The sequence below is a fragment of the Lissotriton helveticus genome, chromosome 10 (genome assembly GCF_964261635.1).
Source record: "Lissotriton helveticus chromosome 10, aLisHel1.1, whole genome shotgun sequence".
In the NCBI taxonomy this organism is placed as follows: domain Eukaryota; kingdom Metazoa; phylum Chordata; class Amphibia; order Caudata; family Salamandridae; genus Lissotriton; species Lissotriton helveticus.
Genome location: NC_136071.1, coordinates 834,734,867 through 834,879,045, shown reverse-complemented (window position 1 = coordinate 834,879,045; position 144,179 = coordinate 834,734,867). Strand labels below are relative to the sequence as shown.

General features: G+C 46.6%; 1 protein-coding gene across 1 annotated transcript; it reads right to left on the bottom strand.

The window, feature by feature from the left end:
- Nucleotides 1–43,930: 43,930 nt before the first annotated feature.
- LOC144785506 (sperm microtubule associated protein 1-like) lies at nt 43,931–128,417 on the bottom strand. Its single transcript, XM_078664377.1, has 3 exons — nt 128,155–128,417; nt 48,550–48,649; nt 43,931–44,418 (listed from the first exon to the last, which is right to left on the bottom strand). The coding sequence occupies exons 1-3, from the start codon at nt 128,401–128,403 to the stop codon at nt 44,267–44,269; spliced, it is 501 nt and encodes a 166-aa protein (XP_078520503.1). The 5' UTR covers nt 128,404–128,417; the 3' UTR covers nt 43,931–44,266.
- Between the last annotated feature and the right edge of the window lie 15,762 nt (nt 128,418–144,179).

Here is a 144,179-nt window from a genome sequence, read left to right as displayed (position 1 = left end):
GTTTCTGGCATTACAGCCGTCTTCAGCCCGGCTTGCTTGAATCCAGTGGCAAAGTGAACAAGGGACTCACGTCTGAGCATACCCTGCCACACTTATGGCGGCCAAAAGCGGTACAAAAGGGGGTGGTGATGGACGAAGCATCTGAACCAATCAAACACTCACACCCAGTCAAAAGATCTGGGTTTAATCCATCACCGTTCTTTAGCCCACACTGCCACCCCAGTTCAGACATGGCTATATGCAAACCAGTCTGACCATGTGCCTCATGGGAACAATCCAGCCCGAACTGCCAAGCCATGCCTTCCCTGGACCAGAAGCAAGCTTCCGAGGACCGGTTTCTGGCAATACAGCCGTCTTCAGCCCGGCTTGCTTGAAACCAGTGGCAAAGTGAGCAAGGGACTCACGTCTGAGCATACCCTGCCACACTTATGGCGGCCAAAAGCGGTACAAAAGGGTGTGGTGATGGACGGAGCATCTGAACCAGTCAAACACTCACACCCAGTCAAAAGATTTGGGTTTAATCCATCACCGTTCTTTTGCCCACTCTGCCACCCCAGTTCAGACATGGCTATATGCAAATCAGTCTGACCCTGTGCCTCATGGGAACAGTCCAGCCCGAACTGCCAAGCCATGCCTTCCCTGGACCGGAAACAAGCTTCCGAGGACCGGTTTCTGACATTACAGCCGTCTTCAGCCCGGCTTGCTTGAATCCAGTGGCAAAGTGAGCAAGGGACTCAAGTCTGAGCATACCCTGCCACACTTATGGCGGCCAAAAGCGGTACAAAAGGGGGTGGTGATGAACGGAGCATCTGAACCAATCAAACACTCACACCCAGTCAAAAGATCTGGGTTTAATCCATCACCGTTCTTTAGCCCACTCTGCCACCCCAGTTCAGACATGGCTATATGCAAATCAGTCTGACCCTGTGCGTCATGGGAACAGTCCAGCCCGAACTGCCAAGCCATGCCTTCCCTGGACCGGAAACAAGCTTCCGAGGACCGGTTTCTGGCATTACAGCCGTCTTCAGCCCGGCTTGCTTGAATCCAGTGGCAAAGTGAGCAAGGGACTCAAGTCTGAGCATACCTTGCCACACTTATGGCGGCCAAAAGCGGTACAAAAGGGGGTGGTGATGAACGGAGCATCTGAACCAATCAAACACTCACACCCAGTCAAAAGATATGGGTTTAATCCATCACCGTTCTTTAGCCCACTCTGCCACCCCAGTTCAGACATGGCTATATGCAAATCAGTCTGACCCTGTGCGTCATGGGAACAGTCCAGCCCGAACTGCCAAGCCATGCCTTCCCTGGACCGGAAACAAGCTTCCGAGGACCGGTTTCTGGCATTACAGCCGTCTTCAGCCCGGCTTGCTTGAATCCAGTGGCAAAGTGAGCAAGGGACTCACGTCTGAGCATACCCTGCCACACTTATGGCGGCCAAAAGCGGTACAAAAGGGGGTGGTGATGGACGGAGCATCTGAACCAATCAAACACTCACACCCAGTCAAAAGATCTGGGTTTAATCCATCATCGTTCTTTAGCCCACTCTGCCACCCCAGTTCAGACATGGCTATATGCAAATCAGTCTGACCCTGTGCCTCATGGGAACAGTCCAGCCCGAACTGCCAAGCCATGCCTTCCCTGGACCGGAAACAAGCTTCCGAGGACCGGTTTCTGGCATTACAGCCGTCTTCAGCCCGGCTTGCTTGAATCCAGTGGCAAAGTGAGCAAGGGACTCACGTCTGAGCATACCCTGCCACACTTATGGCGGCCAACAGCGGTACAAAAGGGGGTGGTGATGGACGGAGCATCTGAACCAATCAAACACTTAAACCCAGTCAAAAGATCTTGGTTTAATCCATCACCGTTCTTTAACCCACTCTGCCACCCGAGTTCAGACATGGCTATATGCAAATCAGTCTGACCCTGTGCCTCATGGGAACAGTCCAGCCCGAACTGCCAAGCCATGCCTTCCCTGGACCGGAAACAAGCTTCCGAGGACCGGGTTTCTGGCAATACAGCCGTCTTCAGCCCGGCTTGCTTGAATCCAGTGGCAAAGTGAGCAAGGGACTCACGTCTGAGTATACCCTGCCACACTTATGGTGGCCAAAAGCGGTACAAAAGGGGGTGGTGATGGACAAAGCATCTGAACCAATCAAACACTCACACCCAGTCAAAAGATCTGGGTTTAATCCATCACCGTTCTTTAGCCCACGCTGCCACCCCAGTTCAGACATGGCTATATGCAAACCAGTCTGACCCTGTGCCTCATGGGAACAGTCCAGCCCGAACTGCCAAGCCATGCCTTCCCTGGACCGGAAGCAAGCTTCCGAGGACCGGTTTCTGGCATTACAGCCGTCTTCAGCCCGGCTTGCTTGAATCCAGTGGCAAAGTGAGCAAGGGACTCACGTCTGAGCATACCCTGCCACACTTATGGCGGCCAACAGCGGTACAAAAGGGGTGGTGATGGACGGAGCATCTGAACCAATCAAACACTCACACCCAGTCAAAAGATCTTGGTTTAATCCATCACCGTTCTTTAGCCCACTCTGCCACCCCAGTTCAGACATGGCTATATACAAATCAGTCTGACCCTGTGCCTCATGGGAACAGTCCAGCCCGAACTGCCAAGCCATGCCTTCCCTGGACCGGAAACAAGCTTCTGAGGACCGGTTTCTGGCATTACAGCCGTCTTCAGCCCGGCTTACTTGAATCCTGTGGCAAAGTGAGTAAGGGACTCACGTCTGAGCATACCCTGCCACACTTATGGCGGCCAAAAGCGGTACAAAAGGGGGTGGTGATGGACGGAGCATCTGAACCAATCAAACACCCACACCCATTCAAAAGATCTGGGTTTAATCCATCACCGTTCTTTAGCCCACTCTGCCACCCCAGTTCAGACATGGCTATATGGAAATCAGTCTGACCCTGTGCCTCATGGGAACAGTCCAGCCCGAACTGCCAAGCCATGCCTTCCCTGGACCGGAAACAAGCTTCCGAGGACCGGTTTCTGGCATTACAGCCACCTTCAGCCCGGCTTGCTTGAATCCAGTGGCAAAGTGAGCAAGGGACTCACGTCTCAGCATACCCTGCCACACTTATGGCGGCCAAAAGCGGTACAAAAGGGGGTGGTGATGGACGGAGCATCTGAACCAATCAAACACTCACACCCAGTTAAAAGATCTGGGTTTAATCCATCACCATTCTTTAGCCCACTCTGCCACCCCAGTTCAGACATGGCTATATGCAAATCAGTCTGACCCTGTGCCTCATGGGAACAGTCCAGCCCGCACTGCCAAGCCATGCCTTCCCTGGACCGGAAACAAGCTTCCGAGGACCGGTTTCTGGCATTACAGCCGTCTTCAGCCCGGCTTGCTTGAATCCAGTGGCAAAGTGAGCAAGGGACTCACGTCGGAGCATACCCTGCCACACTTATGGCGGCCAAAAGCGGTACAAAAGGGGGTGGTGATGGACGAAGCATCTGAACCAATCAAACACTCACACCCAGTCAAAAGATCTGGGTTTAATCCATCACCGTTCTTTAGCCCACGCTGCCACCCCTGTTCAGACATGGCTATATGCAAACCAGTCTGACCCTGCGCCTCATGGGAACAGTCCAGCCCGAACTGCCAAGCCATGCCTTCCCTGGACCGGAAACAAGCTTCCGAGGACCGGTTTCTGGCATTACAGCCGTCTTCAGCCCGGCTTGCTTGAATCCAGTGGCAAAGTGAGCAAGGGACTCACGTCTGAGCATACCCTGCCACACTTATGGCAGCCAACAGCGGTACAAAAGGGGGTGGTGATGGACGGAGCATCTGAACCAATCAAACACTCACACCCAGTCAAAAGATCTTGGTTTAATCCATCACCGTTCTTTAGCCCACTCTGCCACCCCAGTTCAGACATGGCTATATGCAAATCAGTCTGACCCTGTGCCTCATGGGAACAGTCCAGCCCGAACTGCCAAGCCATGCCTTCCCTGGACCGGAAGCAAGCTTCCGAGGACCCGTTTCTGGCAATACAGCCGTCTTCAGCCCGGCTTGCTTGAATCCAGTGGCAAAGTGAGCAAGGGACTCACGTCTGAGCATACCCTGCCACACTTATGGCGGCCAAAAGCGGTACAAAAGGGTGTGGTGATGGACGGAGCATCTGAACCAATCAAACACTCACACCCAGTCAAAAGATCTGGGTTTAATCCATCACCGTTCTTTTGCCCACTCTGCCACCCCAGTTCAGACATGGCTATATGCAAACCAGTCTGACCCTGTGCCTCATGGGAACAGTCCAGCTCGAACTGCCAAGCCATGCCTTCCCTGGACCGGAAACAAGCTTCCGAGGACCGGTTTCTGGCATTACAGCCGTCTTCAGCCCGGCTTGCTTGAATCCAGTGGCAAAGTGAGCAAGGGACTCACAACTGAGCATACCCTGCCACACTTATGGCGGCCAAAAGCGGTACAAAAGGGGGTGGTGATGGACGGAGCATCTGAACCAATCAGACACTCACACCCAGTCAAAAGATCTGGGTTTAATCCATCACCGTTCTTTAGCCCACTCTGCCACCCCAGTTCAGACATGGCTATATGCAAATCAGTCTGACCCTGTGCGTCATGGGAACAGTCCAGCCCGAACTGCCAAGCCATGCCTTCCCTGGACCGGAAACAAGCTTCCGAGGACCGGTTTCTGGCAATACAGCCGTCTTCAGCCCGGCTTGCTTGAATCCAGTGGCAAAGTGAGCAAGGGACTCACATCTGAGCATACCCTGCCACACTTATGGCGGCCAAAAGCGGTACAAAAGGGGGTGGTGATGAACGGAGCATCTGAACCAATCAAACACTCACACCCAGTCAAAAGATCTGGGTTTAATCCATCACCGTTCTTTAGCCCACACTGCCACCCCAGTTCAGACATGGCTATATGCAAACCAGTCTGACCATGTGCCTCATGGGAACAGTCCAGCCCGAACTGCCAAGCCATGCCTTCCCTGGACCGGAAACAAGCTTCCGAGGACCGGTTTCTGGCATTACAGCCGTCTTCAACCCGGCTTGCTTGAATCCAGTGGCAAAGTGAGCAAGGGACTCACGTCTGAGCATACCCTGCCACACTTATGGCGGCCAACAGCGGTACAAAAGTGGGTGGTGATGGACGGAGCATCTGAACCAATCAAACACTCACACCCAGTCAAAAGATCTTGGTTTAATCCATCACCGTTCTTTCGCCCACATTGCCACCCCAGTTCAGACATGGCTATATGCAAATCAGTCTGACCCTGTGCCTCATGGGAACAGTCCAGCCCGAACTGCCAAGCCATGCCTTCCCTGGACCAGAAGCAAGCTTCCGAGGACCGGTTTCTGGCAATACAGCCGTCTTCAGCCCGGCTTGCTTGAATCCAGTGGCAAAGTGAGCAAGGGACTCATGTCTGAGCATACCCTGCCACACTTATGGCGGCCAAAAGCGGTACAAAAGGGTGTGGTGATGGACGGAGCATCTGAACCAATCAAACACTCACACCCAGTCAAAAGATTTGGGTTTAATCCATCACCGTTCTTTTGCCCACTCTGCCACCCCAGTTCAGACATGGCTATATGCAAATCAGTCTGACCCTGTGCCTCATGGGAACAGTCCAGCCCGAACTGCCAAGCCATGCCTTCCCTTGACCGGAAACAAGCTTCCGAGGACCGGTTTCTGGCATTACAGCCGTCTTCAGCCCGGCTTGCTTGAATCCAGTGGCAAAGTGAGCAAGGGACTCAAGTCTGAGCATACCCTGCCACACTTATGGCGGCCAAAAGCGGTACAAAAGGGGGTGGTGATGAACGGAGCATCTGAACCAATCAAACACTCACACCCAGTCAAAAGATATGGGTTTAATCCATCACCGTTCTTTAGCCCACTCTGCCACCCCAGTTCAGACATGGCTATATGCAAATCAGTCTGACCCTGTGCGTCATGGGAACAGTCCAGCCCGAACTGCCAAGCCATGCCTTCCCTGGACCGGAAACAAGATTCCGAGGACCGGTTTCTGGCATTACAGCCGTCTTCAGCCCGGCTTGCTTGAATCCAGTGGCAAAGTGAGCAAGGGACTCACGTCTGAGCATACCCTGCCACACTTATGGCGGCCAAAAGCGGTACAAAAGGGGGTGGTGATGGACGGAGCATCTGAACCAATCAAACACTCACATCCAGTCAAAAGATCTGGGTTTAATCCATCATCGTTCTTTAGCCCACTCTGCCACCCCAGTTCAGACATGGCTATATGCAAATCAGTCTGACCCTGTGCCTCATGGGAACAGTCCAGCCCGAACTGCCAAGCCATGCCTTCCCTGGACCGGAAACAAGCTTCCGAGGTCCGGTTTCTGGCATTACAGCCGTCTTCAGCCCGGCTTGCTTGAATCCAGTGGCAAAGTGAGCAAGGGACTCACGTCTGAGCATACCCTGCCGCACTTATGGCGGCCAACAGCAGTACAAAAGGGGGTGGTGATGGACGGAGCATCTGAACCAATCAAAAACTCAAACCCAGTCAAAAGATCTTGGTTTAATCCATCACCGTTCTTTAACCCACTCTGCCACCCGAGTTCAGACATGGCTATATGCAAATCAGTCTGACCCTGTGCCTCATGGGAACAGTCCAGCCCGAACTGCCAAGCCATGCCTTCCCTGGACCGGAAACAAGCTTCCGAGGACCGGGTTTCTGGCAATACAGCCGTCTTCAGCCCGGCTTGCTTGAATCCAGTGGCAAAGTGAGCAAGGGACTCACGTCTGAGCATACCCTGCCACACTTATGGCGGCCAAAAGCGGTACAAAAGGGGGTGGTGATGGACAAAGCATCTGAACCAATCAAACACTCACACCCAGTCAAAAGATCTGGGTTTAATCCATCACCGTTCTTTAGCCCACGCTGCCACCCCAGTTCAGACATGGCTATATTCAAACCAGTCTGACCCTGTGCCTCATGGGAACAGTCCAGCCCGAACTGCCAAGCCATGCCTTCCCTGGACCGGAAACAATCTTCCGAGGACCGGTTTCTGGCATTACAGCCGTCTTCAGCCCGGCTTGCTTGAATCCAGTGGCAAAGTGAGCAAGGGACTCACGTCTGAGCATACCCTGCCACACTTATGGCGGCCAACAGCGGTACAAAAGGGGGTGGTGATGGACGGAGCATCTGAACCAATCAAACACTCACACCCAGTCAAAAGATCTTGGTTTAATCCATCACCGTTCTTTAGCCCACTCTGCCACCCCAGTTCAGACATGGCTATATACAAATCAGTCTGACCCTGTGCCTCATGGGAACAGTCCAGCCCGAACTGCCAAGCCATGCCTTCCCTGGACCGGAAACAAGCTTCCGAGGACCGGTTTCTGGCATTACAGCCGTCTTCAGCCCGGCTTGCTTGAATCCTGTGGCAAAGTGAGTAAGGGACTCACGTCTGAGCATACCCTGCCACACTTATGGCGGCCAAAAGCGGTACAAAAGGGGGTGGTGATGGACGGAGCATCTGAACCAATCAAACACCCACACCCAGTCAAAAGATCTGGGTTTAATCCATCACCGTTCTTTAGCCCACTCTGCCACCCCAGTTCAGACATGGCTATATGCAAATCAGTCTGACCCTGTGCCTCATGGGAACAGTCCAGCCCGAACTGCCAAGCCATGCCTTCCCTGGACCGGAAACAAGCTTCCGAGGACCGGTTTCTGGCATTACAGCCACCTTCAGCCCGGCTTGCTTGAATCCAGTGGCAAAGTGAGCAAGGGACTCACGTCTGAGCATACCCTGCCACACTTATGGCGGCCAAAAGCGGTACAAAAGGGGGTGGTGATGGACGGAGCATCTGAACCAATCAAACACTCACACCCAGTCAAAAGATCTGGGTTTAATCCATCACCGTTCTTTAGCCCACTCTGCCACCCCAGTTCAGACATGGCTATATGCAAATCAGTCTGACCCTGTGCCTCATGGGAACAGTCCAGCCCGAACTGCCAAGCCATGCCTTCCCTGGACCGGAAACAAGCTTCCGAGGACCGGTTTCTGGCATTACAGCCGTCTTCAGCCCGGCTTGCTTGAATCCAGTGGCAAAGTGAACAAGGGACTCACGTCTGAGCATACCCTGCCACACTTATGGCGGCCAAAAGCGGTACAAAAGGGGGTGGTGATGGACGAAGCATCTGAACCAATCAAACACTCACACCCAGTCAAAAGATCTGGGTTTAATCCATCACCGTTCTTTAGCCCACACTGCCACCCCAGTTCAGACATGGCTATATGCAAACCAGTCTGACCATGTGCCTCATGGGAACAATCCAGCCCGAACTGCCAAGCCATGCCTTCCCTGGACCAGAAGCAAGCTTCCGAGGACCGGTTTCTGGCAATACAGCCGTCTTCAGCCCGGCTTGCTTGAAACCAGTGGCAAAGTGAGCAAGGGACTCACGTCTGAGCATACCCTGCCACACTTATGGCGGCCAAAAGCGGTACAAAAGGGTGTGGTGATGGACGGAGCATCTGAACCAATCAAACACTCACACCCAGTCAAAAGATTTGGGTTTAATCCATCACCGTTCTTTTGCCCACTCTGCCACCCCAGTTCAGACATGGCTATATGCAAATCAGTCTGACCCTGTGCCTCATGGGAACAGTCCAGCCCGAACTGCCAAGCCATGCCTTCCCTGGACCGGAAACAAGCTTCCGAGGACCGGTTTCTGACATTACAGCCGTCTTCAGCCCGGCTTGCTTGAATCCAGTGGCAAAGTGAGCAAGGGACTCAAGTCTGAGCATACCCTGCCACACTTATGGCGGCCAAAAGCGGTACAAAAGGGGGTGGTGATGAACGGAGCATCTGAACCAATCAAACACTCACACCCAGTCAAAAGATCTGGGTTTAATCCATCACCGTTCTTTAGCCCACTCTGCCACCCCAGTTCAGACATGGCTATATGCAAATCAGTATGACCCATTGCGTCATGGGAACAGTCCAGCCCGAACTGCCAAGCCATGCCTTCCCTGGACCGGAAACAAGCTTCCGAGGACCGGTTTCTGGCATTACAGCCGTCTTCAGCCCGGCTTGCTTGAATCCAGTGGCAAAGTGAGCAAGGGACTCAAGTCTGAGCATACCCTGCCACACTTATGGCGGCCAAAAGCGGTACAAAAGGGGGTGGTGATGAACGGAGCATCTGAACCAATCAAACACTCACACCCAGTCAAAAGATATGGGTTTAATCCATCACCGTTCTTTAGCCCACTCTGCCACCCCAGTTCAGACATGGCTATATGCAAATCAGTCTGACCCTGTGCGTCATGGGAACAGTCCAGCCCGAACTGCCAAGCCATGCCTTCCCTGGACCGGAAACAAGCTTCCGAGGACCGGTTTCTGGCATTACAGCCGTCTTCAGCCCGGCTTGCTTGAATCCAGTGGCAAAGTGAGCAAGGGACTCACGTCTGAGCATACCCTGCCACACTTATGGCGGCCAAAAGCGGTACAAAAGGGGGTGGTGATGGACGGAGCATCTGACCCAATCAAACACTCACACCCAGTCAAAAGATCTGGGTTTAATCCATCATCGTTCTTTAGCCCACTCTGCCACCCCAGTTCAGACATGGCTATATGCAAATCAGTCTGACCCTGTGCCTCATGGGAACAGTCCAGCCCGAACTGCCAAGCCATGCCTTCCCTGGACCGGAAACAAGCTTCCGAGGACCGGTTTCTGGCATTACAGCCGTCTTCAGCCCGGCTTGCTTGAATCCAGTGGCAAAGTGAGCAAGGGACTCACGTCTGAGCATACCCTGCCACACTTATGGCGGCCAACAGCGGTACAAAAGGGGGTGGTGATGGACGGAGCATCTGAACCAATCAAACACTCAAACCCAGTCAAAAGATCTTGGTTTAATCCATCACCGTTCTTTAACCCACTCTGCCACCCGAGTTCAGACATGGCTATATGCAAATCAGTCTGACCCTGTGCCTCATGGGAACAGTCCAGCCCGAACTGCCAAGCCATGCCTTCCCTGGACCGGAAACAAGCTTCCGACGACCGGGTTTCTGGCAATACAGCCGTCTTCAGCCCGGCTTGCTTGAATCCAGTGGCAAAGTGAGCAAGGGACTCACGTCTGAGCATACCCTGCCACACTTATGGCGGCCAAAAGCGGTACAAAAGGGGGTGGTGATGGACAAAGCATCTGAACCAATCAAACACTCACACCCAGTCAAAAGATCTGGGTTTAATCCATCACCGTTCTTTAGCCCACGCTGCCACCCCAGTTCAGACATGGCTATATGCAAACCAGTCTGACCCTGTGCCTCATGGGAACAGTCCAGCCCGAACTGCCAAGCCATGCCTTCCCTGGACCGGAAACAAGCTTCCGAGGACCGGTTTCTGGCATTACAGCCGTCTTCAGCCCGGCTTGCTTGAATCCAGTGGCAAAGTGAGCAAGGGACTCACGTCTGAGCATACCCTGCCACACTTATGGCGGCCAACAGCGGTACAAAAGGGGGTGGTGATGGACGGAGCATCTGAACCAATCAAACACTCACACCCAGTCAAAAGATCTTGCTTTAATCCATCACCGTTCTTTAGCCCACTCTGCCACCCCAGTTCAGACATGGCTATATACAAATCAGTCTGACCCTGTGCCTCATCGGAACAGTCCAGCCCGAACTGCCAAGCCATGCCTTCCCTGGACCGGAAACAAGCTTCCGAGGACCGGGTTTCTGGCAATACAGCCGTCTTCAGCCCGGCTTGCTTGAATCCAGTGGCAAAGTGAGCAAGGGACTCACGTCTGAGCATACCCTGCCACACTTATGGCGGCCAAAAGCGGTACAAAAGGGGGTGGTGATGGACAAAGCATCTGAACCAATCAAACACTCACACCCAGTCAAAAGATCTGGGTTTAATCCATCACCGTTCTTTAGCCCACGCTGCCACCCCAGTTCAGACATGGCTATATGCAAACCAGTCTGACCCTGTGCCTCATGGGAACAGTCCAGCCCGAACTGCCAAGCCATGCCTTCCCTGGACCGGAAACAAGCTTCCGAGGACCGGTTTCTGGCATTACAGCCGTCTTCAGCCCGGCTTCCTTGAATCCAGTGGCAAAGTGAGCAAGGGACTCACGTCTGAGCATACCCTGCCACACTTATGGCGGCCAACAGCGGTACAAAAGGGGGTGGTGATGGACGGAGCATCTGAACCAATCAAACACTCACACCCAGTCAAAAGATCTTAGTTTAATCCATCACCGTTCTTTAGCCCACTCTGCCACCCCAGTTCAGACATGGCTATATACAAATCAGTCTGACCCTGTGCCTCATGGGAACAGTCCAGCCCGAACTGCAAAGCCATGCCTTCCCTGGACCGGAAACAAGCTTCCGAGGACCGGTTTCTGGCATTACAGCCGTCTTCAGCCCGGCTTGCTTGAATCCTGTGGCAAAGTGAGTAAGGGACTCACGTCTGAGCATACCCTGCCACACTTATGGCGGCCAAAAGCGGTACAAAAGGGGGTGGTGATGGACGGAGCATCTGAACCAATCAAACACCCACACCCAGTCAAAAGATCTGGGTTTAATCCATCACCGTTCTTTAGCCCACTCTGCCACCCCAGTTCAGACATGGCTATATGCAAATCAGTCTGACCCTGTGCCTCATGGGAACAGTCCAGCCCGAACTGCCAAGCCATGCCTTCCCTGGACCGGAAACAAGCTTCCGAGGACCGGTTTCTGGCATTACAGCCGTCTTCAGCCCGGCTTGCTTGAATCCAGTGGCAAAGTGAACAAGGGACTCACGTCTGAGCATACCCTGCCACACTTATGGCGGCCAAAAGCGGTACAAAAGGGGGTGGTGATGGACGAAGCATCTGAACCAATCAAACACTCACACCCAGTCAAAAGATCTGGGTTTAATCCATCACCGTTCTTTAGCCCACACTGCCACCCCAGTTCAGACATGGCTATATGCAAACCAGTCTGACCATGTGCCTCATGGGAACAATCCAGCCCGAACTGCCAAGCCATGCCTTCCCTGGACCAGAAGCAAGCTTCCGAGGACCGGTTTCTGGCAATACAGCCGTCTTCAGCCCGGCTTGCTTGAAACCAGTGGCAAAGTGAGCAAGGGACTCACGTCTGAGCATACCCTGCCACACTTATGGCGGCCAAAAGCGGTACAAAAGGGTGTGGTGATGGACGGAGCATCTGAACCAGTCAAACACTCACACCCAGTCAAAAGATTTGGGTTTAATCCATCACCGTTCTTTTGCCCACTCTGCCACCCCAGTTCAGACATGGCTATATGCAAATCAGTCTGACCCTGTGCCTCATGGGAACAGTCCAGCCCGAACTGCCAAGCCATGCCTTCCCTGGACCGGAAACAAGCTTCCGAGGACCGGTTTCTGACATTACAGCCGTCTTCAGCCCGGCTTGCTTGAATCCAGTGGCAAAGTGAGCAAGGGACTCAAGTCTGAGCATACCCTGCCACACTTATGGCGGCCAAAAGCGGTACAAAAGGGGGTGGTGATGAACGGAGCATCTGAACCAATCAAACACTCACACCCAGTCAAAAGATCTGGGTTTAATCCATCACCGTTCTTTAGCCCACTCTGCCACCCCAGTTCAGACATGGCTATATGCAAATCAGTCTGACCCTGTGCGTCATGGGAACAGTCCAGCCCGAACTGCCAAGCCATGCCTTCCCTGGACCGGAAACAAGCTTCCGAGGACCGGTTTCTGGCATTACAGCCGTCTTCAGCCCGGCTTGCTTGAATCCAGTGGCAAAGTGAGCAAGGGACTCAAGTCTGAGCATACCTTGCCACACTTATGGCGGCCAAAAGCGGTACAAAAGGGGGTGGTGATGAACGGAGCATCTGAACCAATCAAACACTCACACCCAGTCAAAAGATATGGGTTTAATCCATCACCGTTCTTTAGCCCACTCTGCCACCCCAGTTCAGACATGGCTATATGCAAATCAGTCTGACCCTGTGCGTCATGGGAACAGTCCAGCCCGAACTGCCAAGCCATGCCTTCCCTGGACCGGAAACAAGCTTCCGAGGACCGGTTTCTGGCATTACAGCCGTCTTCAGCCCGGCTTGCTTGAATCCAGTGGCAAAGTGAGCAAGGGACTCACGTCTGAGCATACCCTGCCACACTTATGGCGGCCAAAAGCGGTACAAAAGGGGGTGGTGATGGACGGAGCATCTGAACCAATCAAACACTCACACCCAGTCAAAAGATCTGGGTTTAATCCATCATCGTTCTTTAGCCCACTCTGCCACCCCAGTTCAGACATGGCTATATGCAAATCAGTCTGACCCTGTGCCTCATGGGAACAGTCCAGCCCGAACTGCCAAGCCATGCCTTCCCTGGACCGGAAACAAGCTTCCGAGGACCGGTTTCTGGCATTACAGCCGTCTTCAGCCCGGCTTGCTTGAATCCAGTGGCAAAGTGAGCAAGGGACTCACGTCTGAGCATACCCTGCCACACTTATGGCGGCCAACAGCGGTACTAAAGGGGGTGGTGATGGACGGAGCATCTGAACCAATCAAACACTCAAACCCGGTCAAAAGATCTTGGTTTAATCCATCACCGTTCTTTAACCCACTCTGCCACCCAAGTTCAGACATGGCTATATGCAAATCAGTCTGACCCTGTGCCTCATGGGAACAGTCCAGCCCGAACTGCCAAGCCATGCCTTCCCTGGACCGGAAACAAGCTTCCGACGACCGGGTTTCTGGCAATACAGCCGTCTTCAGCCCGGCTTGCTTGAATCCAGTGGCAAAGTGAGCAAGGGACTCACGTCTGAGCATACCCTGCCACACTTATGGCGGCCAAAAGCGGTACAAAAGGGGGTGGTGATGGACAAAGCATCTGAACCAATCAAACACTCACACCCAGTCAAAAGATCTGGGTTTAATCCATCACCGTTCTTTAGCCCACGCTGCCACCCCAGTTCAGACATGGCTATATGCAAACCAGTCTGACCCTGTGCCTCATGGGAACAGTCCAGCCCGAACTGCCAAGCCATGCCTTCCCTGGACCGGAAACAAGCTTCCGAGGACCGGTTTCTGGCATTACAGCCGTCTTCAGCCCGGCTTGCTTGAATCCAGTGGCAAAATGAGCAAGGGACTCACGTCTGAGCATACCCTGCCACACTTATGGCGGCCAACAGCGGTACAAAAGGGGGTGGTGATGGGCGGAGCATCTGAACCAATCAAACACTCACACCCAGTCAAAAGATCTTGGTTTAATCCATCACTGTTCTTTAGCCCACTCTGCCACCCCAGTTCAGACATGGCTATATACAAATCAGTCTGACCCTGTGCCTCATGGGAACAGTCCAGCCCGAACTGCCAAGCCATGCCTTCCCTGGACCGGAAACAAGCTTCCGAGGGCTGGGTTTCTGGCAATACAGCCGTCTTCAGCCCGGCTTGCTTGAATCCAGTGGCAAAGTGAGCAAGGGACTCACGTCTGAGCATACCCTGCCACACTTATGGCGGCCAAAAGCGGTACAAAAGGGGGTGGTGATGGACAAAGCATCTGAACCAATCAAACACTCACACCCAGTCAAAAGATCTGGGTTTAATCCATCACCGTTCTTTAGCCCACGCTGCCACCCCAGTTCAGACATGGCTATATGCAAACCAGTCTGACCCTGTGCCTCATGGGAACAGTCCAGCCCGAACTGCCAAGCCATGCCTTCCCTGGACCGGAAACAAGCTTCCGAGGACCGGTTTCTGGCATTACAGCCGTCTTCAGCCCGGCTTCCTTGAATCCAGTGGCAAAGTGAGCAAGGGACTCACGTCTGAGCATACCCTGCCACACTTATGGCGGCCAACAGCGGTACAAAAGTGGGTGGTGATGGACGGAGCATCTGAACCAATCAAACACTCACACCCAGTCAAAAGATCTTGGTTTAATCCATCACCGTTCTTTAGCCCACTCTGCCACCCCAGTTCAGACATGGCTATATACAAATCAGTCTGACCCTGTGCCTCATGGGAACAGTCCAGCCCGAACTGCCAAGCCATGCCTTCCCTGGACCGGAAACAAGCTTCCGAGGACCGGTTTCTGGCATTACAGCCGTCTTCAGCCCGGCTTGCTTGAATCCTGTGGCAAAGTGAGTAAGGGACTCACGTCTGAGCATACCCTGCCACACTTATGGCGGCCAAAAGCGGTACAAAAGGGGGTGGTGATGGACGGAGCATCTGAACCAATCAAACACCCACACCCAGTCAAAAGATCTGGGTTTAATCCATCACCGTTCTTTAGCCCACTCTGCCACCCCAGTTCAGACATGGCTATATGCAAATCAGTCTGACCCTGTGCCTCATGGTAACAGTCCAGCCCGAACTGCCAAGCCATGCCTTCCCTGGACCGGAAACAAGCTTCCGAGGACCGGTTTCTGGCATTACAGCCACCTTCAGCCCGGCTTGCTTGAATCCAGTGGCAAAGTGAGCAAGGGACTCACGTCGGAGCATACCCTGCCACACTTATGGCGGCCAAAAGCGGTACAAAAGGGGGTGGTGATGGACGAAGCATCTGAACCAATCAAACACTCACACCCAGTCAAAAGATCTGGGTTTAATCCATCACCGTTCTTTAGCCCACGCTGCCACCCCTGTTCAGACATGGCTATATGCAAACCAGTCTGACCCTGTGCCTCATGGGAACAGTCCAGCCCGAACTGCCAAGCCATGCCTTCCCTGGACCGGAAACAAGCTTCCGAGGACCGGTTTCTGGCATTACAGCCGTCTTCAGCCCGGCTTGCTTGAATCCAGTGGCAAAGTGAGCAAGGGACTCACGTCTGAGCATACCCTGCCACACTTATGGCGGCCAACAGCGGTACAAAAGGGGGTGGTGATGGACGGAGCATCTGAACCAATCAAACACTCACACCCAGTCAAAAGATCTTGGTTTAATCCATCACCGTTCTTTAGCCCACTTTGCCACCCCAGTTCAGACATGGCTATATGCAAATCAGTCTGACCCTGTGCCTCATGGGAACAGTCCAGCCCGAACTGCCAAGCCATGCCTTCCCTGGACCGGAAGCAAGCTTCCGAGGACCTGTTTCTGGCAATACAGCCGTCTTCAGCCCGGCTTGCTTGAATCCAGTGGCAAAGTGAGCAAGGGACTCACGTCTGAGCGTACCCTGCCACACTTATGGCGGCCAAAAGCGGTACAAAAGGGTGTGGTGATGGACGAAGCATCTGAACCAATCAAACACTCACACCCAGTCAAAAGATCTGGGTTTAATCCATCACCGTTGTTTTGCCCACTCTGCCACCCCAGTTCAGACATGGCTATATGCAAACCAGTCTGACCCTGTGCCTCATGGGAACAGTCCAGCTCGAACTGCCAAGCCATGCCTTCCCTGGACCGGAAACAAGCTTCCGAGGACCGGTTTCTGGCATTACAGCCGTCTTCAGCCCGGCTTGCTTGAATCCAGTGGCAAAGTGAGCAAGGGACTCACAACTGAGCATACCCTGCCACACTTATGGCGGCCAAAAGCGGTAAAAATGGGGGTGGTGATGGACGGAGCATCTGAACCAATCAGACACTCACACCCAGTCAAAAGATCTGGGTTTAATCCATCACCGTTCTTTAGCCCACTCTGCCACCCCAGTTCAGACATGGCTATATGCAAATCAGTCTGACCCTGTGCGTCATGGGAACAGTCCAGCACGAACTGCCAAGCCATGCCTTCCCTGGACCGGAAACAAGCTTCCGAGGACCGGTTTCTGGCAATACAGCCGTCTTCAGCCCGGCTTGCTTGAATCCAGTGGCAAAGTGAGCAAGGGACTCACATCTGAGCATACCCTGCCACACTTATGGCGGCCAAAAGCGGTACAAAAGGGGGTGGTGATGAACGGAGCATCTGAACCAATCAAACACTCACACCCAGTCTAAAGATATGAGTTTAATCCATCACCGTTCTTTTGCCCACTCTGCCACCCCAGTTCAGACATGGATATATGCAAATCAGTCTGACCCTGTGCCTCATGAGAACAGTCCAGCCCGAACTGCCAAGCCATGCCTTCCCTGGACCGGAAACAAGCTTCAGTGGACCGGTTTCTGGCATTACAGCCGTCTTCAGCCCGGCTTGCTTGAATCCAGTGGCAATGTGAGCAAGGGACTCACGTCTGAGCATACCCTGCCACACTTATGGCGGCCAAAAGCGGTACAAAAGGGGGTGGGGATGGACTGAGCATCTGAACCAATCAAACACTCACACCCAGTCAAAAGATCTGGGTTTAATCCATCACCGTTCTTTAGCCCACTCTGCCTCCCCAGTTCAGACATGGCTATATGCAAATCAGTCTGACCTTGTGCCTCATGGGAACAGTCCAGCCCGAACTGCCAAGCCATGCCTTCCCTGGACCGGAAACAAGCTTCCGAGGACCGGTTTCTGGCATTACAGCCGTCTTCAGCCCGGCTTGCTTGAATCCAGTGGCAAAGTGAGCAAGGGACTCATGTCTGAGCATACCCTGCCACACTTATGGCGGCCGAAAGCGGTACAAAAGGGGGTGGTGATGGAATTAGCATCTGAACCAATCAAACACTCACACCCAGTCAAAATATCTGGGTGTAATCCATCACCGTTCTTTAGCCCACTCTGCCACCCCAGTTCGGACATGGCTATATGCAAATCAGTCTGACCCTGTGCCTTATGGGAACTGTCCAGCCCGAACTGCCAAGCCATGCCTTCCCTGGACCGGAAACAAGCTTTCAAGGACCGGTTTCTGGCATAACAGCCGTCTTCAGCCCGGCTTGCTTGAATCCAGTGGCAAAGTGAGCAAGGGACTCACGTCTGAGCATACCCTGCCACACTTATGGCGGCCAAAAGCGGTACAAAAGGGGGTGGTGATGGACGGAGCATCTGAACCAATCAAACACTCACACCCAGTCTAAAGATCTGGGTTTAATCAATCCATCACCGTTCTTTAGCCCACGCTGGCACCCCAGTTCATATGCAAATCAGTCTGACCCTGTGCCTCATGGGAACAGTCCAGCCGAACTGCCAAGCCATGCCTTCCCTGGACCGGAAACAAGCTTCCGAGGACCGGTTTCTGGCATTACAGCCGTCTTCAGCCCGGCTTGCTTGAATCCAGTGTCAAAGTGAGCAAGGGACTCACGTCTGAGCATACCCTGCCACACTTATGGCGGCCAAAAGCGGTACAAAAGGGGGTGGTGATGGACGGAGCATCTGAACCAATCAAACACTCACACCCAGTCAAAAGATCTGGGTTTAATCCATTACCGTTCTTTAGCCCACTCTACCACCCCAGTTCAGACATGGCTATATGCAAATCAGTCTGACCCTGTGCCTCATGGGAACAGTCCAGCCCGAACTGCCAAGCCATGCCTTCCCTGGACCGGAAACAAGCTTCCGAGGACCGGTTTCTGGCATTAAACTCGTCTTCAGCCCGGCTTGCTTGAATCCAGTGGCAAAGTGAGCAAGGCACTCACGTCTGAGCATACCCTGCCACCTGCCACACCTATGGCGGCCAAAAGCGGTACAAAAGGGGGTGGTGATGGACGGAGCATCTGAACCAATCAAACACTCACACCCAGTCAAAAGATCTGGGTTTAATCCATCACCGTTCTTTAGCCCACTGCGCCACCCCTGTTCAGACATGGCTATATGCAAATCAGTCTGACCCTGTGCCTCATGGGAACAGTCCAGCCCGAACTGCCAAGCCATGCCTTCCCTGGACCGGAAACAAGCTTCCGAGGACCGGTTTCTGGCATTACAGCCGTCTTCAGCCCGGCTTGCTTGAATCCAGTGGCAAAGTGAACAAGGGACTCACGTCTGAGCATACCCTGCCACACTTATGGCGGCCAAAAGCGGTACAAAAGGGGGTGGTGATGGACGAAGCATCTGAACCAATCAAACACTCACACCCAGTCAAAAGATCTGGGTTTAATCCATCACCGTTCTTTAGCCCACACTGCCACCCCAGTTCAGACATGGCTATATGCAAACCAGTCTGACCATGTGCCTCATGGGAACAATCCAGCCCGAACTGCCAAGCCATGCCTTCCCTGGACCAGAAGCAAGCTTCCGAGGACCGGTTTCTGGCAATACAGCCGTCTTCAGCCCGGCTTGCTTGAAACCAGTGGCAAAGTGAGCAAGGGACTCACGTCTGAGCATACCCTGCCACACTTATGGCGGCCAAAAGCGGTACAAAAGGGTGTGGTGATGGACGGAGCATCTGAACCAATCAAACACTCACACCCAGTCAAAAGATTTGGGTTTAATCCATCACCGTTCTTTTGCCCACTCTGCCACCCCAGTTCAGACATGGCTATATGCAAATCAGTCTGACCCTGTGCCTCATGGGAACAGTCCAGCCCGAACTGCCAAGCCATGCCTTCCCTGGACCGGAAACAAGCTTCCGAGGACCGGTTTCTGACATTACAGCCGTCTTCAGCCCGGCTTGCTTGAATCCAGTGGCAAAGTGAGCAAGGGACTCAAGTCTGAGCATACCCTGCCACACTTATGGCGGCCAAAAGCGGTACAAAAGGGGGTGGTGATGAACGGAGCATCTGAACCAATCAAACACTCACACCCAGTCAAAAGATCTGGGTTTAATCCATCACCGTTCTTTAGCCCACTCTGCCACCCCAGTTCAGACATGGCTATATGCAAATCAGTCTGACCCTGTGCGTCATGGGAACAGTCCAGCCCGAACTGCCAAGCCATGCCTTCCCTGGACCGGAAACAAGCTTCCGAGGACCGGTTTCTGGCATTACAGCCGTCTTCAGCCCGGCTTGCTTGAATCCAGTGGCAAAGTGAGCAAGGGACTCAAGTCTGAGCATACCTTGCCACACTTATGGCGGCCAAAAGCGGTACAAAAGGGGGTGGTGATGAACGGAGCATCTGAACCAATCAAACACTCACACCCAGTCAAAAGATATGGGTTTAATCCATCACCGTTCTTTAGCCCACTCTGCCACCCCAGTTCAGACATGGCTATATGCAAATCAGTCTGACCCTGTGCGTCATGGGAACAGTCCAGCCCGAACTGCCAAGCCATGCCTTCCCTGGACCGGAAACAAGCTTCCGAGGACCGGTTTCTGGCATTACAGCCGTCTTCAGCCCGGCTTGCTTGAATCCAGTGGCAAAGTGAGCAAGGGACTCACGTCTGAGCATACCCTGCCACACTTATGGCGGCCAAAAGCGGTACAAAAGGGGGTGGTGATGGACGGAGCATCTGAACCAATCAAACACTCACACCCAGTCAAAAGATCTGGGTTTAATCCATCATCGTTCTTTAGCCCACTCTGCCACCCCAGTTCAGACATGGCTATATGCAAATCAGTCTGACCCTGTGCCTCATGGGAACAGTCCAGCCCGAACTGCCAAGCCATGCCTTCCCTAGACCGGAAACAAGCTTCCGAGGACCGGTTTCTGGCATTACAGCCGTCTTCAGCCCGGCTTGCTTGAATCCAGTGGCAAAGTGAGCAAGGGACTCACGTCTGAGCATACCCTGCCACACTTATGGCGGCCAACAGCGGTACTAAAGGGGGTGGTGATGGACGGAGCATCTGAACCAATCAAACACTCAAACCCAGTCAAAAGATCTTGGTTTAATCCATCACCGTTCTTTAACCCACTCTGCCACCCGAGTTCAGACATGGCTATATGCAAATCAGTCTGACCCTGTGCCTCATGGGAACAGTCCAGCCCGAACTGCCAAGCCATGCCTTCCCTGGACCGGAAACAAGCTTCCGACGACCGGGTTTCTGGCAATACAGCCGTCTTCAGCCCGGCTTGCTTGAATCCAGTGGCAAAGTGAGCAAGGGACTCACGTCTGAGCATACCCTGCCACACTTATGGCGGCCAAAAGCGGTACAAAAGGGGGTGGTGATGGACAAAGCATCTGAACCAATCAAACACTCACACCCAGTCAAAAGATCTGGGTTTAATCCATCACCGTTCTTTAGCCCACGCTGCCACCCCAGTTCAGACATGGCTATATGCAAACCAGTCTGACCCTGTGCCTCATGGGAACAGTCCAGCCCGAACTGCCAAGCCATGCCTTCCCTGGACCGGAAACAAGCTTCCGAGGACCGGTTTCTGGCATTACAGCCGTCTTCAGCCCGGCTTGCTTGAATCCAGTGGCAAAGTGAGCAAGGGACTCACGTCTGAGCATACCCTGCCACACTTATGGCGGCCAACAGCGGTACAAAAGGGGGTGGTGATGGACGGAGCATCTGAACCAATCAAACACTCACACCCAGTCAAAAGATCTTGCTTTAATCCATCACCGTTCTTTAGCCCACTCTGCCACCCCAGTTCAGACATGGCTATATACAAATCAGTCTGACCCTGTGCCTCATCGGAACAGTCCAGCCCGAACTGCCAAGCCATGCCTTCCCTGGACCGGAAACAAGCTTCCGAGGACCGGGTTTCTGGCAATACAGCCGTCTTCAGCCCGGCTTGCTTGAATCCAGTGGCAAAGTGAGCAAGGGACTCACGTCTGAGCATACCCTGCCACACTTATGGCGGCCAAAAGCGGTACAAAAGGGGGTGGTGATGGACAAAGCATCTGAACCAATCAAACACTCACACCCAGTCAAAAGATCTGGGTTTAATCCATCACCGTTCTTTAGCCCACGCTGCCACCCCAGTTCAGACATGGCTATATGCAAACCAGTCTGACCCTGTGCCTCATGGGAACAGTCCAGCCCGAACTGCCAAGCCATGCCTTCCCTGGACCGGAAACAAGCTTCCGAGGACCGGTTTCTGGCATTACAGCCGTCTTCAGCCCGGCTTCCTTGAATCCAGTGGCAAAGTGAGCAAGGGACTCACGTCTGAGCATACCCTGCCACACTTATGGCGGCCAACAGCGGTACAAAAGGGGGTGGTGATGGACGGAGCATCTGAACCAATCAAACACTCACACCCAGTCAAAAGATCTTAGTTTAATCCATCACCGTTCTTTAGCCCACTCTGCCACCCCAGTTCAGACATGGCTATATACAAATCAGTCTGACCCTGTGCCTCATGGGAACAGTCCAGCCCGAACTGCCAAGCCATGCCTTCCCTGGACCGGAAACAAGCTTCCGAGGACCGGTTTCTGGCATTACAGCCGTCTTCAGCCCGGCTTGCTTGAATCCTGTGGCAAAGTGAGTAAGGGACTCACGTCTGAGCATACCCTGCCACACTTATGGCGGCCAAAAGCGGTACAAAAGGGGGTGGTGATGGACGGAGCATCTGAACCAATCAAACACCCACACCCAGTCAAAAGATCTGGGTTTAATCCATCACCGTTCTTTAGCCCACTCTGCCACCCCAGTTCAGACATGGCTATATGCAAATCAGTCTGACCCTGTGCCTCATGGGAACAGTCCAGCCCGAACTGCCAAGCCATGCCTTCCCTGGACCGGAAACAAGCTTCCGAGGACCGGTTTCTGGCATTACAGCCGTCTTCAGCCCGGCTTGCTTGAATCCAGTGGCAAAGTGAACAAGGGACTCACGTCTGAGCATACCCTGCCACACTTATGGCGGCCAAAAGCGGTACAAAAGGGGGTGGTGATGGACGAAGCATCTGAACCAATCAAACACTCACACCCAGTCAAAAGATCTGGGTTTAATCCATCACCGTTCTTTAGCCCACACTGCCACCCCAGTTCAGACATGGCTATATGCAAACCAGTCTGACCATGTGCCTCATGGGAACAATCCAGCCCGAACTGCCAAGCCATGCCTTCCCTGGACCAGAAGCAAGCTTCCGAGGACCGGTTTCTGGCAATACAGCCGTCTTCAGCCCGGCTTGCTTGAAACCAGTGGCAAAGTGAGCAAGGGACTCACGTCTGAGCATACCCTGCCACACTTATGGCGGCCAAAAGCGGTACAAAAGGGTGTGGTGATGGACGGAGCATCTGAACCAGTCAAACACTCACACCCAGTCAAAAGATTTGGGTTTAATCCATCACCGTTCTTTTGCCCACTCTGCCACCCCAGTTCAGACATGGCTATATGCAAATCAGTCTGACCCTGTGCCTCATGGGAACAGTCCAGCCCGAACTGCCAAGCCATGCCTTCCCTGGACCGGAAACAAGCTTCCGAGGACCGGTTTCTGACATTACAGCCGTCTTCAGCCCGGCTTGCTTGAATCCAGTGGCAAAGTGAGCAAGGGACTCAAGTCTGAGCATACCCTGCCACACTTATGGCGGCCAAAAGCGGTACAAAAGGGGGTGGTGATGAACGGAGCATCTGAACCAATCAAACACTCACACCCAGTCAAAAGATCTGGGTTTAATCCATCACCGTTCTTTAGCCCACTCTGCCACCCCAGTTCAGACATGGCTATATGCAAATCAGTCTGACCCTGTGCGTCATGGGAACAGTCCAGCCCGAACTGCCAAGCCATGCCTTCCCTGGACCGGAAACAAGCTTCCGAGGACCGGTTTCTGGCATTACAGCCGTCTTCAGCCCGGCTTGCTTGAATCCAGTGGCAAAGTGAGCAAGGGACTCAAGTCTGAGCATACCTTGCCACACTTATGGCGGCCAAAAGCGGTACAAAAGGGGGTGGTGATGAACGGAGCATCTGAACCAATCAAACACTCACACCCAGTCAAAAGATATGGGTTTAATCCATCACCGTTCTTTAGCCCACTCTGCCACCCCAGTTCAGACATGGCTATATGCAAATCAGTCTGACCCTGTGCGTCATGGGAACAGTCCAGCCCGAACTGCCAAGCCATGCCTTCCCTGGACCGGAAACAAGCTTCCGAGGACCGGTTTCTGGCATTACAGCCGTCTTCAGCCCGGCTTGCTTGAATCCAGTGGCAAAGTGAGCAAGGGACTCACGTCTGAGCATACCCTGCCACACTTATGGCGGCCAAAAGCGGTACAAAAGGGGGTGGTGATGGACGGAGCATCTGAACCAATCAAACACTCACACCCAGTCAAAAGATCTGGGTTTAATCCATCATCGTTCTTTAGCCCACTCTGCCACCCCAGTTCAGACATGGCTATATGCAAATCAGTCTGACCCTGTGCCTCATGGGAACAGTCCAGCCCGAACTGCCAAGCCATGCCTTCCCTGGACCGGAAACAAGCTTCCGAGGACCGGTTTCTGGCATTACAGCCGTCTTCAGCCCGGCTTGCTTGAATCCAGTGGCAAAGTGAGCAAGGGACTCACGTCTGAGCATACCCTGCCACACTTATGGCGGCCAACAGCGGTACTAAAGGGGGTGGTGATGGACGGAGCATCTGAACCAATCAAACACTCAAACCCAGTCAAAAGATCTTGGTTTAATCCATCACCGTTCTTTAACCCACTCTGCCACCCAAGTTCAGACATGGCTATATGCAAATCAGTCTGACCCTGTGCCTCATGGGAACAGTCCAGCCCGAACTGCCAAGCCATGCCTTCCCTGGACCGGAAACAAGCTTCCGACGACCGGGTTTCTGGCAATACAGCCGTCTTCAGCCCGGCTTGCTTGAATCCAGTGGCAAAGTGAGCAAGGGACTCACGTCTGAGCATACCCTGCCACACTTATGGCGGCCAAAAGCGGTACAAAAGGGGGTGGTGATGGACAAAGCATCTGAACCAATCAAACACTCACACCCAGTCAAAAGATCTGGGTTTAATCCATCACCGTTCTTTAGCCCACGCTGCCACCCCAGTTCAGACATGGCTATATGCAAACCAGTCTGACCCTGTGCCTCATGGGAACAGTCCAGCCCGAACTGCCAAGCCATGCCTTCCCTGGACCGGAAACAAGCTTCCGAGGACCGGTTTCTGGCATTACAGCCGTCTTCAGCCCGGCTTGCTTGAATCCAGTGGCAAAATGAGCAAGGGACTCACGTCTGAGCATACCCTGCCACACTTATGGCGGCCAACAGCGGTACAAAAGGGGGTGGTGATGGGTGGAGCATCTGAACCAATCAAACACTCACACCCAGTCAAAAGATCTTGGTTTAATCCATCACTGTTCTTTAGCCCACTCTGCCACCCCAGTTCAGACATGGCTATATACAAATCAGTCTGACCCTGTGCCTCATGGGAACAGTCCAGCCCGAACTGCCAAGCCATGCCTTCCCTGGACCGGAAACAAGCTTCCGAGGACTGGGTTTCTGGCAATACAGCCGTCTTCAGCCCGGCTTGCTTGAATCCAGTGGCAAAGTGAGCAAGGGACTCACGTCTGAGCATACCCTGCCACACTTATGGCGGCCAAAAGCGGTACAAAAGGGGGTGGTGATGGACAAAGCATCTGAACCAATCAAACACTCACACCCAGTCAAAAGATCTGGGTTTAATCCATCACCGTTCTTTAGCCCACGCTGCCACCCCAGTTCAGACATGGCTATATGCAAACCAGTCTGACCCTGTGCCTCATGGGAACAGTCCAGCCCGAACTGCCAAGCCATGCCTTCCCTGGACCGGAAACAAGCTTCCGAGGACCGGTTTCTGGCATTACAGCCGTCTTCAGCCCGGCTTCCTTGAATCCAGTGGCAAAGTGAGCAAGGGACTCACGTCTGAGCATACCCTGCCACACTTATGGCGGCCAACAGCGGTACAAAAGTGGGTGGTGATGGACGGAGCATCTGAACCAATCAAACACTCACACCCAGTCAAAAGATCTTGGTTTAATCCATCACCGTTCTTTAGCCCACTCTGCCACCCCAGTTCAGACATGGCTATATACAAATCAGTCTGACCCTGTGCCTCATGGGAACAGTCCAGCCCGAACTGCCAAGCCATGCCTTCCCTGGACCGGAAACAAGCTTCCGAGGACCGGTTTCTGGCATTACAGCCGTCTTCAGCCCGGCTTGCTTGAATCCTGTGGCAAAGTGAGTAAGGGACTCACGTCTGAGCATACCCTGCCACACTTATGGCGGCCAAAAGCGGTACAAAAGGGGGTGGTGATGGACGGAGCATCTGAACCAATCAAACACCCACACCCAGTCAAAAGATCTGGGTTTAATCCATCACCGTTCTTTAGCCCACTCTGCCACCCCAGTTCAGACATGGCTATATGCAAATCAGTCTGACCCTGTGCCTCATGGTAACAGTCCAGCCCGAACTGCCAAGCCATGCCTTCCCTGGACCGGAAACAAGCTTCCGAGGACCGGTTTCTGGCATTACAGCCACCTTCAGCCCGGCTTGCTTGAATCCAGTGGCAAAGTGAGCAAGGGACTCACGTCGGAGCATACCCTGCCACACTTATGGCGGCCAAAAGCGGTACAAAAGGGGGTGGTGATGGACGAAGCATCTGAACCAATCAAACACTCACACCCAGTCAAAAGATCTGGGTTTAATCCATCACCGTTCTTTAGCCCACGCTGCCACCCCTGTTCAGACATGGCTATATGCAAACCAGTCTGACCCTGTGCCTCATGGGAACAGTCCAGCCCGAACTGCCAAGCCATGCCTTCCCTGGACCGGAAACAAGCTTCCGAGGACCGGTTTCTGGCATTACAGCCGTCTTCAGCCCGGCTTGCTTGAATCCAGTGGCAAAGTGAGCAAGGGACTCACGTCTGAGCATACCCTGCCACACTTATGGCGGCCAACAGCGGTACAAAAGGGGGTGGTGATGGACGGAGCATCTGAACCAATCAAACACTCACACCCAGTCAAAAGATCTTGGTTTAATCCATCACCGTTCTTTAGCCCACTTTGCCACCCCAGTTCAGACATGGCTATATGCAAATCAGTCTGACCCTGTGCCTCATGGGAACAGTCCAGCCCGAACTGCCAAGCCATGCCTTCCCTGGACCGGAAGCAAGCTTCCGAGGACCTGTTTCTGGCAATACAGCCGTCTTCAGCCCGGCTTGCTTGAATCCAGTGGCAAAGTGAGCAAGGGACTCACGTCTGAGCGTACCCTGCCACACTTATGGCGGCCAAAAGCGGTACAAAAGGGTGTGGTGATGGACGGAGCATCTGAACCAATCAAACACTCACACCCAGTCAAAAGATCTGGGTTTAATCCATCACCGTTGTTTTGCCCACTCTGCCACCCCAGTTCAGACATGGCTATATGCAAACCAGTCTGACCCTGTGCCTCATGGGAACAGTCCAGCTCGAACTGCCAAGCCATGCCTTCCCTGGACCGGAAACAAGCTTCCGAGGACCGGTTTCTGGCATTACAGCCGTCTTCAGCCCGGCTTGCTTGAATCCAGTGGCAAAGTGAGCAAGGGACTCACAACTGAGCATACCCTGCCACACTTATGGCGGCCAAAAGCGGTAAAAATGGGGGTGGTGATGGACGGAGCATCTGAACCAATCAGACACTCACACCCAGTCAAAAGATCTGGGTTTAATCCATCACCGTTCTTTAGCCCACTCTGCCACCCCAGTTCAGACATGGCTATATGCAAATCAGTCTGACCCTGTGCGTCATGGGAACAGTCCAGCACGAACTGCCAAGCCATGCCTTCCCTGGACCGGAAACAAGCTTCCGAGGACCGGTTTCTGGCAATACAGCCGTCTTCAGCCCGGCTTGCTTGAATCCAGTGGCAAAGTGAGCAAGGGACTCACATCTGAGCATACCCTGCCACACTTATGGCGGCCAAAAGCGGTACAAAAGGGGGTGGTGATGAACGGAGCATCTGAACCAATCAAACACTCACACCCAGTCTAAAGATATGAGTTTAATCCATCACCGTTCTTTTGCCCACTCTGCCACCCCAGTTCAGACATGGATATATGCAAATCAGTCTGACCCTGTGCCTCATGAGAACAGTCCAGCCCGAACTGCCAAGCCATGCCTTCCCTGGACCGGAAACAAGCTTCAGTGGACCGGTTTCTGGCATTACAGCCGTCTTCAGCCCGGCTTGCTTGAATCCAGTGGCAATGTGAGCAAGGGACTCACGTCTGAGCATACCCTGCCACACTTATGGCGGCCAAAAGCGGTACAAAAGGGGGTGGGGATGGACTGAGCATCTGAACCAATCAAACACTCACACCCAGTCAAAAGATCTGGGTTTAATCCATCACCGTTCTTTAGCCCACTCTGCCTCCCCAGTTCAGACATGGCTATATGCAAATCAGTCTGACCTTGTGCCTCATGGGAACAGTCCAGCCCGAACTGCCAAGCCATGCCTTCCCTGGACCGGAAACAAGCTTCCGAGGACCGGTTTCTGGCATTACAGCCGTCTTCAGCCCGGCTTGCTTGAATCCAGTGGCAAAGTGAGCAAGGGACTCATGTCTGAGCATACCCTGCCACACTTATGGCGGCCGAAAGCGGTACAAAAGGGGGTGGTGATGGAATTAGCATCTGAACCAATCAAACACTCACACCCAGTCAAAATATCTGGGTGTAATCCATCACCGTTCTTTAGCCCACTCTGCCACCCCAGTTCGGACATGGCTATATGCAAATCAGTCTGACCCTGTGCCTCATGGGAACAGTCCAGCCCGAACTGCCAAGCCATGCCTTCCCTGGACCGGAAACAAGCTTTCGAGGACCGGTTTCTGGCATAACAGCCGTCTTCAGCCCGGCTTGCTTGAATCCAGTGGCAAAGTGAGCAAGGGACTCGCGTCTGAGCATACCCTGCCACACTTATGGCGGCCAAAAGCGGTACAAAAGGGGGTGGTGATGGACGGAGCATCTGAACCAATCAAACACTCACACCCAGTCTAAAGATCTGGGTTTAATCAATCCATCACCGTTCTTTAGCCCACGCTGGCACCCCAGTTCATATGCAAATCAGTCTGACCCTGTGCCTCATGGGAACAGTCCAGCCGAACTGCCAAGCCATGCCTTCCCTGGACCGGAAACAAGCTTCCGAGGACCGGTTTCTGGCATTACAGCCGTCTTCAGCCCGGCTTGCTTGAATCCAGTGTCAAAGTGAGCAAGGGACTCACGTCTGAGCATACCCTGCCACACTTATGGCGGCCAAAAGCGGTACAAAAGGGGGTGGTGATGGACGGAGCATCTGAACCAATCAAACACTCACACCCAGTCAAAAGATCTGGGTTTAATCCATTACCGTTCTTTAGCCCACTCTACCACCCCAGTTCAGACATGGCTATATGCAAATCAGTCTGACCCTGTGCCTCATGGGAACAGTCCAGCCCGAACTGCCAAGCCATGCCTTCCCTGGACCGGAAACAAGCTTCCGAGGACCGGTTTCTGGCATTAAACTCGTCTTCAGCCCGGCTTGCTTGAATCCAGTGGCAAAGTGAGCAAGGCACTCACGTCTGAGCATACCCTGCCACCTGCCACACCTATGGCGGCCAAAAGCGGTACAAAAGGGGGTGGTGATGGACGGAGCATCTGAACCAATCAAACACTCACACCCAGTCAAAAGATCTGGGTTTAATCCATCACCGTTCTTTAGCCCACTGCGCCACCCCAGTTCAGACATGGCTATATGCAAATCAGTCTGACCCTGTGCCTCATGGGAACAGTCCAGCCCGAACTGCCAAGCCATGCCTTCCCTGGACCGGAAACAAGCTTCCGAGGACCGGTTTCTGGCATTACAGCCGTCTTCAGCCCGGCTTGCTTGAATCCAGTGGCAAAGTGAACAAGGGACTCACGTCTGAGCATACCCTGCCACACTTATGGCGGCCAAAAGCGGTACAAAAGGGGGTGGTGATGGACGAAGCATCTGAACCAATCAAACACTCACACCCAGTCAAAAGATCTGGGTTTAATCCATCACCGTTCTTTAGCCCACACTGCCACCCCAGTTCAGACATGGCTATATGCAAACCAGTCTGACCATGTGCCTCATGGGAACAATCCAGCCCGAACTGCCAAGCCATGCCTTCCCTGGACCAGAAGCAAGCTTCCGAGGACCGGTTTCTGGCAATACAGCCGTCTTCAGCCCGGCTTGCTTGAAACCAGTGGCAAAGTGAGCAAGGGACTCACGTCTGAGCATACCCTGCCACACTTATGGCGGCCAAAAGCGGTACAAAAGGGTGTGGTGATGGACGGAGCATCTGAACCAATCAAACACTCACACCCAGTCAAAAGATTTGGGTTTAATCCATCACCGTTCTTTTGCCCACTCTGCCACCCCAGTTCAGACATGGCTATATGCAAATCAGTCTGACCCTGTGCCTCATGGGAACAGTCCAGCCCGAACTGCCAAGCCATGCCTTCCCTGGACCGGAAACAAGCTTCCGAGGACCGGTTTCTGACATTACAGCCGTCTTCAGCCCGGCTTGCTTGAATCCAGTGGCAAAGTGAGCAAGGGACTCAAGTCTGAGCATACCCTGCCACACTTATGGCGGCCAAAAGCGGTACAAAAGGGGGTGGTGATGAACGGAGCATCTGAACCAATCAAACACTCACACCCAGTCAAAAGATCTGGGTTTAATCCATCACCGTTCTTTAGCCCACTCTGCCACCCCAGTTCAGACATGGCTATATGCAAATCAGTCTGACCCTGTGCGTCATGGGAACAGTCCAGCCCGAACTGCCAAGCCATGCCTTCCCTGGACCGGAAACAAGCTTCCGAGGACCGGTTTCTGGCATTACAGCCGTCTTCAGCCCGGCTTGCTTGAATCCAGTGGCAAAGTGAGCAAGGGACTCAAGTCTGAGCATACCTTGCCACACTTATGGCGGCCAAAAGCGGTACAAAAGGGGGTGGTGATGAACGGAGCATCTGAACCAATCAAACACTCACACCCAGTCAAAAGATATGGGTTTAATCCATCACCGTTCTTTAGCCCACTCTGCCACCCCAGTTCAGACATGGCTATATGCAAATCAGTCTGACCCTGTGCGTCATGGGAACAGTCCAGCCCGAACTGCCAAGCCATGCCTACCCTGGACCGGAAACAAGCTTCCGAGGACCGGTTTCTGGCATTACAGCCGTCTTCAGCCCGGCTTGCTTGAATCCAGTGGCAAAGTGAGCAAGGGACTCACGTCTGAGCATACCCTGCCACACTTATGGCGGCCAAAAGCGGTACAAAAGGGGGTGGTGATGGACGGAGCATCTGAACCAATCAAACACTCACACCCAGTCAAAAGATCTGGGTTTAATCCATCATCGTTCTTTAGCCCACTCTGCCACCCCAGTTCAGACATGGCTATATGCAAATCAGTCTGACCCTGTGCCTCATGGGAACAGTCCAGCCCGAACTGCCAAGCCATGCCTTCCCTGGACCGGAAACAAGCTTCCGAGGACCGGTTTCTGGCATTACAGCCGTCTTCAGCCCGGCTTGCTTGAATCCAGTGGCAAAGTGAGCAAGGGACTCACGTCTGAGCATACCCTGCCACACTTATGGCGGCCAACAGCTGTACTAAAGGGGGTGGTGATGGACGGAGCATCTGAACCAATCAAACACTCAAACCCAGTCAAAAGATCTTGGTTTAATCCATCACCGTTCTTTAACCCACTCTGCCACCCAAGTTCAGACATGGCTATATGCAAATCAGTCTGACCCTGTGCCTCATGGGAACAGTCCAGCCCGAACTGCCAAGCCATGCCTTCCCTGGACCGGAAACAAGCTTCCGACGACCGGGTTTCTGGCAATACAGCCGTCTTCAGCCCGGCTTGCTTGAATCCAGTGGCAAAGTGAGCAAGGGACTCACGTCTGAGCATACCCTGCCACACTTATGGCGGCCAAAAGCGGTACAAAAGGGGGTGGTGATGGACAAAGCATCTGAACCAATCAAACACTCACACCCAGTCAAAAGATCTGGGTTTAATCCATCACCGTTCTTTAGCCCACGCTGCCACCCCAGTTCAGACATGGCTATATGCAAACCAGTCTGACCCTGTGCCTCATGGGAACAGTCCAGCCCGAACTGCCAAGCCATGCCTTCCCTGGACCGGAAACAAGCTTCCGAGGACCGGTTTCTGGCATTACAGCCGTCTTCAGCCCGGCTTGCTTGAATCCAGTGGCAAAATGAGCAAGGGACTCACGTCTGAGCATACCCTGCCACACTTATGGCGGCCAACAGCGGTACAAAAGGGGGTGGTGATGGGCGGAGCATCTGAACCAATCAAACACTCACACCCAGTCAAAAGATCTTGGTTTAATCCATCACCGTTCTTTAGCCCACTCTGCCACCCCAGTTCAGACATGGCTATATACAAATCAGTCTGACCCTGTGCCTCATGGGAACAGTCCAGCCCGAACTGCCAAGCCATGCCTTCCCTGGACCGGAAACAAGCTTCCGAGGACTGGGTTTCTGGCAATACAGCCGTCTTCAGCCCGGCTTGCTTGAATCAAGTGGCAAAGTGAGCAAGGGACTCACGTCTGAGCATACCCTGCCACACTTATGGCGGCCAAAAGCGGTACAAAAGGGGGTGGTGATGGACAAAGCATCTGAACCAATCAAACACTCACACCCAGTCAAAAGATCTGGGTTTAATCCATCACCGTTCTTTAGCCCACGCTGCCACCCCAGTTCAGACATGGCTATATGCAAACCAGTCTGACCCTGTGCCTCATGGGAACAGTCCAGCCCGAACTGCCAAGCCATGCCTTCCCTGGACCGGAAACAAGCTTCCGAGGACCGGTTTCTGGCATTACAGCCGTCTTCAGCCCGGCTTCCTTGAATCCAGTGGCAAAGTGAGCAAGGGACTCACGTCTGAGCATACCCTGCCACACTTATGGCGGCCAACAGCGGTACAAAAGGGGGTGGTGATAGACGGAGCATCTGAACCAATCAAACACTCACACCCAGTCAAAAGATCTTGGTTTAATCCATCACCGTTCTTTAGCCCACTCTGCCACCCCAGTTCAGACATGGCTATATACAAATCAGTCTGACCCTGTGCCTCATGGGAACAGTCCAGCCCGAACTGCCAAGCCATGCCTTCCCTGGACCGGAAACAAGCTTCCGAGGACCGGTTTCTGGCATTACAGCCGTCTTCAGCCCGGCTTGCTTGAATCCTGTGGCAAAGTGAGTAAGGGACTCACGTCTGAGCATACCCTGCCACACTTATGGCGGCCAAAAGCGGTACAAAAGGGGGTGGTGATGGACGGAGCATCTGAACCAATCAAACACCCACACCCAGTCAAAAGATCTGGGTTTAATCCATCACCGTTCTTTAGCCCACTCTGCCACCCCAGTTCAGACATGGCTATATGCAAATCAGTCTGACCCTGTGCCTCATGGTAACAGTCCAGCCCGAACTGCCAAGCCATGCCTTCCCTGGACCGGAAACAAGCTTCCGAGGACCGGTTTCTGGCATTACAGCCACCTTCAGCCCGGCTTGCTTGAATCCAGTGGCAAAGTGAGCAAGGGACTCACGTCGGAGCATACCCTGCCACACTTATGGCGGCCAAAAGCGGTACAAAAGGGGGTGGTGATGGACGAAGCATCTGAACCAATCAAACACTCACACCCAGTCAAAAGATCTGGGTTTAATCCATCACCGTTCTTTAGCCCACGCTGCCACCCCTGTTCAGACATGGCTATATGCAAACCAGTCTGACCCTGTGCCTCATGGGAACAGTCCAGCCCGAACTGCCAAGCCATGCCTTCCCTGGACCGGAAACAAGCTTCCGAGGACCGGTTTCTGGCATTACAGCCGTCTTCAGCCCGGCTTGCTTGAATCCAGTGGCAAAGTGAGCAAGGGACTCACGTCTGAGCATACCCTGCCACACTTATGGCGGCCAACAGCGGTACAAAAGGGGGTGGTGATGGACGGAGCATCTGAACCAATCAAACACTCACACCCAGTCAAAAGATCTGGGTTTAATCCATCATCGTTCTTTAGCCCACTCTGCCACCCCAGTTCAGACATGGCTATATGCAAATCAGTCTGACCCTGTGCCTCATGGGAACAGTCCAGCCCGAACTGCCAAGCCATGCCTTCCCTGGACCGGAAACAAGCTTCCGAGGACCGGTTTCTGGCATTACAGCCGTCTTCAGCCCGGCTTGCTTGAATCCAGTGGCAAAGTGAGCAAGGGACTCACGTCTGAGCATACCCTGCCACACTTATGGCGGCCAACAGCTGTACTAAAGGGGGTGGTGATGGACGGAGCATCTGAACCAATCAAACACTCAAACCCAGTCAAAAGATCTTGGTTTAATCCATCACCGTTCTTTAACCCACTCTGCCACCCAAGTTCAGACATGGCTATATGCAAATCAGTCTGACCCTGTGCCTCATGGGAACAGTCCAGCCCGAACTGCCAAGCCATGCCTTCCCTGGACCGGAAACAAGCTTCCGACGACCGGGTTTCTGGCAATACAGCCGTCTTCAGCCCGGCTTGCTTGAATCCAGTGGCAAAGTGAGCAAGGGACTCACGTCTGAGCATACCCTGCCACACTTATGGCGGCCAAAAGCGGTACAAAAGGGGGTGGTGATGGACAAAGCATCTGAACCAATCAAACACTCACACCCAGTCAAAAGATCTGGGTTTAATCCATCACCGTTCTTTAGCCCACGCTGCCACCCCAGTTCAGACATGGCTATATGCAAACCAGTCTGACCCTGTGCCTCATGGGAACAGTCCAGCCCGAACTGCCAAGCCATGCCTTCCCTGGACCGGAAACAAGCTTCCGAGGACCGGTTTCTGGCATTACAGCCGTCTTCAGCCCGGCTTGCTTGAATCCAGTGGCAAAATGAGCAAGGGACTCACGTCTGAGCATACCCTGCCACACTTATGGCGGCCAACAGCGGTACAAAAGGGGGTGGTGATGGGCGGAGCATCTGAACCAATCAAACACTCACACCCAGTCAAAAGATCTTGGTTTAATCCATCACCGTTCTTTAGCCCACTCTGCCACCCCAGTTCAGACATGGCTATATACAAATCAGTCTGACCCTGTGCCTCATGGGAACAGTCCAGCCCGAACTGCCAAGCCATGCCTTCCCTGGACCGGAAACAAGCTTCCGAGGACTGGGTTTCTGGCAATACAGCCGTCTTCAGCCCGGCTTGCTTGAATCAAGTGGCAAAGTGAGCAAGGGACTCACGTCTGAGCATACCCTGCCACACTTATGGCGGCCAAAAGCGGTACAAAAGGGGGTGGTGATGGACAAAGCATCTGAACCAATCAAACACTCACACCCAGTCAAAAGATCTGGGTTTAATCCATCACCGTTCTTTAGCCCACGCTGCCACCCCAGTTCAGACATGGCTATATGCAAACCAGTCTGACCCTGTGCCTCATGGGAACAGTCCAGCCCGAACTGCCAAGCCATGCCTTCCCTGGACCGGAAACAAGCTTCCGAGGACCGGTTTCTGGCATTACAGCCGTCTTCAGCCCGGCTTCCTTGAATCCAGTGGCAAAGTGAGCAAGGGACTCACGTCTGAGCATACCCTGCCACACTTATGGCGGCCAACAGCGGTACAAAAGGGGGTGGTGATAGACGGAGCATCTGAACCAATCAAACACTCACACCCAGTCAAAAGATCTTGGTTTAATCCATCACCGTTCTTTAGCCCACTCTGCCACCCCAGTTCAGACATGGCTATATACAAATCAGTCTGACCCTGTGCCTCATGGGAACAGTCCAGCCCGAACTGCCAAGCCATGCCTTCCCTGGACCGGAAACAAGCTTCCGAGGACCGGTTTCTGGCATTACAGCCGTCTTCAGCCCGGCTTGCTTGAATCCTGTGGCAAAGTGAGTAAGGGACTCACGTCTGAGCATACCCTGCCACACTTATGGCGGCCAAAAGCGGTACAAAAGGGGGTGGTGATGGACGGAGCATCTGAACCAATCAAACACCCACACCCAGTCAAAAGATCTGGGTTTAATCCATCACCGTTCTTTAGCCCACTCTGCCACCCCAGTTCAGACATGGCTATATGCAAATCAGTCTGACCCTGTGCCTCATGGTAACAGTCCAGCCCGAACTGCCAAGCCATGCCTTCCCTGGACCGGAAACAAGCTTCCGAGGACCGGTTTCTGGCATTACAGCCACCTTCAGCCCGGCTTGCTTGAATCCAGTGGCAAAGTGAGCAAGGGACTCACATCGGAGCATACCCTGCCACACTTATGGCGGCCAAAAGCGGTACAAAAGGGGGTGGTGATGGACGAAGCATCTGAACCAATCAAACACTCACACCCAGTCAAAAGATCTGGGTTTAATCCATCACCGTTCTTTAGCCCACGCTGCCACCCCTGTTCAGACATGGCTATATGCAAACCAGTCTGACCCTGTGCCTCATGGGAACAGTCCAGCCCGAACTGCCAAGCCATGCCTTCCCTGGACCGGAAACAAGCTTCCGAGGACCGGTTTCTGGCATTACAGCCGTCTTCAGCCCGGCTTGCTTGAATCCAGTGGCAAAGTGAGCAAGGGACTCACGTCTGAGCATACCCTGCCACACTTATGGCGGCCAACAGCGGTACAAAAGGGGGTGGTGATGGACGGAGCATCTGAACCAATCAAACACTCACACCCAGTCAAAAGATCTTGGTTTAATCCATCACCGTTCTTTAGCCCACTTTGCCACCCCAGTTCAGACATGGCTATATGCAAATCAGTCTGACCCTGTGCCTCATGGGAACAGTCCAGCCCGAACTGCCAAGCCATGCCTTCCCTGGACCGGAAGCAAGCTTCCGAGGACCTGTTTCTGGCAATACAGCCGTCTTCAGCCCGGCTTGCTTGAATCCAGTGGCAAAGTGAGCAAGGGACTCACGTCTGAGCGTACCCTGCCACACTTATGGCGGCCAAAAGCGGTACAAAAGGGTGTGGTGATGGACGGAGCATCTGAACCAATCAAACACTCACACCCAGTCAAAAGATCTGGGTTTAATCCATCACCGTTGTTTTGCCCACTCTGCCACCCCAGTTCAGACATGGCTATATGCAAACCAGTCTGACCCTGTGCCTCATGGGAACAGTCCAGCTCGAACTGCCAAGCCATGCCTTCCCTGGACCGGAAACAAGCTTCCGAGGACCGGTTTCTGGCATTACAGCCGTCTTCAGCCCGGCTTGCTTGAATCCAGTGGCAAAGTGAGCAAGGGACTCACAACTGAGCATACCCTGCCACACTTATGGCGGCCAAAAGCGGTACAAAAGGGGGTGGTGATGGACGGAGCATCTGAACCAATCAGACACTCACACCCAGTCAAAAGATCTGGGTTTAATCCATCACCGTTCTTTAGCCCACTCTGCCACCCCAGTTCAGACATGGCTATATGCAAATCAGTCTGACCCTGTGCGTCATGGGAACAGTCCAGCACGAACTGCCAAGCCATGCCTTCCCTGGACCGGAAACAAGCTTCCGAGGACCGGTTTCTGGCAATACAGCCGTCTTCAGCCCGGCTTGCTTGAATCCAGTGGCAAAGTGAGCAAGGGACTCACATCTGAGCATACCCTGCCACACTTATGGCGGCCAAAAGCAGTACAAAAGGGGGTGGTGATGAACGGAGCATCTGAACCAATCAAACACTCACACCCAGTCTAAAGATATGAGTTTAATCCATCACCGTTCTTTTGCCCACTCTGCCACCCCAGTTCAGACATGGATATATGCAAATCAGTCTGACCCTGTGCCTCATGAGAACAGTCCAGCCCGAACTGCCAAGCCATGCCTTCCCTGGACCGGAAACAAGCTTCAGTGGACCGGTTTCTGGCATTACAGCCGTCTTCAGCCCGGCTTGCTTGAATCCAGTGGCAATGTGAGCAAGGGACTCACGTCTGAGCATACCCTGCCACACTTATGGCGGCCAAAAGCGGTACAAAAGGGGGTGGGGATGGACTGAGCATCTGAACCAATCAAACACTCACACCCAGTCAAAAGATCTGGGTTTAATCCATCACCGTTCTTTAGCCCACTCTGCCTCCCCAGTTCAGACATGGCTATATGCAAATCAGTCTGACCTTGTGCCTCATGGGAACAGTCCAGCCCGAACTGCCAAGCCATGCCTTCCCTGGACCGGAAACAAGCTTCCGAGGACCGGTTTCTGGCATTACAGCCGTCTTCAGCCCGGCTTGCTTGAATCCAGTGGCAAAGTGAGCAAGGGACTCATGTCTGAGCATACCCTGCCACACTTATGGCGGCCGAAAGCGGTACAAAAGGGGGTGGTGATGGAATTAGCATCTGAACCAATCAAACACTCACACCCAGTCAAAATATCTGGGTGTAATCCATCACCGTTCTTTAGCCCACTCTGCCACCCCAGCTCGGACATGGCTATATGCAAATCAGTCTGACCCTGTGCCTTATGGGAACTGTCCAGCCCGAACTGCCAAGCCATGCCTTCCCTGGACCGGAAACAAGCTTTCGAGGACCGGTTTCTGGCATAACAGCCGTCTTCAGCCCGGCTTGCTTGAATCCAGTGGCAAAGTGAGCAAGGGACTCACGTCTGAGCATACCCTGCCACACTTATGGCGGCCAAAAGCGGTACAAAAGGGGGTGGTGATGGACGGAGCATCTGAACCAATCAATCACTCACACCCAGTCTAAAGATCTGGGTTTAATCAATCCATCACCGTTCTTTAGCCCACGCTGGCACCCCAGTTCATATGCAAATCAGTCTGACCCTGTGCCTCATGGGAACAGTCCAGCCGAACTGCCAAGCCATGCCTTCCCTGGACCGGAAACAAGCTTCCGAGGACCGGTTTCTGGCATTACAGCCGTCTTCAGCCCGGCTTGCTTGAATCCAGTGTCAAAGTGAGCAAGGGACTCACGTCTGAGCATACCCTGCCACACTTATGGCGGCCAAAAGCGGTACAAAAGGGGGTGGTGATGGACGGAGCATCTGAACCAATCAAACACTCACACCCAGTCAAAAGATCTGGGTTTAATCCATTACCGTTCTTTAGCCCACTCTACCACCCCAGTTCAGACATGGCTATATGCAAATCAGTCTGACCCTGTGCCTCATGGGAACAGTCCAGCCCGAACTGCCAAGCCATGCCTTCCCTGGACCGGAAACAAGCTTCCGAGGACCGGTTTCTGGCATTAAACTCGTCTTCAGCCCGGCTTGCTTGAATCCAGTGGCAAAGTGAGCAAGGCACTCACGTCTGAGCATACCCTGCCACCTGCCACACCTATGGCGGCCAAAAGCGGTACAAAAGGGGGTGGTGATGGACGGAGCATCTGAACCAATCAAACACTCACACCCAGTCAAAAGATCTGGGTTTAATCCATCACCGTTCTTTAGCCCACTCTGCCACCCCAGTTCAGACATGGCTATATGCAAATCAGTCTGACCCTGTGCCTCATGGGAACAGTCCAGCCCGAACTGCCAAGCCATGCCTTCCCTGGACCGGAAACATGCTTCCGAGGACCGGTTTCTGGCATTACAGCCGTCTTCAGCCCGGCTTGCTTGAATCCAGTGGCAAAGTGAGCAAGGGACTCACGTCTGAACCTTGGCGCTTCCTGTTTGAGTATCGGGGTTTGGTGGCTCAGTGGACTAATGCATCCACTGCAGGGGCGTGTGTTCAACCTCATGGTCACAGGTTCAAATCCCGGCGGGTCCACTCAGCCTTTCATCCATTTGAGGTCAATAAAATGAGTACCATTGAGTTGGGTAACAATAAAGATCTGTTATATCAGTGCCAAGATGCCCCGTTGCTGGGGCGAACGTGCGCTTTACAAATACACCTGTTATGTTATGCACAAGATGGAGGTCCTTTTTAGTCTGTAATGGGCTATCACCTCCTCTGGCTGGAGGTGTATGAGGGGGATCCTTTGGTGGTAGACTCACTCTCTTCTGTGGCGCTGCCTCTGTGGTGGTGGTGCTGGTCTTCTTGGAGCTCCAAGTTGCAAGAAAATTACCTCCATGGTGTCGCTGAGATTGACAATGTGGATCTGGGATTGTCTTCCTTATATACAAGTGTATTTGCACCATTTTTAAGACCAGCTATTTTTTTGTCCTAAAAAACTGTTGCTAACTGAACTTAGGGGCCCATTATGATGTCGGGCGGATTGCCCCCGCCAGGCTGGCGGTAGCCACCGCCAGCCTGGCGGGGGCAATTTGCCCGACATCCACACTCAGCAGACGGAAAGACCATCCGCCGGTTTTCGGCCCCGGTCGGGCACATCCTAATTGTCAAGCCGGGACAGCCGCACCTATGGCAGGCGGTCCCGTTTTGCACTGGGATGGAGGGCGGACTAAGTCTGCCCGCCATCCTAATGGACCCCTTGGCATCAGTTTTGGGGGGTTATCGACGTACAGTAATTTCATTGTAAATATGGCAAACAGTGGTTAGCAGCAGTTTTTTCATGGGAACACTTACCTTCCATCTCATTTTTGTTAAGTCCCGCTAACAGTAGTGGCAATCCTAAAAATTTACGTTTACGCTGGAAAAGTACAGCTAAATGCAGTTAGTGGCACTTTGTAAATAAGATGATAAAAAAGCCGCTGTAACATCAAAAAATTTATGCTACGGTGACGTTAAGTTCTTGTAAATATGCCCCAATGTTTTAGTAATTTGCGACAGTGTGCTCCAAAATATACCACTACCTACAAACCACTCCCCTACCACTCTCCTGCTAAAAAGACATGGCTCATTTGTTATATTTGTTCTTCGAGTGACTCCTGCATTTTTCACAATTCTAATGACCTCAGTGATGTAACTTTGATGGCAGCCCCCTTAATCAGAACTTTGTTGCAGCACCACTACTTCCTGTATATTATTTTTGCCTTTTCTATGCTATTAGTATAGATTTTGTGGTTATGTCTGGCTTGAAGACTATATATTCATAATTTTGGATCTCATGGCTTACTCTATGGGACCCAAACTCTCCTTTACCATGCTACACACTCCGTGTGACTCTCCGGGTCGTGCTCCGTTGGCATTATGTATGCCCAGCAATGGTATCTCATTTTACGGGTGAAGGTCCGGCAAATTCATGCACACAGTTAATGGGGCCTCAAGATTCTGGGCCTTTTTGCCCGGTCCATCCTTATCCAATGAAAGTATGTGAAGCAAGTATTAAATGAAATTGGTTGAGGAATTTATTAGAGGTAGAATCATTTTATATTGTGAGCAATGAAAGACTGGCTGGATAGACCTTTCAGTCACCCTGACAGGAGGGGGCATATTAGAATCCTTATGGGAGTGTTGTGGTCCATTCTAAAGGTATCTAGCTCATCAATCGGCCCACTGCTAAGGATTCTGCTCATCAATTTAATAGTCTTCTGAGCCTTCTTCCCTTGCACTGGAGGAGCTTGATGAGAGACTGGCTCATCCTTTTGACAGTAGTACACCTTCCAAAGCAAGCCCTCTCCATTTAAAGATGCCACGTAACTGGTGTCCCACTTGGTGCGAGTCTCTGAGATTGCCTGTGGTGCGCGGGATGCGCAGCCCGTGCATTGCGAGTCAGCCCCAATGAAAACTGAAGGGCAGCCTCTCCTTTCAGTAAGGCTTACTTGCAATTGGATAGTCCGTTGACTTGATGTTCCACACCACCATCTACTCCCTTTGTGAGGACCCTGAAATTTTTTTTCCTAGGGAATTCTGGGTCCTATACATCCCTTCACAAGTATATGTTCCCAGTCCAAGATGGCCACTGAACCTGTAAAGTCTATCGCAGGGCTCCCAATCCAATATGGTTTTCCTTGTTTCCTGATGCCATTTCCTGTTTACAAAGTATATAAAGGAGTCAATCCTTTCTTCGTTGCATTGCGATGCTTCCTAGTGGTTCAGGTGTATTCTTCGCTCCTGTTTCTTCCAGGAGGTATTGCCCATTGACTAGTCCCTGATCATTCACCAGCACCCCCCTGTCTTCTCATCCTGGTGAAGAGTCTCACTGTTTTCAGGAGGTTTATTGCCCCCAGGTTTTTTCCTCCTCATGGGGCTCTTTCCTGCAGGCACTAACTGCTTAGGCACTACTTGTGCCAGCGGCTACATGAGGGGTCGACTGTTTGTCTGACAGACAAGGACAGCCAAGACCGGGGCCTTCCAATCTATTCGTCATCAGAACTCTCGAGATTGATAGCAGTACTGCGACAAAAGAGGCCACTGACCAGTCTAGCACTCACACCCCTTTCATAGGTGGAGTGGCCATTTGTATTTGCTGTGCTGAAGCGTTTCAGGTTCTCAGAATATTGTCAGGTATTGTTTCGTTATTGATAGAGCTCCAAGTGCTGACTAATGGTTTGGTCTCTGCTTCCTTTGCAGTTCAGATAAGAAAGCTCAGATTTATTTTTCCTCTATATTTGCATATTATATTGTCTTTATGAATGCAGGAATAGAAGTCCTGATTCTTAGAGGAATCATTTTTTGAAAAATAGAAAGTTTGTATCAAAATAGTCCAGTGAAAATTATTTTTAAAAATCTACATTTAAAAGGCTAATATTCAAAGGTAAGTAATTCCCAAGTAAACTAGACATAATTTAATCACCATTATTGGAGCTATAAGCTTAATTGTTAAGGTTAGGTAAATGTAAATGGATAAATAATTTGCTGGTGGACTTGTTTTGTGGAATCAATGTTGCATTGTGAACATGTTTTGTATTTCTTTCGATGAGATATGTTACTCATGATTGTTAAATACAATAAAACCAAGTGGACACATATTTTTTACATATCACATTTACTAATAAATTCATTGGCCTTTCGGTCGGTTGTTAAAAACTGTGCATGTTATTCTGCTACTGCTGATTTTTCTTTTTTAAATCATGAGAAAACGTCATTGCTCTGGTTAAAAAACATACAAATGTAATGTATTAAGAATTGTGTCAGTTAAAGTATTTTTCCACACCTCAATTTTAAATTGATGCTTACCCTGGTCAGTTAGTGAAAAAAATATATTAATTCTAATTTACCAGGGCAAAACAATATTTTCAATGGTCGTTCAACTTAAAATGTCACTATTGTGGTGTACAATTTCCCACAACTGATGCAAAATCGTTGACATTGGTCCAGTTTCTGCAATCTGGTACCATACAAATGCTAGCGCAGTACAGGGTCTCGAATTTTATTTCAAATGGTCATTTAAGTCAAAGTTGAGCCCACCTTCCTGTGCTATGTCTTTCTTCACAAGCGTTGGATCTTTGAATTGTGCATTAGGAGTCAAGGAGAAAGTTAAACATCTTAAATAACCAGTTATGATCAGTCAATGATGAGAGTTGTGTTGTCATTTTACCATTTTATTTTCTCACTAAAGGCCTCATTTACAAGAAAGTGCCGCAGCATGGCACTGCAAGCACTTTGGCTGTGCCACGCTGCAGCACTTTCAAAGCACAGGGATGCACCATATCTACAAGGATATGACGAATCCCTGTGTTCTCCCCTGCGCTGGTGCACAATTTGCTGCTATGCACTGATGCAGGCACCCTTGCACCATGGTGCAAGGATGCCTGCGTCACAGGGATGATTGTTTATGTGCATGAAGGTGTCCCTTCCTGCACATAAACAAACTGAAAAGGCGTTTTTCAACTCCTATGTGTGCTGCATTAGCACACATAAAACTTGCAAAACATCAATTTTTTTAAGATTGTTTATGTGCAGGAAGGGACACTTTCCTGCACATAAAGAATCACCAAAGGTGATTTCCTCGTTCTATGTGTGCTGCTGAATGCAGCACGCATAGAAAGAGGAAAAAACAAGGAGAATTGAATACATTTCTCCTCATTGCGCCTCCCCTGGGGAGGTGAAGCATTTAGACACATTTCCGGGTTTACAATTTCTTGTAAACCTGGAAATGTGTTAGGTACCATGGGTGTCGTGTGGGAACACCCACAGCAACACCCATGGAATGCCCCTTTCACGAAAAGTGCTGCGTGTAAAGTGGTTGTATTTACAATTACAGGAAAAGCCACGCATGGTGGGTTTTCCAGTCCTTGTAAATATGGGGCAGCAAAATGAGCCGCAGGTGCGTCACAGAAAGTGACTCACCGGCGGCACAAGGAGCTTGTAAATAAGCCCCTAAGAGATTTATCTATTTTTGGTTTTAATTCAGTTGGTCCATCAATCAAATAAGGTTACAGAAATCTCCTGAAAAAGAATATTGGTTAGAGCAAGTCATCATCATAAACAAATATAGTTACACGTGTCCCATAAAGGAAATAAGTTCCCTATTCTACAGAATCAGCATCAGAGTTTTAGTTTATAAAGAACTCATGATGAGTTCGAAATCAAATGTAAAATGAGTGAAATCAAGGAGCATTAAGCTTCAAAAGTCAAATAGCAGAATTACCCAAAAAGAGTATTTATTAAGACTCAGCCCTGTCTTAGATCAGCATACAGTTCCAGCAGCAATCTGTCGAATTCAAGGAAAGTCAGGAAAACAAGGTAATTAATTTTTCCATTCTAATTTTAGACTCCATTACATAGCGCACACCGCACATTTCATATAATTAGGTTAAGGAAAACTTTGTTCCATGCTGAGTATACAAGTAGCACATTCAATGTTGCATTTACATTATGCATTGCTTTATGACATCACATATAGACACATTACATGATTAATAGGAAGTTTATTTTCTTGCAGGTGTGACAGCAAAACCTTCAATGCGTCAATGAATCGCCGACTTGGTTACGAGTCCGAAACATGAGGGCATTTTGCGCAGAGTTGGCACGTTCCTTCTGTATCCATAGCTACCATTGTACCCGAACATAGGTTTCATTGATACAAAACTGTGTCCCTTTAAATTTTCCGAGGAGTGACCTGACAAAAAAAACAGATGATATAATAAGCTGTGTCCATAATTTCTATTGCTGTAGTAATTACAGCCTAGGAGTGTTGTGCAAATAAACAAGACCTCAGAGTGCATTTTGTTTATTGACTGTGTTTTAAACAATTCTTTAATTCGAGGCATAACATTTCATCAGCATTGCTTGTTTGTTCTGTTTCCATGCCACTAAATGACCACGAGTGCATTGTTATCGTTCTAAAGCAGCCTGTCATTCGTGCATCTCACACTTGGAATAAAACGACTCTGGCTGACTCTAAAGGGCCCAGTGTTTCCTGACCCAAAATTACAAGGTTTGTAAAAAGAAACTGATAATTTCAGATCCGGAAACACCGGTCAATGTTTTACTGGATGCAGACTCAAACTCAAAACATCAGCTGGTGGCAACAGGAGAGCAAGGCCTGTGGGGAGAGGAATAGCCCAACCCACGCTTGACCCCTGCAACACCTTTCGGGAGGTGACAATGCTTCCCCACACTGGTCCTACCATGCCCTCCCTGCTTCGGCTTTGCAGCCTTTTACAGCCGCTCTACCTCTTCCGTCCCACCAGCAGACACGCTGAGTGCAAGTCCACACCTACCTGATAGAGTAAAGCCAGTGGCAGAGGCCTATGGCGACAGCACAGCACCCCCACCACTAACCATCAGGTATAACAAGGGGGGTAAGTAATGATCTCCCTAATATCACCCAAAGACCTGCCCAGTGCCTCGGTAGCACCACAGCCCTGCCTCCAACATTGCCTTTTCTCCCATTTACCATTTGCTTGAAGCAGCTGGTAAATGGCAGCAATAACACCCACAAAATTGGAAATTGTATGCATGATAATACCCAGAAATACAAGATCTGCTTGGTTTGCCCCATTCCAGCGTGACAATGGCCGGTGTTTCCACAAGGAGCCGGTGTTTACGGATGCAGAGTGTGCGCCCTGCCAGAACCGTCCAACTCTTAATCGAGCCCAAAGTATTTAGGAATAATTTTCTATAATCAAGTTCTCTGATCATGAACTTATGTTTAAGTGACCAATACATTCATTAAAAAAGTTTCTGTTAGTGCAACCGGTATAAAGATTGTAGGTTGGTCAGGTGTTGATGTGAATAATATTAGCTGTAAAGCATAAAATCATACTACCTCTATTATGTTGATTTGAGAGATCCTAAAAGGCTTGCTTTAAAAATGAACCCCTGGGACCTCATGACAGAAACTTTGACACCTCCTGAGGCAGGCAATAAATGTAGCCACAGGTTGTAACTGACATAAAGTAGTACATTTTACTACAAACCTGATCATTTTCTTCTAGTGATGCCCTAGACAGTCATGAGGATTTACTCCACCGAAGATGGATAGCGCAATATCTCCTGCTAAAAGGGGTGCTGCTGTCCTCTACAGTAAGGGTAGGGAGTGCCCCATGAAACGACCCAGCATGTACATGGAGACCGGTAAGTGCACCCTAGCCACCATTAACTCTGCACGAATGAGACAAGTCAAAGGGTTGGTCCTAAGTGGCGCTGTTTGCCATTCCCCTCATTGCTTTGTAAAGTAGGATTGGAATTTTAATATGGTGAAATGAAAGGATGGGACCTGATTTCCATGGGACATGTGCCTGTGCTCATCCTGGCCACTTGCTGTTAGCGACACGTGTAGGATTCTTCTATCGGTATTTTCCAACAATGAGTTATCACATCGTAGCCAAGCTATGTATAAGCACAAGCTATTTCCTTATTGTGTAATGATAACCTAAGGCTCTTAATTCAGACTAGAAAGGTACCTGGAAAGATAGCTGGGATTGTGCTGGAAAGTCCAAAGTTATTCCTTGCATTTTTTGCAGCCTAAAATGATCATTATGACCAATTCTGTGAAATATTAATGTATTGATAAACTGACGTGCATCAACGTTTAGATCTGGTAAATGACACAGCGTTATCTATTGTTTTTGCTTTTCAAAATAATATATATACATAGATATACGAGCTTTTGGTCGGTAGACTTTTCATTAGTCTATTAAAGTATGATTCATACTTTGCTTCCATCCATCAAATTATACAGCATGGGGCAATGGGTCAGCACTCTTTAGTTATTAACTTCCCTCTAAGTGACAGCAATTTTTCCTTTGAGGAATACACACGTCCACCACAGAACTAGTACACTGCGGCACCTGGGTTGATGGAACAACATGCGCTTTATTTCTGAATACAATTTTTCTTTACCTTCAAAAATGTTTTTTTCCTTTTCCAGGGGCCGTGCAACTCAACATACACTGCTATTGTTCCCTCACTGCCAGTTGTAGTGTGCTCATGCTTTGCAGGCACTGTAAATTGCCACCATCTTGAAATGGACGTCATTATTTATTAATCAAAAAGTATTTGACAGACTATTCAAAGATGTCTGCCCTTGCATGAGCAGACTAAAACCATTCAAAGGTGACAGCTCGTGAATGAGCATGCATGTATACAAACGCAAAGGTAGCCATGGCATTGCAAAATGGCAACCCGTTTGTCCACATGAATGTGCATGCATAGGCACCCATATTCGAATGGGTTTTATCATAAAGTATAACAAAAACAATTCCAAGGTTGCCGCCTATGCATCCGCATGCAGCCACCTGAAATCTTGGAAGATATTTGGCACCTTTGATCAATCTTTGCCATCCAACATAGCCATCGCATTGTTTCTAAAGGAATCAGCCATCTTAGAATGTCAAAGAATTATATAATTTAGAAATTAAATAATTAAGCTTGCCAAACTCAAGCATTAGCAAAGCTTATAACTCTGTGGCTGGATATTAAAGTAACCAAATATATTGGATTTGCCAATGGTTTCCCACCTTAGTGTGGTTGGTATGCAATTGTTCATACTCATGGTCTGACTTAGACACCTAAATTAAGTTGTGGGCTGTCAGTGTAAGATTTTTCAGCTCAAAGTGATGCTGGGACTGTCATAAACATTAAATAGAATAGCGGACAAGTGACACCCTTGATGCACTTTGCAACTTGCAACACTTGGAGAGGTCTTCTATGCTCATCTGACGACTTCTCTTTTGAAAGAAGGACCTGAAGAAGTGTATAGCATGACCCGACACACCGTTCTTGGTAGTAAGGATGTCGAGTTGTATGATGAGCTTCCTCCTATAAAAATGGATGGGTACCAAGAGCGATTTTGCACCTAAATTTGATTTTGTGATAACACAATCCGACTTAATTTGCAAATATGGTGATTTTGCACCTATAATTGATATTGCACCTAAATATATTTTGTGTTCCTGAACAAGTTTCCTACTCTTGTTGATGTTGACTAAAATGTATTTTGCACTTCTGTATGCTGCCAACCAAGCGTGAAGCTATACTGATGCTCTATTATGCCTAATGTAACATCATACGTTTACGTCTTGACTCTGTGAATAGAATGATTAAGCACCTTGATTTGATACCACACTTCTTCTTACTTTAAATAAAAAGCGATTTCGACCTACATGTGTTCTTGCACATAAATGGGATTGTTGCTCCTAAATGTGATCTCCAACTAAAAGTGTATTCACGCTCAAGGGAGAAATTGGGTCTACCCACCAATATGCATCTATAGACCCATCCCCAAGTGTACATAATTGATCCTTACCCAATTACATATCTGTGCCCCTACACTTGCACATTCAAACATTAACCCATAACCATTCATTTGTCCACCCACACTTACATCCATTAACCTATTCAACCACACCCATCCATCCACCACAATATAAACCCACACTCATCCAATCATGTACTCATCTACTCATCGTTCTATACAGTCACACAGTCATCAAAACCCTCATCCATACAGCTAACCAACATCAATCCACCTTTGGGTGCCCATTAGTACATTGGTTGGCTCCATCTGTGAGTGTATGGGTATTGTCTGTGTGTATGTGTATTTGCATATAGGTGTGGTCTGTGTTGACTATGGATCCCTCTATTCTGTTTGCACATCCAAATGTATAATACAACAAGATGCAGCCATTTCAACCAAGAACATATGCCTCTTAAACAAGCCAGAACTATTGGCGTTGCCAGTACTTGTTAACTGCAGTTGTTCAAGTAAAACATAAATAAATAAAAGTTATTTTCTTTCATTTACCTGCCCCTATTTTGTTCCTGGTTTGTAAGTACAGCGCAGCTGCGCCTTTTAGCTGAAAGTAATCTGCAAGTTTCCCATAGATTGATGTTCCTCCCATTGCCTGCCAAAAGAAAAAATATATGTTGCTTTTGTTTTTACACTATTAATATAATGATGTGTATAGGTTTCAGGAAACATAGCAGTTTAGAAAATCAATTTAATAAAAAAGGTAGTAATACTGATAAAAGAGGGGGCCCCAGCCTACTTTGTAAAGAGATCAATGGGTCAGTTCACAAGATCGGGATGTAAACCTACACATGGTCATAATTTATGAGTGGGAATTCACAAACAATTTTGACTTACACATACATGACTGGGAGTTACACCTATATGGAGTTGGTTGTCACATATTTTAATATATATGTAGATATGTGTATTTTTATATATATATATATATATATATATATATATGTAGATATGTGTATTTTTATATATATATATATATATATATATATATATATATATATATATGCACACACATATCTATGTCTATCTATCTATCTATCTCTATAGATATACATACAATTATCCACAAAGAATGCTGCTGATGGTTGCTCCCTTCAACGGGTCAAGACAGATTTGCATATGGCTGGGTCTAAACTGGGGTGGCATGGTGGGCAAAAAAACTATGGATTTAACCCAGATCTCTTTCCTGGGGGTGAATGTTTGATTTGCTCTGCATTCTGTCCATCATCGGTGTGTCTTTTGCTTTCGGGCCCTAAGTATGCAGGGTATGCCCAGGAGTGGGTCCCGGGCTAAATCCAAAAGACGCTTTGAATGAATCAAAACGCGAACACTCGCACTCAGGTATTTGCAATAAATGTGTCATTTGTTCTGGACAAAAAACACCAGCTCATGCAACATGTTTTGGCACAGGGACCTTGATAATGTATGTGTGTATGTATATATATATATATATATATTGCAACACATTCAACTATAAAGTCGAAGAAATGGCAAGCACACTGGAATCCGATTTAAGTAATTTTAATGCAAACCCCCCTTCACCCCTGACAGACGCGTTTCGCTATTCCAGCTTCGTCAGTGTATATATATATTCCTTCGAATCCTCTCGCCTCCTAGTACCCTCTTGACGGAAGTCACGGCACAACAGCAGGTAGGAAACTTTTATCAAAGTTTTATTTTAAACACACCATGTGCAAAATTACGTGCAATATTCGGACGGCCTACGTGTTTCGGCTACTTCTAGCCTTCCACTGGACCATAGAGTCCCTGTTGTCTAGACCATTTTTAAAGTGCATTGTGCAGATACCATTTTCTATTTCTACTACTCCTCTAGACTGTCAAACCTTATTCACAAATTATGGCCAAAAGGTGGTCGCCATTTTCTTGAGTGAAATAACTTAATCGTCACAGTAAAGTACACGTGAAAGTCAAATAAATTGAATTAAAGTCATTTCATTTCATTGCGCGCAGCATGCAATTGTCTCTGATAAAGTCTGTTTCAATCACAGTGAAGTACTCGTGATTTATAAAGTCAAATTAATTATCGAGTCTTGTTTCTCCATTTTTCTTTCAAAATTAAATTGTCCACTTATGTTTCTCATTTTCTAACGACTATATACATTATATACAGTTTTGTGTTGCAACAGATGTCCTTTATACATTAAATGATTCGTTTTCATTCTCATTGTGCCATTTCTTCATATGTGTGAAGTACTTGGTCCCTGTTTCAAAAAGTATAATTCAATGAACTTCTGTTTAAGGGCAACTCATTTTTTCATTCAAATTATATAAATTCATAGTCGTTGTTTCCCATAACATGATAATAATTCCAATTCTCCTTATCAGATAATTTTACTGCTGCCCATATTGTATTTTCACTCAAGTCTGGAGGGCCAGCCATGCCACTATTTTTCATGATATTTACACCTATATACATAAAGCCAATCGATATTGGAGTTTCAGAGGCTCGCCTGGAATCATCACTTTCATAGTCTATTTACAGATGTACAAATAGTTCAGCGTCTTGATTATGTCTGTACGGATACTCCGTCCCCATCCCCAGGATCATTCTGGACTCTAGTTTCCGTAGTTGCAATGTGAGATCTCCCCCTCTCTGCGAAGGTTTGCTGATCTTTATCCCTGAGTATTTCAGTATGCTGCAATTGCTTTGATGGAATTCATCGAAATGTTTGGCCATGGGGTAATTGGGGTCCTTGTTCTTAATTGCACCTAAGTGTTGGAGTATCCTCAACTTTAATTTGTTAATGATGCTCCCTATGTAGGACTTCCCACCGGGGCACAGTAGTGGATAGACTACATATTTTGACTCACACGTGATGTCGTCCACAATTCTTTCGGATCTCCCATTCTGCAATTTGTTCTGGACAATAACACCAGCTCATGCAACATGTTTTGGCACAGGGGCCTTGATAATATATGTGTGTATGTATATATATATATATATATATATTCACTGAAAAAACACCATAGGTTTCAGGCCTTATATAGTTAGGAATTACCTATTATGTTATTTAAATGAAAATTTGAAAAACACTATTAAAAGCAAAGCTAAAAAGCCACCTCATTACAAACAGAATGGCTTTAACTTAAACGAGGGCGAGATCTATTGCATTTTCAATGCTTGTTTACTTTGGTTCCATCAAGAAGGCATTCAGATGTGTCACACATTTGCCATAAATTCTGAATGTTAGCACTCTAGTTGCTCATTATATCACTGTAGTAAAGCTACTGCTCACCAGGGAAGTCTGCTGCTGGTATTCAAAGTGCATGTTTCAGTCTGCATGTCAGAATTTTTTTAATGAAATAGAAGAGGATTTGAGAAGTCACTCAAAATGTGCCCTAATTTTTCTTTCTGAAACACTAATCATACTTTCTATGGCAAAATGAACCCCCTCATTTTGTTCCTTTTTAAATTAAATGTTTTCAGACTTCCCATTTCATTCCAATCAAGATGGCTTCTGGTGTGCCATACTTTTGTCATAAGTAAGACTGTTAGCGCTCTAGTTGTTCTTTAGAACACTCTGGGACATTCTGTTGTTGGGCTATACTTGGGCTACATCTGGGTGATATTTGGACTACATTTGGGCTCTTTTGTCCCTGGTGGCCATCTTGGGAGACTGCATGTCAGAATTTTTTAATGAAATAGAAGAGGATTTGAGAAGTCACTCAAAATGTGCCCTAATTTTTCTTTCTGCAGCACTAATCATACTTTCTATGGCAAAATATACCCCCTCATTTTGTTCCTTTTTAAATTAAATGTTTTAAGAGTTACCACTTTATTCCAATCAAGATGGCTTCAGGTGTGCCATACCTTTGTAATAAGTAGGACTGTTAGCGCTCTAGTTGTTCTTTAGAACACTCTGGGAAGCTGCAGTAGAACACAAAGGAATCAACTGACAGTCTCTGTCCTTGTTGGATGTACATGTTTTACTGAGAATGTCAGACTTCATTCTCACATGACTGAGAAAGATAATGTGAATTTACAGATAATATGCTTTCAGTTTAGCTTATAGATCCCCTTCCAAACCACTGTGGGAAAAGCATGAGATAATAGTTTTCTTTCAAACATGATTCATGATATCCCAGCAGAAGGCTTTTTCACATGGTAAAATCACCTTAGAACACACCACAATTCCTAAAATGAGTATGGTACCATCAACAAATGATTTATAATGTAACTAAAGTCCTAAAACCTTCTATTAACTGCAATGCTTTTAATGAGGTGCTATCATGTATATTGGTCCCAAGATGGCTGCCAACACTTCTTGGAAGAAAAATTTGAATTTTGAAAATGTCATTTTTTTTTTTTGTCTTGGGGGTCCTTGCGGGACCCCCTGAGCAGGCCTAGGGAGTCAGGGTGCTTCTACCCTACCCCCTTTTTGAGTTCTAAACGTTTGTTTTTCAGATTTCCTGTGCCTCAGTCTACCGAGGTACAAGATGGCTGCCAACAATTTCTGTTTTGGAGTGTTGACAGACATTGGCAGCCAATCAGAATGCAGCTCGTACTCGGGAAGGTACAGAGTACAGTAATCTTACAGTAAGCTTACAGTAAGCTTCTATAGATATATATGTGTTTTTGAAGTTAATTTTCATAAAAACCACTGGAGCAATTTTCACCAAATATAGAAAAGGCACTTCTGCTTACCAGTCCCTACAATTTTGCAAAGTTTGGTGTAATTCCATTCAGCGGTTCGGGCTGTAGCCTTGTCTATTCGTCCGATGGAAATTAACATGGGGAAAACATGTTTGGGACCCCCCTTTTTTCTCGGCCCCCGCTTGATGAATCCCCCCGAAACTTCCAGGGAGGAAGCGGAGGGGAGCTGGCCTAAATTTTGGAAAATTACACGCAAATTCCTCAACCGGCGCCAAAGTTATTCCCAATAGAATGTTGCGGATTTCCTATGGTAGGTAGGTCCTAACTATATATACCTACTGGCTATCGCCAGTAGATAATATATATATATATATATATATATACATATATATATATATATATATATTACCTACTGGCGGTCGCCAGTAGGTATATATAGTTAGGATTTTTTCTCTATGGGTTTTTTGAAAATTCTATGTCTAATAACTTTGGCGTTTGTGGACGGAATTGGCTGAAATTTTCAGGAAAATGGCACATTTTGTTTCTGAGCAGCCCTTGAAAATTTGGGGGGGGTTCATCAAGGGGGCGCCGAGAAAAAAGGGGGGTCCCAAAACGTGTTTTTAACATTGAGTTTTCCATAGGGCGGTTGGCCTCACTTTTAGCCCGAACGGCTGAATGGATTTGCACGAAACTTGCCAAAATTGTAGGGACTGGTAGCCCGATGTGCCTTTTGTAGGTCTCAATATATGTGCTACAGTGGATTTTGAGAAATTAACGTTTAAAAAAAGATATATATCTGTAACAGCGGACCGGGCAGCGCTCCAGGACGCGTACTTTTCGCGCAACGGAGCTTTGTGAAGCGAAGCTGATTGGTTCTCCGGGGTCTGTCAACATTCCAAACAGTCCGTAGCGGCCGCCATCTTGTCTCTCGGTAGGATCGAGAGACAAGAGGAGGCCAAAGCGAAGGGGGAAATGACCATAAGGGGGAATAGTAGATCCTCGCTGACCCCCTACGTTTGATGTGGAGGTTTTAAAAGGGCCCCGCGGGGCAAAAAAAAAATAAATAATAATAATCGAACGGCTGAATGGATTTGCACGAAACTTGGCAAAATATTAGGGACTGGTAGCCCGATGTGCCTTTGCTAGGTCTCAATATATGTGCTCCAGTGGATTTTGAGAAATTAACGTTCAAAAAAAGATATATATCTGTAACAGCGCTCCGCTTCGCGTACTTTTTGCGTTACGGAGCTTTGCGAAGCTGATTGGTTCTCCGGCGTCTGTCAACATTCCAAACAGTCCGTAGCGGCCGCCATCTTGTCTCTCGGTAGGATTGAGAGACAAGAGGAGGCCAAAGCGAAGGGGGAAATGACCATAAGGGGGCATAGTAGATCCTTCCTGACCTCTTAGGTTTGATGTACCAAATTTGACAAGTTTGGTGTAATTCCGTTCAGCCATTCAGGCTGTAGACGTATGTAAATGTCCTATGGAAAATTGCATGGGGAAAACACATTTGAAAGTGTTGAAATTTAGAACCAATTAAAATGTTACTTTGGTTTTGTATTTGTGTGTGATGAAAGTTAATTGGTTATGTATATATTTCAAATGAGAGGAAACCACAGCCATTTTGTGATACTACTGTCTGAGGTACATTTGTGAGGAATTTTTGGTGGTGAATTTCTGGTGTTTGATTTACACAGTACTAACACTTCTCCTACTTTTAAAAAGGTGAGTTGTTAATTTGTAAGGGGAACTATGTTGTACACATGAAGATAATTTGAAAAATGTTTTCTGTTATTTATTTGCAGTCCTTCTGTTATACTAAATACTTGATAAAGTTAGTTTTATATTATGTATTACTAAAAACGATAAATGAAAGTGATTATTTTTTTCTGCAATTTACAGCAAGCAATTTCAAAATAAAATGGCTCACAATGAAGAGACCGTGGCAATTTCTTTTGAATTGTCCACTACATTGATTGAAATTGAGAGCACCAATAATGAAATATTGTCACAAGGAGGACATGACTTGTATGATTCCATTAGATTGATTGAAATGGACAGCACCAAGAATGAAATATTGTCACAAGGAGATGACTTGAATGATTCCACTACATTGATTGAAATTGAGAGCACCAATAATGAAATATTGTCACAAGGAGGAGATGACTTGTATGATTCCATTAGATTGATTGAAATGGACAGCACCAATAATGAAATATTGTCACAAGGAGGAGATGACTTGAATGATTCCACTACATTGATTGAAATTGAGAGCACCAATAATGAAATATTGTCACGAGGAGATGACTTGAATGATTCCACTACATTGATTGAAATTGACAGCACCAATAATGAAATATTGTCACAAGGAGGAGATGACTTGAATGATTTTTTTGATCAATCTCTTGATGGCGAATTTATCGAGTGTTTGGAGACCATAGAGTTACAAGAATCATCATTGGAGACTTTTCATGAGGACATTGCTGATGAGGACATGTTACTAGTTCTTTCAAATTTAGAAAATTCTGAAGAATAAATTTATATTTAGAAATCAAAAATTGTTTGAGACATTATTCATTTTTATTTTTAATTTATGAGGTTGTAGCGAAGTGATTGTAGTATAAAATGAGACTTATAGTATAGAGTGCAACATTTTTATGTTACATGGTAAGTTTACTCATATTTACTTCCCTTCTGCCACTATATTATCTCCAATGTGTATTTGACATCTCTTCTTCATCTCCGGCCTCCTTTCTCTCACTGTGTGTCTCCGATGCATCTTATCGCTGCTATTTTGTGTAATTACAGAAGAGAGTAAAATAAAATAGTTCGGAACGTGAAAAGGGGGCAAAGTAGAGTACTCCTCACCCCCTAGGCCTTTTTAGGCGGTCCCAAAAGGATCAGTTTCTGCTTTCCTGAGAGATTATGGTATGAGTTCCATATACCACAATAACTTGCATTACAACATGCAAGATATCTATCTCCTATTACCAACTTTTGGAGATATTCGCGCTAAGCGCGAATATCTCCAAAAAGTAACACCTGCCCTGAGCAGTTCTTAGCCATGTTATCCAATGGGAGGTGGATAACATGGCTAAGAGCATTAGCTCGGTAATGCATGAATATCGCTGAGTTTTTAGCGATATTCATGCATTGCGGCCGTTTATTATCGCATTTGCGATAAACCTTGATAATAGCAAGGTTTATCTTCGATAATTTCTGACGATGCTTAGTGGTAAAAAATTCGTTGGTAAGCATCGTTAGCGATAAATATCGCTTAACTTTGGTAATATGCCCCAACGTCTGTTAACGTTCGATTCGAAGGAAATGAGGAAGTGTTGAAAAACATTGTCTGCGCCATCTTGCCTTTTTTGAAATGCCACACTTTTGTCGTGCACGGCAGCCATTTTAGATGTCTTGACCAGACCCACTCTCTGCACGCTGTCGATTCGTAGCATGGCTCCTCACCCACGCAAGCATCTTCCCCAGGCACTGGTCACCACCGCTCTCTGTCTTATGCATGGGCAATAAACCTCCCCCCATCTGCGCTGCTCTTCCCTGAGAATCACACTCTGTGCCCGCCCGACACCTCCCTTTCGCCCTATTCACTACCGCACCCTCTGACACTCCTCTTCCTCTGTGTCCGATTGTCCAGGCTATCAGCTAGCCCTGCAGATGTAGTTTATGGCCCCAGCTGTAAAGAATCACCCCTCTTCAAAGGAGTTATAGTAGATCAAGGCCCACACCCGATGAGATCCGTCACACCACACGTGTTCCTACTATCTGAAAACCATCCTGTATTGTGATTGGGGAGGGGACCGAGCCTGAAGCGGAAGATTCCAGGAATGACTCTTTGTACATCAAAGTTTTTACAATTATGTGTCACATTAAAAATATATAGCACTCCAACAAAGTAGTAGGAATATAAAACTTTAATAACATATAAATATATACAACAAAACAAAAACAGTAAAAACATTTAAACAACGAAGAGACCGTGGCAATTTCTTTTGAATTATCCAATAGATTTATTGAAATTGACAGCACCAATAATGAAATATTCTTGTCAGTAGCGGTCTGTTGTGCGAATAGTTCCAAGGCAGCAGAACGCGCTGAAATCTAGATGGCACGAAGGTGATGTCTAGTAAGTTGCCGCCCAGCAAATAACGGCGTGGGGCGCCGCGGGGGTGAGTGAGTCCAGTAGGCACCACAGCTATTCTTACCGGCATTGCAGAATTACTGCTGGGGACAATGCCTGTGCTGTAGCAGGGTCACAGCAGAAACAAAAAGGATTCTGTTGAAGATGTTGTTGGTTTTCAATTTGAAAACAGTTCTGGTGTCAACTGCTATGCTAATGTAGTGGTTAATGTTTTGTTTTCTCTAGAAAATGTAAAAGAGGGGGAGGCAGTCCAAAGTTCCGTTAAAAGGGCAAAGGAAAGGATCGGTGGTTTGAACTATCAGTCAAAAAGGGGAGGGGGTGCAATAATTTTTCCTACCGGGTCACACTGTGCTTTCACCGGAAGTGAGGTCTGCAGGATTCTAGTAATTCAAAGTGAGGCTGGCGCCAGCATGGGAGCGCCGACGTCCCGCGGATACAGTTTCGTCACTCCACGGGCGATCATGGCAGTCATTCCCCATAGGGGGTCGGAGACTCCTGCGGCTCCTCTAGAATCTTCAAGGTCGTGGAGGACTACGGTGGTGGAGTCAACCAGTGACCGGGCCATTTCTTTATGCTGGGCCCGCTCTTGCCAGGTCGACCGCCATTTTGAGAGTTCGGCAGCTACCGGCGATCGCGGGGTCACATGAGCGGACGGGCTCCACCCTGCCGGGCGAGACGTTGCAGCATGGCCACAGTGGAAGAACCCTTTTCCGGGCGCCTGGAGCGCTGAGGGTGCAGCTGGGAAGCCTCCACCTGGGGAGGCGGGAGAGGCCTGTTCGCACCGTCTCTCCCTCCCAGTGCACCCCACGGCGTCTCGCTTGAGATTTGTTATGGCCGGACCAGGCGATGAGGACGAGGGGGGGGGGGGTCGGAGGCATGTGCAAGACATCCCCCCCCAGTGTTGTCGCAGCCATTATTCAAGAAAGAAGAAGTGTCCCGTCCGTCTTCGGGCCGGGCTTCCAGTAGATGTCGGCCGGACGCCCCTGGCTCTGGCCCCATGAACGGGTTTCTTGGTTTATCGGCTGCAGCCGGATCCCGTCGGCCTTGGCCCCCCGACCGTTGGTGGCCGGACCGGAAGAGCATGTGGCGGGACTACCTGCAACTCTCAAGGGCCACCCCGGCCGGACTGGGAGAGAGAGGGGAGGGTCGAGGAGACATTCCCCCCCCCCTGAAAATGTTCAGCGTTGTAAAGGCAATCCCCTGGCCGGGTCCCGCTGGCCTCGGCCTCTCCTCCGGCTACACCCTACGTTAGGATCTCCTGGCCGAGGCGTGGCAGCAGGACCTGCCTTATATGGGCTGCTCCCGGCTGGGCGTAGCCGGAACCCTGCCCCACCTTGGAAGTTTCCAGAGTGGGGGCGGATGTTCTACTGACTTGCATTTTCCCTAGTCTATCGATTTTTTTGGCGTGGCAGGCGGTGGGACAGCGAGGGGTGATTTGGTTTCTCTTACTATTTTTCTGGTCTCTCACCACTGGCATATTTTAACGTTTTCTTGTTTCTAGGACATTAATAGGTTTTATCATTACGTTATGTTATCGTTTCTTTGTTCGTTGTTTAATAAAAGTTCATGTTCATCAGTGGCCTACTGATTTTCGTTTTCCTATTCTTTTCTTTCCAGGTTGTTTCATGCTAAAGTTTCTGTTAACAGGATACAGTGATCACTTCGTTATTATTGCATATGTCCTTTTCACTAGGGGTGCTCTCTGGTCGGGCCAGATGACGTATCTCTAGTAAATGGTCCGGGTGAAACAGGTGCATCAATCAGTGGGGAGTAGATAGGCATGACAGATTACAACGGGGGAGAAAGGTCCGCATTACGTACCCTTTCACTACTTGCAAAGATTTTCCTACGTTTATTTGCAAACAGGGAATACCTCCAAAAAGAACTAATTTCCAAACAGTCAATGTTCGGACAATCAATCAATCAATGAGGAATGAAATAGGTACGACGTGTTAAAGGCTTGCGTTACCTACCCTTCACTATCTGCAAAGGGAGAGAGAATATTCCTATTCTTCCTCGTTTGCAGGCAGAGAAGATCCTTAAGAGAATTAACTTCGAACATTTCAATGCTCGATTCAAACAATCAACAAGGGGTACTGTGAACACAAATGAACGCCGCTTATGTTCATACGCATTGCTATTTTCAACAGGTTGTTCCTAATGTTTCTATTTTAGCGAGGTCAAAAAGAGATCCCATTAGTGGCCTACTGATTTTGCTCGATTCCTTTTGTTTTTTTACACGATTTTTCGCTATCTGCAAAGACTAAACAGAGTATTGCGACTCTGTGCTTGTTTGTAAATAGAGAATGAACCAAAGAGAACAATCAATCAAATGGAGAGAGAAGCAGGCACGACGGATTACAAAGGGGGCAAAGGGCTGCGTTAACTACCCTTCACTATCTGCAAAGAGAGAGTACTCCTAATAGAAATGAGGGGTGGGGGGCAGCATTCAAAGCAGATCAGTGTGCATAAACACGAAAATGTTTTTACTTACCACGTACTTGACATTCGACAGCTTATGATATTTGCTATTAAAAAACCATTGAAATTCACTGAAAAAACCATAGGTTATAGACCATATATAGTTAGGAATTAGCATTTACAAAACCTTGAAAATTCACTGAAAAAACCATAGGTTATAGACCATATATAGTTAGGAATTAGCATTTAAAAAACCTTATTTTACTCACACAAAACCATTGAAATTCCATATATAGTTAGTTGCACTAACTATATATCGCGCACCCGCAATCCACTGCTGATCATGTCACATATTACATCATTCATGACATAGTCAGTGACATCACTGATGACATCACTGATGACATCTCAAATGACATCACTGATGAGATCACTGATGACATCATCCAGTGACTGTGTGTTTCTGTAAAGTTTAAATATGTTTTACATATTGAAGAATGAGTAGATGTATAAGTGTCTGGACGAAGGATTTAGTAGGTGCATGACTGAATGTATGAGTGAGTGATTAAATGTGTCTCACTGAGTGCATGGGTTAGTGACTAAACTGTCTTAATTTGTGCATCATTATGTCTGTTGTTCTGTAAACTGCTGCATGTGTTGATCAGTAGCTATATGATTAACTATATGGGTTATTGATTGATTGTCCAAGTATTTGTATAGGAGACTGAGTGTGTGTGTGGCTGGCTGGGAGGTGTGTGACTCTGTGCAGATCAATGTGTACTTGTATCAATGATTGTATAAGAAAGTAAGTATGTGTTAGTATATGTTTGAAAATGTAAGGTGCTCTATGTTTAACTGTATAGACAAGAAAATGGAAGTGTGATTGATTCTTTACAGGACTGACTAGGTGTGTGAGTAACTCCATGGATGAGTGGCAGAGTGTAAGTGTCTGTATAGGTGTATGAGTGCATATGATAGTGTTGTAAAGATGAGTGATTGTATGTATGAATGATTGTATGGGTGAATGAGTGAATGTGTGTGTAGACGTAGGAATCAGTGAGTACGTATGTAGTAACTAGTATTGGTGTGTCAATGGTTTCAAAAATTATACTCTGTATTTAACACTGGGTGAAACAGAGGTTATATTAAAACGTGAGGAGATGCATTGTATTGTCACATGAATGATATCATCAGTGATGTGGTCATTGATGTCAAATGAGATGTCATCAGTGATCTCATCAGTGATGTCATTTGAGATGTCATCAGTGATGTCATCAGTGATGTCACTGACCATGTCATGAATGATGTAATATGTGACATGATCAGCAGTGGATTGCGGGTGCGCGATATATAGTTAGTGCAACTAACTATATATGGAATTTCAATGGTTTTGTGTGAGTAAAATAAGGTTTTTTAAATGCTAATTCCTAACTATATATGGTCTATAACCTATGGTTTTTTCAGTGAATATATATATATATATATACATATATATATATAAATTGGAACACAATCTGACTTTGTGTCGTCAGAAAAACGGCAAGCACGCAGGAACTCCGATGTTAGAATATTTTTATTGCAAACCCCCTCACCCCAGACAGACGCGTTTCGCTATAAAGGCTTCGTCAAAAAAAAAAAAAATATATATATATATATATATATATATATATTCACTGAAAAAACCATAGGTTATAGACCATATATAGTTAGGGCTTAGCATTTAAAAAACCTTATTTTACTCACACAAAACCATTGAAATTCCATATATAGTTAGTTGCACTAACTATATATCGCGCACCCGCAATCCACTGCTGATGATGTCACATATTACATCATTCATGACATGGTCAGTGACATCACTGATGACATCACTGATGACATCTCAAATGACATCACTGATGACATCACTGATGACAACATCCAGTGTCTGTATGTTTCTGTAAACTTTAAATATGTCTTACATATTGAAGAATGAGTGGATGAATAAGTGTCTGGATGAAGGATTTAGTAGGTGCATGACTGACTGTATGAGTGAGTGATTAAATGTGTCTCACTGAGTGCATGGGTTAGTGACTAAACTGTCTTAATTTGTGCATCATTATTTGTATTGTTCTGTAAACTGCTGCATGTGTTGATCAGTAGCTATATGAGTAACTATATGGGTTATTGATTGGTTGCCCAATTATTTGTATGGGAGACTGAGTGTGTGTGTGGCTGGCTGGGAGGTGTGTGACTCTGTGCAGATCAATGTGTACTTGTATCAATGATTGTATAAGAGAGTAAGTATGTGTTAGTATATGTTTGAAAATGTTATGTGCTCTATGTTTAACTGTATAGATTAGAAAATGGAAGTGTGATTGATTCTTTACAGGACTGACTAGGTGTGTAAGTAACTCCATGGGTGAGTGGCAGAGTGTAATTGTCTGTATAGGTGTATGAGTGCATATGATAGTGTTGTAAAGATGAGTCATTGTATGTATGAATGATTGTATGGGTGAATGAGTGAATGTGTGTGTAGAAGTAGGAATCAGTGAGTGCGTATGTAGTAACTAGTATTGGTGTGTCAATGGTTTCAAAAATTATACTCTGTATTTAACACTGGGTGTAACAGAGGTTATATTAAAGTGTGAGGAGATGCATTTTATTGTCACATGAATGATATCATAAGTGATGTGATCATTGATGTCAAATGAGATGTCATCAGTGATGTCATCAGTGATGTCATTTGAGATGTCATCAGTGATGTCATCAGTGATGTCACTGACCATGTCATGAATGATGTAATATGTGACATCATCAGCAGTGGATTGCGGGTGCGCGATATATAGTTAGTGCAACTAACTATATATGGAATTTCAATGGTTTTGTGTGAGTAAAATAAGGTTTTTTAAATGGTAAGCCCTAACTATATATGGTCTATAACCTATGTTTTTTTCAGTGAATTTTCAAGGTTTTTTAAATGCTAATTCCTAACTATATATGGTCTCTAACCTATGGTTTTTTCAGTGAATTTCAATGGTTTTTTAATAGCAAATATCATAAGCTGTCGAATGTCAAGTACGTGGTAAGTAAAAACATTTTCGTGTTTATGCACACTGATCTGCTTTGAATGCTGCCCCCCCCTCCCCCTCATTTCTATTAGGAGTACTCTCTCTTTGCAGATAGTGAAGGGTAGTTAACGCAGGCCTTTGCCCCCGTTGTAATCCGTCGTGCCTGCTTCTCTCTCCATTTGATTGATTGTTATCCAAGCATTTACTGTTTTAGAATTGGTTCTCTTTGGTTCATTCTCTATTTACAAACAAGCACAGAGTCGCAATACTCTGTTTAGTCTTTGCAGATAGCGAAAAATCGTGTAAAAAAACAAAAGGAATCGAGCAAAATCAGTAGGCCACTAATGGGATCTCTTTTTGACCTTACTAAAATAGAAACATTAGGAACAACCCCTCATGACAAACACGAAACTATTGAGATGAACTGAACTCCACACCATGATGGCTGCAATACAGCTCGGCTCCGCCACCCACCCCGCCCAAAATAACGATAAACTCTATGCAAATATTACAAATATATACAACACACCAGCAAAGTAACAGGGTAAAACATTTTATTAAACAACTATTTACATAACTATTTTATACTTTTTGTTGCCCGATCCGGCTAGCTCAATCGATCGAGCATGAAACTCATGCACTCTGATGGTTCAAAGTTTTGAGGAGTGCTTGTAACACTGTCTGAAGCCTATTTGCACTTGCTTCAGCTTCACTATTGTCAAAGTAAAGTGGGGACTGTTTGAGGACGTGACTGCATTTGTGAACAATGTAATGCGGTGCCACCCTGAACCGCTTGACGGAGGCCCCCGAGGGACGGTGTGATGGCGCGGACTCGGAGGGGGCGCTTGGCTCCGGCTCCCTCCCCAAGTCGTGTTCTCCTGGTGTAGCCTGAGATCGCCCCCGACATAGGTAGCCGGCTCCCGGGATCAAGCAGAACTTTTTGCCTTTTGGTAACTCTTCCATTCTTGACCTTGTCTCACAATCCGTTTCACCTAAAGACACGCTGTAGTGGGGCGCCCCTTTACCATTTCAGTTGCCATTCCGCCCGCTTTTGCTACACTGTGCCTCTTCCGCTATTCAGCTGTTTACCGCCCGCTCTTTCGACTACAGCGTCTCGCTCACCATGTAGTTGAGTTGCTCCCGCTCTTGCGGTGCAGCGATAGCCGGCTGCCACAGTACTCTCAAAATGGCGGCCGGCTCTTCAGATTTGGGCGTGGTCCACTAAAATTGCCCTGCGACACCTTGGAACTCGGACGCTTGTCTGCTAGAGATTGGGCTCCATTCTCGAAAGCGTCCCCTCAGCCTTGAAGATTCTACAAAAGTCTTGGGGCCCCCGACTCCCGCAGGCTTCTGGTGGAGAGCGGCTAGCATTATTGCTCGTCGAATGGCCACGACGGAGCTACGAAAGGGTGGTGCTCTCATGCTAACGCCAGCTTCAGTCTGAAACATCCAGAAACACTGTAGACTACCAATTCGATCAGTTCCGGTAGCGCCCCAACGTGACCCGGTAGAGAAGAACTAGCCCTCCCCTCTTTCACTGATGGTTCTTGTTGCCTGTCCCTTCTGTTGTCATTTAACAGAACTATTTAGCCTGCTGAAAGGGGTTGTGTTCCGACCGCTGGTTGGTGGAGACATTTTGACTATATTCTAGACCTGCGTTGTCGCGTAATGCGTCATATGACGCGCCGCGTTAGCGCATCCGGAAGTGATCCGGGGCGCGACGCGCAGCGCGTAACGTAAGCATAACAGGTCATATGACTTGTTAATAAAACTTTTCATTGGTTCATTTTACTTTTCTTATTCTAATGATGCTTTCGAACATTATTTTTTCTTAAATATATGTTATAATGTTCCAGGCTAATGTACTTTCCCGGAAAATTTACAACTGTCCTGCAAGTAAAATATATTCCTTTTTCGAGAAAAAGGGCGTTTCTTCGTCCCATGACGGAGCCGTTGAGCAAAAGAGGGTCGGCCTGCTGTCTTAGTCGCCGATACGCCTGAATATCAGATTCTTATCGATCACTTTATGTTGCAGGAGTAGAAAACACAACAGCCCTTGACCATTTATCTTTACTGCGTTCCTGCGTATTATACCTTTTACCCTTCATGTAATTGGACTGCTTTATTTCACTTGCCTTTTACTGATTCGAAAACAGTGACTATTATTAAAAACTTTACCAATGTATATACTACTACCATGTTTTCTTTTAAAAACCTTTATTGTGAAAATGTCATTATACAAATACGGGCCTATAACCACGTGGGCCGGCCACGGAGCAAACTGTAATCGTATATGATGAGTAGACATTTACACTGTAGAGGAACGTAACGGGCGGGCCATTAGGTTGCAAGAACTAAAGTGTCTAACAGTTGCGGAATCGGTGGACGTACATTTTATAATTAAAATACGACAGGGCCACTTACAATAAAATTATCTAGATATACATTTGCGGGCAAGTACCATGGGTGACGTTAATTCGAACTTTCAATAGTACAGTAATCAATAACACATCAGAACTTAATATCAATAGGGATATCGAAATATTCAATCTATTCTCGTCCCCGCCCGCCATGTGCTTCAAAACTGCATACGTATCTCGTGATATCAAGGTTGTGCAACCAGTACACAACAAGGAGTTACGAGTCCCATTTATTCCGGCGCCATTTTGGGCGAGGACGGGCAGGTCCAGGATATAGTCAAAATGTCTCTACCAACCATCGACTATGATGATGTTCATATGCTGTATTTATTAGAGTAACACTCATCTGTCCACATGAAATTAATTTGCCACAATCTAAACATGTCATTTTAATCTTTCCAAAGTTCTTCTAAATATTTGGGACCGTTTCCCTTGCCTCTGATGCTGTCAGTGCCACTTCTTTGATGAATGTACTGGCAGGTCGGGGGTTCTCCTCCAAATCTCTCTTTTATGCAGCACTATAATTAATCGGTGCCACCTCTCCATATGACGATGCATGGTATAGTTACCATAACTATATTTTTTTTTCGGTTCCTCTGGAGAGTACATCGTGGCAGATGAAGCGTGTAACGTACCGGGCATTTACCTTTTTTTGCATGTAGAGGAAAGGAAAAAAAATTCGAGCGTCCGAGTTCTAAGGTGTCCCAGGGCCATTTTAGTGGACCAGGCCCAAATCCAAAGAACAGGCCGCCATTTTGAGAGTCCTCTTGCAGCCGCCTGTCGCTGTAGCATCAAGAGCGGCCGAAACTCAGCTGAATGGCAACTGAAACGGTAAAGGGGCGCCCCACTACAGCAGACGAGCCTCCACCTAGGAAGGCCCGTTCACGCCGCCTTCCCCCCCCCCTTCGGGCACCCCACGCCGTTATTCGGAGCAGGATTGTAGGATGGCCACACCAGTACGGCAACTTGCTAGACACCACCTCGGTGCCTACCGAATCTCAGCGCCTTGTGGTGTCTTCTATTCAGAAAACATTGTTGTGCTGCCTTCGACCTATTCGCCGCAAGTGCGCACGCAACTCAGCTGCATAGCTTGCTAGACACCACCTCGGTGCTAACCGAATCTCAGCGCCTTGTGGTGTCTTCTATTCCGAAAATATTGTTGCGCTGCCTTTGGCCCCATTCGCACATCGGTCCGCTACTGACGCCATCTCACAGGCCAACGGGGCGCCCCACGCCGACTTTCAGCATTGTAGGATGGCCACACCAGTGCGACAACTTACTAGACACCACCTCGGTGCCATCCGGATCTTGGCATCTCAGCGCCTTGTGGTGTCTTCTATTCAGAAAATATTGTTGCGCTGCCTTTGGCCCCATTCGCACATCGGTCCGCTACTGACGCCATCTCACAGGCCAACGGGGCGCCCCACGCCGACTTTCAGCATTGTAGGATGGCCACACCAGTGCAACTTACTAGACACCACCTCGGTGCCATCCGGATCTTGGCATCTCAGCGCCTTGTGGTGTCTTCTATTCAGAAAATATTGTTGCGCTGCCTTTGGCCCCATTCGCACATCGGTCCGCTACTGCCGCCATCTCACAGGCCAACGGGGCGCCCCACGCCGACTTTCAGCATTGTAGGATGGCCACACCAGTGCGACAACTTGCTGGACACCACCTCGGTGCCATCCGGATCTTGGCATCTCAGCGCCTTGTGGTGTCTTCTATTCAGAAAATATTGTTGCGCTGCCTTTGGCCCCATTCGCACATCGGTCCGCTACTGCCGCCATCTCACAGGCCAACGGGGCGCCCCACGCCGACTTTCAGCATTGTTGGATGGCCACACCAGTGCGACAACTTGCTGGACACCACCTCGGTGCCATCCGGATCTTGCCGCGTTGTGCTGCCTTCGGCCTATTCGCACATCGGTCCGCTACTGCCGCCATCTCACAGGCCAACGGGGCGCCCCACGCCGACTTTCAGCATTGTAGGATGGCCACACCAGTGCGACAACTTGCTGGACACCACCTCGGTGCCATCCGGGTCTTGGCGCGTTGTGCTGCCTTCGGCCTATTCGCACATCGGTCCGCTACTGACGCCATCTCACAGGCCAACGGGGTGCCCCACGCCGACTTTCAGCATTGTAGGATGGCCACACCAGTGCAACTTACTAGACACCACCTCGGTGCCATCCGGATCTTGGCATCTCAGCGCTTTGTGGTGTCTTCTATTCAGAAAATATTGTTGCGCTGCCTTTGGCCCCATTCGCACATCGGTCTGCTACTGCCGCCATCTCACAGGCCAACGGGGCGCCCCACGCCGACTTTCAGCATTGTAGGATGGCCACACCAGTGCGACAACTTGCTGGACACCACCGCGGTGCCATCCGGATTCTGGCATCTCAGCGCCTTGTGGTGTCTTCTATTCAGAAAATATTGTTGCGCTGCCTTTGGCCCCATTCGCACATCGGTCCGCTACTGCCGCCATCTCACAGGCCAACGGGGCGCCCCACGCCGACTTTCAGCATTGTAGGATGGCCACACCAGTGCGACAACTTGCTGGACACCACCTCGGTGCCATCCGGATCTTGGCGCGTTGTGCTGCCTTCGGCCTATTCGCACATCGGTCCGCTACTGACGCCGCCTCACGTGCCAACGGATTTTCTACGCTTTTTATACCCTATGCCGCATAACAGGTCATGTGACTTGTTTATAAAACTTTTCATTGGTTCATTTTACTTTTGGTTTCCTAATGATGGAAGGCTTGATCATATGACCTAAAAATAACACTTTTCATTGGATGAAAACTATATTTTTTTCCCAAACGATGAAAGCCCCACCTTGTTTCTGGATGTTTCAGACTGAAGCTGGCGTCAGCATGAAAGCACCACCATCTCGTGGCTCCGTCGTGGTCATTCCGCGAGCAATCATGGCAGCCGCTCCCCACCGGAAGCCTACAGGAGTCGGGGGCCCCCAAGACTTTTGTAGAATCCTCAAGGCGGAGGGGACGCTTTCGAGAATGGGGTCCAAGACCTAGCAGACAAGCGTCCGATTTCCAAGGTGTCCCAGGGCCATTTCAGTGGACCAGGCCCAAAAAGGAAAGAGCCTGCCGCCATTTTGAGAGTCCTGTGACAGCTGCCTATCGCTGCACCGCAAGAGTGGGCGCAACTCAGCTGAATTGCGGATTTTGACACAGTGGACCAAAAGCGGACGGAATGGCAACTGAAACGGTAAAGGGGCGCCCCACTACAGCAGACGAGGCTCCATCTGGGGAGGCCCGTTCAGGCCGCCTCCCCCCCCCCCCCGGGGCGCCCCACGCCGTTATTCGGAGGGCGGCAACTCAGCTGAATTGCGGATTTTGACACAGTGGACCAAAAGCGGACGGAATGGCAACTGAAACGGTAAAGGGGCGCCCCACTACAGCAGACGAGGCTCCACCTGGGGAGGCCCGTTCACGCCGCCTCCCCCCCCCCCCGGGGCGCCCCACGCCGTTATTCGGAGGGCGGCAACTTACTGGACATCACCTTGGTGCCATCGTTCTGCTGCCTTGGAACTATTCGCACAACAGACCGCTACTGATGACCCACCCCCCGCGACGCCCCACGCCGGATACCGAAATCAGTGCGGCACCCAGGCAACATCACCTGGGTGCCGTCCAGAAATCTGGACGTTGTGCTGCCTTGGGACTATTCGCACAACCGACCGCTACTTCCTTCTTTTTCCCTAAAAATGTTTAAATGTTTTTACTGTTTTTGTTTTGTTGTATATATTTATAAGTTATTAAAGTTTTATAATCCTACTACTTTGTTGGAGTGCTATATATTTTTAATGTGACACATAATTGTCAAAACTTTGATGTACAAAGAGTCATCCCTGGAATCTTCCGCTTCAGGCTCGGTCCCCTCCCCAATCACAATACAGGATGGTTTTCAGATAGTATGAACACGTGTGGTGTGACGGATCTCATCAGGTGTGGGCCTTGATCTACTATAACTCCTTTGAAGAGGGGTAATTCTTTACAGCTGGGGCCATAAACTACATCTGCAGGGCTAGCTGATAGCCTGGGACCGGCCTGGACAATCGGACACAGAGGAAGAGGAGTGTCAGAGGGTGCGGTAGTGAATAGGGCGAAAGGGAGGTGTCGGGCGGGCACAGGGTGTGATTCTCAGGGAAGAGCAGCGCAGATGGGGGGAGGTTTATTGCCCATGCATAAGACAGAGAGCGGGGGTGACCAGTGCCTGGGGGAGATGCTTGTGAGGGTGGGGAGCCATGCTAAGGATCGACAGCGGGCAGAGAGTGGGTCTGGTCAAGTCATCTAAAATGGCTGCCGTGCACGACAAAAGCGTGGCATTTGAAAAAAGGCAAGATGGCGCAGACAATGTTTTTCAACACTTCCTGATTTCCTTCGAATCGAACGTTAACAGACGTTGGGGCATATTACCAAAGTTAAGCGATATTTATCCCTAACGATGCTTAGCAACGAATTTTTTACCGTCAGAAATTATCGCAGATAAACCTTGCTATTATCAAGGTTTATCGCAAATGCGATAAAAAACGGCCGCAATGCATTAATATCGCTGAAAAGTCAGCGATATTCATGCATTACCGAGCTAATGCTCTTAGCCATGTTATCCACCTCCCATTGGATAACATGGCTAAGAACTGCTCAGGGCAGGTGTTACTTTTTGGAGATATTCGCGCTTAGCGCGAATATCTCCAAAAGTTGGTAATAGGAGATAGCGATGTTAGCGACTGTTTCCAGTCGCTAACATCTTGGCATGCCCACTTTGCATGTCATTAGTGATAAATATCACTGACATGCAAAGTGGGGCCCAAGATGGTCGCTATCTCCTACTAGCGGTCGCTAACTGGTGTTAGCGACAGCTAGGTAATACGGAGATAATTTTATCTCCGCTTTCTTGGCTTTTAAAGCCAAAAAAGCGGAGATAAACCCCCTTGATAATATGCCCCGTTATCTCTCCCACACTACCGGTCCCCCTGGGCTTAAACGCCGAGATGGTAGGGACTGCATCCCGTGAAGATAGGCCGAGACGTCACTCAGCAGAAAAAAAAGTAAAAAAAAAGTCTATAAACATACAATAAGTTAAAAGTCAATCATTCTTCATTCCTTGTAGTACGCTCCCCAGTCCGCTTCCCGTTACGCTAACCGGGCGCGCCCCGCGGAGCCCTTTTAAAGCCTCCACATCAAACCTATGGGGTCAGGGAGGATCTACTATGCCCCCTTATGGTCATTTGCCCCTTCGCTTTGGCCTCCTCTTGTCTCTCGATCCTACCGAGAGACAAGATGGCGGCCGCTACGGACTGTTTGGAATGTTTACAGACGCCGGAGAACCAATCAGCTTTGCTTCACAAAGCTCCGTAACGCGAAAAGTACGCGAACTGGAGCGCTGCCCGTTCCGCTGTTACAGATATATATCTTTTTTTGAACGTTAATTTCTCAAAATCCACTGGAGCACATATATTGAGACCTAGCAAAGGCACATCGGGCTACCAGTCCCTACAATTTTGCCAAGTTTCGTGCAAATCCATTCAGCCGTTCGATTATTATTATTTTTTTTTTTTTTTGCCCCGCGGGGCCCTTTTAAAACCTCCCCATCAAACCTAGGGGGTCAGGGAGGATCTACTATGCCCCCTTATGGTCATTTTCCCCTTTGCTTTGGCCTCCTCTTGTCTCTCGATCCTACCGAGAGACAAGATGGCGGCCGCTACGGACTGTTTGGAATGTTTACAGACGCCGGAGAACCAATCAGCTCCGCTTCACAAAGCTCCGTAATGCGAAAAGTACGCGAACTGGAGCGCTGCCCGGTCCGCTGTTACAGATATATATCTTTTTTTGAACGTTAATTTCTCAAAATCCACTGGAGCACATATATTGAGACCTAGCAAAGGCACATCGGGCTACCAGTCCCTACAATTTTGCCAAGTTTCGTGCAAATCGATTCAGCCGTTCGGGCTAAAAGTGAGGCCAACCGCCCTATGGAAAACTCAATGTTAAAAACACGTTTTGGGACCCCCCTTTTTTCTCGGCCCCCCCTTGACGAAACCCCCCCAAATTTTCAGGGGCTACTCAGAAACAAAATGTTCCATTTTCCTGAAAATTTCAGCCAATTCCGTCCACAAACGCCAAAGTTATTAGACATAGAATTTTCAAAAATCCCATAGAGAAAAAATCCTAACTATATATACCTACTGGCGTCCGCCAGTAGGTAATATATATATTTATATATAAATATATATATGATTTTCCATAGGAAAAGCATTTTTTACTTTGGCGTCATCTGACGAATCTTCGCGAAATTCTCCAAAAAACAGGTCTATCCAGGTCAGCTCCTATCCTGAAAGTTTGGGGGGGATTCATGAAGCGGGGGCTGAGAAAAAAGGTGGGTCCCAAAAAGTGTTTTCACCATGTTAATTTCCATAGGAAACTTTAGCCAAGGCTACAGCCTGAACTGCTAAACGGAATTACACCAAATTTGGCAAAAAGGAAATGTTTGGTTCAGAAAGCGACCTTTTTTTTAAATGGTGTAAATCAGTTCAGTAGTTGCTGAGAAATTAAAAAAATAAAAGTCAAAAAACCAATTTCCCATAGGAAAATTTAGCCAAAGCTGCAGCCCGAACTGCTGAACAGAATTACACCAAATTTGCCATAAAGGTAGTTCTTGGTTCAGAAAGCGACCTTTTTTTAAAATGGTGTAAGTTCGTTCAGTAGTTGCTGAGAAAATAAAAAATAAAAAAAACGATATCTAGGGGCGCTGTGGGTTTGCGAATTAATGAAAGTGAAAGGTTTTTTTTTCAAAAGAGTTTGGAGTCGCGACCCTAGTGCGGTCCCCTAGTGTGAACAAGAAGGGTGCACGACTCTCAGCGCGGCACACTAGTGTGAATACTAAGGGTGCGCAGCTCTCAGCGCGGCCCCCTAGTGTGAAAGCGCTGGGTGCGCAGCTCTCAGCGCGGCACTCGAGTACTTCTTAGGTCTTTAAAACACAAAGGGGCATGTTCTCAAGGACACTTCGCCGAGTTAACTGCACTTTATCGCAGCCAAAATGGTGATAAATTTAACACACCATTCACAAGCTGGTGCAAACAGCCCATAACACCATTTTACCAGCGATAGCAGCCTCAAAAAAACATCAGCACGAATGACCCCAGCAAATATCGCTAACGAAATGCAGAGTAGGCATACCCGTGCAAAAAGCAGCGAACACACCACTTCGCAACATTCTCAACGACCAGGAAAATCGACGAAGAGAACACAAAATAGGCGATAAGGTGCGTTAGCACCAGGAAGTTTACACTTGCTGTGACCTGTTGTAAAGTCGTACTACAACCTGCAACATGAAAGGGAGCCCAGCCCACAGCCACACCTGAATCACAACAGATGCCATGGAGCCAACAATCATGCAGCTCCGACACCCAAGAGTGCCCCGACACCCCCCGCCACCACTCCCTTGTCTGCCTGACCCCCCGACAAACAAATGTGACAATAATCTTCAGAAATCTGGAACGTAACAAATTGGCTGATGTCGCACAATTATAATAATCAAGACGCATGTGAGGTTGGACAAATGAGAATCACAGTCATCTATGGATTTACATATAAAACTTTTTATTTAAACAAAACAACAAAATAAAAGTAGGTACAACCATGGCATGTCATCCCTCCACAATCTGTGAATCACAGCCTGCAAGACAAAAAGCAAGATCCATCAAAGGAGACAGAGAGAGAGAGAAAGAAAGAAAGATGCGAGAGAAAGGAAGAGTGTGAGAGAGAGAAAGAAAGAAATGGAGAGGGAGAGTGAGTACTGGCATTTGCGGACAAACCCTCCCAGCTCACCTTTCTCCCACTGGTGTGTCTCCAACAATGTGCCGGGACATACTGCAGCCCTCAAGCTCACTCATCTGAAACATAGTATAGAATCAGTAATGGCAGAGTACATACAACTGCACACGCCTTCATCACTGTCCCGCCCCAGCACACCCAGGCTGCTGCACACCATCCACTCCCACCGCCCAGAGATGTCTGCCTGCACTTGCGCACCCAAGCTGCTGCACACCATCCACTCCCATTGCCCAGAGGTGACTGCCCACCCCTGCACACCCAGGCTGCTGCATACCAACCACTCCCACTGCCCAGAGGTGACTGCCCGCTGCTGCGCATGAAGTGAGCTCCAAGGCCGGAGCCCGCGTCCTTGGCAGCCAGAAGGTCGCACATTTGATTCTGGGTCTTGATATCGCAATGGCCAAGAGCATATCAATGCACCACGCCACAGAGTCATCTTTGTGTGGGGTACACGTGGTCCGGCCGAGCTCACAATTCAAATCGGGTCTTGATTGCCAGCATGGTGTATCGAGGCCTATGCATCATTGCAGGCTGCACATCCACTCAGCTCTGGTGGCACTAACTCAGTGGAACTCAAGTCATCGCCACGTGGCGGGAGGCCAGTGTCGGGCAAAGTCCAGCAGGGTCACATGTCCTGTGACGCCTATGCTGCATGGGTGTGGTGTGGGTATAAACCAGCTGTGAGGGAGTGGCTGTGGCATGCTGACAACTAGACCTGTGATCAGCAGATCACTACAGGGAAGACCTAGGACATGTAGATTGTTGTTCCTTCCCTGTAAGCGTAAGCAGAGTGACCTGGCTGAAACGCTTATCCTGCACGACTTCACCAATATGGCGGTTTGAATCCGCTCACCCACAGAGATAGGTACACAATGGGTGCACAACTCTCCCAAAAAATATATATATTTTAGTATTTAATAAAAAAGAAGACATTATATACTTTTGATAACAAACGCAAAAAATTACAAAAACGATTTTTAGGATATTAAAGTTACAAAATATCATAGATGATGATGGATTCTCCCGCCAACTGGAGTGTTGTGGTCTTGCAGAATCAGGCTAGGAGTGCTTGAAGTCTGTGGCTGCTAAGGGCAGGGTGGCCGACAACTTCTGATTTCCATTCCTTGGTTGGAATGAACCACGTCCCCGCACAGCTTAGGAAGCTTGCGTAGGACGGTGGCTGGGATAGGGCTGACGCAGCTGAAAACCCCTTACGTTGCCACAAAAGGGGCAAAAGGTAGACTGACCACAAGGAGTAAAAGAGAGGCCCAAGGATCTGGCCACAGCTTGATCGTCCTCGAACCTCATTGGGGCCTTTTCCCCAAAAAGACGGGTTTCATCAAAGGGCATGTCCATCAAATTGACCTGGACATCACTCAAGAAGCCTGTTGTCCTAAGCCAGGCATGGCGCCTCAAAGCCACTGTCATGTAAATTGATCTGCCCAGCGAACCCGTTGTATCCAAGAGACACTGTATGGTGGATTTTGTTGCATCTCTCCCATCCTTAACTGCTTGATAGAGCACAGCCTGGGACTCCTCCAGGACTTGTGGCAACACTTGCGCAACTGTCTCCCAAAGGGAGTGGGAGAAACGGCCCAATATGCATGCAGTATTCACCAACCGCAATGCCAGGCCTGAGGAAGGAAACATCTTCTTTCCAAATGAATCCAGCCTCTTGGATTCCCTATCTGGAGGGGCTGAAGGGAACACACCCTGGGATGTAGAGCCCTGCACTACCAAACCTTCAGGGGTGGGGTGTTGGCTGAAGTACTTTGGGTCGCCTGGTGCTGGGCAATGGCGACTTGTAATTGTTCTATTCACAGGATCCCCTGTGCTAGGCTTGACAACGTGCCTAGAAGGACATCAGTCAATGCTTTGTTAAAGGGCAAAAGGGGTTCGGAGGTGGAAGCCCCAGGCTGAAGCACTTCAGTCAGTAGAATAGTCCTGACCTACATGGAGGGAAATTCTAGTCTGAGGACCTCACCTGCCCTTTTAACCACCAAGGCATACAATGCCCCTTCCTCCGCAGCCACAGTTGGCAGAGATAGCATGTCAGTGTCTGGAGAAGTGTCTAGTCCACTGGCTACCCCAAGTTCCCATACCAGTCCAACTGCCCTGCAGAGTCATCCTGGTGCTTCAAAGGGTCCATAGACCCCTTCAATTTGTCTCCCGAACCTAACACATCCTCAAAGTGCTCAGACAACAACATGGACCCCCTGGGTTCAATCAATGCCAAAATCCGCATTGAGTGACATTGTTCCGACTCCGTGTCATTGGGGATAAGGATGGGTCTGCTGCTGCCGGTGGGTACTGGTGGACCCGAAGGCACTCACATCGGGTCCGACGCTGGGTGTCTACCAGGATCCGGGATTGGATCCACGAGGCACTACCGACGCCATGGCCGGGGCCGATGGCGTCAAACCCAATAGGGCCCCTTCTGCCTCTGTGGGGCCAGAGGGCTCACCAGAGGGGTCAGCACGCTCAAATACATGGCGCATGGCCTCATAAAATTCTTTACATTGAGTGGGTGTCGCTCCAGCTCCCGGAAAGGGAGGGAGGCACGAAGTTGATCCTGGTTCCAGCTCTGCAGAATCGTGACTATGGCATCTGTGCTCCTCCTTACCTCTTTCATCGACAGGCAACAACCGAGATAAAGATGAAGTCCCCTTGGACTTCTTCTTATTCTTGTGCCTCTTATCCAAGTGTCTCGAAGACCTTAAGTGGGACGAAGAGGTCTTTGGGCTCTGGCAGAGGTCCCGTGACCTCCTCTCCTTCGATCGGGACACGGATCTCAGTGGAGACTCCATGGTAGGTGTCGAATGCCGAGCCGCAAGGAGCTTCATAGTCTGCTCCCGCAAGGCCTTCAGAGCTATAGCCCGGCAGTCCGAGCATGAATTCGAATCATGTTTGCTCTCGACATACTAGAGGCAGACGAGGTGGGGGTCAGTAACCAATATCATGTGGTGACAGGCCTTGCATGGCTTCAACCCTGTCTTCCTCAAAGACATCCTCGCACATAAAGGAATTCATTTTTTAATTCGACAAAAAGTCAAGAAAAAGCCTGTCAAAAAGCAACAGAGGGGTAGCTCCTCCCAGATCGGCGCTTAAGTGGTGCGGAAAGAAAATAACTGACGTTCGTGCGCATGGGCGGCACCTATATAGATAGCGCAATGTCATAACCAACGCTATGGATGCTGACAATGTCACCCGAAGCCGAACAGAGCCACCCGATGTGCGCGCAAGGGGTATTGCTCAGCAAAAATGTCCAGATCCAGTCTGATGCCTGGGATATTCAAAGGTAAGGAATTTGCATGTAGATGGAGCTATCAGATATATGCTTATAATACTGGAAGATATTCCGCAAAGTGTATCTAGACTTAATTTTCAGTAGCCCCTTTACGTCTATTGGTTGTAAGCTTTGCAGAATGCTTAACCTTCCAATGGGTTGTGGGTGTGGATGAAGACAGAGCGCAGCAGATACTTGTTGAGACTCTTATCTTGTTGATAGTCCACAAGAGGTCAGCTTCTGTAAAATTTTGCTACACCGCAATGGTTATACATAGTAGGTAATTTCTCTCTAAGGGACCTTGGGTTCTCTGTGGAGGGGTTCTGGACAGGAAGAACACTGTTCACAGTAGGTACTTTCTTAAACATTTCTGGTTCATTATCCATGCAACGTCAGCAATCCACGAAGGGTTTGGTAAAGGGCAAAGACTGTGCACAGTAGGGGCTTGGCCACCTATTGGAGCTTGGGTGTGTGGAGGGAGTGGATTCTCCATGAACAGTTATTCACATGGTGCAGATCATGTGCAGAAGGGTCTTGCCCACCGGTGTCTGTCTGATTGGCCACTTGAGGTCTGATACCCATAAAGTGTTCGGTAAAAGGCGCAGGCTGTTCGTAGGAGTAGATTGGTTCATCTAAGGGGGTTTGAGTGTCTGAAAAGTAAATTAAGCTTAACATGATTCTGCTCCATTTAATGCTTACTTTTATAACTGGAATGCTGTACTGGTATACAGACTAATGTATTTAGTACAAGAAGGGAATAGGAGGATTACACACTGTACTACCTCCAGTGAGAACTCAATAACACAAAGGTATGGTGAGTACTTGATGTAGAAGGGGTATTATTTCCCTATCCTATCTCATATACCTATGGGCAAAGAAAATGCAAAGTCATTATATATTTGAATGAGGTACCTCACGCATGTATGATGGCATGATTCATCTTTGGCCCCCTCATTCCACCCTAGATAGAAAGTTGTACTAGAGCGGACTCAACCTCAAAATATGAAAGAGTTCTTGAAATGTACTAATTACCCGGATAAGGCTGGGATCCTGTTAAAATGAAAAAGCTAAAAAAACTTAATATGGGGATGCTTGAGGGTGCAATCACCCTAACTTCCTTCGAATGTCCCAACATGTGTCTGCCCTCACAAGTGCCATATAAATGGCCAGGGTCATTCTTCAGGGCTATCAAAGGATCGCTATTTTTAAGTATAAGTGAATAAATGACACCAGATGAGACATGACATTCCTATCTTCCCTGAAGTTTATAGCTAACTTATGATACAAATACAGCAATATAGTTGTTATTCCTCATCATGCTCAAATGGTAGCAATATGTCAAACAAAAGTTTTGCATCAGCACTCATGATGAGCAAGTGGCACTACAGACAACACAAAAAAAACGACATATGTATCAAATGACAAAATGTGTGAAATTCCATGCATTTCTATGAATTTCATTTATGACTTACCCTGCTAAGCGAAGTCCTTCACTTCATGGTCCGGTGGGTGGGGGTGGGGGGGGGGGTTGTGGCAGCTCCTGTAGTCACACACTTTATTATATAGAGTATAATGGCATCAGTCTTTGATTAGTGACTGATCATAACATCATTTAATGTGTATACCCAAATATGGGTTACCAGTTATTTTGTTTTAAATATATAGCTCGCAAGCCCTATCTCTATATCTAGCAGGAATTGTCCCACTAGTCTCAAGAATGTCCCATAAATAAGAAGACTATGGAATTGAGAAATTGGTAATGTTTTGCAATGAAGTAATCAGCATGGTAATATGCCATGACCACTCCAATTTGATAAATGTCAGATGCCCAGGATGGTCAGTGATATCCTGCATCTGGTATCCTTGTTACTCACATCATCAGGGAGGTGCGCCAGGTCTTGTACCTAAGTTCCCCATTCAGCCAGCCGAAATCGCCTTGCTGTTGCCGATTCTCCCCTATTTTAGGAGAGGGGGCCATCATGCATGGACGTGATCATCATCACGTCATCTGTCTCGTGACTGGCGTCATGATGTCATGCAGTGCTCTACTTCTCAGGTGAGAAAACCTCCATAGTGTGGTATGCAGAGTGACCCACAACATGTGGTCACATGATATTCCTCATATTGGGAGTGAGCCCCTGGGAAATATAGTTCCCACTGCGTTCTTTTGTGTGTAAGAACCCATTGCCTACTTAAACCCTATCAAAAGACAGGGATCAAGGCCATTACTTAATATATATTGTGTCATAGGGTCAGTGTTCTCTGCACCAATACCATCACACTGGGACTATATTATTGTAACGGTTTATACACATCATTTACTATCACATCCATCCTTAGCTGGATACCTCCCTTTAGCTGAAAGTGGATCTTATTATTCCTAAGTGACTTTTTAAATGAATCAATTAAATGGACCGGCGGGACATCCATCCATTTAGGGGAATCTCCCCATTGCTAAGGATAGACATTATTATTTGAAAGTATTAAGCCATAGATAACCTCCTTAAATTATTGACCAGGAGGACATACTTGTTGTTCTCTTTTTAATTTTATTCCGGCCTTACCTATACAGCAAGTCTCTTTTTAAATTATTTTCTGAGTGCAGGCAAAAGCATTCCCTCTCAATTTCTTATGTATGCCTAGTCAACTGCCCCTACATTATCTCAACATTGAGACCCAGTGTAATTGGCCTTCACACCTCCGGGCAATTGTTTGCGCTGAATAAATCCTTTTAACATAACATAACATATTTGTTTTGAGCCTGTACACCCGCAGTTGTTTGAATGTGAAAAGAGTTGTTGGCTTATCAGCCTAGTGTGGTTTTAGTTTCTCTATGACAAACCAATCAATGTTGTCTTCATTATGCCCCCCTTGGAGGTAATGTCTTGTTAGTCCTATGTTGTCTTTTTAATGCTCTCAACTTGCTCCTGTGCTCGCTTTTTTTTAACAAGTCAGCCCTATGTACAATAATGAACACAGGAATTTTAAAATGTATATCACTGAGACTTTAGCCCCTCCTGAACGATAACATGGGCCTCTCCACAAAAAGTCGTCCTGAAGTCAGGATACTTCAATATTTGTTGATTGATTTCTTTAATTTGTTCAAGCTGGGACAGTATGTGGTACCACAGATTGGTCTTTTAACTGTCTGTCTTATTTGGGCTGTTGATGTTGCCCTCTCTCTTCTTAATTTTTCTCTCAGGGTAGAATTTGATAGGGAATCAATTACCTTCCTGCATCAAGTACTCACCATACTTTGTGTTGTTGATATCGAGAAATTTGAACAGCAGTAGGTTGGATGATGTCTTCAGTGATGTTATCAAAGATGTAGGTTGAAATGTTATCTGTATTGTCATCAATTAAATCATTGAAAATGTCATGAGTGTTTTAATATCTGAGGTTATAAGCACTGCATGGCAGGGTTGCAAGTTATAGTTAGCTTTGTAAACGATAACTGATTAATTTTGTTTTAAAATTAGAGTTTGTGTATTAAACACAACAAGACGATGGACGGAGTGCTGAAACCTTTCAACCGCTAACCCCCAGTCAAAAGATCTGGGTTTAATCCATCATTCTTTTGCTCACTATGCCACCCAATTTTGGACCTAGCCATATGCAAATCTGCCTTGACCCTGTTCCTCATGGAAACAGTACAGCCCGAGCAGCCAGGCCAGGTCCTCCCTGGACAGGAAATAAGCATCCTGGACCGGTTTCGAGGTATCACCCAATATCAGCCAGGTTAGCTTGAATCAAGTGTCACAGCATGCAATAGACCCATGTCTGGACATACACTTGGCCACTTAGGGTAAACACTGCAAACACAACAAGATGATGGATGGAGTATTGAAACATTTCAACCACTCACCCCTAGTCAAGAGATCTGGCTTTGATCCATCATTCTTTTGTTTACTGTGCCACCCCAGTTTGGACCCAGTCATATGCAAATCAGTTGACCCTGCTCCTCATGGAAACAGTCCAGCCCGAACTGCCTGGCCAGGTCCTCCCTGGACCGCAAAACAAGCTTTCAGGGACCGGTTTCGGGTTCTCACCCCTCATCAGTCAGGCTAGCTTGAGTTCAGTGGGACAGCAAGCAAGGGACACATGTCTGGGCATACCCTTGGTCACTAGGGCATGGACGGAGTGCTGAAACTTTTCAAGCTGGGACAGTTTGTGGTCCCACAGATTGGTCTTGTAACTGGCTGCCTAATGTGGGTGGTTAGTAGTTGGTCCCTGTTGATGCTGCCCTCTCTTATCTTAATTTCTTTTCTCTAGGTATGATTGGATAGGGAAGTACTCACCATCCCTTTGTGGTGTTAATATTAAGTAGTTTGAACAGCAGTAGGTTGGATGATGTCTTCAGTGATGTTATCAAAGATGCGAGTTAATTATATAGTAAGCCAATATGTCATCAGTATTGTCATCAATGTCATGGGTGTTTTAATATGTGAGGTCATAACCAGTCATAACCACTGCAAGGCAGGGTCACAAGTTATAGTTAGCTCAGTAAACTATAACTGGTGAATTTTGATTTAATACAAGGCTTAACTATAACTTCACATTAACCTTTGTTTCTTTTCAGTACATTTCTAGGGTTTTCTTGTAAGCGCCCGATTCCGATTCGGTCGGAAGGGCTCCGAACCATGTTCGGAACCCTTCCGACCGAATCGGTACGTTTCGGATGGATTCCTTTCCGACCAAGCCATTCCAATGGGCTGGGTCGGAAAGGAATCCGACTCGGATTTCCGGATGGCCTACGATGGGCTCGCAGAGCCCGTCTGCCATCCAGAAATCCTCCAGTTCTCACCCGGTCGCTGACTTTACGACCGAGGGAGTACAATGTCAGTTTTTCACTGCCTTTTCGTGCCGGTCTGTCCGGCACGAAAAGGCAGTCGGAAACTGTCTTTGGGGGCCCCCTACAGGGCCCCAGTGGGTGCAAGGCTGCCGAATGGCAGCCTGGCCCTCTGTGGATCCCTGCACCCGGTGGCAGGCATCTTGGGGTGCCGGCCACAGGGTGCAGGGATGAACTGCACCCCTGCTTTTCTCAATGCAGGCAAGCATTTCGGTCGGAATGCATGCTTGCATTGTGAAACATACGAATGTGACCAAACAGGGTTCAGTCGCATCGTACTAGCAGGGCCGTAACCGACCACAGCAGGTCGGTCAGTTACGGCTCCTGACCGATGTCGGACGGACCTGAGTCAGTCCGACATTGGAATTGGCCCCAAAACGTAAGCTAATATCTTAGCGCCTTACCTAACTATAACGCCACTTTACCTATTGTTTTTTCAACCCCTGTAGTTGCTTCAAATAGGAGTTTCAGTTTTTTATCCAGACAAAGAAACTAATAGTAGAAACTCCAGCACTTTACAATTAAAAGACTGGTTCATCACCATAGTTAATTTTTGTTCCATGTTTGTTTTGGTTTATGCATTAAGGTGCAGAACAGGAATATCGACGGAGAAATATCGTGTGACATAAATAGCGCCGCAAAAATATCGTGGGGAAGAAATATCGACAACAAAATTATAGTTGACAAGAATATCGACTGATAGGTAAGTAATATTGATTACAAAAATATCGTTGTAATAAATATTGTTTACAAAAATATAGTTTACAAAAATATCCATTTATTAATAATGTTATGTATTTTTGTGATTTTTTTTTCACAACAAAGGTTATTAGTAGATTGCACACATGGCGCAGCTCCCCACAATCCGGAGAGAACTGCAATCAAGTACACAGCATCAGACGATTGGCAATCTATATAGCATTTGAAGGAATTAAAATCAACAACAGCCCAAACTACATTCCCCCTCCCCTTATCCCACCCTGCCCCCAACTCCCCCCTCCCGGAACCCACCCTCCCTTGCTGCACGGTATCGTCTCACACTTTAAGAATATTCTGCAATGTGACACTGTACATTTATCGTAGCCCACTCACACCGTCCCCGCACAATCTTCTTGTTCCACTGGTGTATCCATCCACAGGCCCCTATAATCCGCCCATCTCTTCCATGTCTTATAGTGTTTTATTGGGCAGCCCCGGGCCTCAAAGATTGGACGCTCCAGTCCCATACAAAAGTCCAGCCCCTTTTTCCACACCTGCACTGAGGGAGCCCGTGGGTCCTTCCACCCCTTAGCCATATCTCTCTTGGCAACAGTAAGGCCTAGTAACAACAAATGCATATTATATATATTACCCCCCACCCCTTCCAGAACATGTAGAAGGCCTAGTTGTGGGGTATGGGGGAGTTCCCACCCCAGGACCTCGGATAGGCAGCTCCATACTCCACCCCAGAACCTGACCAAGGCACTACAGCTCCATACCGTGTGGAGTAACGTCCCTACCTCCTGGCCACATCGAAGACATTCTGGGGAAGCTATCAGGCCCGCCCGCCACAGTCTTTCCCTTGTGAAGTAGACTCTTTGAAGGTATTTGAATTGGATGAGTCTCAATCGCATCGCAATGGCAGCACCTCTAGGGGCCTCAAGCGCTTCTCTCCAATCTTCTTCCTCTAATGTCCCTACATCTGTTTCCCAGGATTCCTGCAGCTTGTGCAGTGAGGAGGAGCAGTGTGTTACTAGAGTCTGATAGATGCGGGATATCTTCTTATCCCCCAAGTCCCCCATAAACAACTTCGCCTTCTGTGGGCTAAATTCAGGCAGTGAGTCAAGGCCTTCCAAGCTCGGCGTGATGGCATAGCGGAACTGCAAGTATTTAAAGAATTGGGACTGGGGCATGTCATATTCCCTACTCATGTCCTGAAATGATTTAAGGGCCGTACCTGACATTACATTCCCCAGAGTCGAAATTCCGATCTCGTCCCAACCACGGAAACCCGGAAGGGACGCCAATGCAGGCAGACGACCATTGTGCCACAGGGGGGTCCCCGCAGTCAATGTACCCATCCATCCCATACGATGCAGGGCCTGCCTCCAGATCCGGAACACCACCTTGGTGGCCTGTGGTAGTCTCTTTCGCATCTGTGCTGAGTATAGGGGGGTATGTAGGGTCTCGGTCCCCATAAGATACCTCTCCATAGCATATGCTGGGTCTCCCCTGTCCCTGTACCACCATTCATTCAGGACCAGGAGGTGGGATGCGTGATAATACAACAGAATGTCGGGCGTTGCCAACCCACCACAGTACGTCGACAAAAAGCAGGTGCGTAACGCTATCCGCACAGCGCCTCCCACCCAGAGGAATTGCCCAAGAGCCGAATCCACCTGTCTGAACCATTGGGGCGGAATCGGGTAGGGGTGGTTATGTAGTTGGTAGAGCAGTCTCGGGAGTGCAACCATCTTGAAGATGGCGACCGGCCATAAATTGTGAGGGGCATACGTGACCACGTCTTCATTTAGGTTCGAACCCGGTCCCACACTGGCGCAAGATTACGCTCCCAGGAGATCGCGGGGGTCTCAGACAGGAACACTCCTAGGTATTTAATACCACCCACTGCCACCTGCAGTACGGGTGCCCATGTTCCAACCTCAGAACGCTCTCCCAGTACCCATAGGGTTGATTTACGCGGGTTTAGATAGAGCCCAGAGACTTCGCCAAATATCCGCATGATTTCTAAGACACGCGGTCCCGACCTATTAAGGTTCGTAATAAAAAACAGGACGTCGTCCGCGTATAATGCTATTCTATCCACGGGGCCGGCCTTCCACTCAAAGCCATGCAACTGCGCATCTATACGCACCCACGCCGCCAGTGGCTCCATGGCAAGAGCAAACAAATACAGCGAAAGGGGGCACCCCTGCCTCGCACCACATCCAATGGAGAACTTAGCGGATATGGCCCCTGCCACCTTTACGGAGGCTGTTAATTCCGTGTATAGCAGTTTTATATACAACAGAAAGTGGGGCCCTAAGTTAAGTCTGGACAGAAGGGCGAACAAGTATACCCAACTTAATGAGTCAAAGGACCTATCTATATCGGCCAATAAAAGCGCCGTCTGCTCCCTGGTGCCCCTGATTGCTGCCACCGCAATATGTGCGCGCCTAATATTGTGTCTTGGCGCCCTATGGGGCATAAATTCGGCCTGATCCGGATGGACCAGTTCATCTATATGGGGGAGAAGGCGGTTTGCCAGCGCCTTGGCCAATATCTTAGCCTCCATGTTTAAGAGAGATATCGGTCGATAAGAAGCATGGTGCTCCGGGGGCCTGCCGGGTTTGTGGAACACCACCACCTCTGCATGCCTCCAATCTGCTGGAAGGCTACTTCGCTCCCTGGCCTCCTTCAGCGCCGCTCTATAGTGGATACCTAATTGGAGGTGGTATTTCTTGAAAAATTTGGCCGGAAACCCATTTGGTCCGGGAGCCTTCCCTGTATTGAGCTCCCCTAGGGCCGTGCCTATCTCTTCCTCAGTCAGCAGGTGTTCACGCACTTCGTCTTATACCACGCGAGGCGGTAGGTCTGCGATAAATTTACCCACCGCTTCCGCTGGGAGATACTCCCGCTGGGCATACTGCTCGGCGTAATAGGCCCTCGGGTCCGTGATCAGGACTCCGGCCTCATCCCTGATCCCCGGTAGTGTCTGTGGCTGGAATGTATTTTGGCAAAGCCTGTGGAGCATAGTACCTAATTTATCCCCCCATTGATAAACCCTGCTGTGTGTCGCCAACCATACCTGTCGCGCCTCATCCAGTAACAGCGAAGCATAGGACTGCTGCGTCAGCAGAAGCTGCCCCACCGCCAAACTATCCCCAACCCCACTACACTGTCTCTCCAGGGCCTCAACATCCGCAGCCAGTCGTACTACGTCCTCCGTACACTTCCTTTGGGCCGCCGTGCACTATGCGATGTCCACTCCCCGCAGCGTGGGCTTTAAAGCCTCCCACACCGTCCCTGCCTCTGTAACCGAACCAATGTTGTCATCTAGGAAGTATGCTATAGCCCGCCCCATGTGTGCTCTATAGTCTTCATGTTGAAGATGCCACGCCGAGAGGCGCCAACGGAAGGGCTGCCACCCTTTATCCAATCCGAGTTCTACAGCCACCGGGGAGTGGTCCAACAGCCCACGTGCTGCGCGAGGGACAAAAATGTAATCTAATCTAGAGAAGGGTTTGTGGACCGCTGACAAAAATGTATATTCCCTATTCTGCGCGTTTAGGTATCGCCATGTGTCCACCCAGCCCATCCCCTGGATCATATCTCCCAGTTTGGTGGGCGTATCTACCACTGGGCCACCCCCCGATCTGCGCCGATCCATTTGGCAGTCCATAACATAGTTCCAGTCTCCTCCAATCACTGCTAGTGCCTCGGGGATTTCTGCCCATGTCGTGAACAACTTCTCTACTAGCGACCACTGCAATGGAGGCGGGGCATACACACTCCCAAACACCATGGGCTCCTCACCAATCTTCCCTGTGATAAAAATGTACCGGCCTTGTGGATCAACCCACTGCGTCGAGTGAACATATGACAATCTGCGATGTACCAAAATGGCCACCCCTTCTGGACCCCCTGACAAACCCAGCGTGATAAACCTGTTGATAGCCATACCTCTGTAGGCACAGTATTTTGTTAACCAGTAAATGGGTTTCTTGCAAAAGTAAGACATCCGCTCCGTCCCTTTTTGCCTGTCGCAGAACCGCCCCCCTCTTTACTTTATCTAGGACTCCCCGCACGTTCCAGCTGATGACCCGTATGGAAGCCCTGGGACTTACTGGCTTAGTACCTTCAGCCGCCATCCGGGGCAGGAATGATGTGGGCCCAAGAGTTGGGCCATGTAAGCGTGTACACACTAACCAGGGAGATCCCCTACCTATCCTGCAGCTCAACCTGTACCAAGCCCCCCAACTTCCCCCCCCCGCCCCCCAGTCCCCCCAAACCCCCACCCCCATACCTCAGAAACATTGAAGTACCTGTCACGGTGTGGGCAATCCCCGGTCCAAAACGTAGGACCAGATGCCGTCCCCACCAATGGATCCCCTACAACCATCCCAGTCCCCTTACTGCCCCCCCAAGAACAAGCCCTAAACTGGGGGAAAGAGCCCGCCCCTGATACTACCCCACCTGCCCTCCCGCCGCCCCACACAATTGGACGCGCCATAGTGTAAACACCTCTTTCAGCTGCCCCTTTAGGCCCAGAGCCCCACAACCAAGGCGCCCCGGCCTACCAGTCACCACAAGGATACATGCACATCAGAGTTTCATCACAGGTAGTCCGATCAATCAAGGATACGTCATCTGGGGCTCCGGGGCGGGCGTCTTCTCCTCTGCTGCCCCCCTCGAGGTGGAACGCCTCCTAGATCTGGACCTCCAGTTCCCCTTGTTCTGCAGTCTCTGGGTGGCCTGCGTCTGAGCTCCACCGGTGGATGAATCCGAGTCTCGGCCCGGCGGGGTATGCGCCCGTACCCTCACCGTCTCGTCAGTCCAATGAAAGACCTCCTCCGGCGTATCAAAGAAATGGGTGCGGGATTGGAAAACCACCCGAAGACGAGCTGGGTAAAGCAGTGCATATGGGAGCTTAAGGTCGCGAAGGTGCGCCTTGGCCGCTGTGAATGTTTGTCACTGTTGCTGTACCAGCTTTGTATAATCCGGAAATATCAGGATTCTCTGGTTTTCATACAAGGGGGGGTCCTTCGCTCGTGCTTGCCGCAGGATGACATCACGATCATGATAGTTCAATAATTTGGCTATCACGGGTCTAGGACGGGACCCCACCGGTGGCTTTTGTATAAGTGCTCTATGGGCCCGTTCTATCACAAAGCATCTCGAGAGGGAGTCAGGCGAAAGCCAATTCTCCAGCCACTGGGTCAAGAACCTCTCCATGTCGCCCTTCTCACAGCCCTCCGGGAACACCACGAATCTCAGGTTGTTCCGCCGGGCCCGCCCTTCCGCATCCTCTGCTCGTAGCACTAGACCCTTCTGGATACCCTCCAAGTTGGTCACCTTACGCTTCAGGGTCGCCACATCATCCTCCACTCCCGATATCCTGGTTTTGGCCTCCGTGATGCGGGCCACAGCATTCCGCAGGTCTTGGCGCAGCAGCGTGACATCTGCACCCACGGCTCCTATTTTGGCGTCCAGCATATCCCTGGATTGGGTTATAGCCGCCATCAGCGTCGCATTATCTGGCTTCGGGCCAGGAGGACCCCCGTAGCCCCAGCGCCTCCACTCAGCCCTGTGTATTTATCCATGGGTCCTTGTTTCGGTGCCCCTCCGCTGCTCCCGCCTCTGGTCATCGTGGACTATGGCAAAGGATGCCCACCGTGGAAACCAGCCGTCCGTGTGCTAGGGCCCGACCCCTCTGAATGTCGGGTGGCGCTATGCCGGTCTGCCCCCACTGCTACCTCACGTCCGTATCCGTAGGATCACTGCCCCAATGTCACCCAGAAGGGCGGGCCAAGGCCCCTCCGAACACCCACCGCGGGGATCCACCCAGTGTCTTGTCGCTCCACGCCATCAATCTTGGCCTCCACAAGACAGTCGGCACCACCATCCGACACGTGGTCCAAAGCCGAAGGAGGGCCAAGGATCCCTGCCCGGTCCGGCGTCGACTTGAGCAATTCTCTAGCACCACTGCTCACGGCGCCTGGCCATACATTCCTCTGCAGTACCCTCTGAGGCCGACCTGCCCCTCGACTTCTTATCAACGGTGCCTGACGCGCTATCAATCTCGCCAGGCAGCCTGCAGCTCCCGGCCCTGGGCAGCGCCACGGGCCTGCCGTTCGCTATGTATGTAGGCCCCAGTACCACTGGACTGCACCGAGGCCGGGGCTCCCCCACCAGCAGCAGCCTCGCAGGGGGCCCTCAAGTGTCGCTGATGTCTCCAACAATCATTTGGCTCTGGTCACTACACAATTCATATGACTTCTCCAGGCCTGATGCACCGTGGACACCTGTCCGCTGCCGCCACTTCACACTGCCAGTAGGGCACGCCCCTAAAATATCCCTGAGGGCCGATCCGCCCCCCGAATACCGGCGAGTAACGGCTATTGCAAGGGGCGCCTTCCTCAGTGCCGCAAAACTTTAGCCCCCGGCTGCGCCTCCGGTCCAGGCCTCGCCTTGTGGGAGCCCCAGCACCACCTGCCAGGCAAAAAAAGGGGTATCAAGCCTCCACCCGGTCACCACCACCGGAGGAAGCTCCTAGGGGGCCCCCTGTTGTAGTCTTAGCAGTTCCGGGCTCGATCGCACCTCCGATCGCCGCTCCGCTTCTGTCCACCGCCAGTGGCTCACTCAGCTCGGGTGGCACCAACTCGAGGCCCTGGCTGCACCCTCCCCAACCAGACCGCAAACCGCTTCTCTTTCCTTCGCGGCGTCCGGGACTCGTTGAGCCCCGATCAAGCCACCGGAGCACGGCAACTCTTCTCAGGGAGCTGAATCAGTCGTCCTGGGCAGCAGATCGGCCGGGGGAAACAGGATAATTGGCAGGATAAGTTGCGGGCAGGACGGAGCTCACTTAGGCTACGTCCGCCATGCCGGCCCGCTTAGCCACGACCCCGTATTTTAGTGATTTTAATGAGAATTGTTTTTCATTTTATTATATGATTTGGAATTTTACTAGTTATTAATTTATTTTAGGTTTAATTCTGCGTTTTTAGTTCCGTAGCGGGTTGTGGGTTTATGGGGGAATAGGGTGGGAAGTAATTTAATTATATAAATTTAAATAATAATTTAATATAGTTCATTTTTAATTAGAATTTTGTGTTTTCAGTTCCGTAGCGGGTTGTGGGTTTATTGGGGAATAGGATGGAAAGTAATTTAATAATATAAAATGTATTGAATAATTCATGTGTTAATTGATTAATTAATAATAGTTTAATAATTAGTTGTTAATTAATTTCAATCCATCAATTAATAATTAATTATTTTAACTTTAATCATTTTAGGTGTGTGTTGTGGTGTTTATATGTGTAAATGGTGTGAAGGGTGGTAATTAATTAATTTTTAATTGATTATTTAATAAATGTTTTACATTAATTACCCTTAATTAATTAGTCATTATTAATTGTAATTGTGTAATTAATTTTAGGTGTGTGTTGTGGTGTTTATGTGTGTAAATGGTGTGAAGTGTGGTAAGTAATTAATTTTTATTTGATTATTTATTAAATATTTTGAAACTAATTACCATTAATGAATTCATAATTATTAATTGTAATCGAGTAATTATTTTTAGGTGTGTGTTGTTGTGTTTATATGTGTAAAAGGTGTGAAAGGTGGTACGTAAATCATTTGTTACTGATTAATTAATACATTATAATAGATTAATTTTCATTAATTAATTGTTAATTGTACAATATAATTGTGTAACTAATTTTAGGTGTGTGTTGTGGATATTATAGTGTTAAATAATGTGTAAATACTTATTTTTTATTATCTTTGTTAATAATCATATATTTACATTTGTATATTAATTATGTTACTATTGGAAATTAAATGTAATAAAAATGTTGATGGTTTTGTTTTTTATTTTGTGGGGATCCAGCGCTTTCCCTACTGTTGCACTCACTGGAGTGGGAATAGTAATTTTTACCCCTCTGCTATCCAATGCTTACCTTATTGTTGCACTCACTGGAGTGGGAATAGTAATTTTTACCCCTCCTCTATCCAGCGCTTTCTCTACTGTTGCACTCACTGGAGTGGGAATAGTAATTTTTACCCCAACGCTATCCAACACTTTCCCAACTGATGCACTCACTGGAGTGGGAATAGTAATTTTTACCCCTATGCTATCCAACGCTTTCCCTACTGTTGCACTCTTTGGAGTGGGAATAGTAATTTTTACCCCTCCGCTATCCAATGCTTTCCCTACTGTTGCACTTACTGGAGTTGGAATAGTAATATTTACCCCTCCACTATCCAGCGCTTTCCCTACTGTTGCACTCACTGGAGTGGGAATAGTAATTTTTACCCCTACGCTTTCTAACGCTTTCCCTACTGTTGCACTCATTGGAGAGGGAATAGTAATTTTTACCCCTACGCTATCCAACGCTTTCCCTATTGTTGCACTCATTGGAGTGGGAATAGTAAATTTTTACCCCTACGCTATAAAGAGCTTTCCCTACTGTTGCACTCACTGGAGTGGGAATAGTCCTTTTTACCCCCTCGCTATCCAATGTTTTAACTACTAATGTTTTTATTTTGTTATTAAATGTATGTTTTTTTTATAGTTTAATGTGTTAATTAAATATAAAATATTTTATTTTAATTTACATTATTTATATGTGTTTATTTTATTTTTATATAATTAAAAAAGTTTATAAATTAAATAAAGATAATAGTTAAGAAAATGTATTTAAGTAAATATATGTGTATGTACACATTTGTTTGTGTTTATATTTATTAAATGAAGTTTATTTGTTATAATTAATTTTGATAATAATATTAATATTATTTAATTAAGTTATGTTATTTTTTGAAGTCAATATTTTTTACATCTATATTTTTTACATCTATATTTTTGAGTCGATATTATTGTACTTGCCTGTTAAAGAATAGGTAGTCGATATTTTTGTAATTAATATTTTTACATCAGTATTTTTTACATCGATATTTTTAACATCAATATTTAAACATGAAACAATGCATTAAGTTTAGACCAATTTTTTCCTTCACGTGATTTAGAAAAACTCAGTGTATCTTTTTAGAAGTGCTTAAAATATTGTGTCTTACATTCAGATTTTGTGTGAAGGATATGTTTTATGAGTTTTATTTAATGTTTCAAAACAAACACTTTAACAAACTTTTAATCAAATAATTAGGTTTAGTTAATTAAATTACTTGATCTTTTAAAATGTTGTTCTGATGAAATGATTATTATTCTGGTTATTTTGTTGAAATATAATATATAAGTGGCCCAACCCAGCTGATTAATAGGCCCAACCCCTTTGTACGTGTATTTTAGAAAATCTGCATCAGAGATAGCTACGTAAAGTTTTCAGCTAGTTAGGACCTTTTAACATACTCAACTCTGATTCCATGGAGTTGAAAGGAAGTAGAGTCACATGTTGAGACCAGAACTGGTCAGAAGGTGGTGCATCATTTGCCAGGTGCAGGAGACCATGCTCCGATTTTTTAATATTAAACGTTTCTAATAACTCATTTTTTAACATAAGGTTTGTTGGCATAAAGTCATTGCCAAGAGAGTAAAATTATGTCAGTGTGTTTCCTTACTGTCAATTCTGTGTTATGGTAAAATCATATTTTGATTTTGTGGTTATTTTGTTTAGGGACTCACAAGGTTTCTGTGTATTCTTTATCTTCAAGGCGACAATGCTTGCACCTTCTTCCTTAGGCTTGATCCTAAAGTGGTCTACCTCATTCAGAAATTAATTGAACCAAGAGACATTGTAAGTTTACATCTTTGTAAATTAGTTGCAGATAACATTGTTGGACATAGAGTTCATTCTGTTCTGATACCAATGAAAAGTCTTATGAGATGTTTGTCCAGTTTGTCCATGTTTGCCCAGTTAGGTCAAGAACAATTGATGACATGTTAGAGCAAGCAGTTTGAAACTCAATCTGGGGTGACTTCATTTGCTGATAGTGAGGCACATTCTTTTAAGGGGACAGGCGTGCACCAGGAAAATGCCCCTGAAAATAATGGTGTGATGGTTGGTGGGCAAACCCGCTATTCAGCTGTGGAACAACTTGAAATGGGGCCAGGGTAAAACAATTAAGCAATAAATCAAGCATATAATTATATTAGTTAGTGTGGTTATAGGGGAGAGAAGTTGGCCGTCGACCTCGAATCTGGGGAACTGGGTTCGAGTCTCGTCAATGATGTTGAACATCCTGTGATTCTGGGCAAATCACTTAAAATCTCACCATGCCCCCACATTTTTTTTTAATGATTGTGTCCTCATGTAATGCAACTGGTGCTTTGTGCTCTGATACCCGATTCAGGTCAAGTTCGCGCTATATAAAACTCTGTAAAATAAAAAATAAAAAAAATAATTAAAAATGGCTCAATGTTCAAAACCAAGGTCTGAATAAAAGGACAGGGCAGTGATGCTTGTGATCAGGTGTCAGGGAAGGAATGCATACATCATCACGACAATGTTAGCCTGCAACCACAGCAGAGCGGGAGCTGCCTCCAACCAAAGTTGGGGGGAATATAGAGCACAGGCACTCTGGCGTCTATGAGCAACCTAGTTCCAGGGTCAATAAAAAACAAGGACCAATAGATTTAAAATTGCACACCACTTCGTTACTCTGATTCACTCAAATAGGTGAGCTCTTGTCTTTGCTTTACCGTTCCTTGGCTGTTGAGATGCTGGTTAGTTTGAGTGGTTTGAATGCTATATACTGAGACAGGCTGCAAAACATAGCCAACAACGAAGCTATTTGTCAATTGTATTGGTTCCAGAAATCAGAAGTGCAGCACAAGACTTGAGTTGAACGGTAACAAGGTGTAGGAGAAAGTTCTACAAGCATGGCTTCTTCCTAAAAGTGAAGCATGAATTGGACCGTGGAGCTCAACCCAAGAGAAGAAATGTAATCTTTCAGCTTTATTTTTGCATTTTTTATTTACATCTTAAAGAGCGTTCCAGCAAATGCTGATATGCACTGTATCAACATAATTAATCCTATGAGATGAAATATTCCTTTTCATTATACATATTAAGTCACTATCTTCAAGCTGAGATTGTTTAACAGGACATAATGAGATTTTTGTGACTGAGGAGATTTTTTAAGTATCCAAAAGACTGAGGGCCTAATTACAACTTTGGCGGTGCTGCGCCAGCTTTCCACGCCACAGCACAGCCCAAGCTGTTCAAGGACTGCTCGCCTAATTATGAGTTTTTCTCGTACAGTCGCATGGTCCTTTTCTGTTCCCACGGTGAAAACAAGGGCACCACAATGGGAACGCCAAAAATGTTCCAGCACGACATGGATGGTGATGTTCATGCCGTGCTGGAACTGGTGGAGAATACAGAAAGGGGGCACATGTTGGGCCCCCTTGATGTATCCCCATGGAGGGGGAGGCATGGTGACCCTGTAGGGCCCCCTTTGTTCCTCCAACACCAGCCTTTTCATGGTGGGGCTCCCACCATGAAATGGCTGGGAGTGGAAGAACTCATAATATGCTAAGCGGGACTGCGCCAGTCCCCGCTCAGCACATTGCATTGACCCTCCGCCGTACCACCACCAGGGATCGGTGGTTTCCTGGCTCAGCTGGCGATCCTCCACTGCTACGACTACATGTAGTCATAATACGGCATACAGGCCACAGCGAGTGCGGTGGTATTACGACGGCTGCACTCATAATCAGGCCCTTAGTCTATCCATGATCAGTAATCACAATATGAAACATTTGAGAACTATAATAAGGGGGAAGTGGTGACGAAATAAAAAAGTTATATCCTAAATTAGAATTGTGCCAATGAAAAAAGACAGTAAATAGTTGGTTTTTGATGGAAATTCCCTTCTCTAGGAATCTACCAAGTTGAATGTTGTCATTGAGTCTAACAAATGACTTCTTCCTTTTGCACAGTACAGTCTGGTAATATGTCTATTAATATGTGCATTTTTTATAGCTGGTTTCAAATTTACATTAAAGTCTTAACCTAAGGTGTCTGTTGTTGAAATTTAGCAAGTTCTAAAATAATTTAGACCTAAAAGAAGACTCCTCTACTTAGGCAAATAAAACACAGGATCAAAAATATATTTGTCTTTTCAGTACTCTAAACGTTTTCACCTGTAAGTGGGGTTGGATTCTGTTAGAATAGCATTGATGTCTGAGTTCATGTTTTAAACTGCCTCTCCCTTGGTTTTGTTTGTCTCTGAGATCACTCAAAAGTTAGATGTCCTGAAGTTCATAAAGAGAAGGTGTATCCTACGTGTTAAATGTTTTTAATTCACACAGACAAAGTTTGGGCACATAGATTCAGGAACTGTTAAATAGCAATTTGTGTTTGATGGCTATGAAAACCACTCCCATTCCAAGGAGCAATGCTCAAACCTAGAATGGTGATAAATTAGAAACATTGCATTCTTTTACCTAAATCTGCCATCCTTTTCCTCTAATTTTGCCTCTACGCTCACAACATATTATGGACACGGCCACAAAGGCAAAGAGACCCCAGGAGATGCATTGAATGTGCACCACAAAAAAGAACTTAGGGGTCCATTAGAATGGTGGGCGGACTTAGTCTGCCCGCCATCCCATCGGTATTCGTGACCGCCCATCATAAGGGCGGGGGTCCCGCAGGGGGTATTAGGATACGTCCACCACTGTGGCGGGCGCATCCTGTATTTTTAGCATTGTGGTGGGCGGTGCTCTCAGCACCGCACGCCACAATGCTAAAAATGCACTTTTACATTTGCATAAACAAAGCATCAGGCACCGCGCGGTGCCTGCCGCTTTGTTAATGCAAATGCAGGGGGGTACCTAAGGTACCCCCCTGTGTGCACCCCCACCTCTCCTTCACTTTGGGGGCCCGCAGGGACCCCCAGAGTGAAGACCGCATGCCTTTCTGTGGCGGCATCGCCGTCACGGAAAGGCATCTCCCTAAGCGAATTGTAATATGGCTGGCGGTGTCTAATAGAAACCGCCACCATATTAATCCTTTTCCACCCTGGCCGCAAGGCGACCGTGTGGAAAAGCGGCGGATGGTCTTTCCATCCGCCGAGGTCCCCCCCCACTATACTAATATGGCGGGGGGGAATTCGAATGCGGATGTCGGGCGGACTGCCCCCGCCAGGCTGGTGGTAGCCACCGTCAGCCTGGCGGGGCCAATCCGCCTGACATCCTAATGGGCCCCTTAGAGTTAGCTGGAGGACCCCATATTACTCTGCATTAGCCTCCATATGGAATACACCGGGCACCCCATAATGCCTTAAGGATACACTGCATTGTATTCTGGAGGACAGTGGTCCCTAATAAACAATCAATCCATAAAGTATATCCAAATGATATTTTAATCAAAGTACAAAGAAATGAAAGAAGCATAAAAAAAAACACAAAATGCGTGCTTAGTGCAGAAATGTGCTCAGTGTTTTTTCTTATATGTGATACACATGATCAGTATGTGTATCAGTAGCACAAGAAACACATAGGGTCCATGCTTAAAGTTGATGATGTTTCGATCCCTGTGAGAATCTCTGGATCATCATCAGGACTCTATAGGTTCGAGGAGCCAGAGGTGTGCTAATCACACTTTGAGGGGGGGGGGGGCGAAAGCCCAGAGGAAATGGTGCCAGGAAGTATAACCAACATAGCGGCCTGTAAAGTAACTGCTGAGCGTGGAGGCAGGAGCAATACAAAGTCTGGATTTGCTGTGGTTGATTGGAGAATAGACAGTTTGCTATACAAAACGTGTTCTTGAATAAGAAGGATACACTGTGTCTGCCTCTCAGAGAGGCAGGGATACAAAAATGGGGTGGCTTGCCAGTTGGCAATGGATTAAAACTATGGCACTATCTGCACGCAAAAAAAGTGCTGGAAGACTTTACAAATATACATTTCTGCAATTATCATTGTGGACAGCAGCTCATAAGCATAAGCCAAAAGAGGCAACGGATATTGAAATTAACCTGCTAAACACTGAATTAAAGAAAGAGGTTGGATAAATACTCCTTAGCACTCGTATTGCAATTAGCGTTTCCACAGTGTACAAGTGATTCCACCATTCATCATTCATTCAGTCATAAAAAAATTGCATTTCCTCTTATTCAGGGTTGTGGTTGATGTTATTTATTTCTGGAGACGTCACAGCCGACACGTGTTTCGTCGTTATGGGATTGTAACCCACGACTTCCTCTGGGCTGTTAGATAAAGAAGTTTTTGTTGTGAATATTGTTCGTAAACATTGTAATTTATACATTATTACGTAATGTTAGTGTGACCAGGTGATGTTTACAAAATTACATCTTATAGTTTGATACATTTACAGTCACCATTTGCCCGTTTGCTATTTGTAATTACTTGTCATTTTTGCCCTGTGGCGTACATGAGATGGTTTTAGCATCTTAAGTGGTCTATGGACCCATTTGGAGATTATGGAGAAACCGTGAATAGTTTTATTTTTTGTGCATTTTATTTAGGTCATGCAAAGTGACTAAAGTCTGGGGTTGTATCTGTGATTTCATGCATAATTGAGTGTCATGCATTGAATACCTATTCTCCAAGATCTTTTTCTTTCTGTAGGAGAGAGGAGGACTAACGTCTTAGTATCGGTTATTACTTTTCCTGGGTTGCATCTTTAGTTACAATATAATCATTTGTACTTGGTTTGTTTTTTGTTTACTCACGTTTTCTGAGGTGATAATTCCAACCCTCAGAGGGGTTCTTTACGGGGACTCAGTACGTGGATTGCACGTTCTTATGCTCTTGTAACCGGAGTTTCGGTTGTTTCTTCAGACAGCTGTGAAATGGTTATTATTGTTGTTATATTTCATTTATTATCATTAGTGTGTACATAATTCTCCCACTGTTTTTTAACTTGGCTTAGAGATTTATTGTTTAAGTATGCCGTCATTCTACGTTCTAACGGGTCTAGTAATCCCCATATTTTCAGGATTATTCCTCGTATGTGACTGGGCTCTGTGAAGCGATCTCTTAATTTTCGCTTCCCTGCTTGGTTCATGCCCCCTTTGGTGTAAGCCGTTCCAGCTTTTACGGTTGTTCGTAGTTATTTTACGTCTATATCGTTGTGATTATTGTAGTATCTTATCCCTTAATTTCGGAAATCATTATTCTACTGGTAATGTTACAACATCTAAAGTTATTTTCGTTGGTAAAGTTAGGATTTGCTAGAGCATGCATTAATCATGTTGGTTTCACCACTCGTTTACGATAGTCCTAAAGACTATGAGTTAACTTGTTTAAACATCCTCTCTCGTTTTACATGATCGTCCTTACCTCTTCGCTGGATACTTCGTGTAGGAAGTTCTGTCCCCGCTGCTGTTTCCATTTAGCAGTGTTGGCTCACCCGTTCTCGTGTGTTTTATTTGAAATGACAGAGTTCGTGATCACGTGTTTTCTATCACTTCCGTTTTTTTACGATGTTAAACTAAGCACCCTTACTAATGAGTGTCTATTGCTATTACGGCGGCCATCTTAGAGTTGTTTGGTAGTCTTGTTGCCCAATGTTTAGTTTATCAAAATTACTTCTTCTCATGATCCTCGCTGCAAATATATTTCGTTCAAATCGATATTTATTTAGCTTTTTGATTGTTATTTAACATACTTTGCGCTCGTCCAATTGTTTAGTTTAGTGATAGATGTCTGAGAAGTATTTATTCCTATGACTATTGGTACCTTTACGTTTAAACGTTTTTTTGGGAGAATAGGGTGCGTCTATGTTTGTGATTTCCATCTGATAATTGCAAAATCTAAGGCATTGGTGCCGCAGCAATTAGTGCTTATGGTGTTCGTGATGGTGTGGACGTTTTTTGTGAGAATAGGGTGCGTCTATGTTTGTGATTTCCATCTGATGATTGTAAAATCTATGGCATTAGTGCAGCAGCATTTAGTGCTTATGGTGTTTGTGATGGTGTGTATGATCTTATAAAAGTGGCTTTAAAATTCATTTGTTTATGTGACATTATTCAGTGTGTACCAGTTATGTTTTGTTCTGAACCCATTTTATGGAGAAAACTTAGAATCCCTCTACAACTGGTCCACACGGAATAATGTCACTTCATAACTGGTACACACTGAATAATGTCACATAAACAAATGAATTTTAAAGCCACTTTTATAAGATCATACACACCATCACAAACACTATAAGCACTAAATGCTGCTGCACTAATGCCATAGATTTTACAATCATCAGATGGAAATCACAAACATAGACGCACCCTATTCTCACAAAAAACGTCCACACCATCACGAACACCATAAGCACTAATTGCTGCGGCACCAATGCCTTAGATTTTGCAATTATCAGATGGAAATCACAAACATAGACGCACCCTATTCTCCCAAAAAAACGTTTAAACGTAAAGGTACCAATAGTCATAGGAATAAATACTTCTCAGACATCTATCACTAAACTAAACAATTGGACGAGCGCAAAGTATGTTAAATAACAATCAAAAAGCTAAATAAATATCGATTTGAACGAAATATATTTGCAGCGAGGATCATGAGAAGAAGTAATTTTGATAAACTAAACATTGGGCAACAAGACTGCCAAACAACTCTAAGATGGCCGCCGTAATAGCAATAGACACTCATTAGTAAGGGTGCTTAGTTTAACATCGTAAAAAAACGGAAGTGATAGAAAACACGTGATCACGAACTCTGTCATTTCAAATAAAACACACGAGAACGGGTGAGCCAACACTGCTATATGGAAACAGCAGCGGGGACGGAACTTCTTACACGAAGTATCCAGCGAAGAGGTAAGGACGATCATGTAAAACGAGAGAGGATGTTTAAACAAGTTAACTCATAGTCTTTAGGACTATCGTAAACGAGTGGTGAAACCAACATGATTAATGCATGCTCTAGCAAATCCTAACTTTACCAACGAAAATAACTTTAGATGTTGTAACATTACCAGTAGAATAATGATTTCCGAAATTAAGGGATAAGATACTACAATAATCACAACGATATAGACGTAAAATAATTACGAACAACCGTAAAAGCTGGAACGGCTTACACCAAAGGGGGCATGAACCAAGCAGGGAAGCGAAAATTAAGAGATCGCTTCACAGAGCCCAGTCACATACGAGGAATAATCCTGAAAATATGGGGATTGATTACTAGACCCGTTAGAACGTAGAATGACGGCATACTTAAACAATAAATCTCTAAGCCAAGTTAAAAAACAGTGGGAGAATTATGTACAAACTAATGATAATAAATGAAATATAACAACAATAATAACCATTTCACAGCTGTCTGAAGAAACAACCGAAACTCCGGTTACAAGAGCATAAGAACGTGCAATCCACGTACTGAGTCCCCGTAAAGAACCCCTCTGAGGGTTGGAATTATCACCTCAGAAAACGTGAGTAAACAAAAAGCAAACCAAGTACAAATGATTATATTGTAACTAAAGATGCAACCCAGGAAAAGTAATAACCGATACTAAGACGTTTGTCCTCCTCTCTCCTACAGAAAGAAAAAGATCTTGGAGAATAGGTATTCAATGCATGACACTCAATTATGCATGAAATCACAGATACAACCCCAGACTTTAGTCACTTTGCATGACCTAAATAAAATGCACAAAAAATAAAACTATTCACGGTTTCTCCATAATCTCCAAATGGGTCCATAGACCACTTAAGATGCTAAAACCATCTCATGTACGCCACAGGGCAAAAATGACAAGTAATTACAAATAGCAAACGGGCAAATGGTAACTGTAAATGTATCAAACTATAAGATGTAATTTTGTAAACATCACCTGGTCACACTAACATTACATAATAATGTATAAATTACAATGTTTACGAACAATATTCACAACAAAAACTTCTTTATCTAACAGCCCAGAGGAAGTCGTGGGTTACAATCCCATAACGACGAAACACGTGTCGGCTGTGACGTCTCCAGAAATAAATAACATCAACCACAACCCTGATTAAGAGGAAATGCAATTTTTTCATGACTGAATGAATGATGAATGGTGGAATCACTTGTACACTGTGGAAACTCTAATTGCAATACGAGTGCTAAGGAGTATTTATCTATTTTCAAGGCTCAGCCGCACTAGAAGAGGGAAGTGGTTCTCTTCTCCTTATAGCACCGTAACTCAGCATCAAAGACTTATCAAAAATCCCATATAGGTGAACTTTCCCTTGTAGCGCCAGTACCTAGTTTAATACCACTAGCCCAATTGACATAAAGAAAGAGGTTGCAAAGTGGTATGACTCAGTGTCAAACCTTCACTCCATAACCTCTGGGTGCGATACTTGTTGACCAAACAACTGCAAAAGTTATAGCAAGTGTCTTTTGACCAGGGCCGGACTGGCCATAGCGGGCACCGGGCAAAATCGGCTGAAAACCAGCCCCGGCATAGAGCTCGGCGGTACCTCCAACCTCCCCCCCCCGCCCCCGAGTGGGGAGGGGGGGGGGGGGTGGCCAAGCACTTTGCCAGGGCCGGTTGTGGTTCCCAGTCCGGCCATGCTTTTTACACATAATATGATGCTGTTAACACTGCTACAGTTGAAAGGAACTATTTGTTCACTTTGTATAGGGCATATTGGACACCACACAAATTATCCAAACTAACATCAGCACAAGAGATACGTTGTAAGAAGTGCAACTTTCCTAGAGCAGAAGACCTTCAAATGTTCTTGGATGTAAGCCCAGCAATAACAGAGGTTACAAAACAAGACATTTAGGTAATCCCTACTGCAGTAATTTTTGGGCTACAGGATATTGAGCCAGGAGGAAGGTCTCAGAAAATAAGGAATCTCTGCCTTCGTGTACTAGACCACTTCACGGTTGGTAAGACCCCAATTAGCAAAATCAGAGCCTTTTCTGACAGCAAAATGGCCTTTTTCTATTCTCAAACCCCAATTAGCAATTACTGTTACTGAATCTTACTGAATCGCAATTTTTGGCTTTATCTTGAACTTTTGGTTTATCTTTCACATGTAGGCCTTTTGCCAGCTGAAGATCTATCTTTGCACTATAGATCTTGGTGACTGATTGTTCTTTTCACAACTTACGTTCTAATCAACAAGCATTTACCTTCCTTCAAACATTGCTATATTCATTGCATTGTTTGGTCAAGCTCATTTGCTATATACTGAATTGAATATATCGTACCTTTTCCTGATGAAGACACATGGGTCGCCGAAACGCGCATCGAGACTCCATTTCATTGAAATCCATTATGATTTAAGCCACTCATACTGAGATTTTATAACAAAATATATGAAATGTTATGTAGATGTATGGAAAATATTCTTCCTTATACTTCCCCCCCATTCTTTCCTTTCTTCCCCTTTGAATTTAGTTATGGTGCACCCTTGCACCATGGTGCAAGTGGGCCTGTGTCAGCGCATGGCAGCCAATTGTGCGCCAATGCAGTTGGGAGCACAGGGATCCAACATATTGTTGTAGCTATGACACATCCCTGTGCTTTGTAAGTGACTCAGTGCTGCGCAGCAAAATGGCTTGCGGCACTCCGCTGAGACACTTTGTTGATAAATACAGCTCCTAGTTTGTTGTCAGCTGAGGACTTCCATTATTTCTAGCATTACGGTTCAATCAAAGCCTTAATCAGTGTGTATGTTGCCCACCTCAGGTTTGCCCTTGAGCGAGATATTCTTAGTTAACTCGGGTGCTTTGGCTCCTTGGCTCGCCATGACTTGTCCAGTGAATCACACAACCTCTGATCTCAGGTTTTGTTCTTTAACGACGCTTGAGATGATGATGGTTGAGAATTCTGCCTGTAATAACGAAGATAGTCGTTAAATTGGTAATGAGCTATTGTATGATGGGAACCAGTTGTGAGGGGGTCGGAAAGTACATTGCGCTATTTGTTTAGTGCCAGTGTATATGCTCCCAAAGAGTTAAAACTCAGGAATTTAGTTAGGCTGCCAAATATTTTAAGTAGCCCACGTCCCTGAAGTAAATTAGCACCCTTAGATAATGGAGCATTTAAATCCCTAATTTTTGTTTCCATAGGCCTCCTCAGTCAAGGGGGTGATCTTTTGGGGCAAAGTATTTGTGCAACTCTTAAAACAGTAAAACTGTGGAAATACCACATAAAAATAATCAAAACGGGTTAGGAAAAAAGAGCTTAATTTTAATGAACAAAGTGAGACCAAAATGGCAAACATTCAGTAGGTAGAAGTCAAGATATGAAGTTCTAAAGAATAAACTGTTTGGTAGTGCTTAGAAACTAATAGCGCTAACCGGGGCTATCTGGTCATGCTTGACGGGGAAAATCCAAAAGTTCAGGCCGACTTCAATGGAGCATGGGTTGGATGTAGGGACCAGCTTTGGCCCGCTAAATAGTATATTGGATGCTTCAATGTCAATGATGATGCATGGAGCTAAGGAGGCGATGCGTCACTGTCGATCCCGCAGAGGTAGGCGATGCGTCAGTTCTGAGCTGCGCACAGCGGAAAATGTGTTGAGAGCCAAGATGAGATGGGCATCAGGTTGATGTGTCGTCTTCGAACCGCAAGGCTGTATTTAGCCACTGACCCACATCTCGCCATCTCACTGAACCAATCACCTTGTGTGAGGCCAATAAAGGAGGACCGCGGCTAGTCATAAACCTCCCATGAAAGCCCACCACCCAGGTACGTACGTATGGAAGAATAGCTCTAATCAGGATAATGAAAGCCAGTACTCATACCTTTTACTTTCTCTTAGCAGCCTTGCTTTAAATGCTTGTGCCTCAAACATAACTATCTGTATCATAACCTTGCTTAAAAGTACATTGCCTAGCTCCATTACAGAAGTTTTGGCATAACATCTAAATAAAGAAATATTTGTATGGACACTAAACAGTCTGTTCATGCTTTGCCATGATTATTCCCACCTTTCTTTATGCTTCATTCATAATTGTCCTCTGCTCATCCTGCTGTGATGTACCTTCACCACTTTTCCCCTTTTGTAACTATGAGGCTCATTATGATGCCGGTCAGACCAGCCTCCGACTGACATCATAGAGGAATTGAGACCTACCGACAAGTAGTCAGGGGGTCCACCTGCCTAATTAGGGTAGGAACCATCATTTTTTCTATTGCAGCTTGTGCTGCGTCCCAAAAAGGGCTACAGCAAAAGCCACAAAGAAAACATGGATGTTTACAAACATCCATGCACAGATGTTTGGGGGGCAACATCAACTGTACTTCTAAAGTTACTCCAGTCAAAAAGGGACCCAAACCAGTATTAAATTATTCCAGCTGAGAGCTGAAGTAAGTCGAGCGAACACATGGCCAATCACAAGTACTGCAACACCATCCCATCAAAAATAACGGAGGTAGATACTTAAAATAAAACATAATAGGAAATAATGTTAAATTGAATTATTTAGAATAGTTTAAAATATAAATACATTTAATTTAATGTTTAAAAAAATAACAAGAAAAATATTTAGGGGCCGATTCCGTTTCGGTAAAATGCCCTCCGAATAGCCGTATGGAGCTTTTTTCCCGGACGATTCGTATGCCAAACCGTACCCGTACGTACAATGTAGTACGATGTGTACCCAAAGCAGTTCTCCGTACGAATCGTACTGAAGACCGTACAACTCACTAATCCGTACGAATCGCATTCCGAAAGCGCAGTACGCGATGTCCGTACGGATCGAAGCTGCATTTTCCGGCCCAGCAAGTACGAATCGTATCGACAACACTCCGTACAACTCTTTTCCTATGGGAGCTTAAAACATCCGTAAAAGCAGATTTTGCCTTGAAATGCATACGAAACAGACCCCCCCGGGTACAGTGCGTACACCACATGATTGCAGGGGTACGGTGCATCGGGGTATGGTGCGTACACCCTTGGATTTCAGGGGTACGGTGCGTATGTCCCTGTGCATACACCCTATGATCGTAGGTGTACGGACCGTAGGGGTATGGTTCGTACATCCCAAGGTTGTAAGTGTACGGTGCGTACACCCCTTGATTTTATGGGTATGGTGCGTATGTGATAGTGTTGCCCTCCGTACGAATTGCTCATACGCGACATTTACCGTACAAATCGCGTACTCATTCCCCGGTCCGGATCGTTCTTGGTGGGTCGTACGGCATTTTTCCGAATCGTACGGTTAACTGTGCTGGTCGATGTCGTATGGATTTACCCTTCATTTTTGTACGGTACGCACTGATTCGGATGTATTTTTTCGCAACGGATCGTACTACGCGATTCGGACGGATCTGTACGATTCGTACGGAAACAGCTACGAATACGAATTGCCGTACGGATTTGTTTCCCGAATTGGAATCAACCCCTTTTAGTTTAAATATAAAATATTTAACAACGTTTTGGATTTGTAGATTAATGTACATTCATTTTCATTAAAATATCAATAAAATATTTTGAATTATTAATGCACACTTTGTTTTACTTTGGATGGTTCATTTTAATTTAATTTGATGTATTTAAATTATTTATTTCAAAATCAGGTTACCAGTGCTGTAGCTTTTTTGTAGTTTGCTCCACATTTAAAATAAAGATATAAAATAAATTTACACTAAAATGTAATGTACTATTATTTTTGGTGGTGGTGGTGGTGTTGATGACTAGGATGGAGCGTGGGAGAGAGACAGGGTGGAGAGTTTGGGTGAGCAAGGTAAAAAAAGACAGTGAGCAAGAGGGCAGAGCTAGACATGCACAGCCATGGAGTGCTTAACCAGAAATGAAAGTGGAAAAAGAAAAATAGTTCCATGATGTCAACAGTGGGAGGACACAGCTCATCTGATCAAACACTCCGTCCATCATCCCCTTTGATTTTGCTTTGTTTGCCCTAAGTTGGCAGGGTTAGCCCAGGCTTGGGTCCCTTGCTCACTTTGCCACTGGATTCAAGCTAGCCTGCCTGATGATGGCTGATTAGCCAGAAACCGGTCCCAGGATGCTTGTTTCCGGTCCAGGGAAGATATGGCTTGGCAGTTCGGGCTGGACTGTTCCCATGAGGCACAGGGTCAGACTGATTTGCATATGGCCATGTCTGAACTGGGGAGGATGAATTAAACCCAGATCAGGTGACTGGGGGTGAGTGCTTGCAATGTTCAATACTCCGTCTGAGGTTCCTTAATTTTGACTCCATTTTACATTTGTCATTATTTTATGTTGCCTTTACACAGGCTGCATGATTCACGAAGTGTCTCTGCCCTTTTGGACTGCAATGTGTTGAAAACCCCCTCTGTCCTTGTTTTGAAACTCATCTCAGACACCAGCTGGCCTAACTAATTCTTGTCTGGACCACCTAATCCCTGTATCAACTATCTGTTAGCCTTTAGTATTCTTCTCGTGCTGTATCTTATCTTTTGGCCTTCTCTATTCTCTCCCTGTGCTTTCCTATTCCACAACCTTTTCCTTTGAAGCACGCAAACATGTTCTGCCATTACTGATTGACCTATAGGTGCTGTCATAGATTGACTTATCGGGTTGGGCAAGAGCACGACTCAAGGGGGATGTTCTGGTTACATGATGCCTTGTTTTTAACGTTTGCCTATTCACTAATATTTGGCAGATCTTGTATGACCATATTAGGTATTTTGCATGCTTGCAAAAGCTAGGACTGCCCCTTTCTTTTATGCTGAGTTTGTAACCCTAAGCATATAAAAGACCTCTGTGTTCTGTACTCTTCAGACCGCCTCATTCAGTTGCTACGGCTTCTGTGTGACGTGGCCTTATAAGTTTAATAAAGATGTCTTTTCATACTTCAGCTTCTGTGCCAAGTTCTTCTTTCTATTAGTAAGTATTCCCTGAGAATGAAGATTTCAGTTTCTTCAAATGGCGCGGCCAACATGGGCCTCATCAGAGAAGTAACTTTCTGAAGGAGTGATCTTGTCAGGAGACTGAAATTTACTAAGGAGGACAGGACGGGACTCTGCTACTCTGTGCACAAGGATTCTGGAGATTCTTTGTCCTTGCAGCCCGGTATATTTCTGATCTTCCTGATTTTGATCCTCCACATGATGTCACTCCTGACTGAGAACCTTTTTTTTTTTGGCGTGAGTATTCTAAAAAAGGACCGTTAGGTCATTTAGAACTTGGCAGTTAGAATTTGAATAACGTTTTTATTGGTAAGAGCAAGGTAGTTTAGTACCGCTTACTGTAGCTTTGGAATCTTTGGAATTTGTGTTGGCCAACTTTGGATATGGATTTGATATGCAAATTGCAATTTGTGTGGACAGGCAATGAGGAGATTTTTCTCTATCTGGTTTTGTTGAAACGGTGCACTTATGAAAAGTACATTAAGCACTACTTTTGATTATAATACTTGCATATTCGGCAGTATTTTTGGCATGCCTGTTTTCAAGCTCACATTAAAGAATGTGTTGTTTTTATGTAAAGTAAATTAGCCGGCTCCCCTTAAAAGGGAATACTTAAATAGGTTTAAGTATACAAACACATTTCTTCCTTGGTGATTCTGTAATCCCCAGGGAATTAAAATATGACAAAATACAAACAAGGATCCTTTGTTCTGTGCATTTTTTTTATATGTAGAACGATTTTTGGTGTTCTGCTAGCCAAAGCTAGTGAATTGAGTGTATTTTCGCTTCTTGGACATACATCAGTTTGTTGGGCTGTTTTTGAAGTCTTTTGGAACACTATTGAAAAGCGCTTCTTGTAAATATGACTTACAACTAGTATTTGCAAATGGTTTGGTTTAAGTACAGTCTGTGGGCTGTCCTTGGTTTCTGTCCTGAGTATTGATTTGTGGGTTAAATGTGTGTTTACATGTCTATGTGGTTTTCCCATTAGTGCAATTTCTGTAAGTGAATAGCGATGGCGCTATTCACGAAATAAGGCTAAAACGCGCCTTATTGTGTGTCCTAAATGTTTGACCCTTTCTGTTTATGTCTGAAATTAGCTCAATGTTTGTTCGTGGGTTTCTTGATGTTTTCAGTCTATTAAGAAAAATGTCTGAAAACTTAAAAAAAAAATTACAAATTCACATTCACTAGGAATGAAAAAAGGCCTCAAAAACGAAAATTTTGTGTTATGTAGAAAAATAAACTTATAGCATTTTTTACTTACACACATTGTATTAGATATTAACAGGCAAACACTTCAGCTGAAGTAAATTTTTTGCTGAACTCAGACGCATTGATATGTCTTCGTTTGAAAAAAGACTGCCACGGTGCTCATGTTAAAACTGAGAGGAGAGCTTTTATTACCTCTGAGCAAATAGCTGTTGTCTTTGCAGGTCACAGAATAAACAGGAGTATTTACTCAGCCAGGACTTTGCCCTTAGCTAAACACGGGTGAGTCTTGGCATTTCAGAACGTTGTTTTAAAAAGGTTACAAACTAAGGTTCATTATTTTGTATTACAGGAAGACATTTCAATTAAGGGTTTTCCTCTCTTTAAGCATTTTTGTACGCATTCTTGGCTTTGTTGCTAAATAAAATTGCCCTTTTTAGAAAGAAAGAAAAATGTGGCGCCAAATTCTGTCATGTTTTAAATTAGGGTTCTGTGCTTAGACTATAAATAAATAATCATCAATAAATCAATCAATAAAGAAATAAATAAATGCATCTAAAATGATAGGCAAGGGATGCAGCTTGCTTCTATATGTGAAATTATCAAAAATGATCGGGTTTATTAAAAATAATTATTAATTATGAAAAATAATTATGAAAAATAAGTGCTACAAAATTCGTTTTTTACTATTCATAAAGCTGAATTCTCATACTGTGACCTCCTAGCATTATAATTTAATTTAAGTTGTGTTGTGTTGCATAATGAGGACATTAGCATATGAAATTTCACTTAGCGCAGGCGTAGGAAAAACTCATTTTTCTAAGGATTTACATGAGATATGTCTAATGTCTAATCTCTGTAATGTGTAAAGAACATTCTGAGGATGATTAATATGTAACATAATTGTAGGATATTTAAAGTGCCCCAAATATCAAAGTCGAATTTGGGTATTCTTGCCATTTAAAATAGCTTTAAAGTGCCTTAGGCTTCAGTAAATGCATACATTTAGGTATAACACAAATTTGCAGGTTGTTCCCATGTGGGGCTGCTTTTTAATGGCTCAGTGAGCCAATGTGCCTGGTGCAGAGGTTTGAGTTTAATATCAGGGTTGAAGGTTTTAACTCTAAGCTGGACCTACTTAAACGTTCATCTATTTAAGGTTGATGAGCTGAGTACTGTTGCATAGGGTAGTAACACACATTTGTTCTAAAGCTGGTATGTTATGTTATTATGTTCTGCGAATTATTCACAGTAACTGTTTTAGTAATCTAAGTATAGAAATACATTGTAACCCCTAACAGGAGTAATATATATAACATGTGTTTTAAGTAGAGTGAATTATTGCAGGTTAGGAGGAATTAGGAAGGCCTTTTGTCTTTGAAAAACTTCTTAGTGAGCAGAAGCTGAGGGCTAGGACAGCTGCAGAGGCTGGCTCGAGTCGCGCTGAGGTGTTATCTTTAGTTTCCCTGTAAACAATGGAAGCGGGCTGTCATGTCGACATCTGTGACCTCGTTAATTAGGGCCTTGTCTCTGTGAAGTACAGAATGACTTTGCTAAACGGGCTTCAAAAAGGGGGGTTTCTGGTTTCTCCATAAGAACAGTTGCTTTTATTTGACAGAAAATGAGGTATTGCATTAAGTTTTACACAGAAAATAAGAGGAAGCTCTTTATTAAAATTTTGAAGGCTACATGCCTAAGTGAGAACGATTTGCCAATTAAGAATTATTTTTCAAACTGGAAATTGTGGCACAAAGCTAACATGGAGTGTCAGTGAAAGAATTTTAGTTTTAGCTTAATGTTGCAAGCTGACCGACAAGATGGTAACAGTTAAGTCATGGAAATTTATTTTTGTGTCTGTTAATGTGTATCATGCTTTGTCTTCTGATTACAAGTTATAAAGGATATTTGTTTGTTATGAGAAATGTCTCTCTTTTGTGTGTTGTGTTTTTTTTTGCTTCTGCCCGCAGATCATTCATGGATTGTTCTGGGTGATTTTAAGGCTGACAAGACACGTGAGTTTGGTTGGTTGAAAAGAGATGTGTTTTTGCGTAACTCCTTTGGAAAGGAATGTTGAGGTGGTTTTCATGTTTGTGTATTTGGTCCTATCATGAATTGTTCTTGATGGTCCTGTATGTCAGAAGTGACACAGTAGATTGTATTGCCAGCCGATCACGACTGACTAGTGATCAGCTGTCAAAAGGAGGGTAAGGAAAGTAAAAGTAAGTGTGAGGAAAGTAAGAGAAAGTGTGTAAAAGAAAGTGTAATTTTGATTTTAAACCTGACAAATTAAGAAGGCCTGAATAGTGGGTTTTGGGCTGCAGGTTCACAGTGCATAAAGTACATAACTTGAAGTGTGTGTGTCACCGCTCATTCACATATGCTTTTGTTTTGTCTATGTTTTTTGTGCTTGATATACAGCAAGTATATCTGATGGCTTGACATGTCCGTTTTTATTTTTATGCATGTTTTTGTTATATGTTATTGCTTTAGATACTATTACAAGTTCACCTGTGTTGTGAAGGGTTCTACATGACGATGTATATGTAACCAGGCGAGGTCGCCCCCACACACCCCTGCTACTGCCTCCGTCTGCTGTGACCTTTTGCTGCCCTCGTTTTTGGCTGTGCCCTGCTGACCTCGCTCCGCTGTGCCCCTGTTACCTTCTTGTGCTTTTTGCCTTTTGCTCCCTCGTTTTTCCTCGTTTTTTCACTGCTGTGCCCCTCTGCTGCCCCCGTTTTTTGTGCTGTGCCCATGCTACCTTCTTCTGCTCCCTTGGTTCTCCTCGGTTTTCTCCCTCCTCGTGCTTCTCCACAGGGCGACCCAGCCGCCGCTGAGCCGCCCACTGCCCTCCTTCCCGCCACTGCCACCCGGTGGCCACGCCCCCTCCTTCCCATTCGCCGCCCCGCTCCCGCCACCCAGCTACTCCGCACTCCCGGCTCCTTCTTATGTCGCCCCCTCTTACGCGCAGCGGGTGCGCCGAAGGCACGCCAAAGGTATGCCCGTCTGCGCCCGGCCGCGCCTGGACCGCGCCCAGCACCAGGACCACTGGCCCCCACCGATGCAAGACAACCCGACGGACCTACGACTCCGCCACCCTCAACGCACTCAATACCGGCCGAAGGCATGCCAAAGGTATGCCCGTCTGCGCCCGTCCGCGCCTGGACCGCGCCCAGCACCAGGACCACTGGCCCCCACCGATGCAAGACAACCCGACGGACCTACGACGCCGCCACCCTCAACGCACTCAATACCGGCCGGAACCCCGCCTGCTGCCGAGCCACCCCGAGACGCATCCACGGACCCTTCACCTGCAAAGCCTGCAAGTTCACCTGCCTCCGAACCTGCACCGCTCCCGCCAAGCCAAGCACCAGCAGCAACCACCTCAAGTGCATCCTGCTCAACACCCGCTCCATCCACAGACACGCCGTGGAACTCTGGAACCTCCTCGACGCAACATCACCAGACGTCGCCTTCCTCACGGAAACCTGGATGAACGCCTCCTCAGCCCCCGACATCGCCATCGCCATCCCAGACGGGTACAAGATCATCAGGAGGGACCGCGCCAACCAGACCGGAGGAGGCATCGCCATCATCCACAGAAACACCATCCGCATCACGACCGACTCCAACGACACCCTCGCTGCAGCCGAGCATCTCCACTTCCAGATTCACACCGACCCAAAGACGACCCTCAGAGGCACCCTCATCTACAGACCTCTGGGACCACGCACACAATTCAGCAAAGACATCACGGACTTCATCAGCCCGCACGCCCTCCGCTCCGCTGACTACATCCTCCTTGGAGACCTCAACTTCCACCTGGAGAACAACAAGGACCGCAACACCGCCGCCCTACTGGACAACCTCGCCAACCTCGGACTCCAGCAACTGGTCAACACCCCCACCCACTACGCCGGCCACATGCTTGACCCCGTCTTCTCATCCAGCAAGCACATCACCTTCAGCCACTCCACCGGACTTCACTGGACCGACCACAGCTGCGTCCACTTCAGCTTCAGAAGAACCACAACCCACCACCACCCGCCCCAGGTTCCCCACAGAAGCTGGAGCAAGATCACCGCCGACCAGCTCACAACCTCCCTCAGCCAGAACCCACCTGCCAGCACAACGAACCCCAACGAAGCAGACCGCAACCTCACGCAGTGGCTGACCGCCTGCGCCGATGACCTCGCACCACTGAAGGACCCTCCCAGCAAACCCAGAAGCAAGAAGGCATCCTGGTTCACCGACGAACTCAAGGACTCCAAGAAGACCTGCCGCACCCTCGAGAAAGCCTGGCTCCGCGACCAGACCACCGACAACATGACCGCCCTCAAGCACGCCACCCGCAAGCACCACCAGCTTATCCGCACCACCAAGAAGAAATCCCTGAAGGAACAACTGGACATCAATGCCCACGACAGCAAGGAACTCTTCAGCATCGTCAAGGAGTTCTCCAACCCCAGCACCGGCAACAACGACATCACTCCATCACAAGACCTCTGCGACTCCCTCGCCTCGTTCTTCCACCGCAAGATCGCCAACATCCATAACAGCTTCAGCGCACCACCCACGCACCCCACCGTCGAACCAACGCCCCCCACCACCACCCTCTGCACCTGGACCACGGTGACCACCGAGGACACAGCCCGCACGATGAACACCATCCACTCCGGATCACCGACCGACCCCTGCCCACACCACGTCTTCAACAAGGCCGACTCCACCATCACACCACAACTCCGGAACATCATCAACACCTCCTTCAACACCGCCACCTTCCCGGAGACCTGGAAGCACGCCGAGCTCAGCGCCCTACTAAAGAAACCGACAGCGGACCCCACCGACCTCAAAAACTTCTGCCCCATCTCGCTCCTCCCTTTTCCTGCGAAAGTCATCGAGAAGATCGTCAACAAACAGCTGGCCGCCTTCCTCGAGACGAACGGATCCCTCGACCCCTCGCAGTCCGTTTTCAGAGCCAACCACAGCTCCGCGACCGCCCTCATCGCAGCCACCGACGACATCCGAGCCCTGCTCGACAACGGGGAAACTGCTGCCCTCATCCTCCTGGACCTCTCAGCAGCGTTCGACACGGTCTGCCACCGCACCCTAGTCCAACGCCTCAGCAACATCGGCATCCAAGAGAAGGCACTGAAGTGGATCACCTCGTTCCTCGCCGGAAGAACACAGAGAGTCCGCCTCCCCCCGTTTCGATCCGAGGCCACCGAAGTCACCTGCGGCGTTCCGCAAGTCTGCAGCCGGTGTTGACCTGCTAGGTACCCTGAGGCGGAAGCCGGGTGTTCTGCTCTTTAACTGCTTTTTTAACTTTGTTTGCACGCACATCGTCTTCTGTTGATTTTAAAAACTGAAAACTGTGCATCTGTTTGTAGCACGATCGAGCGCTTCAGGGGGCAGATCAATAGCCCTCCTCAGCGTCAGTCACCCACGTGATTCGGGGCCACGCCCATCACATGTAGCCACGCCCACTCCAGGAAGTACTTAACGCCGCGCTGAGTCTGCAGCCGGTGTTGACCTGCTAGGTACCCTGAGGCGGAAGCCGGGGTGTTCTGCTCTTTAACTGCTTTTTTAACTTTGTTTGCACGCACATCGTCTTCTGTTGATTTTAAAAACTGAAAACTGTGTATCTGTTTGTAGCACGATCGAGCGCTTCAGGGGGCAGAGCAATAGCCCTCCTCAGCGTCAGTCACCCACGTGATTCGGGGCCACGCCCATCACATGTAGCCACGCCCACTCCAGGAAGTACTTAACGCCGCGCTGAGTCTGCAGCCGGTGTTGACCTGCTAGGTACCCTGAGGCGGAAGCCGGGGTGTTCTGCTCTTTAACTGCTTTTTTAACTTTGTTTGCACGCACATCGTCTTCTGTTGATTTTAAAAACTGAAAACTGTGTATCTGTTTGTAGCACGATCGAACGCTTCAGGGGGCAGATCAATAGCCCTCCTCAGCGTCAGTCACCCACGTGATTCGGGGCCACGCCCATCACATGTAGCCACGCCCACTCCTCCTTCCTCACCACCATGCTCACTACTCGACAGCGCAGCGGTCGAGCGCAGCGGGCACACCATCAGCACGCCGAAGACACGCCAAAGACTAGCCCGTCTGTGCCCGTCCGTGTCAGGACGGGGCACGAGGCAGAGGCTCTCACTCCCCCTACTTCCCCAAGGCTGGTAAGATCGTCATCCGAACTAAAAGCGCTGCGTCCTACCCCCTTTCCGAGGTGCACTATATTTAACCTCCACAAAATCGGAACATGCGTTTGCTCGGATTGTAAACTGTCTACCACAATTTGTCAACCCCACCCTGACTCCTCCAGGAGACATAGGAAAAGCAAATTACTACGTAAAACCGAACCTCTAACTTACGTATTTTACAGTACAAATTGCCGATCATTGCCCAAACATAAACATGACATCTTCAACCTCCTAGACGAAAAAGGTCCCAGTGCCCTTTTCTTAACCGAGACCTGGTTGCACGACAGCGCCGGGCCGGATGTTGCTACCGCCCTCCCCGACAACTACGCCATTGTCAGAATAGATAGGGACAAACAGGTAGGGGGTGGGATAGCTATCATCTTTAATAGAGAACTAAAATGCACCCTGGAACCAGTAGCTATCCCAGACTGTGAAGCGGGTCTTTTCAAAATCTCCTTGAACCCAAACTTCACAATGTCAGGCCTCTTGATCTATCGACCACCAGGAAATCCCTCTCAATGGGTATCCAAATTTGCCAATCTCATCACCCCTTACTACATGACTTTAAGCAACTTTTCTCTGGTGGGTGACTTAAACCTGCACCTAGAGGACCCCACCATCCCCTCGTGCTTTAACTTACTGGAAGACCTAAAGGCCTTAAATCTGTTCCTGATAAACTCTAGTCCTACTCACATAGCGGGCCACTTGTTGGACCCTATAATATCCAACATCAGAGAACTACGTTATATTGCCACCTTGCCCACTGGCTGGTCTGACCACCATCTTATTAAATTCAGTATTACCTTTCCAGCCTCCCCCAGCTTGCAACCTGATGCTGACGGCTCATACAGAAAAAACTGGAAGTTAGTGGACTTAGAACTGCTAAACTCGGCACTACAACAAAACCCACCTAGCCATAGCTTCAACATGGATTGGCTAGCAACCGAAGCACATAACTGGCTTAGCGATGCAGCTAACAAATGTCTGCCCTCTACGCGCACCAAAGGGAGTAGACATCGCCCTCCGGCTCCATGGTTCAATGATAGTCTAAAGATTGAAAAATCCAAATGTAAAGCGCTTGAACGTAAATGGCGCAAAAACTACGCCCCTGATGCAAAAAGAAGCTACCAGGAGGCCAGGAATCTTTATCACACGGCCTGTGCAAAAGCAAGAGCTGTTTTTGTCTCAAAAACTATCGTGGAAGCAACAAATATGCCAAAAACCCTTTTCAATAAAGTTAAAGAACTGGCTGGTGCACACACCACAGCCGCTGCACCCCCATTAAACACGCAACAATGTCAGGCGTTAGCATGCTTTTTTACTGAGAAAATCGATAATATCATCTTAGATATCAAGGCCAAAAATACAGAACCATCCTCTCCCTCTGACTTAACACCTTTTCTCCCTGGGGAAAACTTACTGGAATCCTGGCCTGCTCTTTCAGTAGACAAACTGAAAGTTATTCTTAAAACCATCAAATCCGGCTCCCCCAGGGACCCCATCCCTATCAAAATCATTAAAAAATTGGATGAACACTCATTGGAGATCATTGCTAATCTTCTGAACTCATCCCTTGATCTTGCCACTGTTCCAGCTTTAAGGAAACATGCCATGGTTACGCCCCTTCTCAAAAAGCCAAATGCAAACCCGGAAATACTGGCCAATTACAGACCCATATCCCTGCTCCCGGCATTTTCTAAATGTCTGGAGAGACACGTACATTCTGCTTTAGCCACTTTCGCAGAAGAAAACTCTCTACTACATCCATCGCAAACTGGTTTCAGGGCGGGCTTCTCTACAGAAACCGCCCTGCTTGGAGTCACTGAACATATCAGAAAGCTACTTGATCAATGTCAGACGGTCGCGCTCGTGTTATTGGACCTGAGCGCGGCGTTCGACACCATCTCCCACGTAACACTCATCAAAGAGTTGCATAAAAATGGTGTAAGAGGAAAGGCACTGGATTGGATCCAGTCCTTCCTGACAAGCCGAACTTTCCAGATTGCATCTTCACGAGCCGTTTCGGACACCCTGCCTGCATCGCACGGAGTGCCCCAGGGGTCTATTTTAAGCCCGTTGTTCTTCAATATATATCTCAAACCCCTGGCTGACCTTGTTGAACAATCGGGACTTACTCTTATGAACTACGCCGACGACTCCCAAATCATCTTTTCCCTATCCGAAGCTTGTCCTCACTCCCCTTCGTTACTCAAAGAAGGACTCGTAAAAATCCTGAACTGGATGACAAAAAACCAGTTAAAACTAAACGGCGACAAGACGGAAATACTGGTTCTGGGAAAAGATCAAGATCTTTGGAATCCCGTACACTGGCCTGACCAGATGGGCGCCTTTCCTACCCCGGTGACCCACGCTCGAAACTTGGGCTTTATTCTGGATAATTCCTTGTCCATGAACAAACAGGCCAGTAAGGTAACCGGCCTATGCCTCACCATAGTCAAATGGTTGAGGAAGATCCTCTGGATGCTGCCTATGTCAACGCAAAAGACCGTAGTCAATGCCCTCATTACATCAAGGCTTGACTACGGCAACATTCTGTACTTGGGCGCCAACAAATCTGTAATCGGCCAACTGCAGGTGGTGCAAAACGCAGCGGTTCGGCTACTCTGCAATATTCCCAAGAACTCCGGAGTCTCGAACCATCGTCGGAATCTACATTGGCTCAGGATCGAAAACAGAATCCGCTTTAAAACCCTGAACTATATGTTCAGAATTAAAGCAGGTACAGCGCCCAAATATCTTCAAACCCTCGCCTACCTTTATACTCCCAAGAGAAACCTTCGGTCGCAGACGGCAGCCTGTTTCTGCGTACCGAGATTCAAACGGGCGAGAACAGGTGGCAGATCCTTTGCCTATTTGGGACCCTCCCTTTGGAATACGCTTCCCCCCTGCATCCGGAAGGAAGAAAATTATCTCAGGTTCAGAAAGCTTGTTAAGACCTGGCTGTTTGAACAATAACACCCAACAGTCATTTCCCCCTCTTTTTCTGCCCTCAAACTAGCTGTGTCTAGGCGCCGGGAAACCCTTCTTGGGTAGCTGTTGCGCCCTACAAATTGAAAAAATAAATAAATAAGGATCTTCACTTAGCCCCACCCTCTTCAACGTCTACATGAGACCTCTTGCAGCCATCGCACGCAAACACAACCTCAACATCATCTCCTACGCCGACGACACCCAGCTGATCCTCTCCCTCACCAGGGACCCCGACACCGCCAGAACCTGCCTACTTGAAGGGATGAAAGAAGTCGCCGAGTGGATGAAAAACAGCCGCCTGAAACTGAACTCAGACAAGACGGAAGTCCTCATCCTGGGACCTTCGCCCTCCGCCTGGGACGACTCCTGGTGGCCCCCCGCCCTGGGCACCGCACCCAAGCCAACCGACCACGCACGCAACCTGGGCTTCATCCTGGACTCTTCCCTCTCGATGACCAGACAAGTCAACGCCGTCTCCTCATCGTGCTTCAACACCCTGCGTATGCTCCGAAAGATCTTCCATTGGATCCCGACCGAAACCAGGAAGATGGTCACCCAGGCCCTCGTCACCAGTCGACTGGACTACGGAAACACCCTCTACGCCGGAACCACAGCCAAGCTACAGAAAAGACTTCAATGCATCCAGAACGCCTCCGCCCGACTCATCCTGGACATCCCCCGTCGCAGCCACATCTCCGGCCACCTGAAAGACCTGCACTGGCTCCCCGTCAACAAGAGGATCACGTTACGCCTCCTCACCCACGCACACAAATCTCTCCACGACCTGGGCCCCAAGTACCTCAACGACCGCCTGACCTTCTACACGCCCACCCGCCAACTACGGTCCACCAGCCTCGCCCTCGCCGCCGTACCACGCATCCGAAGAGCCACCGCCGGAGGAAGATCCTTCTCCTACCTGGCTGCCAAGACATGGAACTCCCTCCCCATCCACCTTCGGCTGACCCAGGACCACCGCGCCTTCAGGAGACAACTCAAGACCTGGCTGTTCGAGCAGTAGCACCCCCCTCCCCCCAAGCGCCTTGAGGCCCTCCCGGGTGAGTAGTGCGCTATACAAGTGATATGATTGATTGATTGATATATCGCTGTACAACAGTTGGGTGAATTTGCGCTAAATTTCACAGATATGATATTTTTTCATCCTGTGAGCAAGACAGACAACACTTCACCAGTGCATGTCTATTTTGGCTATATAGTATTGAAGTAAAATAAAAGAGATATACAGGAAACAAGGTTTCACCTACAGTTAGTCATGTTACTGCCCCCTTTCCTGTAAGGAACAGGCAGTCATAAATTTATGTATCCTGAATTGGACGTGAGGATAAATTGTAGATCTGTGACTTTTGTGCATGGTGACCTAATTTTTATATTACATTAGTCAGTTTTGTTCTGCTTCCTAAATAGTGTATGGCTTTGTACCATAAAGGAAACAAGGTTTAATTTTTTCCCTGAAAAAGGAACTGGAACATTAGCTGAGATTACCGTATATGGTATTGAGGCCAGCGGTAGAGCTAACGTTCGTGAACTATTTTGGTTTTTATGTATCACCCCCACTCTTGGTGTTGTGTCACATGCCTGACTATCACCCAAGAAATTTCTTGTTCTTCCTATAGATTTTTCTTTCGTCACTTCTCCCCTGATTGATGTCGCATCGTGCCTAGTAATTGGGGATTTTAGCTGTGTCCTAGTCCCATTGTCCCTTTTCCATATTCCTTTCACTAGTTAGCCTTCTTTTATTATTATTATTGTATTAGGTTCACACTTCCAGATTGCAGTAATGTACCAGAGACCCCCATATTATGTATAATTCCCTTTTGTATAACCAGACTGGTTTTTAAGAATTTTCTTTAGGCCTACCTCGATGTTTTCCAGTCTGACCGTCATGGTAGTGATGGACTGGTTAACTGACTCAATGCTATTATAAGACAAGTTTCCACATTTTGATCATTAGCCTGTGTATTGCATAGTGCACCTGATGCACAGTTATTAAAAGGGAGGTATCTACATGTCCCTGATAATCTGTATTATGCAATTTCTCTTTTGAAATGTTCAAGATAAAGAATTTAGGAACACCCAGACTTAATCATTGAGAGAAAAAATATGTTTACCCCATTAGACGATGTCACCATGCGTGAGGACATCCATTCAGATAGAATCCCTATGTCGCTATCTACCCTTAGATGGTAGAGGATATGCTCTCACATGGAAAACCAATTGAAGAGATTAGAGGCACTGTTTTGCTTATTGCCTTTGTCTTTGTATTCTATGAGAATGACAGTGTATTTTAGATCACAATAGTCCCATGGCGTATAGCCACTCCCTCGCAGATTGCAGGCCACCTGCTTGCAATCCTCTTGTTAAAAACAAACTGTTTTTGTACTAAATTGAAGGAAACTAACAAATGTGTCCCATTTCCTACGTCAGTAGGTTCTGCGGGATTAAGTCATAATAACCTGCGGACCTTTGATGAAAAGCTAATTCCCATCAGTGACAGTCTCAGCACCCAGAAAAGCAGCAAGGCTGGACAGCGATCGCCAGCGCGCCATCAATGATATCTCCAAAGCATCGTACTTGCTCCATCAGACGGCATTGGACATTACAGAACCAGTTTCAGTGCAAAAGAGCAAAAGAGCAAAAGAGAAGGATCCCTGTTGCTTCGAGGCTTCAGTTTTTCACCTGTCATGTGCTGGTAACCTCTGACAGTAGGCAGTCCCTTGAGCCCCTTGGCCTGAGTTTTGGCCACACACCCCTTTTCTTTGCTCCAACGGAAAGGCAGTGCACCGGAGGATCCAAAATTGGCAAAAGGCATTACATTATGGTGCCTATGAAAAAGCAGCCTGAGCGTTCTCTGACACTGAGTAATGAGTGTTGGAGCCTGAGAATGTAGACCCGGATCTGCATATGATGATCTGTGCCCATGATCAATGAAGGCACACTATCTGTAGTGCCTGCCCAAGAGGAGAGATATTGGTGCACTGCCTTGAGACATTGAGACTGTCGAATGAGCTGTGAGTGTTTGCCAGGAGGGCACTCCAACGGATATTGATAAGTACTATTCTCATGGAAGGCCTGAATCAAGAGGCCCAAATGCGGAAGAAAACAGCAGGAGCGGATTTGATGGACAATAGAAGCCTGCCAGAGAGGCTTGGACGGACTCTGGGTATTTTCCGTGCGATTGCATAAAATGGGTGTTAGGAGACTGATTCTTATTGTTTTGCTGGCATTGTTTTAAAGTAGTATTCTGTTTATTAAAAGCACAATAAAGTCCATTCCCTGTGGAAGAGTATCCCTTTTCATCTGAGAGCATTGATAAGGATCTCCACTGTTTCACCTGAGTATATAATACGTTTCTGAAATACATATGAGCCCTGAAAATGTTTGCTAAATAATTTTGGGACTTGCTTTTGCCTAGGGTTGTAAAGAAATGAATGCTAATCCTGGTTGTAATGGTGGTCATTACTTTATTCAGCTATTTGAATGTTGAATGTGTTGTTCTCTTTGTATTCCTGCTGATAGCTTACATATTCCTGCTTGTATGAAATAAGTAGAATGCTCACCTAGCAATAAATTAGGATTTGCCTGTGTAATGGCAAAAGGAGGGTCCGAGGTTCCTTAATTTTGACTCCATTTTACATTTGTCATTATTTTATGTTGCCTTTACACAGGCTGCATGATTCACAAAGTGTCTCTGCCCTTTTGGACTACAATGTGTTGAAAACCCCCTCTGTCCTTGTTTTGAAACTCATCTCAGACACCAGCTGGCCTAACTAATTCTTGTCTGGACCACCTAATCCCTGTTTTAACTATCTGTTAGCCTTTAGTAATCTTCTCGTGCTGTATCTTATCTTTTGGCCTTCGCTATTCTCTCCCTGTGTTTTCCTATTCCACAACCTTTTCCTTTGAAGCACGCAAACATGTTCTGCCATTACTGATTGACCTATAGGTGCTGTCATAGATTGACTTATCGGGTTGGGCAAGAGCACGACTCAAGGGGGATGTTCTGGTTACATGATGCCTTGTTTTTAACGTTTGCCTATACGCTAATATTTGGCAGATCTTGTATGACCATATTAGGTATTTTGCATGCTTGCAAAAGCTAGGACTGCCCCTTTCTTTTATGCTGAGTTTGTAACCCTAAGCATATAAAAGACCTCTGTGTTCTGTACTCTTCAGACCGCCTCATTCAGTTGCTATGGCTTATGTGTGACGTGGCCTCACTTATAAGTTTAATAAAGATGTCTTTTCATATTTCAGCTTCTGTGCCAAGTTCTTCTTTCTATTAGTAAGTATTCCCTGAGAATGAAGATTTCAGTTTCTTCACGTCCATCATCCCCTTTGGTTTTGCTTTGTTAATTCACTACTCCATCTTACCACTGCTCCATTGTTCTCCACCTGTAGGAAATTCAGCCCAGGTCATCTGCTATGCCGATTGGTGCTTTCACTACTTTTTTAATACAAGGTTGGACTTGTTGGTGGTGGCCTGTCTCACTTTATCACTGCCGAAACAGAGGAAACCAGCTGGATTCTGCTTACAGAAGCTATTCTTTAGCTTTAAACTGACTCCAGTCTGGCCCCAACAAATCCTGTCACCTGTCTCCTACTGCAGTGTTCCAGCTGCAGGCTACAATGAAGGACTTATGTGCGCAATCATTGGGTGCTTAGCCATGCGGGGCGTCAGTCTGCAATATGGATGGAGAGCTATTGTGCTTCTTTGCAGCACAGTGAAGATGTAACTGTCTCACATAGAAGTAATTGGTAACTCCTTTGGTACAAGCTGAGTCCTGGTCGGGCTCAATTGGAGGTCAAATAAAACACTGCTGGCAGGCTGACTCGGCTCGCTGCCTATCAGGAGAAACAACAATGCATTCAGTATATCAGTTCTCAAGCTGTCAGGAGTTTAACTGAGACTTGAAACTGTTTATGACATTCTCAAGCTCTGTAAGCAGGTAAGAAATGTAGGTCAATGCATGCTCTGTAACTATGTCACATATCTCTGTCTATGTATGTAATTACTCTAGTTGTAACCATTCGAATAGCACATAGTACTAAATGAGTAGTTATCACTACCCAGTGATGCCCATTTGACTAGTCTTGTAATAACCAAAAATAAAGTTAAAACTTGTAAGATTTGAAACATATGCCTTGCACATTACGTAGAGCTGTTTGAAGGAGACAATCTTATTTTGCTATGTTTTTAACTACCTACCTGAACAAGGGTCTCTGTAACATAATCTGTGCCATCTTGTTACACCATATGCTCTGCTAATATAAATGTTAGTGAAGGTTTGATGATCTTCTTATTAGGCATCAATTACCTATCAAATAACAAGGGATCATTTACTGATCACCTCCATAATGTACTATGGGCACATCACTGATTTTTGTTTGCAAAGTTTTTGTGGGGCTGTAGGTGTGTTTTCTTAAACTAAGGTCTCTGTATGCCTGGTGTAGAAGCTGTCTGCCATTCTTTGGATCACTCTATTACCTCCCTTTTTAGGTTTCGACCTGGCGAAAAGCTGCGCCGCGCAGCTTTTCGGCGCAGGTCGAAATCTTTTGAGTTACACTGTACACTTCAGTTCAGCCTCTCTCTTCCATTGGCTAGCTCCATAAATGGAGGCTAGCCATTGGAAGAGAGAACTGTCCGTCATTTCCCGAGGCGATTGGTGGGCGTTCCTGACGATTCTTTCCCTCTCCACCCTTTTCGCATCGTCATCGCGGCCGTGGGCGGGGTTTATTTCTTGTTGTTGTCCAGGTTTGTTTTGGCCATTCCGCGGCCGACCGCCGCCGGAGGAAGTCCAGGTGAGTGCCTTTCTTGCCGTTTCCTCCCCCCTCCCCTGTCCGTGTGCCTGCCCACCCCCCTCCCGCTGTCCGTGTGCCTGCCCGCCCTCCTTGCCGTTTCCTCCCCCCTCCCGCTGTCCGTGTGCCTGCCCAAGCAGCATTTTGTTTATATTTGTCTTTTCCCTTTCTCATGTCCTTTTTCCGTTTCTTCTTTCCGTCTTTTCCCGTTCCCACCCCCCCTCCCGCTCGCTGTCCGTGACGTTACCACCCCCCCTCCCGCTGTCCGTGAGGCCTACGGGCTCCTCCAGGGTTTGTTTAGACTGCGGCCTCACCTCCCATGCCAGCTCCCGCTATCAGCTGCACCATATGTGTGTAGTGCTTTCCAATGCACTTTTTACGTTTTTGGCTAAAGCATGTGCTCTTCACTTGATGACCGTTCACTCGTAGTTAATCTTCATATGATGAGACCACGTCTGTAGTTCCTTGACATGCGATGGGTGCTGTTCTCTTCATATGATGACCGCATGCTAATAGGTAATCTCCATATCATAAGAGCATGCCTATAGTTGATATTCATGTGGTGATAGCCTGTCAGTAACGGATCTGTGTGTAATGATGGCGTTCAGTAGTTCCTGCAGCTCTTCTCCATGCAGTGGCAGGCTGTGCTCTCGGCACGTGCACAGCTCCTCTTCATGCGATGACCCCATGCCGCCCTTGTTCCATGCGATGATACGTTACCGTCGTAGCTCACTGTGAGAGGACTGCATGTTTCATGTTCCTCTACGGGTGATGAAAGCCGTGGGTGTCTCACTTTCTGTGTTCCCTCACGTTAGGGGTTTATATTCGATTGGTGCAGTCTTTGAGACTTATTGCCTGGTCTTTAGGGAGCATCAGTCAGAGGTGGGCAGTGCTTTATTATGGAGAAGAATACGTCCTAGCGCCTACATGTTTCTAAGAATGTTGCTGGCGTTGTTGCAGAATGACGGGGTTGCCAAATGCCAAGGCCGTCTAGTCTGTATGTCACACCATGTCTGTTTATCCACCAGTATAGCTTTCCTGCACCTAGGTTGGACACACCTGGGTTCCTTTTCATCTGTGTGTTCTCCCTTTGCCACTGTTGTCGGTCTTGCTCTCCCTCTTTCTTTCCGCCGTTGGGTCAAAGACTAATGGCTATCAATGAGTTCCGTCCCCAAAGAAGAGTGCCGGTGGGCCCCGCCTGCACCCACCAGATAACATGAAGCCCTGGGGATGGGGTGGTTGTGTGGGCTGGAACAGTCTGTGTTGAGGCCTCTGGCACGATTGTGTGGAGCCCCCACTACCCCGTTGTAGCATTTTGCGTTAGCGGGGCCGTCCCTCGAACAGATCACCTGAGTTTCTTATTTACTTTCATTTTCATGTCAAGGGCCGCCCGCCCAGCAGTCTCAACTCTGGCTGCACACTAGATACCTTGTGCCCCCCTCACCTCAAAGTAACCAGCATTTGGCAGAGACCGCCCCCTGCATAAAAACACACGGTACATTTACAGACATCAAGCCAGTGTCTTTTCCACTTTAGAAAAGTGCGCACAGCATGTACAGTGCTGAGTCTTGTATAAGTTTACTAAAAACAATAGAGTTGCCAACCTTCACTTCTGTTCTTTCATATGATAGGTCTGAGAGCGGAAACGTATATGGTGTGGGGGGGCTCTGTGTGGGTGTGGGGGGGCTCTGTGTGGGTGTGTGGGGAGGGCTCTGTGTGGGGGGCTCTGTGTGGGTGTGTGTGGAGAGGGCTCTGTGTGGGGGGGCTCTGTGTGGGTGTGTGGGGAGGGCTCTGTGTGGGTGTGTGGGGGGGGCTCTGTGTGGGGGGGTGCTCTGTGTGGGGGGCTGTGTGTGTGTGTGGGGGGGCTCTGTGTGGGGGGCTCTCGGTGTGTGTGTGTGGCATTTGCGAGAGATTAAGCTATTGGCATTGTAAATGACAATGCCATTTATTTATCTGTTTTCAAAATCAACTCATAAATAAAAAGGTTGCCATTTACAATGCCAATAGCTCTAACTTTTGCAAAGGTGAAACCGTTGCATTGTAAATGCTTGTTAGGTCTTGCTGAGCCAGCGCGTGCGATGCTCTATGAGAAATTTAGTGAGTGGTGCCTTTTGAAAGTGCTACCAGAGGCTTTTGCTGGTATCAAGCTTGCGTTCATGCGCGCAGCCGCCATGTGGGTTTCTGTCAAGGATCATTAAGCCTTACAGCCTTCCAGCGTGTGAATCCCCTCCCCTACCCCCCCCCTTCTCCCACTCCCTCCTCATCAGTTTCATTTTCCTTTTCCCCTTCTTCCCGTCCCCGTTTGTTCATGATCGATTTTTGGGCACTCTGCTGCACTGTTGGTATAACTAGAGATAAGGCCATGCAATGGCTCCAGGGCACGCTCTGCTTAGTTGTACAACAAACTGGACTCTTCACATTTTTTACCTACCATTAAGTATGCGTACCATAGTTAATAGTTTCTTGAAGTCTGAACGTATTTTATTCAAAATTTAAAATGTAAGGTATTTACTTTGATTCACACCGGTCTTCTGTCCTCAGCTCTATTTGTTTGCCACTTCCTCTTGTTACCGCAAATAGGTACTATGCCCTAATGTTGGAGCATGCCACATATACTTGCCCATCCATATATACTAAGAACTTGCTTATAGGCAAAGTTTAGCGACCCTTGAAGGATGAAGGGCTGCACTGCACTGATTGCAACAGCAGGGGGACACATACAGGAATTGTTCACTTACGTGGGGGCGTGCTATATAACCTGCCCACACACCTGATTTTTTTTTTGCACTTTATAGCAACCATAAATGATAAAAGGCTGAGCCTCACTGGTAACCTTGGCAGACATACTCAGGCAGGTGCTCTTTACTAACGTGTGAGCGTGTTCCTAGCCTATGCTCATACACACCTACAATCACTAGCCCTGCAGCAAAATATAGCAAGTTAGCAACCCTAAAAGGTGAAAGGCTCAGCTGCATAGCTAGCATCCGTGGGCAAACACAATCTTGTGGCCTCTCCTTAACTCTATGATTTTTTGTATCCGTCCCTTGGTCTTATAGTCTTTTTTTTCTTTATCTATCGTATGCAATGTTCCTCCTTAATGTCTGTTTGTTTTGCTCTGCTTAGATTAACACTGCCAAAGATGCCCGTTCAATAGAAAGGCCCTACTCCCGACCTCCACAATGCTACATTATGCCTGCTTAAATGCTAGCATACAGGTTTAAAGAGTGGGTCTAAAAAGGAAGCAGTGTTGGGGAGAGTATTTAGTTTCACTTTTTACAAATAAAACTGTTACAGCGCAAACGGAAGGGAAACTTTCGTACAACATTCGTTTCTGTGTAAGAAACTTGCCAGCCTGTTGTTTAAACAGCACCCATATGTGCAAGTTGATCAAAGCCACATTTACATCTCTACCTATGATAACGATCTTTACAAGGAAGCGACTTTTCTCTTTATTACCCCACTGCAGACTCCCATTCAAACACATTTACTAACTATTGGAACGCTTCACACCACTCCAGGCTTGTTGGCGGCTTCAGCTGATCGTCTTTTAAAAGAAAGGTATTAATGCATTTCAAACACATTCAACTAGAAGGATAGCCTAAAAGCAACATTGTCTTTTCAGCCAATTATGAAACATCTTTCCCAAAAAAAAACCACACAGCTTATTGGCTGACTTATAGCAGCTACTCTTTCTTTTCGTTACCCAAGTCCTTATTTAAACCACCACCATACTACACTTAAATAACAAGCATTGGCGTAGCCAATGGGTCTCGCTTTTTGGACCTTATATTTAGTTATGCAGCATAATATCCTTGGTGCAACAACATCAACTGTTGCGTGGCTAAACACTACAAGGTCCCAAAGGCGAGACCTATTGGCTATACCAATGCTTGTTCTTTCTTGCCAGAAATTCCCAGTTTCTGGAAGTTTTCAAGCACTGGAGAAGCTGCGACAATCTCTGTTCGGCTTCACTGCTTTTTCAGGGGGTTGACTAGTGGTAGCCCCATTTGTCTGCAGTGTCATCACTCTGTATGGTACCCATGCTCTTTCTTTATTATTTTTCTGCTTCGGGATGATACTTGAAGACTTGAAGCGGACGAAGAGTACTGTTCAACTCGCCTGTACTCACAGGCTTTGCTATTGCTGCTAGTTTGGTTTGGCCCTGTACACTTGCTCCTTAGCTGTGCTCAAACTCCACCGCTGGCTTCCCAGGTGGTTACCTGGTGCTGGATGTTGCTAGCGGTGTGTGGGCAGACTGCAGTTGATGTGAGTTGGGGCACTCTATCCATAATCCCTCCCGTGTTTTCCCAGAACTGCCTTCCCATCAACTCCTCCAGCTTCAATGTGTTTAAAACAAGGCCTTACACATTCCCTGTCTATCCTATCAAACTAAGGCCTTAGTAAATGAGAATTGTCATAGCAGGAGCACTGGGACCATGTTAATAGTAATCATCAGGTAAAAGCAGGCCCAATATGAAAAATATTACTTATACTATGAAATAACTTGCTCCACATATTAGAAACCTAGCACATCTCTCCAAGGGCAGCAGGCAAGCAACATTCAAATAGAGTCTCAACTCTCGCTAGCGCCTACAGTGTAGAAGACCATTTCTCACGCCTCTTACATTACGAATTAAATAGGTTGCTTCATTACCCCAGGTCATGGTTCTCATTGAAACATGTATTTATTTACTTATTTAATTATTCATTTATTTTGGAGTTTGGGAATTTCACAAATGTGCTACTTCTTGGCAGCATTAAAGTAACATAATCACAGTTGAATACTTAGGTGGAATATATCCTGAGCAAACTAAAAAAGATGAGCTGTTAGTTGGGTCAAGGGATTTATTGGACGTTTTCTATGGCTGGCAATATGTTTGAGGCAGTTATACCTATGTTCTGTGTACATGATTGTTAGTAGTGGAAGTGTAGGTTGGCAAATGGTGTTAGTTGGATTACGTTGCTATCAGTTGCCCATAGCAGGTATCCTGCTAGCCAGCATCGTGCACTGCTATGTAAGGGATTCTAGTTGCTTAATCCTGTAGTTGACTGAATAGTTCAGTTTTCAATAGTTTCACAGGATCAGATACTTTTTCTGTGCACTGATGGCTGGGAGGGAGTGTTTCAGGGTGTTGTGGCTGGCACTTCCAAGGCTTCTCCCTCAAGTTTTAGTCTCTTGAGTTTAAGGTAGAGGCTTGCACTCCCAAGAGTTTTCCCATACATTCTAGTCTCTTGAGTTTAGGTTGCTTACAATAATGCTGGAAGTAGGGGTTTGAGGGGCGCTGCGACGTCCTAAAACAACCATACTGGGATTCATAGGGTGAATGACAAATAAAGATCTGCTAAATTATGTTTTAATATTGATACTCTGCGTTCAAAACCAGAAGCCCAATTTCAGACTGTGGCTTCTGACAAATTGCTGCTTATTCGTTTAAAAAGGTGGGTGGTCTTTACTTATCTTTCTCTGACTGCAAAGTTAGAGGATTTTTAAATGTGAACTATGACACAACCCTGCTGGGTACAGTGAGTGTGACAGGAAAAGCTATAGGATATAATTGTTCCTAACCCGCAACAAAATGTAAAGGCCTGCATATGAACTGTATAAATATTTCAATAAATATCAGCAGTTAGGAAAGAACAAATGAAGCAATTTTTTTTTGTTGCAATGCTGAAGTATGATCGAAACAAAGATTTTAATATGATCAAATCAAATCAATACACTTGGTGATGCACACATGAAATGTTCGATGAAACCCGATTTCTACACATCATTGTTTGTGTGCTGTATCTTTTTTCAGTAAAACTGTATATTTGTACACATTGTGTTGCTATTTCAATGGAAATACGCTGTCCGTAAATGACAGTACGCTACCACAGCATGCTTTAATAGCATATTTGTGACGATGCGCTTCAAAATGCACCTCCAGCTACATACTACATCCTTATCACACTCCAGCCGAATGCATTTGCTACACCTGTTCTTTGTATGACGGTTGGCATTTTTACAATACCTATGCCTTCAGTGATGTAACATTGATGGCAGCACCCCTACTCAGAACATTATTCCAGCATGCCTGGATCGCAGTGAAAATACAGCATAAATTTGCTTACACGGCATGTAACAACTTTAAACGTCCTAGTTCTATTGGGGAGCAGGTTATCCAGTCCCCTATTTTTCGGCGCATTGTTTCTTGTAGGTCTAAAAGTACAGTGGAATTAGCTGTACTACAAGTACCAGTAAGCCAATTAAAAACCTTGACTCAGGGCATCAAATCGCAAACAGCACCAAAAGCACGACAGCAACATACTTAGGGTGAGTAGAGAGCTCCATGCCAATAGACCCAATTCAGGTGGGAGTTTTACGATTTTTTACACCAATTATTTTTTATTTTAGCTGTCTCTCGTCTGATATTGCCTCTGCTTCAATAGAAGTCAATGAGGAAAATACATTCCCCTGTTTCTTTTTCAAAATCTCCCACTTTTCCTGTTACAAAATGTTGGCATATATGGTATGTAAACAGGGCATATAAGGTCTGACTCTGTTTTCACCTATCACTTTTACCAGGTGTGTTTGTCCATACGACATATTAAAAATGAACAAAGACTACAACTTCAAGGATGCACTGCTTGGTAAATGCAAAGTCCAGGAATGGATAAGTTTTGGTCCCGGAGACATGAAGGCATTTAGTCTCCCTAAACAAACTCCCAGAGCACACAAGCACAGCTTGCACCATACTTACTTGGCCGGTTTTTCTGAGCAAAGGGGGCACCGGTCTTGATTTGAAATAAGCGCTGGTGTGGGGGTCCCGCTGAGAGTTGTATGGTGGAATGACAGAAATAAGTTTGGGCAGCGACTGACTGTAATCCCGGGCGATGCTTTCCACTGCGACACAGTCCAACACAAACCGTCTTTCTTTTTCTCGCAAATCATCCTTGGGGGGAGAAGGAGCAAAACGACTCATAGATTTTATTTTCCTTTGAGGCAACATTGATTCAGCGCTGAGACCCTAGCTCCTGAAAAGGCAGACAAAGAGTGACTAAGGCACCGCCCTGTCACTCTAGTATCTCTTACAAAAAGCTCCAAGCAACAACACAAATCATGACAACGGTTGCTATGGACATGACCACAAAAACCAGAGGCAGTGAGCTATAATTATCATACCAGTTAAGCTGCGCCTATTTCCGAATTTTAAAAGGGTCGATGAGAGGTTTGTTACAAATAACAACCTTTCAACATTAGGTCAAGATCTGATTCGATGACATGTTTTGAAAAATGAGGCCAATCCCCAGTAACAGAAATGGGGCTACCGTTTCAATCAGACCGTATAAAGATAACACATAATGTAGTTTTAAACATGCAAGTTTTAGGATGTGTCGGTACAAAAGTCTATAGGTTCAGCTGAACTGTAAACTCTTTAGGTTAACGCTGTACAATTTGCATTTTACTTGCTTATGACATGTATGACTGGGGTTTGTGCACTGTTTTTTTGTCCACACAGATTCCATCAATTGGGAAGCAATAGCTGGCTTGTGCCAACAGTCCTGCGCATTGGGCGCTGCCTTGCAGAGATGTGTAAAGAGGCCACACCCCTTTTTACACCTCTCTGCAAGGCAGTCCCCTGGCGCATACTGGAGGTTCCTCACCCCCTACGCCTGCTCAGGGGGTCCCACAAGGACCCCCCAGGCCAAAAAAAGCCTATTTTTAAAAATTCCAGAATACGCAAAGGGTACGCGTACCCTACCGATCCCCCCCAAAAGAATTAAGGCACCACTCTGCAAATGCGCCCCCTGGTGCATTTGCAGAGGTGGAAATAATTACCCTTGAATACTGGGGGTCCCTGGGGGCCAAGTAGCCCACCAGGAACCTCCAGTATGCGCCAGAGGGCTGCCTTGCAGAGACGTGTAAAGGGGCAATGCCCCTTTTTACACCTCTCTGCAAGGCAGCCCCCTGGCGCGTACTGGAGGTTCCTGACCCCCTAGGCCTGCTCAGGGGGTCCCACAAGGACCCCCAAGGCCCCTCCAAATTGTTTTTTTTTTTTTAATCCTGCGATACGCGTACCCTGCCGATCCCCTCAAAAAAATGGAAGGCACCACTCTGCAAACGCGCCCCCTGGTGCATTTGCAGAGGGAGAAATAATTCCCCTTGAATACTGGGGGTCCCTGGGGGCCAAGTAGCCCGCCAGGAACCTCCAGTATGCGCCAGGGGCTGCCTTGCAGAGATGTGTAAAGAGGCCATGCCCCTTTTTACACCTCTTAGCAACGCAGCCCCCTGGCGTATACTGGAGGTTCCTGGTGGGCTAGTTGGCCCCCAGGGACCCCCAGTATTCAAGGGGAATAAGTTCCCCCTCTGCAAATGCGCCAGGGGGCTGCCTTGCAGAGACGTGTAAAGAGGCCACGCCCCTATTTACACCTCTCTGCAATGCAGCCCCTGGCACATACTGGAGGTTCCTGGTGGGCTAGTTGACCCCGGGGACCCCCAGTATTCAAGGGGAATTAGTTCCCCCTCTGCAAACGCGCCTGGGGGCTGCCTTGCAGAGACGATCGAAGAGGCCATGCCCCTTTTTACACCTATCTGCAACGCAGCCCCCTGACGCATACTGGAGGTTCCTGGTGGGCTAGTTGGCCACCAGGGACCCCCAGTATTCAAGGGGAATTAGTTCCCACTCTGCAAATGCACTAGGGGGTTGCCTTGCAGAGACATGTAAAGAGGCCACACCCCTATTTACACCTCTCAGCAGTGCAGCCCCCTGGCGCATACTGGAGGTTCCTGGTGGGCTAGTTGACCCCAGGGACCCCAGTATTCAAGGGGAATTAGTTCCCCCTCTGCAAACGCGCCAGGGGGTGCATTTGCAGTGGTGCAATCCGTCACCTCAAGCCCTGCCCCCTCCCTGCACCACTCTGCAAACGCGCCCCCTGGCACGTTTGCAGAGGGGAAGTAATTCCCATTGAATTCTGGGGGTCCCTGGGGGCCAACTAGCCCACCAGGTACCTCCAGTAAGCGCCACGGAGATGCGTTACAGAGTGTTGTAAAAAGGGGCGTGGCCTCATTACACCTCTCTGCAATGCAGCCCCCTGGCACATACTGGAGGTTCCTGGTGGGCTAGTTGGCCCCAGGGACCCCCAGTATGCAAGGGGAATTAGTTCCTCCTCTGCAAATGCGCCAGGGGGCTGCGTTGCAGAGAGGTGTAAAAAGGGGTGTGGCCCCATTACACCTCTTTGCAATGGAGCCCCCTGGCTCATACTGGAGGTTCCTGGTGGGCTAGTTGGCCCCCAGGGACCCCCAGTATGCAAGGGGAATTAGTTCCCCCTCTGCAAACGCGCCAGGGGGCTGCGTTGCAGAGAGGTGTAATGAGGTCACACCCCTTTTTACACCTCTGTGCAACGCAGCCACCTGGCACATACTGGAGGTTCCTGGTGGGCTAGTTGGTCCCCAGGGACCCCAGTATGCAAGGGGAATTAGTTCCCCCTCTGCAAACGTGCCAGGGGGCTGCGTTGCAGAGGTGAAAAAAGGGGCGTGGCCTCATTACACCTCTCTGAAACGCAGCCCCCTGGTGAATACTGGAGGTTCCTGGTGGGCTAGTTGGCCCCCAGGGACCCCCAGTATGCAAGGGGAATTAGTTCCCCCTCTGCAAACGCGCCAGGGGGCTGCGTTGCAGTGTGGTGTAATGAGGCCATGCCCCTTTAACACCTCTCTGCAACGCAGCCCCCTGGCGCATACTGGAGGTTCCTGGTGGGCTAATTGGCCCCCAGGGACCCCCAGTATGCAAGGTGACTTAATCACCCAACTTAGAACGCGCTACCTGGCGCGTTTGCACAGTGGTGAAGGTAGGGGGCAGGGCTTGAGGTGATATGTGTACAAACATGCCCTGTGGCGCGTTTTAAGTTGGGGAATTAATTCCTCTTCAATCCAGAGGTCCCCTAGGTTCCAACTAGTCCAACAGGTACCTCCAGTAAGCGACACGGAGCTGCATTGCAGAGTATTGTAAAAAGAGGCGTGCCCTCTGAACACCTCTCTGCAACGCAGCTCCCTGGCACATACTGGAGGTACCTGGTGGGCTAGTTGGCTCACAGGGGACCTCAGGATTGAAGAGGAATTAATTCCCCAACCTAAAACGCACCACAGGGCGTGTTTGCACACATGTCACCTCAGGCCCCGCACCCTTCCTTCACTATTGAGCACAATATTCCTCTAAAATCAGCGGAACTACGAATTCCGATTTACTCACCTGCTATCACGAGAGACGTCAGTGCTGCATCTTTGAGCCCAGTACGGACCTTGAAAAGTAAATCTAAGAGTACTTAACAGTAACTTGTATTTCCTTCCATTGGAATCTATTGTGTGGTTTTCACCAGAAAAGTTTCTAAGTGTCTATTTTTAAAACGTACAAATATTCCTGTAAAATCAGCCGAACTACGAATTCCAATTCACTCACCTGTTACCAGGAGAGACCTCAGTGCTGCATCTTTCAGCTCACTACTGAGCCTGAAATGTAATTCTAACCATACTTACAGTAACTTGAATTTCCTTCCATAGGCTAACATTGACTGGTTTCTCTTGGAAATTCTTCTAAGTGTGGAGTTTTGCAGCTTTAAAAAATTCCTCTAAAATCAGCCAAACTACGAATTCCGATTTACTCACCTGTTATCAGGAGAGACCTCAGTGCTGCATCTTTCAGCCCACTACTGATCCTGAAAAGTAATTCAAACCATACCTGCAGTAACTTGAATTTCCTTCTATAGGCTAACATTGACTGGTTTCACTTTCGAAATACTTCTAAGTATGGAGTTTTGGAACTTTAAAAAATTCCTTTAAAATCAGTCGAACTACGAATTCCAATTTACTCACCTGTTATCAGGAGAGGCCTCAGTGCTGCATCTTTCAGCTCACTACTGTCCCTGAAAAGTAATTTTAACCGTACTTACCAGTAACTTGGATTTCCTTCAATAGGATATCATTGTCTGCTATATAAAATATATATAAATTAAAAAATATAAAATAAAATAAAAATATTACAATTTCAATATTTTTAAAAACATTTTTTTTTCAATTTATATTAAAAATATGTAATGTAATTTAAAAAATAAAATATCTAAAAATAAATACTTTAAAACAATGTAGTAAATCAGTATAAAAAATATAACAATTAATACATTTAAAAATTATCATTTACAAAACCTTTGAAATTCACTGAAAAAACCATAGGTTTCAGCCACATTATAGTTAGGAATTAGCATTTAAAAAACCTTAGAAATTCACTGAAAAAGCCTTAGGTTTCAGCCACGTTATAGTTAGGAATTAGCATTTAAAAAACCTTAGAAATTCACTGAAAAAACCATAGGTTTCACACATGTTATAGTTAGTGAGACATTTCACTCATACAAAACTATTGAAATTCCCCCGTTATAGTTAGTTCAGCTAACTATAACTCGTGCGCCCACAATGCACTGCTGATGACGTCACATATTACATCACTCATGACATGGTCAGTGACATTACTCATGACATCACTGATGACATCTCAAATGACATCACTGATGACATCACTGATGACATCATCCTTGTGAAAGAGCGGCAGACCTCCTCTCAGCGTAATATAACCTTTGATACACACATTCAAAAATAGAAACAATTTTTTTTAAAACATGGAGATACCAATACCACTTACAACAACCTATACAGTAATTCCACCATCTACATACACATCCACTCATTCACCAACAGTTGTATATAATCACTCATACATGTACTCACTCATCATATGTACTCATACACCTATACATCCTGTTACACACAGACACTCATCCATAGAGTTACTCACACACATACTCACACATGCAAATAAACTATCAAACATCCATTTAATTGCATATACAGCTATACACACACCACTACACTTACTTTTACAGAAACGTACACATACTCTCTTAAACAATCACTTAAAGAAACACATACTTATTTATCCAGGAACTCTTCCAATCTCTCACTCTCATATATAATCACTTATATACATCAATACTCACATATACTAGATTAAAACATATGTAGTCACTCACAAAGATACTATTGAGACAGTCATTCACTCACTAACACACCCATACATACACTCATCCACCCATACAGTCCTGCACACATGCTGTCTTCAAAACACATACAGTGAGTCACTCATTCATGCATCTATGTGCTAAGTAATACCCCCCACCAAACCATACAGACACTCATACTGATACTCAAAAAAACAATAACTCATATAGACACTCATGTAGCTTACTCACCAACCCATGCAACCACTTATAGACAAAGTGAGACACTGTATTCCCTAAGATACACTTAATAAGTCAGTTATGCAATCATTTTAACAAATAAAACATCCATTTAGACACCTATTTATCCATTTATTCTTCCATCGACCTTTAGATATACATATATAAAAAATATTTATTTTTCAGAAAGACACACATTCACTGGATGATGTCATCAGTGATGTCATTTGAGATGTCATCAGTGATGTCATGAGTGATGTCATGAACCTGTCATGAGGGATGTAATATGTGATGTCATCAGCAGTGCATTGTGGGCGCGCGAGTTATAGTTAGCTGAACTAACTATAACGGGGGAATTTCAATGGTTTTGTATGAGTGAAATGTCCAGCTAAATATAACATGTGTGAAACTTATGGTTTTTTCAGTGAATTTCTAAGGTTTTTTAAATGCTAATTCCTAACTATAACGTGGCTGAAACCTATGTTTTTTTCAGTGAATATATAAATATATATATATATATATATATATTCACTGAAAAAAACATAGGTTTTAAGGATGTTATAGTTAGCTGGATATTTAACTACTACAAAACCATTGAAATTCCTCCGTTATAGTAAGTTGTACTAACTATAACTCGCGCACCCGCAATGCACTTTTGATGATGTCACATATTACATCATTCTTGACATGGTCAGTGACATCACTGATCACATCTCAAATGACATCACTGATGACATCACTGATGACATCATCCAGTGAATGTTGTTTGGTTCGATATTTACATAAGTATTATGACTATAACAATGTGCATTGAAGAATGAGTGGATGTATAAGTGTCTCGATGGTGGATTTAGTAGCACTGTGATTGACTGTGTAAGTGAGTAATTTAAAGTGTCTCACTAAATATATGGGATAGTGATTCAATTGTGTGGATCTCTGTTTTACTTTATCTGTTGTTGTGTAAACTCCTACATAAGTTGATTACTAGGTGTGTGAAAGTTTATATTAGTATTAATTAGTTAAGGAAGTATTTGTATGGGATAGTGAATGTGTGTGTGTGCTTGAGTGGGAGGTGTGTGACTATCCAAAGATGTGTAAATAGTTGAATTAGTAGGTATATGAGGTTAAGACTGCATGTGAAAACACTTGTTTGGGTGACTGAATCTCTTTATGGGTGTGCAGATGAGTAAATATATTTCTCAATGATAAATATCCAACAAAATAGAAATATAAACGGTACTATATGTGACAGTTGTTGTTTATAAATAAGTATATATAAGACTCAGTGATTTTATCAGTGACTGTATCAAAAACTGTATACTTGTAATAGTGATTTTATAACACACTAAGTATGAGTTACTATTTATGTCAATAAATAAAGTGGTGTTTGTATAAGTGTGTAGCTGAGTAAATGTAAGTATGATCAATTGTTTGCATAAGTGAGTAGGATGACTGCATAAGAGAATAGGATGTGTGCTGGTGTGTAACGTCAATGTAGGTGTGTAAGTATATTTAATAGTTTTATCTTGATCTTTGTTTGCATAAATGAGTGAATCTACAGGTAAGTGTTTAGTTGTGTATGTAGATGTACAAATCACTGAGTACGTTTTTAGAGACTTATATTGGTGTGTCAATGATTTGAAATATGGTATTCCATATTTTATAATTAGTGTTGACAGGTTATACAAGTGTATGATGAGCTGTATCACATTGTCACCTGGATTATGTCATCAGTGATGTCATCAGTGATGTCATTTGAGATGTTATCAGTGATGTCATCAGTGATGTCACTGACCATGTCATGAATGATGTAATATGTGACATCATCAGCAGTGAATTGCGGGCCCGCGAGTTATAGTTAGCGGAGGAGTTTCAATGGTTTTGTAGGAGTGAAATGTCCAGCTAACTATAACATCCCTAAAACCTATGGTTTTTCAGTGAATTTCAAAGGTTTTCTAAATGATAATTCCTAACTATACCATGTCTGAAACCTATGGTTTTTTCAGTGAATTTCAAAGGTTTTTTTAAATGATAATTTCTTACTATAATTTATCTGAAATCTATGTTTTTTCCAATGAATTACAAAGGTTTTTTCAATAATAATGTTTTAATTTATTAATTTTTATTTATTTTTTCATATTGTTTTACAAAAAAAATGTAATCTTTTTTTTCAGATATCTTATTTTTTAAACTCCATGTCACATAATTAATAATTTTTTTTAAAAATAATTTAAAAAAATAAATAATTTTATGTTCTATTAATATAGTGATATTATTTTCTTTGGAGTCGCGCACACAAAGCACACCCTTCTCGTTTACTGCGCAGAACATGTCCACCATTTTAGGATTGCTGTGTAGGATCCGAGTACGGTCTGCGATGAGTACGACTTTCCCAATGCAGATGCTATGCGACTGGTTCGCGACTTATAGCTCATACGCGACATTTACGTATTTTACGCAACTCGACGGTCGCGTGGTTGCACGTGACCTCATGCACGCATCGGATGCGGTGGGTGCGCAACCCCCCCCAATTTTTGAATGTTCAAAAACTTATATATATATTTAATATAAATATTAAGACAAAACATTATCTGAACTAATCATAAAAATAATATTCTTTAACTTTAAAAAAAGTTACATTACTTTTAAATGCAATTTTGCGAAGTCGCGCTGGGTGCGAGCTGCGTACGCCCACCCTACGCGTACCCCATGTGATCAGAAAAAAAGAGATTTGATTGGTTCATTACACTTCCTATTTCAATCACTCTTCTTAGACCTTCCTTAGGAGAAGACTTCTGCTAAGATGAACTGCTGTTTTTTGCTGATTGAAGACCTGGTTGTCCTGATAATTTTGAAAATGGCTACAAACCAACCTTCTTCTTCAAATTCAGAACATTCTACCACTGAGGAATTTGTTCCAGAACCTCCCCCTCCAGAGAGATATACATCTATTGTCTGGAAGTTTTTCACTTTCCCACCTGGGCTAAAAAAGATGAATGCCACAAAGGTCACATGTAAAATCTGCAAGGCGGTCCTCTCCAGAGGAGACCCAAATAAAAAATACTCATGTGGAACAGCTAGCATGAGGAAGCACTTGCAGACATGCCAGCCTGTGAACTTTGCACGAGAGGAGATGAGAAGATTACAAGAAAATGCTCCTGCACCACCAGCTGTTCCAAGCAAATCTGGGACAACACCGTCTACTTCAACTTCACCACCAGATATACGTCCCCAATTTGGGAGAGTGACGATGAATTGCGTACAATGCAATCGTCTAATTGCTTACGGAGAACAATCAGTGGACCTTGTTTGTCGGGCTATCGACAACCACCGTTGTTAGTTTCTTTTTTTTTTCTCCTCATAGTTTTTGGTTCTGTTCGTCCTGTTTACATTTTTTCCCTGTTTTAAAAAAAAACTAAAAAATCAAAAGAAACGTTCAATAAAACAAAAAAAACTACAAAACTACAAAACAAAAAAAAAGTTATTTTCAGAACTACCTACTCTGGTTAAAAAAAGAGCTAAACTTGTATGCTAGTGGGTGAAAGTTTAGATGAATGTATGTGTAGTGCATAATTGACTGAAAGAATGCATTTGTGATGTGTGGTGAATGCATAAGTGCAGAACTTTAGGGAAGTGCTGCAGCATGACACTGTAAACTGTTTAGCTACAGCATGCTGTGGTACTTCCGAAGCACAGGGATGCAACATATGTACATAAATATGTTGCAAGTCTGTTCTTCCCTCTGCACAGCTGCTTAAACTGCAACCATGTGGTGACACAGGCACCCTTGCACCATGGTGCAAGGATGTCCATGTCATGCGGAGATTGTTTTGTGCAGGAAGGGACACCTTTATGCACAAAAACAATCTGTAAAGGCATTTTCTCCTTCAATATATGCTGTGCATTGTAGCATATATTGAAAGAGAAAAAATGAGAAGTGAAAACAATTCTCCTTGTTGTGCTTTGCTACACCAATTGGAGGATGGTGCAGCATTCATAAACATGGCCAGATTTATGATTTTTGATAAAACTGGACATATGTCTTGTTCTATAACTATTCTGTGCAAACACGCACAGCAAAACCTATAGAACCCCTTTTCAACGCAAAGTGGTGTATATGATGAGATTATATTTACATGGAAAACAAAAGGAACACAGAATGCCTTTTCCTCACCTTGTAAATAAGAAAGAGAATTAATGGCTAGGCCAATTCTTATTATAGGAGAACATTTCTGTACTGCTAACAGAGAACAAGATACATTTACAAGTTCTTATGTTTTAGGAAACTTATAGCACATATTTATAAATGACTGAAGAGAAGGGATGAGGCCTACTCTGACATGTGCAAAAACACTTAGGGGTCCATTAGGATGGCGGGCGGACACCCTAACGGAGATCGGGACCGCCCGCCATAATGGCGGGGGTCCCGTTGGGGGTATTAGGATGTGCCCGCCACAGTGGTGGGCACATCCTGTATGTTTTACATTGTGGCGGGCGGTGGTCTCTGCACCGCCCGCCACAATGTAAAACATGATTTGATGCATTCACACATGCAAAGTGGCAGGCACCGCGCGGTGCCTGCCGCTTTGCATATGTGAATGTGGGGGGTACCATAGGTACCCCCCATGTGCCCCCCCGACAGTGGTGGCAACCTGGGGGCCCTGCAGGGGGCCCCCGCAGCAATCTCCACATGCCTTTCCGTGGCGGCTTTGCCGCCGCTGAAAGGCCCACACATTTTCACATCGTAATATGGCTGGCGGTGTCTATTGGACACCGCCACCATATTAATCTATTACCGCCGCGGTCGCCTTGCGACCGCAGCGGTAAAGAGGCGGACGGTCTTTCCGTCCGCGGCTGTCCCCTCCGCCATCCTAATCTGGCGGAGGGGAAAACGAGAGTGGTTGTCGGGCGGATTGCCTCCGCCAGGGTGGTGGTGGTCACCGCCACCCTGGCGGAGGCAATCTGCCCGATATCCTAATGGACCCCTTAGTGATGTGCTTTAAGTTAGTTTTATTTCTTATAGTTCTAAAGTTACCAGGACCTACAAGACCACCATATGACTCTATTGTGTACTATCATGTATCTTGCAGACAGGTGCTCTGAAGCTGTCTTCTATTTGATATCTGTCTGCAATGGAATTCTCTGGCACAAATCTAGTCCATACATCTTCCTTTTTTTTAACTGTTTGGAAACACAGTCCATTGTGCATTTTAAGACTAACTTAAACTTACCTCAGCAGTAATACAGCTAAAAAATGCTGCACATTTTATTTGCTTGTTTTTTATAATGTAAAATATAGTAAATTCCATATTTTAAAATTAGTATCTGTAAAGGAAAGAAAAACTATTTATAACATGTAATAATACATTTTAACAGCACAGCATAATTTTAACATTTTACAAAGTAATTTCTTTGCCTTTTTTGCTGTTCTCAGAATATATTGAATTTCACTAGAAACAGTGATTTCAATCGTACTCATCACATAACAGCAGGCAAAAAAAACAAATCAATTAGATTGTTTAAAAAAAACAACAATCCATCCCCAGTAAAATACCGGATCACACATATATAAAATGGTTACTGCTAAGAAAATGTTATAACTTCAATTTATAAACACTGTACATGTTGTTGGTTCAAAATATACACCGAGGCAATGTGCAAGAAAAAGTCCATAATTCAAACATATACCTTTCCTTGAGGCCAAATAGTATTTTTGCACTCCTTTTTATGTAAATTGTCCAATGGTAATCCTATTAAATCACAATAATAAATTCCTCAGAGGCTGAATTATCTTCCTAAAACTTTGGCTTTAAAAATATTAGGTAGGAATTTGGTAATTCGAAAGTCAATCATTGTTTGAAAACCAACTGAGCATCATTACAAAGTGTCCAGACTTTGTCACATTTTAGATAGGCAATGTAATGTCCAAATGTTGTGGAAGGACCGTCATGGAAAATTATTGCTACTGCTACAAAAGTCTTCCCTGATATTGATAGTTGAATAGCTACAACATGTTTTATTAAAGTGTCCAATTTTTTCCCTTCAGCTGTACAATGTTACATCATTAAAATTATACATTGTGCATAACTTTGTATAAATAATGTTGATAACATTTCTGATTTGCATTGGCTACACTCCATGTTTTGATTTGCAGCTTTCACTAATTTATTGAAAGACACAAATTTACAGTCCGGTATGTCAAATATAGAAATCTGTCAGTGTCTACATTAGTGCTACATGTATACATACCATTTTCACAATGATGTTCCCATTTATAACAAAGGCAAAAAATATTTTCTATTTCTACACCTTCATTTTCTAATATGGTAAGCATATACATTAGAAATTCCTGAGCATCTTGTTGGATATTTTGCGTAAATTGTGTAGAACCAGAACATACATCCAAAAGATTACGAACATCAGAAACGGTACTTGTATCAGTTCTCAATTTTTCATAAACAGAATGCAACAAGGAATAAAATCTTTTTTCACGATTCTCCATAATTTACTGTTGCAAACCTTCAAGAAAAAACCCAACATTGACCACTACATTAGCATAGCAGTTGACACCAGAACTATTTTCAAACTGATAACCAACAATCTCTTCAACAGTGTCCTTTTTCTTTTTGCTTGCAATCACAACATTATCTTGTTTTTTCCCTTCTCTACACCTTCAGTACAGATATTCTCATACCTTCTTTTTCAACCAACCACATGCTTTTCAAATACAGGATATTGACCTAAATTGGGAGCATATGTTCTTCTTAATCTACTACACTCTTTGACACACTTTGCATCTGCAGTAACCCTTGTGTCATCAAAATCAATCAAAAACAAACCAGATAATGTTCTGACTTGCAAGAAAGCAACATATGCCATACCCTCTTTAAACACAGTATTTCCAATCTTCACCAAAGCACTGTCAACACTTAAACCTTGAGATTTATGAATAGTCACTGCATATGCCAGAGAAACTGGAAACTGTTTTCAACAGACATATAAATCTTTAACAAGCAAAAATCAAACTGAACAACGACCAATTTGTTTAACTTCTTCAATCTGATCAAATAACATTTTTAAGAATTCAATACCATCTTTATTTTGATAATTAACAAAATCCACAACTTTGCCCATTGCTCCATTAACGAAACCTTTTTCTACGTCCAAATTACGCCGTAAAATGACTCAACAGTTTCTACATGCATATAGGTTCTTTTCTAAGCCAGCAGTTTTAGATATTGATTTTTCTAAAGAATCCAATTTTGTCTTCAATTTTTCTGTCAAAATAATAGTGATTCCTTTATGCTCTATTTTATCGAAGACTTCCATTTTTATTATTTCTTCATTTTCCAGTTTCAAAAGTTGTTGGTTGAATATAGAACACTCACGCAGTGTTGGCATTAAGCAGATTACAGATTTTTTTCTGCAATTTTCATGTATATTTTCTCAGGAACTACATTTTCATTTGGAAATAAATTGGAAAGTAATCGACTCTGCAAAGCTTGTTTGCCATGTTCTGTCAGTAGTCCAATTCTTATATCTTGGAGAATAGTTCCATAATCAACATAATTTGCCTGTCGCATATTTGTAATGAGTTCTTTGTATTCAAAATATGACCAAATGTTCACGTTTCCAACACTACCCAGAAACATTCTGGTGTCTTCATGCTCAAGTGTTTTAAATACTGGTTGTCCTTTTACAGGAGTCAATTGCAGTAGATCTCCAAAAACAATGATGTGTTTTCCTCCAAATAACACGTCGTACTCTGTTTTAAGAATTTGCTGCATTCTTAAATGCACAAAGGCAAGCATTAAGTTTGATATCATGCTTACCTCATCAATAATGAGAAGTTTCATTTTCTTCAAGACTCATAAAACTTCACAACAAGCTTTTCCAGATAGCTTGTGGTATTCCAATTTGTTTTCATGCTCTACTGGTAGCATTAGTAAATGATGTAAAGTAGTTCCTTTAATGTTGTGTGCTGCCAACCCAGTTGGAGCAGTGACAACACAAGACAAATGTGACTCAGTTGTTTTCTGCAGATAACCTGTAATTACTTTAATAAAAATACTTTTTCCTGTTCCAGCTTGTCCACTTATGTACATTTGGATAGGTTGAAATGAGCACTCTTTCTTTTCATGAAGTAATCCATGGTCAATCTGTTGTCTCACTTGCTGATATATTTGTTTCTGTTCAACATTTAGTTGTTCTTCCAAGTTTGCTAAGTTTGGTACATCTTCTTGAGCTTGAAACATTTCTGTTTCTACCTCATTCATAGCGATTGCTACTTCATTTTCAACAATTTGTTGTCCTAGTGGATCTTGACTAAGCGCAGCAGAACTTTGACTGTCTTGAGAACTGTCTCTAGCAATCTCAGCTGCAATTGTAGCTTCTTGATCAATTCCATCGTTCAACATTTTCACAAAATTTGCAAAAGCACTGAATTGTATGCTATCTTTTCAAGCATTAAAGGAATCTTCATAGCCCTGGAAATCTCCAAGTAATTCCAGTTCTGAACGCCGTGGTTTGAACAGTTGTAAAAAGGCTAAATAGTAAAATTCCCTTTTATCAGCAGTGTTGCAACTCAGCTTTCTGTAATTAATCACATTTCCTTTGGTTTGTTTCACCAAACATCCTTCGGAACCAATGACTCCATATTTTCCATCATTGATGTTCTCTGTAGTATTCCATTTAAAAGTGTAGTTTTGCAGCACTTCATAGAGACACATGCTCTCAAGATGATGACTTCTGTTTGGGTACTATGAGTCCAACATATTCATTTTCAAAATATCTGTACTTTCTGGATCTTTTTCTGCTAAATATTCTATTTTTGTACAGATTTCAGTACTCGATTTCGCATCGCTGCAAGACCTAGACTCACCCAAATGATTCTTCTAGATTTGGAGAATAGACTTGCAGATGATAACTGATCTGAGCATTCATATGCTCCCATTTCTCGATGCGATAACATCTTCAAACTGAAACTGTATAATTTCTTACTTAGAGTCTTCTTGTGAGAAATCTCTTCCCACATTTCTTTAAATTCAGTCTTTCCTGATTTTGTAATGTAGGATGTTACATATTGAGCAACAGCAGTGGAATTGTACGCAACATACTGAATATCCATGTTAGCATTCCACATGGACAGAAGAACTGGATTGCAGTCATTTATGTATTTTGACTCTTCACTTCTTAAGTTGTAGGTATTTTTTTGGAGACTTTCTTGTGATGGTATGTTGCAAAGATGACATAAAACTATTCACTCTTCCTTTGGATATTACAGGACGTGGAAATGCAAAATGACATTTGGTGTAGAACTTATCCTTAGATTTGTACTTTCGTCGACAGTATTTTCCACATCGGTGGCTTTGGAATCATAAGACTTGTTCTCTTAAGTTGTTTCTTTTGTGCTTTTGGGTACAGCACATGTTGCATACTGTTCAATAAAAGTCAAAACAGTATCATCCTACTGAAGGTCCAAGATGGTGACGGAGTAGGACGTGCTTTGAGTCCCTCCGGCGCCGGGCCTTTCAAAGCTTTGTCCAGCACGTGTCCCCGGGCTCCTTTACGGCTCTCTGGACGTCCTAGCATCCCCTGGGGGTCGTGTCTGACGACTGGCCCGAGCGAGCTGTGGGAGTGCCCGAGAACGGCGCCGCGTGTGTAGCGGGCGTGCCGCGAGGCCGGTCGGCGGCGCTGAGAGGTCGCCGGGGGTTCCGGCCACACCGAGAGGAGCTGTGGGCCGCTGCGGGCTTGGAGTGCGGACCAGGAGCCAGCGACAGACGAGGTACCCCCCTCCGCTGCGGCGGCAGTCACGGCGGCGGCATCCGGCGTGGGAGCGGAGGCGGGGCCCTGGCATCACGGGGAAGGCGACTCCCGGCCAGCGGCCTACGCAGCTCCGAGGCTTGCGGCCTAGTCGCGGACGGCGGGCCGAGCTGCTGCGGATCGCGCTGGAGGCGCTTGCTGTTGCCGGTCCGGCGGAGCCCTACCTGAGACACCTCGGCGACCTCTGGAGGAGTGGGGGGACACGGCCCAGTGTGGCAGGAGCCGCGACGCACGGCCTAGCGGCCTTCGCGAGAACGGCGGCCTGGGTGCTGCATGGAGAGCGGAGCGGGCTCTGAGGACAGCCGTACCCCTGGGCTCCCTGTAACCACAGTATATTGGTGGCAGTGACTGAGCGAGGAGCTCTGTAAGGCACGCAGAGGTGGTGCAACTGAGGGTGTGAGTGCCCCCCGAGGTCTCCCAGGAGCACGTGGTGGACAACCAGTGACCGGCGAGGGGCTCTGCCGGGCACACGGAGGAGGTACGGCTAGAGGCGTGAGTGCCCTCCCGAGGAATCCCCGGACCACGTGGTGGGCGGCCGGGGTCCAGTTGGCCCTCCGGGGGTAAGCCTTGTTCCCCCCCCCGCTGAGAACCGGATTGAGCGCTGGGGCACTGCGCTTGGAGGAGGCGGACGGAGCGGAACTGCGGTGACCGGCGGGGGGTGATTGTGCGACTGCAGGAGTGG

Bases quoted from the DNA above. Each gene is read 5' to 3' on its own strand.
- LOC144785506 (XM_078664377.1), bottom strand. From the start codon at position 128,403: ATGTTGCCTCAAAGGAAAATAAAATCTATGAGTCGTTTTGCTCCTTCT. The intron at 48,650-128,154 runs GTAAGTATGGTG...TTCTTTTGGCAG, and splicing joins TGCTCAGAAAAACCGGCCAA to GCAATGGGAGGAACATCAAT. The intron at 44,419-48,549 runs GTAAATGAAAGA...TTTTTTTGTCAG, and splicing joins CAGGAACAAAATAGGGGCAG to GTCACTCCTCGGAAAATTTA.